The 144179-nt window shown below is 38.3% G+C and overlaps 1 protein-coding gene and 1 pseudogene across 1 annotated transcript; both read right to left on the bottom strand.

Moving 5' to 3' along the window:
• Nucleotides 1–38530: 38530 nt before the first annotated feature.
• On the bottom strand, nt 38531–39795 carry LOC118857576 (annotated as a pseudogene).
• Nucleotides 39796–50977: 11182 nt separating this feature from the next.
• UNC93A (unc-93 homolog A) lies at nt 50978–107192 on the bottom strand. Its single transcript, XM_036765802.1, has 9 exons — nt 107107–107192; nt 97161–97365; nt 84913–85094; nt 84233–84462; nt 74143–74268; nt 72126–72340; nt 55276–55411; nt 53618–53749; nt 50978–51702 (listed from the first exon to the last, which is right to left on the bottom strand). The coding sequence occupies exons 2-9, from the start codon at nt 97245–97247 to the stop codon at nt 51437–51439; spliced, it is 1374 nt and encodes a 457-aa protein (XP_036621697.1). The 5' UTR covers nt 97248–97365; nt 107107–107192; the 3' UTR covers nt 50978–51436.
• Between the last annotated feature and the right edge of the window lie 36987 nt (nt 107193–144179).

Below are 144179 nucleotides of genomic sequence, written 5' to 3'. Positions count from 1 at the left end.
GTCTAGCCCCCCTAATCTTTTCTCAATTCTGGGACTGGCTCAATGTCCAGGATGTATTTACTGATGGTTCAACTCAACGGGTTGTTCTTCAAACTATATATTAAGTTGTGGACAATAGATAATGTTATACATAATTTTAAGTCATAGAATGTCCCAGTGTCCAAAGAATCAAAATTGTTGGTTACTGAAGGGATAACAGAAAGATGTATAGTGGACATATATAGACTGAAACATACATTACCTATGATGAATTGCAAGAGTAAAAATATTATCAAAGAAAATAGAAAAGAAGATTGATTGGCCACATCTTGGGATCAAGATTAACATTCATTTCTATACATAATGGATACCCTCATTAGAAAGAACTAGAAAATGGGAGGGACTATGGTGAGTGGTACTGGTTCTGGAGTCCATTGGCCCAGGTTCAAATCCTGATTTTTGATATTTGCTACCTGCATGCTTTGGACAAGTCACTCAACTTACTTGACCCCTCTGTTCACTCATTTGTAAAATGAGCGGAAGGGATTAGTTGACTTCTGAGTTCCCTCTCAATTCTAAAGCTATGATTCTTGAAGGTCTCTAGAATATCAGATATACTCCCTGTTTAAAATTTGTGGAAGGACAAGAACAAGACTTCCCACTTGGCTGCTCTCCTGGACTCCATATTCTCTGGAAACTCATCATTCTGCAAGATGAAATTAACTCTGAAACTCATACCTCCTCTGCACTTCCTGCCCCTGGGGACCCTCCCTCCCTCTGGTTGGAAAGTGGGGCAGGTGGACATTGGAGAGCTCCTCCCCAGATCCTCTACTATTTAAGGAAGGTGCCCAGGGCATTCACTTCATAATTTTGTGCCCAGCTGCTCTACTGTACTTCACAATCTCCAAAAACTCATCATTCTGAAAGATGAAAACAGCTCTGAAATTCACACCTCCTTAGATCATTTCCCACCCTGGCTGTAGGACTTCATCATGGCTGGGGCTGAGTACTCCTACTTCTTTTCCAGATTTTTTTAAATGTGTTGTCTTCTCCGACTAGATTGTGAAATCCTCATGGGTAGGGATTGTTTTTTGTATCTCTGGCACTTAGCACAATGCAGAGTAGGTGCTTAATGTTCATTGGCTCTGACTGAAAGGATGAGAGATACAGGATGGATTGTGTTCTGCTCAACTGGAAAGAGTACCCCCATGATAAGGTCATAGATTTTATAGTGAAGTATATACACGTGGTATTTCTGTTTGTGACTGGGAGATTATTGTCAAAAGCTTGTCCACAATAAAAGTTTTCTCCTATGCCAACTGGCTCCAAACTGGAATTTACTGGGTAATCCTCATTCTATTAATGTTGCTGACTGGCTGAGTTGTCAGTCGGAATCCCATCTGCCTGAATGTGTTTAATTGTTTGTTACATCCATGTTGACTGCCCTGATGTTGATTAATAACACAGTCAGCCAGTGATAGGAGTCAGTAGGAGATAGAGGACATTGGACACATCCTTTCCTTCCTTCCTGTTAATTCACTACAAGCAGAAAGCCCCAGGCAGCAACGTAAGCTAACCCACTGAGGGTCAGAAAACAGCCAGATATTCAGATATGCTGGAATCAGAGTCATAACTATGAATCCTAGTCATTTTATCAGTCCAGTCCTTGGTTTCTTCACCTGGCAAATGAAAGGTAAGGTCCTTTCCAACTCTTAAAAACAAATAGTTCATATTCCTTATGAATAAGCATGTTTCATTTAGATCACATTCCCCCCCAAATCCCCTAATAAGTTACCAATCAGCTGGTTTCTTCAGTGGTACTACCCTGAAGTCTTATTCAGATTCTAATAACCTTCTAATTCTTCTTGTGCTTGTCTGTTTTATTCTTGTTATATCCAAATTTCTAGTGAGTCATAATTAAAGCAACAAAGACTTTTACCTGGGGTACAAAATAGTTGAGGAGGGGATGAGAAGCAGCAGTAGTAGCACAGAGGGGTCTTCTCTTGGGAGTGAGTAGAAGGTAATTGTGTAAAGAAGAACCCAATTACATGTATATAATACTGATAGAGAAAGCACTTTGTCCCTCAAGAGAATGGAAATTGTAGAATGGTGCTATAGATAGGCGATCCTGGGGGTGGGGCTAGGTGAGGTCACACAGGCTGGTGAACAACTGAAAAGCATGATGCATGTGGGTGGTGGATTCCAGATGACTGTGGGGGAAGAATGTACCCTTAGAGAAGAAACTTGCTCCTATGATGTTGGTGCCTGATTGCCCTGTCCTACTTACATCTCTGGCTAGAATATACAGAATGTTTTAGATGTCTAAGGTGAAGGAAATAGACTGGAGGTTGAGGGAGGGTTAGGTCTAGTCTAACTTAATTCAGAAGGAAATAGTAGAAACCCCTTCTCCCCTCCACTCATAGGAACTTGATTGGTAAGAAGCTGATAAAGAACAGTAAAATTAACTAATATAAATGATAAAATAAAATCTGTTTCCATCTAGCCAATCTATATCATTAATTAATCTACACCAACACTTGCCTTATGGAGTTTATTCATCTTCTCCCCTTCTCCTCACCTCATATCCCTTTGACATAATCCCCCACAAATTCCTCCTTTAAGCCAGTCTCTGATGTAGAAGTCACCCTATTCCTTTTCAAGACCAGCCTCTCTACATGTTTCCTTGATTCCCATCCCCTTCCATCACTACCGTCCCCCTTTCCCCCCTTCCCTCTATTGTCCTTCCTCCATTCCCACCCACTATCCTCCCTCCTTGAATCTTCAACCTCTGCCTATCTACTGGTCCTTCCTTGCTTGTAGGTACAAACATGCCCAATCCTTACCTATCCTTAAAAAGACAATTCTCACAAGACCGTACCATACCTACAAGCTCCTGCCCTCTCCTGGACAGTTCCTCTCTGGGTTTCATGAGACTACTCTACTTTGATGTTCTTCTTACTTCCTGGCCACTCCTCTTTCTCTTTTGCTGGATAATAATTCATGTGCCACTCTCCCTGGGTGTACCTCAGGGTTCTATCTGGGACCCTCTTTTTCTTTTCTCTTCATACCTCTCATTTGATGTCATCAGCTCTCATGGGTTTCATTATGATCTCTCTGACTGATGTTTCATAGAACTATATAATAACCATCCCTAAATTTTCTCCCAGTTCTAATCCCTCATCTAGTGACCAATGTCTACTGGATATTTCAAACTGGGTGTCCCATAGACACATCAAACTCAACATGCCCAAAACAGAGCTCATTATATTCCCCCCCAAAACTTAACCCTTTTCTAAACTTCCTTATTTTTGTTGAGGGTACCATAATCCTTTCAATTACCCAGGTTTGTAAACTGTGTCATCTAATCAGTTTACCCACTTGTCTAATCAGTTACCAAATCTTACCGTTCCTGCCTCCACAACATCTTTATTAGATGCACCTTTCTCTCCACTCAAATAACCACCACCCTAATTTAGGTTCCCATCATCTCTTGACTGGGCTATTGCAATAGTTTCCTAATTGATCTGTCTCAAATCTCTCCCCATTCTGATTTGGCAGCTCTATACAGCTGCCAAAGTGATATTCCTAAAGTGTGGGTCTGCCTATATCACCCTCCTATTTAATTCATACCAGTAGCTCTCTATTAAACCTAGGATCAAATATAAATTCCACTGTCATTTCAGGCCTTTAAAAACTTGCCTCATCCTACTTGTCCAGCCTTATTACATACAACTCCTCCTTCCTCTCTATCTGGACTTCTTGCTGTTCCTTAGCCACAAACTACAAACCACAAAACTCCCCAGTACCAGGAACCAGATTAAGATGTCATTAGGAGATGTTTGACAAAATGAATAAAAATAAACTATACCACAGATAATGTTAATTTGCGGTTTTTAAGATCAAAACAGAAATAAAATATACCATAGATAATGTTAATTTGTAGTTTTCTAAGTCAATAGGTGACTCACAGGGTTCTATTTCTTTTTGAGTTTGTCACCATTGTACTTATGTGACGCTCCATCTCCTGTCTAATGCCCTTTGTATAGGTTGTCTCCCATGCCTAGAATGGACTCTCTTCTTGCATCAGATACTTGCAATCCAGGTCCTACTTTAAGCCTCAGCTAAATTTCCATTTTTTGCATATGACCATTTTTGGTCCTCCTAGCTGCTAATGCCCTCTCCCTAAAAGTTAGCTGGGGTTTGTTCTGCCTGTGTTCCGGATATACTTATATATGAATATGCTGGGTTTCTTTTCTACAATTAGAAATTCAACTTCCTATAGGCCAAGGATAATTCATTTTTGTCTTTGAATCTCCAGTTCCTGATGCATAGTAGGTGCTTAATAAGTGTTTACTGATTAAATTGATTGAAAGAACTGGGAATATGTAGCCCAGAGGAGAGAAGGCTCATAGGGAACCAGTGGTAATCAATTAATTGAAAAGTTACTGCATGAAAGGACAATGAGATTTGTGTTTTCCACAATAGGTATAAATAGCAAAGAAGCAAATTCAGAATTGATGTTGAGAAAAACTTCCTAATAATTAAAGATATCCATAAGGAGTGTGGGCTGCCTTGGGAGGCAGTGGGTTCTAGATGACTGAAAGTCATTAAGTAAAGGCCAAATAAACACTTGTTGAATGTGTTATAATGGGGAGTTTTCCTAGAAAGGCTTTGGTAATATGGTCATAGAGGTCCCTAGGTTTTAATTTTGAAATCCTCTGATTTTATGATGCCAATTAAAAATATTAAGCAAGCCATCAATACATTATTCTGAGAACACAAAAATGTTATCCTCATTGACTAACTCACTTGCCTTAAATTGTTTCTTGGGCAGCTACTACGTGTACATATCTTAATTTATCTAGCAACTGAGAATGAAAGGTTTACGAGATCAATCTAGCTCAGACTAGGGAGAATGCCACAGTTGTTTAGTGATTCCCATCAGATACAATATTTTGGCCTTCATTTAATTGGGAAATTAGCACTGTTTTGATTGCTCATAATTGGCATAGCCATATGTGTCCTCAAGTGCTTTATAATACCTTGTGCTAACTGCTGTTTGTGGGGAGTTGGCTTTTTTGTTTTACAACTTGTACAACTGAGAATTTTGAGGTAGAGACAGACAAAACAATTTGCTCACTGATCTAACAGAAGAACCAAAATTAGAACTTGAAGCTCTGAAATGATTAGCTGACCCACAGGACCCACGCCGCCACTCTGGCTGTACTGAAATGGCCAAGGGTTCTGAGTTATCGCCGTTGAGTGATGGTCTCTACTCTGAAGGATAAGTTTGAGCAATTAACAGAACAAAGACAAAAATCTTTCGGGGGTTTCTCTCTCTAGGACTCTTGACAGAGTACTTCGGTACACTCCATTAAATTCCTCTCATCAGAAAGTTAAAAAGAAAAGGGGAGGAGGGAAGAGAAAGGCACTGATTCTATAGGCACCTTTCCAGAAAGTGCCACAGTGCCTGACAGTTGGCTGGCTTTCTAAGAGAAGGGAAAGCACCATCTCTCAGACACCACAAACACAGCCCAAGCCAACCATTTGCAATCGATGGCTTTGTGCGCTGCATTGGGAATCACTCACAACTCTTCTAACTGTTAGGGTGGCTTGGACTTGTGTCAAAACCAGTCTGGCATGTTTTGCCAAGCAATAGCAGCAGTAAATAGTGAGCCCAGACAGCAGATCAGAATTCTGATGTTCCATTAATATCAAGTTAAATATTTTTAAAGTGGATAATTCTTGGTTTCAGGCATGTTTGTGAAATACAAGATTCAAAGCCACTTCTTTGTTCATATGCAAGGAGTTCATGCTCCCTGGAATGAAAGGAATAATGGTCTTTTTGACTAGATTCCAGGATGGAGGCTATGGACCTTTCTTGCCAACTTAATGGCTACATGGGGGAATTGGTGTGTGTGTGATAGGGTCAGGGTCTTCCTATCTTGCCTAGGTGCCAGACCCTGAGAAGTGTATACATATATGGGTTCTTTCAAGTGTCAGAAAAGGCCTCAGGGAGCTACTGGGCTGCCTCTGCTAGTCTTCACAGATGGAAGCAGGAATGTGCTGGAGCCAGCTCACACCTGCTTGTGAGAGCTGATTGCTAAATTTTCAGTGTGAGTATTTATACCTTAGAAATCATCAAATTACGGTTGGATTTATTGTTTTGCTGATTGTCAAAGCCTACGAAGTAATGGGGAAACTGTTACTAATGCAGATTAAATTTAAATTTATTTTTTAATAATAATTTATATAGAATTTATTTCCATGATATAAAGAGGCGTTTGCCTCACAACAACCCCATAAGATAGGTGATGAAAGTATTATTATCTCTGTTCTATAGAGGAAGAAATTGGGGTTCAGAGTCACACAGCTCAAAAACAGATTCTAACTCTAATCTCTTACTCCTATTTTTTTCCACAAACACAGCATGAAATATATCAATACTCTTGTTCAATGTACCTTAATTGAGATTATTCTTAATAGTACAATCCACTTAGCTAGGAAAATAACTTTTTTGCACACTAGTTTATAATATTCATATTTTGTCAGAAGATGAGCCAGAAAAATACATTTGCATTTATTAAGGAAAATGGACTGGATTTGAAATCAGGAAAGCTTGGTTCTATGTAGTTTAGTGAACATCATGCTGAATTGGAGTAAAACTTCATAATGGGAGTGAGATGCTTTGGACTCGGGGCTTTTTTCTCTCTCCTGGCACAAAGGTGCTATCATCATCATCATCATTATCATCACTTATGACTGAATTTTGAAGGGGATACTGCGGATGATAGGGAGCCAACCATAGAGAAGCAAGGTTCTAATTTCATAAAACAAGAATTCTGATAAATTTAATGACCATCTATGAACCCAAGGGAATCAGTGGAGAATCATATTGACAGAGAAGTGATAGACTCAAGGCACAGAATAAGATGTGGTTGTGGTCATATCAATGTGTGTATTTGTTTTGACTATGCTTTTTTCCACAAGAGGAGATTTTATTTTTTTAAGGAGAGGGAACATTTAGGGGGAGAAGGGAAGGTGATAGTGATGCTAAAAAAAGAAGAAGAAATGGAAAAGAGTCTTTGAAACATTTAAGAATGCACATAGGGAAACAGACAGATGTTCGGAGGAAGATAGAGAAATAGGACAGTTTTGAAATTAACTTATTGAACTGATTATATTTAAAAATTTTTTTCCAGATCCAATTCACTTTCCTTAATTAATGTAGGCAAATTTTGCTTACTCATCTTCTGATCAAATATGAATATAGCAAACAAAATAGTATCTAAAAAAGTTAAATTTGCTAGGTAAGTAGATTTTTTAAAAATAAAAAAGCAAACTGTACAAAGTAGAGATCCATAGTTTTATAGATAATCCTCTTTTGTTCTTTGTTCATAATTATAGATACTTAATGAGTTTGGAATAATGAAAAACAAAAATTATTTTTAAAAATAAAGAGAAACAAGGTTCTTAAAATCCTTCATCTCTCTACTTGAAAACATCCCATAATTGTCCAGGAGGAGTATCTAATTTCTCTTTAATTTTGCATCTGACCCATGAATGTGTAGAAACTAACCTTTCTATCTTCAACATCCTTGCCCCTTTCCTTTCTCTTTTCTTCTTTTCCTTTTCCTTTCCTTCCTCTTCTCTCTCTTCCCCAAACTCAAAGTGATGATGTATCAGGGGAAGAAAGGATGAGGGTCAGGGCTGGGGAAGTGGGACCGGTTAATACTTCCATTTACCTCTTCAAGCCCTGTATCAGATTCTCAGCCTAACCATCAAATCATGTTTCAGTTATTTCATAATAATCCCTTCTATATCTTAAGTAGTAAGAAAGATTAGATCACCATGACTTCATATTTTGCTGTGGAAAAAGGAACCCTAATATGTACCAAAATACGCAAAGTAGCATTTTTATGGTAGCAAATTTTAAAACTTGAAACAACATGCATACTCATCGGGTGAGGAATGGATGGATGTGCTATAGTATACAAAAGTAGTGGAATATTAACATGCTGTAAGAAATAGTGAGGAATTCTGAGGAGTGTGGGAAGAATTGTGGGAATTGAGGCAGTTAAGCCGAGCAAGGAGAACAATAGGCATTACGATGAAAATAATGTAAAGAAAAAACTGAAAGGCAGCTAGACTCTAACCATAATGAGCAATCTTGGCCCTGAGGACGGATTATGAAACATACTTCCCTCCTGGTGAAGAGGTGAGGAACTGCAGGTACAGAACGTCAGTCGGTCTTGCTTAATTAATTTTTAAATATTTCAAGACGAAGAGGGGATTCAAAACCAAGGGGAGAGGGGAGGGTTAGCAGGAAGCAGCTATTACATAAAAATAAAAAGCATTCATTAAACAAAAAAGAGAGCCAGGTACTGTAGAGATTTCATTTCTAGACAAGTGGTTCAATGGATAGAGCACCTGGCCTGGAGTTCAGATGTGGCCTCAGACACTTACTAACTATGTGACCCTAGGCAAGTCATTTACCCTGTGTGCTTCAGTTTCCGGACTGTGTAATGGGGATAATTCTAGTGTCTACCTCCTAGGGCTGATGTGAGGATCAAATGAGGTAAGAATTGTAAAGTTCTTAGCATAGTGTCTGGCACATAATAAGCAACTATGTAAATGTTAGTTGGTATTATTCCCATTACATTTATAATTTTAATAATCCTTAATATATTAAAAATGGAAGAGTTTCAGACTGAAAATGATTTTCATTATCCGGGTAAAATTAGCTAAATCTTATTCTTTTATACATATATGTATATATACATACATACATGCAAATATATATGTGTATGTCTGTGTGATAAACTAGATTTCAAGAGATTTCTTGCTCCGGCATATTGACCTACCCCAACTCTCAATCTCCAATACAAAGAACCTTTGTAAAGATTTCCCTTAGGGATTATATCTCTTCACAGATCCAACATGGCTCTCTCAGCTGTGAGCAATCCAATTTAGCCTAGGACTATAATTCCCAGTTAGTGGAGGAGAAAGGTAGGGTAAGTTTTTAATCTCCTCTTGCTCATGAAGACTAAGCTTTATTTATGTTGTCTTTGTTCTTTTTCTGTGTTTACCAGATGGTTCAGGCCCTGATTTTTTTCTGGCAAGAGAAAATTGGGCTAATATCAAGAGGGAAATGAATACCTCCAATAACTAAAAAGGTCTTTTCCTCCAATAAGCTGAAGGTTAATTCTTAATACCATGTCCAGCTTTGGACAGGATATTTTGCATGTTTCAGGCAGTCTAGGATTGTTAAAAAACCACTTCCTAACAATAATGTTCATCTACAAAGTAAGGGAAAAGATTGTTATTTCCTCGTGGGCAGAGACTGGGTCTTATACTTCTGTTTCCCACGATGCCCATCAAAGTTCTAGGAAGTGTGGCATAGTAGAAAGAATGCTGGATTATAAATCAGGAAACCTGGGTTCTGGTCATAATTCTGTCACTAATTTCGGTGTGGCTTTAAGCATGTCCCTTTACCTCCCTGATGCTCATCTTCTTCATCTGTAAAATTGATGCTTTGGGTTAAGGTCCCTTCTTATCCTAAAATTCTGGACTTCATGAAACATTAGATATTCAATATATGCTTGTTTCTCCATAAGAACACAACTTGATACTACACAAAACAGCTTCTGTCGTGAAGATGAGGTCATAGGATATCATCAAGGTAGAATTAACAGTGAAAATGAATGGGAGGCAGAGAAGCCAAGTTCCTAGAACTCCTTATCTCCCAGCATGAAAATATGCTCTGATTTTCCTGGAAAAAAATTTCTTGGTAGATGACAAATCCAACAATTCACCTACTGTTTGAGTGTCTCAGGAGTATTCAATGGGATCATTACTAGTTGTCAGTAAAAACTAGCAATGCAGCCAAGCGAAAGGATTACATTCAGGAAGGAAAACTCGACCTCCACAGGCTGATAACAAAGGGACTCTATTTCTTAGATGCTTTATGGAAGGTTTGGGAGTTCCCACAGGCTTTGAGAGAGGCCGTCTGAATGCACCTTGGCTGGAGTTCTCTTAATAAACAATATGGAATTATGGACCAGACAGCTATCTCTTGGGAGTGTTTAGGTCTCTAGAGATATATAGTTCAGATATATACATATATACATGCACACATATACATATACACAAGCACATACATATACACACATGTATATATGTCTATGTGTTTACATATGTGTATGTGTATATATATACATACACACACACATACATATTTCAGCTCCATATCTGAAAGATGGAAAGCTTCTCCATCCAACTAAATAAGAGTCAGCTTTTCGTCTTTCTTTGGGTTAAAGGAGGTAAAGAGGAAGAGCAGGTGAACAAATAACCAATAATCTTGTGAAGACATAAAAGCAAAGTAGGGGAAGCATAACAAGGAAAACAATACGACCACAATACTAAGCGAAAGAACAATGACAAAAAATACAATGTGTGTAATTATAATGACCAAGATTGACCCTGAAAAGATGATATGCGAATTCCCTTGCTCCCTTCTTCTCAGAGATCGCAGACTAGGAGTACAGAATGCTACGTTTACTTTCAAACTTGGGTGATGTATTGGTTAGTTTTGCTACACTGCTTTTGTTTGTTTTTCTTTTTTATTCTTTCTTCTAAGGAACGGTTCCCTAGGGAAAGGAGGCTGAGAGGCATATGTTGAGAAATAAAGGCGATATAAAAGCAAAACATCAATACAAATTTTAAATGTGTGAATTGTTACTATATAAATGAGTATAACCCATATGATCTGTTTTTAGTAATGGCTAAGAACTAAAATAAGTGAACTTTGATCTTTCTATTTGCTTACATCTACAATTCTGAAATAGTGGGAATGGGACCTATTTCTAACAACTATCAGATATACCTTAATGAGAAGAAGGTTTATTTTTCCTCAAAGGACAAGAGGCTTTTAGCGTGGGGGCACTTGCCAACACACCTCCTTAGTAGCTGTTAATCTGGCAGCCGTGTAATAAATGCCCAAACTTATTGTGAAGAATGTGAAAATAATCAAATAGGACATAGTTCTAGGATTTGATAAATGCCTGGGAACGTTTTAAAGTATCTTCATTTCTCTCTCTTTAAAATTCAATCCAAGAACAAAAACAAAGAGGGACGGAAATTTTCACTGAAGACCTCTAGTTAATATTTTAGTGGTCCTATTTTCAAGGACTCTTTGCCCTTTGTAGTTTATAGCAACCCAAACCAGATTCAACCTCTACTCAGCTTGGTGCCTATTAACATGCTATGGAAAGTTTCTTTTTCAGTCTTTTTCAATGATTTCAAAATTAAACCAAAATTAAAATTTTGTGAACCAGCCCTTTGCCTAAGACAAAGAAACTCATTTCCCTGATTATCTCCTTAATGATCTGGCCACCAAACCATAGGTGCTGTAATGTCCAGAGGATTGTGAGTCAGGAGACATTGGCTCTAGTTTAGTCTCTGCTATTTATAGCCACTAAAACTGGCTTTATGACCTTGGGTAAGTCACTTAATCTTTGAGAAACACAGTTCCCTTGTCTGGGAAATGAAGGGTCTTTGGCTTGATTTCTAAGATTCCTCACAACTCTAGAACTCTAGGATTCTGTTAGTGACCCAGGAGGGCCTTAGGAAGGAGAGGGAGATCTAGAGTTAATCATCTTGGGCCCCCCCCCAAACTCAAATGAAGACAAATATTCCAGAAAGTGAGAGGAAAAATATGGAAGGTAAGTGAGAGAATGGAAATACTTTCTTGAAACTTGAAGGATGTGGACATTATAGATGCAAGATTTAGGCAAGAGAGAAGAAAGCAGAACTGACCTCCAAAGTAATTAATATGGATGGGAGAATGTGTAACAACTAGCAATGGAGAAAAAAGGCACCCTTTTCTTCCTCATGCAGAGGAAGAAAAATGTTGTCTAGGGCTCTTTCCTCCTCTTGGGCAAGAGGTTCTTCTCTTATAAGAGATGAGGACCTCTAATCCAGTTCCATCGAAAACAGGGAACTACCACTGTGGAAAATGTCTCACGTTGGAACTCAATAATGTTGATAGAATGAACAAGTGCATAGATTATCCTTAGAGTTAATGAATAGGCTAGATCTGGTTCGCTTAGGACATAAACATCCAGTAAACAGCCGATGTATTCTGCTGTTTCCATGGAAATAAAATGCCAATGGGTAATGTTACTGTGGGCAGAGGGGACAGAAATATAGGGAGAAGGAAAGTACTCAAAATAACACTGCTCTCTAGCCTACTTGTCTCTCTCAGTCTCCTGAATGGACAAGGAATTGAAGCGGGAAAGATTTCAGATTCTGCCCTCAGCAAGGGAGATGGACAAAAGTTTTTCAGGGAGGCAAGCTTTGGGTATCTGTCCTAGAGAACATAGGTTAAATATAGTGGACATTTAAGAGAAGCCAGGTTTTTGGAGCTAGTCAATCCTGACAAATCCCTGTTAGCAGCTCATTGGACAAACGAATACTTTTTAGAAGAAGGCATTTTGTATATCACCTTGTGAGAATTGAAATGACAAATTTCATCTATCCTTCATTAACTATTAGAGTGAATAAACACATATAAATTGTTGCAGCTCCAGTGTTCTAAGGGCTAAAGGAATTCTCAATACTATGGGAAATACTAAGTCAACAGGCATTTACTGAGTGCTTACTACATTCCAGGCGCTAACTACTTGCCCTAATGGAGAACACAACATACAAACTACTATATATTTACAAGATATATCAGTGTAAATGAGAGGTAATCTTAGAGGGAAGGCACTAGCAGTAGGGGCAGCAAGAAGGGCCTTTTGCAGAAGGTGAGGCTTAAGATGAGTCACAATAGAAGCCAATGAAGCCAAGTGGTTGAGGCAAAGAGGGAGAGCATTACAAGCATGGGAGAAGCCAATGAAAAAGTGTAGCATTAGGAGATGGAGGGTTAGGTCAGAGAAGAAGAAAGAAAGCAAGAAAATAGTGTTATTGGATTGTAGAATACTGAAGGTGAGTAAAGTGTGATAATATAAAAAAGTAGGAAAGATCCAGGTTGTGAAGGATGTTAAAAGCTAGAGGCTTTTTTTTTTGATACTGAGGGTAATAGGGAGCCACTGGAGTTTATGGTTTAGGGGAAGTGACAGCACTTTTGGAAAATCACTTTGGCAGCTGAGTGGAGGATGGGTTGGAATGAGGAAACACCTGGAAAAGGAGTCCAATCAAAAAGCTTTTGCAACAGTCCAGTCATATGGTGATAAGGACACCATAGCAATAATTACATAAGTGCATATATGAAAGCTATTGTGTAGGTAGAAATGATAAGACTTGGCAACAGATTCAAAACATCAGGGGAGTCCAAGTGAGAAATGGATGATAGCCTCAAGATGGCAAGCTTGAGTGACACAGAAGATGCTGGTGCCCTTTGCAGTAAAAGGGGAGTGGGGCAAAAGGGAGAGCTTGAGGGGAAAGGAAATCACTTTTGTTTTAGTCATGCTAAATCTGAGATGTCTATGGATATATGATTCAACATGTACAATAGGCATTGTATTGGAGATGCAAGACTAGAGTTCAAGAGAGAGAGGCAAGGATTGGATAAATAGATCTAAAATAATTTGCATAGAGATGATAATTGAACCCATGAGACATTGCAGAAGAGAAACTGAGGTTCAAAGTGGTTAAATGACTTACCTGGGGTCAAACAGCTAGTTAGAGAAAGGAAAAGTATCAACACAATAGTCATTGTAATGTGCGTCTAGGATCACTACACATGACATTCTCCTAGTACGTAATTCTGTGATGTCAAGAGTAACCAATGTGGTCTCTACTTCTCCTTGACTAAACTTACATAATGGTTCAGTTTAGCAATATTGTAAAACAAAAAAAAAAAAAACAAAAAAAGTACTGCAAGAAGTTTCTCTCAAATTTTAGTTTTTAAGTTGGGTCTCTTGATCCTGAATTATGGCATTTAGCCAGGTTTGAATTTGACTCACTTTTCTATAAAGAATTTCACCAAAAAGTCCACTAGTTCAGATGATAGTCATAAAAAAGAACAAAATCTTTTGATAAGCGGTTAAACTAAATGTACTAAGAACAGTTGCTGGTCACACTGTGGCATATTCTTAGCATCCTCCTTTCAAAGGAAGTCATCTCACATGACTAAATAAAGTCCAAAAAAGAGATTTCCTTTTGAGCCTCAAAGCTCAGCCAGATGATGGCACAGGCATGGTAGCTGGAGGCTACAGAAGTTTGGAAAAGCTCTGGAAATGTGGAAGGTTATTTTCACCCAGCGATGCCAACCCATCCGATATTTCTTAATTCTTAATTAATATTAATTTTCTTAAGTCACTCTTAACATTGTAGGTTTAACCAGTAATACATTAAGGAGAGCATGTACCTCAATGACATGAGGGAACTTCTATTACTCAAAGACGAAACCTTATCACTTAGAGAGAAATCTCATCTTAGGTAGGACCCAAATAAATGCACTAGGTAGTAAGAACTTCCCTTGGGAGAAGCTCCAAACAACACTCATTTCTTTCTTCTGTTTTATCTGCCTTCACAGGGAGCTCCAATGCACAAAACAGATGAATCAAACCCAGACTGACACATGAACTGAAGTTCCATCTGTCTTCCTCCTTTCTCAACTGTTTTCTCCATTCTAAAAGTCTCTATAAGCTTTGTGGTGTGAGGATACAAATCTATTCATCTACCTTTAAACTTTGCAGTTTTATTTTTTAAATCTCCTATTTATCACTATTCAGCCATCTGCACACCATGCTGCCAATACTCTGGCCAGCATCCTCATCAGTATCAGTCCCACCCCACTGACCTTGGACTCTGCCTTAGAGTCCCATGGCTCTGGTAATTTAGCTCTCATCTTATTTTGCTAGAAACCAGGTTTCTACATTTATTTCCACACCATGGCCTCTCCTGCTTTACTCCCTGCCCCCATTCCATTCCCTCAACCCCTTCTGGCTCCTCTTTGTGTGCCATCTTCCTTTATTAGAATGTGAGCTCCTTGAGGGCATGGACTGTCTTGCTTTCTTGTATTTGTATATTCAGTGCTTGGCATATATTGTACAACCAGCACATAGTAAGCGTTTAATAAATTCCCACTCACTCTATCTATCCATCTGTCCATTCATCTGTGTATCCATCCATCCATCCATCCATCTTATCTATCCATCCATCCATCCAGTTTATCTATCTATCTATCTATTTATCTTCCACTGCAGAGCTATTCTTTCAAAGGATTTTGTTAGTTATACAAACTTGAAAAAGAAAGTGAATTCTGTATTGTAGAAAGGGACTTATTAGTTTACATTTGCCAAATGGTGTCTGTCATATAGCAAAGAGCAAGAAATACGAAGAACACAACTAATTATGCTGAGGTTTCCACAGCAAAAGGACAATTATGCACACATAATGTGTCACTGCACCTATGAGTTTGGAGAGGGAAGAAATGAAAATAAACAACCATTGTAAACCTGAGAAAGAGAACAAGTTAGAATTAATTCTTTGACTTTATTGACTTGTATACCATATCCTTAAAATGGTTTTCATTGTGCAATTTTTCTACCAAAAATATACAGGTTGAGGTATATATGTCACTGTATCTAAATTAGTACTTGTTCTTTTACAAGCCTGCTCTTTGCATTGAAACAGTATAAATGCTGAACTGCCTGACAGTTTCTTTTTTTAAAAGAAAGTTTTATTGATGTGTTTTGTTTTTACATCACAAGTATTTATAGATTACTCCTGCTCTTTGAGAGGTCACTTATAACAAAGTAAAACAGTTAAACAAAACTAATAAAACAGTGACCCAAGGTGTTATGAGGCTCAAATGGTGACCTTAATAAGATTGGGTACCTAATCTAATTTCTTTTTGTAGACACCATGATGTGAATGGCTATAAAAACCTATAACTGTGCACTCTAAGTGACCTCATCTGAAAGTGCACGTAACATTTCATATTTGTAGCTCTCTCCTATCTCTACTTTAAAAAAAATTAACAGAAATATATTTTCTCTCCCTCCTACCTTCCACCCCATTGAAAAATAAAGGAAAGAAAAACATTTCCTGTAACAAATACGCATAGTCAAACAAAACAAATTCCTTCAATTGTTACAGACACACATACACACACAAATGTATACACACACACACATATATATGTGTATATATATACATATACATATATATATACACAGAGTACATAGATATGTGATATCTATGTGTGTGTGTGTGTGTGTGTGTTTCATTCTATACCCTAAATTCATCATGTCTCTGTAATGGATAGCATGTTTCATCATTGATACTCTGAAATTATGAAAGGCCATTGTATTGATCAGGCAAAATTCAAAGTTATTTGTTTTTTCCAGTGTTGTTGTTACTGTAAAAATTGTTCTGGTATCAGTTTATTTAATTATTCATTTTTATAATATTGATATAGTAGCATAAATTGTTCTTCCGGCTCTGCTCACTTGCTTCTACAGCAAACCATATAAGTCTTTCAATGTTTTTTCAAAATCACTGTTTGCAGCTCAATAACAATCCATTTTCTGGATCAGTTTCAGGCTGCCTTGGGTTCCCTGGCTCTTAAAGGACAAAGCTGAAAATATCAACATGGAGATGCCTGGGACTGAGATGGTCAGTAGGTTACTAAGGATCAGACTGAACAAGGGAACTCCCTTGTATAGGCTTCAATTTGAGTACTTAGGGCAGTATTGTAGTGGTAGAGCAGATGAGTGAGAAAGGGCATACTGACAAACAGGGACCCAGAAAGGCTTTCCAAATTGAGTGTGAAAACATGGGGGTGGGGTTGGGGGAGGAGTGCTGAAAGAACATCTAGGCCTCTATAGCTGTCATAATGTAGTGTGATCCATTGCCAGAGTACAAGCTCTGGGTAGTAGTGGAGGTGCCCAAGCTTAGAAGATATTGAGGACATTGTGTGTGGGGTGGAGGTAGGGAGTACATGGAAAAGTTGCATGTGAGAACACAAGCTGGTCCATTCTCCCCTCATTTTAAAAAAAACAAAACTTGTTTCTGGCTTTGACTTTGGGAAGGAATTTTAGCTTACAATACTTCCCATTCTACCTCTGGGAATGCCATTCCAGAATTTTTTCATTCCTTGTGTCTGGGTGCAAAGAAGAGAGCACAGAACAGATGTTGCACCTCATCCCTTTTGTGCTCTCTCTGCAGCCTAAATAAGGTGGAGGAAAAAAATACCTGGGATCATTCTTAAAGAATGATGGTGACAATAGCTATGATCCAGAGGTGGGTACCTAGAAAATCAGCAGGCACTGCAGGACAAGAATAGGCAGGGCAGAGCCATGATTGAACCAGGGAAGACCGATAGACCTGGCCACTGCTATGAAACTGGTCTGCTGTGGTCAGACCATGGGAAGGGCTCCCAGCCTCTGGATTTTATCCAAGTGCTGGCTGACTTGGTAAGTTTTTAACATGCAGTCCCTTATTGTATACTTTCTCCTATGCCATGGGACATGAAGGTGACTCAGAAATGAGACTGTCTTGTTAACAGTTACTTTTTTGTTTTCTCTTTCATGAAATCACATAGTCATTAAAAAGTCAATTGCCTAAGTCTAATGATTGAGTCATTTGGTTGTAGGAGATTTCCCTAAGGCAAAGTAAGGGCTTAGGGTGGAAATGAGACATTTTTCTACTTTGAGAAATTTTTTAAAGCATCTTCCAGGTCACATCTCTGGATCCTTATAAAATCTAGAACTTGTTTTGCCATTCATAAAGAGCCATTGTGAAATCATATGTATATACACTGAATATCATCTGTCATAGGAGGTCCAATGGTTGTACCATCTGGTAGCCAAAATATATGCTATATTCCCTAAATGGTTAATCTATTAAATGATAACCAGGTTCTATATAGGTTGAAGAAAGAAGAGGCATAAGTCAGGTGGAGATGATTATGGAATTTCCAGCCTCACATGTACACCTATCAATATCACTTGTCCAATATAAATTTGGAGTTAGAAGAAACTTCATCAATGATCTAGTTCAACTTTATCATTTATAAATAAAGGAAACTGAGGCCCATAGAGGCAAAATGCTTTTATCTAAGCTCATTCATATGGTAAATGGCAGAGTTAGGATTCAATCCTAAGTATTCTGTTGCAAATCTAGCACTCCTTTCACTATATCCCCCTTCATCTCAATATTTCTGATAGCTGCATTCTTAGCATCATAATTTTAGCATTATAGTATCTGGACTGTAAGATCATCTTTATCAGCTGTGTTCTCCTTCCAAGAAGTCTCTATAAGCTTTATGATCTAAAGGTAAAATCTGCTCATCTAGCTCTAAGCTTTCAAAGTAGATTTTTAGAAATCTCATATTTGTAAATTACCATAGTAATATAGTGTTTGATAAACCCAAAGATCCAAGCTTTGGGGATAAGAACTCACCATTTGATGGAAATTGCTAGAAAAATTGGAAAGCAGTTTGGAAGAAACTAGGTATAAGCCAAAATCTCATACCATATACCAAAATAAGTTCAAAATGGATAAATGATCTAGGCATAAAAGATGGTATCATAAGTAAAATAGGAGAGTATGAAAAAATGTATCTATCAGACCTATGGAAAAGAGAAGAGTTTATGACAAAATATGAGAGAAGAAGGACAACAGAAAGTAAAATAGAGAATTTGGATTACTTGAAATTAAAAGCTTTTGCACAAACAAAAATAATGCAGCAAAAAATAGAAGGAAAATAGGAAACTGGGAAAATATTTTATAGCAAGTCTCTTTGATAAAGAATTTCTTAAATATATAAGGAACTGAATGGAATTTATAAAAATAAAAGCCATTCCCTAGTTGATAAATGGTCAAAAGATATGAACAGGCAGTTTTTATAAGAAGAAATCAAAGTTATCAATAGTCACATAAAAATGCTCTAAATCGCTATTAACTAGAGAAATACAAATTAAAACAATTCTAAGATACCACCTCACATCTATCAGACATGACAGAAAAAGGAAATGACAAATGTTGGAGGGGATGTGGAAAAATTGGTACACTAATTCACTGTTGGTGGAGTTGGGAACTAGTCCAACCATTCTGGAGAACAATTTGGAATTATGCCCAAAAGCTATAAAACCATGCATACCCTTTGACCCAACAATACCGCTACTGGATCTGTATCCTGAAGAGATCAAAGAAAAGGGAAAAGGACCTATTTATACAAAAATATTTATAGTAGCTCTTTCTGTATTGGAAAAGAATAGGAAACCAAGGAGATGCCCACCAATTGAGGAATGACTGAACAAGTGGTGGTATATGATTGTGATGGGATACTATTGTGCTATAAGATACAAACAAGATGATTTCAGAAAAAACCTGTGAAGACTTATATGAACTGATGCAAATTGAAGTGAGCAGAAGCAGGAGAACATTGTATACAGTATCTATAACTTTGCAAGAATTATCAACTGCAAAAGACTTAGCTAATCTGATAAAGACAATAATCCAATACAATTTCAAAGGACCCATGATGAAAAAAGCTATTTACCTCCAGAGAGAGAACTTATGGAGTCTGAATGCAGATTGAAGCATACTTTTAAAACTTATTTTACTTGGGTTTTTTGGTCTGTTTTCTTTTGTAACATGGCTAATATGGAAATATGTTTGCATTACTTCACATGTATAATCAATATCAGCCTGTTTGCCTTCTCAAGGTGGGAGGAGAGGTAGGATGGAGGGAGAGAATTTGGAACTCAGAATTTTAAAAAATGATTAATGAAACAAATAAATATATTTTAAAAAATCATTCACCCCTTACAATATTAATTTAATGGGTTATATTAAGGAAATAAAATCCATGCTGGTGAAAGAAGCTTACACTTTGCAGTTCTCTATAAAATGTAATAATGCCTGCATGTCTTACTTTTGAATTTTCTTCTTTATCTTATCTCTTTCAGACATCAAGGGGATACCTGTTTCCAACCCAAAGTTAAAGTCCTTGATTATCATCATTCATATTAATCTTTATTCTCCTCTCCTCTCTCGATCTCTAAGAGAACACACAATTTATAGGCTAAAATGAAGTCCATGAATTTTAAGCTTTAAATGGTCAATTAAAGAAGCATCTATATAGCATGGCAAGACCTTGCTGAAAATGAAGAAAAGGAGGAGGAAGGAAGTATTTATTAAGAACCTACCATGGGCCAGGAACTTTATTTATTGCTTTAGAAATGTCATCTTCTTTGATCTTCATAATAACCCTGGGAAGAAGGTACTATTATTATCCACATTTTATAGTTAAGGAAACAGATATTAAATGACTTATCCAGGGTTCCATAAATTAGTAAGTGTCTGAGTCTGGATTTGAATTCAAGTCTTCCTGACTTCAGGCCCAGTGCTCTATCTGCTGTGATACCTAGCTGTCTCCAGATAAAGCCAACCAACTGCACATACAGTGAGTAAAATTTAATAATTATTTTAATAGTAACATTGATAAATGAGTCAAGTGGAAAGACATGATGGCTCAGTTCAACACAGATTTAGAATATAAACTTGTTTATAAACTCTTTTAGAGAAAAACAGTGGAAAATTATGAGCACTGTCATCTTTTAAACTAATGAGGAGCAACAGAGGAAAAAAATGGTTTAAAACATGCCATCCACATCTGGATAAAGAGCTAATGGACTCAGAACACAGACTGAAACATTTTATTCTCTTTCTTTTTTCTTCTTTGAGGGGAAGGGGGAATGGCCAATACAGGAATTTGTTTTGTATGACTACACATCATTGTTATGGGTTTGTTTTTCTTACCTTCTTAATGGGTGGGGAAGGAAGAGAATTTAAAACTAAAAATAAATATGAATTAAAGGAAAAGAAAGAATATCAAGAATATCTGGTGGTAGCATGGTCATCCTAAAGATGAAACTTGAAGGATAATAAAGAGATTAAAGTGGGAAATTATTTATAAAGATTTTTATAACAAATATTTTTACCATCAAGGAAAATGGAGCTACTGCACTTAGCTGTTTGAACATCAGACACGGAAGTGCTTTTAGAGGAAGAAATGGCAGTAAAGAAAATAAATACTAGACCAATTATATGCATAAGAGAATCAACACAATTTAGAGGGCGTCGAGGTACTTATTCCCATAGTATATGAAGTGTTCATTCACGACTTTTCCCCTAGTTTTTGTTCTGTGAATATATACATCAGCAGGGAGAGTATATTTTTCTACAGGGATTGTATTAACTGATGATCGATGGGGCCATTTCATTTTCTTTAGGCTTGATCACTGATAGGGCTGATGAAATAAATAATAGAGTCAGGCTTGAATCAACACAATTTTGAGGGCATCGAGGCATTTATTCCCAAGTATATTGAAGTGTTCGTTCATGACTTTCCCCCTAGTTTTCGTTCTGTGAATATATACATCAACAGGGAGAGTCTATTTTTCTACAGGGACTGTATTACCTGATTATTGGTGGGGCCAATTCATTCTCTATAGGTTTGATCACTCATAGGGCTGATGAAATAAATAATAAGAGAGTCAGGGTTGAATCAACGCAATTTTGAAAGCATTGAGGGATTTATTCCCAAGATGTGTGAAGTGCACTTCATATACCAATGAATAAAGCATTCTCTTGTTGGGTCTCATCAATAGGAACCTACTGACTGTCTCAGTCCTGGGTTTCTACTATGTTGACATTTTCAGCTTTGTCCTTTAAGAGCCAGTGAAACCAAGGCTGCCTTGAGCTAAGCTAGAAAGTGTGGTGGGTTATTTTTGCGCTGTAAGAAATGAGGAAAATGATGAATTAGACAAAACACGGAAAGACTTATGTGAACTGATGCAGTGAAGAGAGCAACATTAATGTTACAAGTGTACTTCATATACCTTGATATGAAAGGAAGTCACCAAAGTCATGGAGAAAATCTCAGATCTCATAAATACAGCAAAAGGGAGACTAGAAGAAAATAACTTTTGACCTACTGTCCTATATCTTTCCTCCTCTTTCCTGTTAAACTCCTTGAGAAAGCCTTCTTACATGTTGAATTTCTATTTCTTCCCATTCTCTTATAAACTATTGGTAGTCTGGCTTCTAACTTCATAATTCAACTAAAACATATGAACTCTTATGACAAATTGAGTGTCTTTTTCTAAATCCTCTTCTTTCTTGGCCTCTCTATAAGCATTCAAAACTGTTAATCACCACTCTACCTGGGTTTTCATGGCACTTGTGTCATGTGGTTCTCCTATCTGTCTGTTCTCCTATTTGTTCTTTCTCAGTCTCCTTTGCTGGCTCCTCCACACCACTCCCACTAACCATTGGTGTCCTTTAAGACTTTTGGTCCTTGGCCTTTTTTTGCTCTATACAATATCACTTGGTGATCTCATAAGCTCCCATAGGTTCAATTACCATCTCTAAACAGATGATTCCAAAATCTATATATCTAGCCCTAGTCTGTTTCTTTTTCCCATATTACCAGCTGTCTTTTGAACATCTTAAACTAGATCTTGTAAGCCTCCCAAACTCAACATGTCCAAAACAAAACTCAAGATCTCCTTCCCTCCAAAACTCTCCCTTTTTCCAAACTTCCCTATTTCTATCAAGGATACTACCATCCTCCCAGTCACTCAGATTCCCACACTTATTGTCCTCCTCAACTCTTCACCTGTATTCACCCCATATATCTAATCCATTACTGAATCTTACCATTTCTACTCCTTCATCTCCCATATATTTTCCCCTTTCTCTATTTACACAGTTATCACCTTAGTTCAGGTCCTCATCACCCCATGCCTAGACAATTGCAATAGTCTTCTGATTAGCCTCTCCAGTGCAAGTCTCTCTCTATTCCTCCACTCCTGTCCATCTCCAATCAGCAAAGTGATTTTTTTTTACCATGTTTCCCCCCTGCTCTTCTCAGTAAACTCCAGTGGCTCCCTATTACCTTTAGGGATCAAATGTGAATCCTTCTATTTGGATCTTCACAACCTGGCCCCTCCCTGCCTTTCAGTCTTCTTACACTCTTCCCTTCTCTATCTACTCTATGATTCAGCTGTACTTGCAGTTCCTTACAAATGATGTTCTATCTCCTATCTCTATGCCTTTACACTAATGACCTCTCATGTCTGGAATGCTCACCTTCCTCAGCTCTTCCTTAGTTTTTTCTGGCTTCCTTCAACTCTTAGCTCAAATGCTTTTTTCTTCAGGAGGCTTTTCTCAATGAACAAAGCTGCTAATTTCTTCCCCTCTGAGATTACCTTCCATCTACCCGGCTTAAATCTCGTTTGCACCTGGTTATTTTCATGTTACTTCCCTCATTTGAATATCAGCTCCTTAAGGCAGGGACTGTCGTTGCCTTTCTTTGTATCTCTAACACTTAGTATAACGTCTGACACATGGTAAAAAACTTAATAAATGTTTGTTGGTTGGCTGCCTTACCTGATATGACTACTTTTCCAAAGACAACTCTTCTTCCGACAGATTGTATCCTCAAGACACAGGTGATGTATGTCTAAAGGGAAAAGAGACAAATGGCAAATTTATGTCTGTACTATGATAATCTTCCCTTAAGGACTGAAATCTGAAAAAAAGGCAGTTTGAAGATTTAAAATTTTGATGAGGATGTCTAAATTATGCCAAAGCTCATTCTGCCATTTGATTGCTGGCATGTTAATTTAGCCTGAAATTTTTATTCAGCTTTCAGCTCCCAGAATTCCAGGGACAATGCTAATCTTTGCACATGGAATCTTTTGGACATAAAGGAAAATGTACTGAATTTAGCATTTACTCACTTTCACCTGAATTTTCATTCTGTGAATATATACTCGACAGGGAGGATACATATGTTGTGTATATATGTATGTATTTTTTGCAAGGACTGCATTATATGATGGTTGATGGAGCCAATCATTCTCTATAGGCTTGATTACTGACAGGGCTAATAGAATATAATTACAGAAATGAGGAAATCCCAATAGCAAATGAGAGATGCAAAATTGCTTCTTGGCAGAATAAATTTACAGGATTAGGAAAAACTGTTCTCATGAACTGGTGGTGACTCCATCTCCTTGATGCTCATTTTAACCCCATCTCTCTCCCATATGACATCCTAGCTAAGGGAACAAAATCAAGGGCAGTCTCTGGGTAGTGTATGTGGGGAATCATGGTGGTAACGGCTTAGTGGTAGTCTGATGAGCTGTTGTTAATTTCAAACTTGCATGCCAAGCTGAATAAAAATGAAAATTTTCTTGACCTTGAAAAAAAGGGAATTGAGATAAGCTAAGTGGGACTGGAGGTTATTAGCCATGGGATTTAAAAGAGAACTCTGAGGGGAAAGGATAATTAATTTAGAACCGAAAGAATCCTCAACAGTCATCTACTCCAACCCCCCATATTATGGATGAGGAAATGAAAGCCTAGACAGATTAAATCACTGGTCCAAGAGTAACATCAGCAGCTCTTGAACTCAGGTCCCCTTATGCTAAGTTCTGCACACTTTCCACCTTGCTTCTCCTTATAGAAGTCTCATTAACTACCTTTCTGAGGAATAAATTGGAGTTGGTTTTTCTGAGTTCTTTGTTTTTTTGTATTTTTTTTAGCTAGGGATGAATATTTTTGCTTTTTATAAATTCAGAAATAAGATTCAAGTAAATTGAAGAAATTATGTTGGGAAGATCACATGTTCATGTCTCAAGTGTTCAGGAACAGGTAATGTGGTATATATAGCCAAAGAGAGGGCTGAACTTGAAGTCAACTGTTTTGTGTTCACATCTACCTCAGATACTCATTAGCTCTGTAGATAAGTCACTGCAGCTTTGTAAGAGTCTTAATTTCCTAATGTGTAAAAATGAGTATAGTAATGCCTTTAGTTTCCACTTCATGGGATTGTTATGAGAATTACATGGAATGATGTGTGTAAATCTTAATCAGGATGTCTATTTTTTCAGACTCTCTCCTGAGTGAGTGGGAGATGAAACAGCACTCATGAAAAAAAGAGGAGGATGAATGTAATAGGTCTGATCCCTGTGGGGGTCAGGTATAACTTGAAGCAAACCTGCTTCATTGTCTGCACCTAAACACTGCCCCTTCTTCATCCCCATTCCCATCCCCACCAGCCTTGGGCTCTCTGGTGATGGGAGAAAAGGACAAAGGAGGAGTTCAGGAGGCTAAACTTGGAGTCAGAAGATCTGATTTTAAATATTGTCTCTACTGAAGTTGGACCAGTCTTCAGTAACTTCTCCAAGCCCCACCTTCCCCATCTGTAAAATGAAGGGTTGGACTAGAAGACCTCTGAGGATTCTTCTGGCTGCAGATTTAGGATCCTGTCACCTCAAACACCTTAAGTGTTATTTTACATTTAAAGTTTTCTCTCTTTTCAAATATGGAAAGCATTGTGGTTTTCAAGTGCTCTCCCTTAAAATGAAAAATCCGTAGCAATGTTATGACTTACATTTAAATGAACTCATCAATATTAACTAAAATTACATTCTAATGAGCTAATCAATATTAATATACAAGATAGGAGACAGAATTAGAAGAGAGTTCATTTATGAAAAAGGCAAGAGGAGCCAAACTCCACCACTTTCAGAATATTGTCTTGGGTGCTAGAAGGCATAAAGATTGCCTTGTTCCAAGGCACTGGGAGCTTAGCAGGCTCTTTAAGTAAATTTCAGGCTGAAATTTACTTAAATGACCAGGTATAGATAGGCTTTATGGACCAGTTACTTCATAAAGTGAGAGCTGTCACTCAAGAAGGGAAAATAGGCTGAGCTAAAACTAATGGCAAAACTAATGTGAGTCCACTGCCCTCTTTGCTAAGAGTTTCCATGTTGTTGTTATGACATCTTGTAGCAACATGTTGCTGTTACGTGTAATACTATGCTATGATAATATATAATTAATATAACATGACATGACATGACATGACATAACATATGATACCATATGATGTGATATAATAACGTAGCAGTAAGCCTTCCAACCTAAAACCAAGCTCACACCTATTACATTCTCTATAGAATGTGTATCTTCTGAAATAACTAGCTACTCTGTATCTGCAAATTTGGTGTGTGAAAAATGTTCCAGCTTAGTTTCCTTTGTCTGTATTGACTTCATAGTTACTAGTAAGATTTAGAAAAGGTTGCAAATGAGCAAAAGTCTCATTTTATACTTAAAACCACCCTGGGCCATGTAAATTACCCTCCCACATAAGTGGGAGGTACCAGTTATATATCTGCTATATCTAAACCAAATGGAAATTATAATAGAATATTTTTCTCATAGAATGTGAGTTTCCTGAAAGAAGGAATGATTTCATTTTTTTGGTCTGTAGCATAAGCACCTGACGCATAGTAAGCATATAATAAACACTTCCTGAATGATTGGTAGAACTAGGTTCAAATCCCTACTCGATCACTTATTGCCTGTGTAACCGAAACTCACTGAATTTTTCTCATCCTTAGTTTTTTTCTCTTTAAAATGAGAATTGGGCTATCCACCTATAGATAGAAAACTGATGGACTCAGAGTGTGGATTGAAGCATATTTTTTCTCTTTATTTTTCTTGCTTTTTCCCGTAATGTGGCTAATATGGAAATATGTTTTGCATGACTTCATGTGCATAATGGGTATCATATCTCTTATCTTTTCAATGGATGGGGGGATGGGGTGGAGGGAGAGAGGTTTTATAATTGAAAATAAAAATAAAATTAAAAAAATTAAAATGTGAGAATTGGATTAAATAATCTCTAAAGCCCCTTTCAGTTCTAAATCTATAATCCTGTGAATTATCAGCATAGACATGAGCAAGTATGAAAACAATCATAAAACATACCTGTGTGTTAGAAATCAGGTTGAAACAGGTGACTGCAGCAGGAAAAAATGTGTATAGGGAGAAATTCAGACTCCCATGCCTCAAGCACAGTTATCTTCAAAAAGACTGGCTCCACTTTTAATATAGAAAGAAGTTAAAATTGTTCTGGTGATGTTCTATCGTTTCAAAACATGTAATCCCACAGTCTCTTAAGAATGAAAGTTGCTGGTAGTAAAAGTATTGTCTACTCTTGTTTGTTCATGAACTCACATTATTCTGGGTAGAGAGTGTTGGCCTTTCACATTAGCTGCCTCTCCATCTCTCTCCTTCCACATCCTCCTTCCTCTCCCCCTCCCTCTTCTCCCCTCTTTCTCCTTCTCCCTTTCCCACTCCCTCTCCCTTTTCTTCTCCCTTTCTTCCTCCCTCTCCCTCTCCTTCTTCTCTTGTCTCTCAGTCTCTGTCTCTCTCCACCTGAAGGCTGACAGATGTCCTTGCCTCCTCACTTAAATGCAGCCAAGCAAAAAAGAAAGGACTGCCTCACTTTGCCAGTTTAGTGTCTTTTGAATGTCCATTCAGTTCTGGCTCAGCAGTTAATCAAAAGTCCTTTTCTTTACCATGCGGCAAGTAGATGGGAAACAGTTATAGAATAACTATGCATACTCTGAAATATAGAGCAGGGCCCTCCATCATAGGTCATAATACCCTTGGGGAAGCAACCACACTGATCTCCTTATAAGCAGCAGGTTCTGAAGATGGTCCCATTGGCCAGTTCTCAATCCATTACCATGTTTTATCATTACGTGATGGCCTTTTTTGGGGCGGGGGGGAGCGGGGTGAATACTGAAATAATGATACGGATGTGGGGTTTTTGCTTTCTTATGTTTAGGCTTCTTTTACACAAGGGTACTGGCATAGAGATGCTTATGGTGGCTTTTCAGTAACTAGGTAATGTATAGCTTCCTTGGTCTCTCTTAGACCTATAGAGACACATGTGGCCTTGGACCTGATAGAGTGGCATCCTCATCATCATCGCTAGCATTTATGTAGTGCTTTAGCTTTGCAAAGCTCTTTATAAACATCTTATTTGATCCTCACAAGAACACTGGGTATGAGTGCTATATTATGTATCTATATATATATATGTGAATATATATACATATATGTTATCATCTACATTTTATGATGATATGAGAAAACTGGGGCTGAAAGAAGTTAAGCAATTTGCCCAGAGTCATGTAGCTAGAAAGGATTTGAACTTATGTCTTCCTGACTCGCAGTCCTGTGCTCCATTCATTGTGCCACTGGGGTAGCAATTTAGATTTGAAGATCTTTCCCGGCCATTAATAGGCCATGTGACCTGCTTACATCACAGGAAGCCTAAGTCACATTTGGTGATTGGAGCTTCCTGACAGGAAAAGGAAGTTATGTCACAGGAAATGCAGAGATTGAGAAAGAGAGAGAGAGAGAGAGAGAGAGAGAGAGAGAGAGAGAGAGAGAGAGAGAGTGCAGTTATGGTTGCTAATGGCCACCGTCATGATGGTTAGAACTGAACAGGCTGACTCAGCTGTACTGTGAGTTTGTTTTGGGGAGACCCCAGCGGTGGGTCAGAGAGGCTTTGGGATGGCAAGGCTCCAGGTTGTGATATTATGTATGGAATGTTTTACTGCTCTGATAGATTGGGTAAATGACTTGTGGCATGTGGTTCTCTGGTGTCTGAATCAATGCTTTACTTCTACCTTCTACGTGGAGAGCCTTGTATATTTTGTGATACAGAACCACACGGGCATTTTGACAATTATCATCTATGTTGTTATTACTGCCTTACTGTTACAGCCGCCCAGCTTCCTTAATAGACGTTGCCATTTCTTTTGGATTCCAGGTCTTCCTTCCCCTACATCCACCACTCTCTCCACTGTATCCTGCCCCCTCTACCCCTCGGCTGTCTGATGCTTGAATAAGGGAGTGTTGCCAAGTCTGGGAAGTCATTGGGGGTTTCCTGAAGTGTATGTGTTTTCAAAGTAGGTTGACATTACTTGCCCTAAAAACAAGCCTGACCACCTAGATGCAGCTATCATAATTATTGGTCCTGGCTACATATTTTGTTCCTGGAGTGCTTAATTAGAGCAAATTCAATGCCAAGAAGAAAGGGTTATATAACAGATATCACCTAGAGTGCCATTTACCTACTTTAATCACACATTCATTTGACCCTATTTATCATAAAGGTTTCTAAGACTTTTTTTCAGTTTTTCATAGTACCCTGAAATATGCATAAATTTGCATATGCTTTCATCCCTTTCTTCTTGAAACCATCTTCTGGATTAATTTCTGAGATGCTGCCTTTTCAGAGAGGTTTCCTTGCAGTTTTCCAACATCCTATCATTTTATTTAATTTCTTCCACAAAAGTTTCCCTAAAGTTCTATATGGCACATATAACAGGTTCTCTCTCTCTCTCTCTCTCTCTCTTTCTCTCTCTCTCTCTCCCCCCCCCTTTCCATATATATATATATAGATGTAGCTATAATATATCTACATCTATATATAGATATATACACATATATGTGCATGCATGTCTGCGTGTGTGTGTGTGTGTGTGTGTTCTGTTGACTAATTAAAACTGTAGTCAAGAGTACATTTCCATTGATTAACTGGAATCACCAACAAAAGAAATCAGTAATGACAACTTGCATTTTCAAGACCTCTTAAACTTTGCAAGACATTTCTTCTAACTATGGGATAAAGTGTTTTAATTCCTATTTCACAGAAGAGGAAAGTAAGGCTTAGAAAGTGAAGTGACTTGCCTAGAGCCACTCAGTAAGACTCCAGCACGAGTGCTTCCTGGCTTCAGATCAAGCAGTCTTTTTTCCATCACACCATCCTGCCTTTAGGGACTTTTGCCAGTCTTCATTTATTGCATTAGATATTCTGAGTAGAGCCAGAAAAAGTTTGTTCAGACTTTAAGCCTTGTTTGCATATTCATGAAGATTTTCTAATAGACTCATCCCCTTGTATGCTACTGCTAATGAAAGCCCCACAGCATTTCATTACAAGGGTATTTATTTCCTCCCCCGCAAATCTACAGCAAATTTAAAATAGTCCCTGAGAATGAGATGGTGATTAAAGCTTCTAATCTTTCCTGAGGCTAAACCATCTGGGTCCTTTCTCTCCTTAGGATTTTTGGTTTAGGACTTCACAGCATGAGTTTTCTTCTTGATTAGAGGCATGGGCTTCCTAAATGTGAACTATCCATCCTGGCTCGTAGGAGCCTCCTGTTTACTTCATGTAAACAGCTATGACAAACAACAAAAACACACTGACTGGTGAGACAGCCCAGTGATTCCCTACACTCAATTGGGATTTAGAGCTGGAAAGTACCTTAGAGATCATCTAATTCACTTTCTTCCTTTTACAAATGAGGTAAACAAATGAGGAAGACTAGAGAGGTTGGCGACTCTCCTGACATCTTACAGCTATTAAGTGGCAGATCTAAGATTTCATCCCAGATCTTTTGGCTCCAGATTTATTCCCCAGTGATTTAAAGTCATGTCAGGTAATTAAATTCCACATTCAGCAATTGCCTACTCTGTTAAAATTGCTCTGATAATGTTATGTGGTTGTAAGTTACATCATCCACAGTCTCTGTGGATTAAAATTGCTAGTAATAAAAATATTATTTACTCACATTTTACAGCAAGGTTAAGTGACTTTCTCAGTGTCTATAATTAAGTGACTTGGTACACATTAGCCAGGCAACTAGGTGGTGCAGCAGATAGAGCGCTGGGCCTGTAGTCACAAGGACTCATCTTTCAGAGTTCGAATTTGGCCTCAGATACTTAGTAGCTGTGTGACCCTGGGCAAGTCACTTAACCCTGTTTGCCTCACTTTCTTCATCTGTCAGATGAGCTGGAGAAGGAAATGGCAAACCACTCCAGTATCTTTGCCAAGAAAACCCCCAAATGGGGTCACAGAGAGTCAGATGTGACTGAAAAACAACTGAACCCCGTTGGGTGCTTAGTAATGTTTATTGAACAAATGAATATTGATCAAATGATTTATTATAAACAATATCATTACAACTAATTAAGCTTCCTTTTAACTATTTATTCCATTACTTCAACATTGGAGTAGATAAAAGGCAATTAGCTGTAATAAGTGTAACTCAAGCATTTACTTTTAATTAATTTCATTACATTAAGTATCATAACTTTTCAGGAATATCTCCTAAGTCTCCACCAGAATTCTTTGTTGATGTTAATTATATATGTGCTCTATCGATGAACCACAATTTATTTAATAATTTCCCTGTTATTGTACATTTAGGTTATACCCATTGTGAAAAATGATTTCTAGACCTAAAGTTCCATTCCCCCAGCCTTCTGTTCAAAGTTCTTCAGAAGGTCTTTACCAATGAGATTGCATTGAATCGTCTTATCCTGGTCAAACTCCAGTTGAGGCCTGAATTGATTTAGTCTGCTCAGGTTTGGGTGGAGACATATTCCCAAGACTGGGAATGGTATTTCTTCTGCCCAGTGGTGGGTGATACCAGTCCCTGTCGACCAAGATTAAGTGACCTAAGTCATGTACTCAAAACTTCATTTTAATGTAGCCCACCTCCCAGTATGTCAACTAATCAGAGTTGATTGACACCTCTTGGGAATACCTACTCTTCAAAGGGCATATAACCTGTACCCCTAAATCCCAAATCGAGCCAGTTCTGAACTGTCCCCCTTAGGGGAGCCCAATTTTGGACTGAATTCCCATGGAATGCATATCAAGTCAGCTTGAGAGAGATTGGACTGTGGACACATGCACCCTAATTTTGTTTGTCTCTTTCTTAGAACAGACTCTGTTTCAAATTGGGGTTTGTGGGGGTTCATGGGAGTCATGGGGGTTCACATCATATGCTTGTGATTTTAAATAAAGTTGCTATGACAATCTATGAAAAATGCATCTTCTTTTGTTTTTGACTATGTATTCAGGGTATATACCTAACAATAGACCTGTTGGCTTAAAAAAGGTATGGTTATTACTCTAAGAGTCATATTGCCCTACAAAATGTTCTACAAGTTCTCAGTTTCACCAGCAATTAATGGCTGTACTTCTTTCTCCACCACTCCATAAAGATTGAGCTTTATTGTCTTTCATTCTTTCTATCAGTTTGATGTATTTTAGATAACTCATAGTTCTTTAGATTTTCATTTTTCAAACAATTAATAATGTGTGTTTTATCTTTTGCCATCCTTTGGCAATTAATTTGCTGTTCATCAGGAGTTATCTTTGTATATTTTTAACAGTTTCCTATATATTGTAGATCTCAGGTTTTTATGTTGTATCGACAAATGTATTTTCCTAGTTTGTTTTTATTTTGATTATAATTTTGTTGTGCAGTTGTTTACTTTTAATGTAGTTACACAGATTTCCCTTGTCTGAATTGTCCTTTCTATATGTTATACATAAAAAAGTCATTTCTCTTCTACAATTAAGATAAATTTCCTTTCTTTTTATGGTTCTTTTTAATGAAATATTTTAACATTGAAACTGATCTGCTTTTATCAGTGGAAATGATATTAAGGAAGAAGCATTACCATCTCCTTTGGTGCTGCCCCTTCAGGGAACTATGGGATCTTTCCATCTGTCTCCTCCCAGAAACCTTGCATATGTGTTGTTTCCACCATTAAAATGGGAACTCCTTGAGGCAGGAGCTGTCTTACTTTTCTTTTTGGATGTCCAATGCTTAGCACAGTGTTTTGTACATAGTAAGCACTTAATAAATGCTTTCTTCTACGAGACAGCCAGAATTCAGTGAAGTACATTACGTGAGACATGGGTCTCAATCCATTTCCACCCAAATTGCCAGTATATTTAGTAGGGCATCCTTTCTTCAGTTTTAGTTTTATCTAGCATTAGGATTTTTATACATTTGATTTTATGAATGCATTCTACTGCGTTGTTTCCCTTTCCCTCTCTTATTCCCTCCTCCTCCCCCATATTCTCTCTTTCTTCCTCTCCCACCCTCCCTTTTCCCTCCTCTTCTCCCTTAACCCTCCCTCTCTTTTTCCTTCCCTCTTCCTCCTCCTCTTGCCTTTCCCCTCCTCCTCTTCTTTCTTCTTCTCTCTCTGCTCCACCCCCCACCAGTTACCAGATTGCTTTGATGGTAACTACTTTGTAAGATGTTCCTAGATCTGATAGTATAAAATATACTTCACCAGATCTTTTCTTTTAGCATCACCTTTGGTATTCTTGCCCATTTGTTTTTCCATAAATATCATTATACTTTTATCTAGTATGATAAAGAAACTTCTTGCTACTGCTAGTGTATTAAATATATAAATTAATTTGGAAAGCATTTTAAATTTTATTATATTAATCTGACTCTTATGTAAACTTGAAATGTTATTTCGATTACTTAAATCTATCTTTATTTCAATCATTACTGTTCCATTTTTTCCCTTTTGTAGACCTTGTATATTTTGGAGTAAGTTAATTTCTAGTGTAAGAAGTGAGAGGAGGAGTTTTGTTTCCACAGAACTGAAGGTATACTTCCCCCTCCTCCTCCACCCCAGCTTTAGCAGAAACCAGGCCTCAAGGTCAGTCAGGTGAAGGTCAGAGGCTTGTATGAATGCTTTTTGGGAAGGCAGTCAGGGGAACCAGGTTGAACCAGTTCAAGTTTATCTAGGGTCTGGTCTTGGTCAAGAGTCCAGGCCTACTGATTTGCATAATTTACATATGTTAAGGAGGGAACTTAGGGGAGTAAGGAATGTAGATTAATCCTAAACTCAGACAAGGAAAATCTAATTAACTTCACTTTTGCTTCTGTACCCTTATTATCCTACCTATATAAACTGTATAAGCTAGGAAAAGTATGTAAAAAATAAAGAATGTGAACTAACCATAACTCTAGCAGGAGTGGAAGGAATGGTTGCGCTCCCCTCCCCACCATCCTGCAGCTGTATTGCCTTCCTCTGCCCACTCTGGCCCTGAGTTCTTTGGCAAATCACATGGATCTTCCTAAGGTTAAGGGAAGGAAAGCAATGAGCAGTGGAAGGTCATCTCAGGCTTACTTCTGGACCTTGCCTTGGGGTTTCCTGTGATCCCCACTGTGGTGTTAAGAGGGCTACCACTCTGGATTCCCTTGGGGAACCCTGTGGTCTGCACAGCCTTCTTAAGGGGACATCACTCGGGTCTTCCGGCCCTGTATGGGGAGCCTTGTGATCTTACCGCTGTTCTAAGGGACCATCACTTGGGTCCTCCTTAGGGTCTGACCCTAGGAAGCCCTGTGATCCCCACAGATTAAGGGTGGGGACTACCACTTGGTCTTCCTCTGGGGAGTCCTGTGGTCTGCAAGGCCTTCCTTAGGGGTCATCACATGCCTCTTTCTCAGGGTCCAACCCTAGGAAGTCCTGTGATTTCCCCACAACTGTTCTAAGGGGCCATCACTTGGGTCCTCCTTAGGGTCTGACCCCTAGGAGCCCTGTGATCCCCACAGATTAAGGGGGGGGGCTACCACTTGGCTTTCCCCTGGGAGTCCTGTGGTCTGCACAGCCTTTCTTAGGGATTAGATTATCACAGGGTTCTTCCTCAGGACTTTGGCCCTGCCTAGGAAATCCAGTGATCCCCAAAACCGCATTTCTCACACTAGATATTTTGTGGTTATTAGTATTGGGAATTACATTTCCTTTTCATGATGTTTTTCTAATCTCTGTTGCTAATAAAAGCATACCTATTATTTTGTGGGTTAATCTTTTTTTAAAAGTAGTATTTTTTTGTAATTACATGCAAAAATCTTTTTTAACACTTTTTAAAAAATTTTCGAGTTCCAAATTTTCTTTCTCCCTCCCTCACCTCCCCTCCCCCCCCCCAAGAGAGTAAGCAATTTGATATAGGATATATATATCTGCAATCCTGTAAAACACATTTCCATATTAATTACGTTGTGAAAGAAGAAATAGGTCAAAAGAAAAAAATTATGGGTTAATCTCATATCCTGTGATCTTGCAGAACCCACTGTCTCCATTCATTTTATGATTAAGGTCTTTAAACCACCTATTCCATGTTCTTCTCCTAGATATGTTCCCTGTCCCTTGTCTTGTATAGCATGTGCATTTAAATTAGTTAGCTCCATTCTGGGGGTGTGTGGGTTAATATTAAACAGCTCATTAAGCATGCATATAAGCTTCTGACCTTTTACTTGATCAGAAGCCTGGTTCCAGTAGGTGGCATTGGAGCTGGTTACTTCTGATTTACATTCTGTTACCTTTCCTGAGTGTGTGTAGGTGTCACTCTTGTGAAAATAGAACTCCTTCTGTTTCTCACAATGTAGAGACAGATAGCCTTGGAATCAGGAACATCATGCCTCTGATAGATACTGGACAAGTCATTTAACTGTTCAAGAGTACCCTAGGAAATTCTCTAAAATTGTCAATTGTAGAGATCTGTTAGTGGAAGTTCCTTACGGAGTTCCCTACTCTGATGAAATAACAGTTGCAGTCTTCCCACCCCTCCCCCCAAAAGTTTTATTATGTTAATAGCCTTTCTGATGCTGAACCACTTTCATTGTTATATTGGTTGCCTGAGGGAAGATATGAAGTGAGTCAGGGATATGGATAATTGCATCCAATTATCTGGAGTGAGAAGTTTGTATGAATTATTCATATTAGCCAACAATACAACTCAGGTTTTTATGTATAAGCCAGCCCTCTGTGGTAAACTGGCTTTAGTTTCTAGAAGATAAGAATATTTATATAAATTATATCTTTTTCTTTTTTTATTAAAAATAGTCCTAGTCTTGAAGGAACTTAGAAAGCTTTACATAAAGCTTTCTAAGTTCCTTCAGGTTTAGGACTTTTTTAAAAATGTAATTAGCCACAGGACAGGTAGGTAGTGATTTAATTTTCGTATATTGATATAGGTTCCCTTTGGCCTTACCACGAAGTGTAGCTTCTCAAGCTAAAGATCAAGAAAAAGACAAAGCCAGGTCTGCACTTGGGGAGAAATGAGGAGTGTCAGATTGGTCCCACAGAGCCACGGATCTGGTACCAGACAGAAAAGATGGTGAGCTGGTGCACTGGCCAGAGGCAGGAGGTAGGCTTCAGATTTAAGCATAAATCAGTACTAGAGGATCTGGAGAGTTTTTTTTTTTTCTTGAACTAGGAAGGCTCATTCTTTGGTCTTGGTGCAGGGATTCCACTGATCCTTAAATTGTCTCTTCTTGCTCTATTTTCCATGCCATTTGTTTTTATGAGATGGATGACTTACTTCTTTTTTTCCTGTTTTATTTTTCCTGTAATTCTAGTTGAACTTGTGCTGAAGCCGCTTCTTTGAGACTTTGCTTATAGGAGTTTTGGAGTCAATATCTTCTTCAGGTTTTCTGTCTTAGGTGTCCATTATGCTGGGATTATTATTTTGTTTGTTTGCTCATTCTTCTAACCTTTTTGTAATTTCAGATTTTATGTTACAGTTGGCTATTCACACTTCTGGAGATGTTTGGACTGAGCTTGTGTCCTCTAGGGTCCTGCTACAACTGAGGGCAGCTAAATGGCACAACGGATAAAGTGCCAGGTCTCCCGGAGTCAGGAAGACCTGAGTTCAAATCTGGCCTCAGACACTTACTAGCTGTGTAATCTGGGCAAGTCCTTTCACCCTGTTTGCCTCAGTATCCTCATCTGTAAAATGAGCTGGAGAAGGAAATGGCAAACCACTCTAGTATCTTTACCAAGAAAACCCTAAATAGGGTCATGAAAAGTTGGATATGACTGAACAGCAACATGTCATGAGTACATTTTCCTCTCCAAAGAACTGACTGTTAACCATTTACTAGCATACCTCTACCTTGTACACAACCTTTCTTTATGCTACAATGTTCCATACAGCATCTGCTACCTAGATCCCATTTTCCAGTCCTGGAGTCAGGAGGACCTGAGTTCAAATCTGGCCTCAGACACTTGACACTTACTAGCTGTGTGACCTTTTGCCTTGCCTTCCTCCCTTCAAAAAAAATCTTTCATTTTATTTTTCATTGTAGACCTGGGCTGGAAAAAAACTATTCTCTTCTCTGTTATAATAGCACTAGAATGTCTTCTCAATTCTTGCATTTAAAAAATATCTTTACCATGCCAGATCTTAAACTATATTATAAAGAAGTAATTATCTAAACATTTTAGTACTGACTAAAAAAATGGTGGATCAGGTTAGGTATATAATACATTGTAGTAATAGTATCTAGTGTTTGAAGTAATCTAGTGTTTGATAAATCCAAAGATCCAAGCTTTTGGAACAAAAACTCAATATTTGACAAAAACCGCTGGGAAAACTTGAAAAAAGTATGGCAGAAACTAGGTATAGATCAACATCTCACATCATATACCAAGATAAGGTCAAGATGGGCACATAATTTACACATAAAGTTTGATGATATAAACAAAGTAGGAGAGCATGGAATAGTTTACCTGTCAGATCTAGGGATAAGGAAAAGATTTAGCATTATGGGCTATAAAATGGATCATTTTGATTATATAAAATTTAAAAGGTTTTGCACAAATGAAATGAATTCAACCAAACTTAGGAGGAAAGCTGAAAACTGGGGAAAAAGTTTTTACAGTGTTTCTGGTAAAGGACCCATTTCTCAAATATATAGAGAAATGAGCCAAATTTATAAGAATACAAATCATTCCTTAAGTGATAAATGGCCAAAGGATATGAATAGGCAGTTTTCAGACAAAGAAATCAAAGATTTCTATGGTCATATAAAAATGCTCTAAATCACTATTGAGTAGAGAAAAACAAATTAAAACAACTCTGAGGTACCAACTGACACCTATCAAAAAAAGGAAAGTGATAAATATTGGAGGGGATGTGGGAAAACTGGGACACTAATACACTGTTGGTAGAGTTGTGAACTGATGCAACCATTCTGGAGAGCAATTTGGAACTATGCCCCAAAGGCTATAAAACTGCATACCATTTCGATCCAGCAATACCAGTGCTAGGTCTATATCCCAAAGTCGCTTTTAAAAAAAAGGGAAAAGGACTTACTTGTACAAAAATTTTTATAGCAGCTCTTTTTGTGGTGGCTAAGAATTGGAAATTGAAGGGATGCACATCAACTGGGAAATGGCTAAACAAGTTGTGGTATATGATTTTTTTTCTGAAAATACTAGGTTTTATTCACACCCCAGTGGTGAACAATAACCTTAATAGGATGACTAAGTTTCTTTGTAGATCACTATGTCACATTAAAATACAAAAATCCATAAACAAGCAGACAGTTAACGAACATTAGATGTGGTCTTACTGGAAATTCTTAACCGTATAGTAGTCTCTTCTCAAATCAAATTTCAAAATGCTTTGTCTCCTAGTTAGTACAAGTCACTGCATTTCTCTAACAAAGTAATGAAGGCACAGGTAGTGCAAGCAGACTTGAACCCATTCAACTACTGGGCTGAAAAAATACTTTGGTTGGTTCTTCAGAAGGATTTCTTTTTTCTGAACCAATATTGGTCTCAAATAACAGTTTGAATACTTTTCACAGCTGCAGTCTAATAGCTACATGACAAAAGACTTCACAAGAACCAAACTATGTAGCAATGGACGTGCATTAGGGGATTCACTGCATTCTACATATCCAGCAGAAATTATACTATTAAAATGCTAGGTAGAATGAACCTATAATTTGAACTGGTTCTTAAATGTTCATTTTTTCCTTTATTAACAAAAACTGTTTACTTGATTCTACCAAGAAAATACAAAACATAAGGCTGTAAATAACTACTGGCTGTGTTTAGGCTGGGACAATGCAGCAATCCTCAAGGCCACAGCACATACACAGCACTGCTGCTTGCACTTGGCTGGGTTTGGATCTTTCTTCGGATCATATTCTGGATCATTTTCCTCATCAGCTTCTTCTTCCCCTTCCTCATCATCAGCCTCTTCACCTTCTTCTTCACCATCATCATCATCATCTTCAATAGCTTCTCCTGTGAAGTATAATACTGATCTCAGGACTATACGCTTCATGTAAAAAGTGACCAATCTCGAAGTCTGCTGCAAGGATAGCTTCTGCATCATCATCCAGGTCGCCACTCTCAGGAACTTCAGGAGGAGAAAAGAAATTGAAGAAAGAATCATTGGAAACTGTTTTTGTCACAGTTCGAACGGTCCCACGTTCCTTGTGTTTCTGTTTCTTTTTAATAGTTTTCAAAGTGACATTCTTCCTTTTTTTCCAATCTGCCTGACACCCTGTGCAACTCATAATTTCTTGTCCATCAAAGGAGAAGGGATCAGAATCAACTGGCTCTGACCGCATACAATATGTCTTTGTCAACACCTCATTTGTGAAATATTCGTTGGGTTCAAAGTGAAATTCTAATGTAAAACTCATAGGTTGGCCAGCATCTGAAAACTTCACTTTAATATCTTTCAAGTGCTTCAGAATAGGTTCATCATGTTCCTGAACCATATCGCTGAGCAAGTTAGCATTTTTAAAAACAGCTAAAATTCAGAAATTCTTTTAGGGTCTTCTTTTTCTTCATCTTTTTTGTCCTCTTCAAGCTTAGCCTTCTCTTTCATTTCCTCTGAAATCTCTTCATCATCATCTAGTTTCCATTCACATTCTTCCTCTGTAGGTTCATAAATTGCATTGATGATTTCACTTCTCTTATCAAAAAGCGGGTGGTAAAGAATAGCATACTTTCTTTCAAGAGCATGAACTTCCTCATAGAACTTGTCTTCTATCTGTGCACATTTCACCTGAACGTTATTGATCATTCACACGTCACTTAACTACTTTTGGCAAGCTTTCAATGTAGCCAGTTGATGTTCCCACTAAACCATCCAATCTTTCTTGAAGAGCTGCAAGAATCTGAGGATTTTGCATCATCTGAACAGTCAACTGACGAGCTTTGCTGTTTGCATCTTCACCAGTTTCTTCTTCTTCCACTTCTTCAACATCTTCCATATCTTCTTGGTCAAGTTCAGTTTCTTTGTTGTCAATGTCCACCATGTTGTAAGATCTCTGGATATTTGAGATCCGCGGCTGCGGCAGGGACCAAGTGGCCGGAGCTGTGCAGGCTGTGACTCAGGGTGGTGGCAGCGGCAGAGGCGGCGGGAGGAGTGCGGTATAGGATTTTAATAGAATATTATTGCACTATAAGAAATGACAAGCAAAATTATTTCAGAAAAACCTGGAAAGACACGAATTGAGACAAAGTGAGGTGAGCAGAACCAGAAGAACATTGTACATAATAACAGAGATATTGTGTTATGATCAATTATGGATGACTTAACTATTCTTAGCAATTCAATGATCCCAGGCAATCCCAAAGGACTCAGGATAAAAATTTGCTGTCTGCCTTCAGAGAAAGAACTGATATTGTCTGAATACAGACTGAAGCATACTACTTCTCTTCCTTCCTTTCTTTCTTTTTCTTTTTTTTTCCTTCCTTCCTTCCTTCCCTCCCTCCCTCCTTTCTTTCTTTCTTTCTCTTCCTTCCTTCCTTTTTTATTTCTTTTGTTTCATTTGAGTCTTCTTGCACAAAATGACTGTTATGGAAATATGTTTTACATGACTGTACATGTATAACCTATATCAGCTTGCTTACCATCTCAGGAATGGGGAAGGGGGTGGAGAGAGGGATAGAATTGGGAACTCAAAATTTAAAAACAAAACAAATGCTAAAAATTGTTTTCACACATAATTGGGGAAAAATAAAACATATGTATTTTAAAATTTACATGCCCATTGACCCACTACTAGGTCTCTATCCCAAAGAGATCAAAGAAAAAGGAAAAAGGCCCATATGTACAAAAATATTTATAGCAGTTCTTTTTGTTATGGCAAAGAATTGGAAATTGAAGGGGACGCTCATCAATTGGGGAATGGCTGAACAAGTTGTGGCATATGATTGTGATGGAATACTAATGTGCTGTGGGAAATGATGAGGGGGGTGATTTCAGAAAAAAAAACACAGCAAGACCTATATGAACTGATGCAAAGTGAAGTGATAAGAACAAGATCATTGTGCACAGTAACAGCAATATTGTAATGATTATCGACTATGAAAGACTTGGCTACTCTGATCAATACAGTAATACAAGACAATTTCAAAGGACTCATGGAAAAATGGTATCCACCTCCAGAGAGAGAACTTATGAACTCTGAGTGCAAATTGAAGTATAATTTTCTTACTTTCTTTATTTTTCCTGCTCTTTTTAGAAATATAGCTAATATGAAAATGTTTTGGATAATTTCACATGTATAATTGATGTTTTATCACTTGCCTCCTCAGTGGGCAGGGGGAGAGAGTGGAAAGGAGAGAGAGAATTTGGAACTCAAAATTTAAAAAGAAAAAATGTTAAAAATAAGTAATAAATTTTGAAAAAAAGATTCAGTCTGGTGAGTTTTCTAGATCTGTGTGGAGAAATTTTGAGGTAAAACTCAAATGTACTTTTGCCTACTACTTGCCATCTTGGCTCAACTTCCCCTTCTTGCTAATGCTCTTTCCTTTTATACTATGCTGTCTCCTTGGGATCAAACAATTAATATATTGGTTTAGTACCTACTAGGTGGGAAGCATCTTATTATAGCCCTCCTTTTTTTCACCCTTTCATTGACAGATTCTAACAAAAAGCTGACTACACTCCATTTCCTCTTCTTTTACTTCTCAACTGAAGCTGCCGTCTCCAAAATTATCAAAGATATTGTAATTGATAAATCATATACTGTCATCCTTCTTGAAGTCTTTTTGACATGGCCAACAACTCTCTCCTGGATATTCTGTGATCCCTGGGTTGTCAATGATGTTCCTCAATCTATTTTGCAACCTTGCAGTCTATACTATAGCCCCTAATTCTGTGTGTTCCCCAAATTGCCATGCTGGACTCTATTCTCTTGCAACTCTGTGCTCTCTCACTTGTTGACCTCATCAGCTTCCCATAGGTTTATTAATTATCCTCTCTATGCAGATGCCTTTCTGATCCATATTTCCAGCCCAAGTCTCCCTCCTTAACTCTAGTCCCACATCACCAACTACCCACTGGACATTACAAAGTGAATTTGCCATAGACATCTCAAACTCAACATGGCCAAAACAGAACTTGCTATCTTTTCTTCCAACCCTTACCTCTTTCACTGAAAATCCCCTTTTCTATCAAAGACACTACTCTCCTTCTAGGGGAAAGATGATGAGTTTGGTTTTAGAGTTTGAATTAATGGCATACCATTCAAAGACATTTGGAAATGTGAGACTGCAGCAGGCAAAGAGCTTTGTTATCTTAACTGATATTTGGGCATCAATTGTGGAATGGCTGAACAAGTTGTAGCATATGATTGTAACGGAGTACTAATATGCTGTGGGAAATGATGGGGGGAGGGTGACTTCAAGAAAAAAAAATGACAAGACCTGTATGAATTGATGCAAAGTGAAGTGATAAGAACAAGGTCATTGTGCATAGTAACAGCAATGTTGTAGTGATTATTGACTACAAAAGACTTGGAGTTGGAAGTTATCTACATAAAGAGTGATAATTGAAAACATGAATGACTAAGACCTACAATAGTGAGAGTGTTCCAAAAGTAGGCAAGAGAGGTAAGTTCTGAATCTTCAGGAGTAAAGGAGGAAGAGGAACCAGCAAAATATATAAAGAAAAACAAAGGGAAATTCAATGGCATTGGCCCTAAACAATAAATGGACATTGACTAGGGCTGACCAAAGGATTAAAGATATTTTCAAACTCATGTTATACCTTAATATTTATATAAAGAAGTTTGTAGTATAAAGGTAGAAATATGTACTTTCAAAGAGACCTAAGACTTTCTTAAGCTTTCTTAAATGGCTTTTGGACACACTCTGATTACCTGACTAAAAAAAAATCAAAGCTTTTAATATCAGTGGCTTTTAATAACTTCAAAAGCCTTGCCCCAAATCATACATCAAATGAATGGGGAATCTATATAAATGAAGGAATCTAGGAACTGACTGTGACATTTGGCATTTCAATTGTGTGACTTTTTCTCAAAAGCAGTTAAAGAAATAATTTCCCACCTCATCTGTACAATTGATTCACATAAACTCATGTCAACATAGCACAATGCAAATGATGTAACAATAAAGAAAAGATTCTGTAAAGTGTTCTTCTATATGAAGATTTGAATGGTCATTCCACTGATGCTATGCAGAAGGGTAGGCCCTTGTTTTACATAGAGCACTTCAAATCTGGCCTATAAAGTCATATTAATAGTTCATCATAGTGCAATCAGGAGATCGAGATATATTTGCTAACTCAAATCTGAAAAGGCACTAGAACAGTGAAAATCGTGTCTTGAATTTGAGAGATAAAAACGTAAGAGTAGAATAAAAAGGAAAAGTGTTATCCCATCATGAGAAATCTCTGAAGCTATTTGTACAGCACTGGGGCATAGACTGCCTTGTCAGATCATATTGTTTTGTTGCTATTTAATTGGATTTCTGTTTTTGTGCGTGTCTGTATACTTAATCTCCCCAAATAGATAGTCAGCTCCTTGAAAGCAGGAACCCTATGGTATGGTTCTTTGGGTTTCCTGGAGCTCTTCTCACAACACTTACAAGGTATACAACAAAAAGTCAGATAAATGGGTTTCTTTCATGTAGCTTAGTTCTGAAGTTGTTTCCAATCATCTTGTACTGGTAATGTTACACTTCCATCAAAGATGTAGTGATTAAGAAAGTTCTCCCGAGTTCAATCACATTCACAGGCTATATTTGCCTACGTCATGTTTGCCAGTCCCAACCACCTGCAGCTCCCTACTTCACCCTGAGGAGAAGGAACACATCTGCTAATCCTCATTCATTTATAGAAATAGGTGTTGAAAGGGTGTTGAAAAAACCTGGTAGACAATGGATAGTTCTTTAAGATCAAGAACTGGAAGGGATATTAGAGATCACTTAGTCTAGGGGTTCTTGGCCAGGTGTCCATGAACTTGTTTAAAATATATATAATATAGATTTTGTATAATTATATCATAAATGTTACATTTATATAAATATGTAAAATAATATATTTATAAAATACATAGAAATTATTTTATTTATAATTATTATAAAATATATTTATAGAATAAATATGTGTTTGTATATGTACACACATGTATGTGTGGGACCTGTGGGCAGCCAGCTCACAAGTCTGGGAGCATTGCCAGGTCTGGGGCTGGTGGCTCTGTCTCCTCTGCCTCCTCAGCCTCCAGTGTCACTGTTGCTCAAAGCTATTGAAGTGTTGGGGGCACTGGAGATAGTGGCTTTGGGGACAGCCTGGTTACCCAATCCTACCTTCTAGACAACTCATGCCCTAGAAGCCAGACTCCCCAGCACTGCAGCATCATGCAACTGGGAACCTGGTGTGGAGAGAACCCAGCAGCCCTGTCTGCTCCCTCTTCCCACTTCACATCAATTTTCTCCCCCTCCTCCTTTCCTGGAGGGAGAATCTGAAGCCAAAAAAACCCCAAACAAAACAAAAAACAAAACCCCTAACCCTTTCTATGGTTTTTGCTCTCCTCTCTGCTTCCCCTTCCTGTGTTTTATGTTTTTTTTCTAAAAAAAGTTATTTTCTAAAAAAAAAATTATACACACATGCACACATGCACGCGTGTGCGCGCGCACACACACACACACACACACACACACTGCAATTCAACATGTACTACATACTGCCTTGGCCCTCATTTTCAGGAAGCCAGGTGGGTTACATTTCATCTATCCTCCAATGTTTTCCAGTGCCCTTAACGGGGGTTGGGATATCTGGGCTCCCTGCCATGGACTCAGGACTCATTGGCGATATTCCCATCAGTGTAGGGGAGGCTTTGCACCTCAGTTCCATTTAGCCACTAACAAATTAGCTTTTACAAGGAATTATTTACTCAAAGATATAATCACAAATATACAAACTTACTCCTCCAATACGAGGGAGGCTAATCTCCCCCAATCCCCACCTTGTACCACTTTGGTCTCTGGGGAGGGGGGTGGAATTAGGTTCTTAAGTTGGTTCCTATGGGGCCCAGGCTCAGTTTCAAGTCCATTCCTCTTCCCCTTCAGGCTAGCGTCTCAGGCACCATGGCTTCACATGTATATGTACACACACACATGTGTGGGACCTGTGGGCAGCCAGTCTGGTCGAATGTACCATACTACCTACTGGTTCCAAGATTGTTATGGCTTGAACTTCCAGGTTGCATGGGGATCACCCCTGGCACCTGAAACTGGGGAAAACAAACAAAGCAGAACAGAGATAAACACACCAGCCTGTTTCCTGGAGCTGGGGTAAAAGATTCTTCCTCTCTCAGTAGTTTTATGCCTAACTATAGTTATCTCAGGGCAAAGTCAGCCTGCTGAGTAGCAGAATGAGAAAACCCCTTTAGTGTTTTGGTCCTAAGTCCCTCTTGCAGCAGCTGGCCAACTCTTCTACAGACATGCAGTCAACTCTTCTACCCAATGTCCTGTCCTTTGTTGGAAATGTCTCTTCTTTTTTCTGGGAATGTCTTATACCTGTCCTGTTAGGCCAAATCCCTTTTCTGGCCCATCCCCAGTATCCCCCTACCAGAGATGAGAAACCAATCTTGTGGAAAAGATAAAGGTACGACCTAACCAACAGGATAATTAGATGTATTTGGAACAGGCTAAATGGCCTGACCTAAAGAGTAGCTATTAATGACCCCACGTCAAATTGGATGAATGTCTCCAGTAGAGTGCTCCAGAGATCAATGCTTGATCTCAAATTTGTGAGAGATGCAAAGCTAAAAGGGGTTACTAACACACTGAGGGAGTAAGCCCAAAAAGAATGTGATAGGCAAGAAAATTGGGATGAACTTCATATGATGATCTTTAATAGAAATAAATAAAAAAATCTTCCATTTTCGTTCAAGAAATTTACATCACAACTACAAGATGAGGAAGAGGGACAGGAATGGCTGGTAAGCAGTTCATCATTTTAAAAATATCTGGGAATTTTAGTCAACTAGAAATTCAATATGAGTCAATAATGCGATTTGTTCTTGTTTAGTCATTTCAGTTGTGTCTGACTCTTCACGACCCCATTTGGGAGTTTTCTTGGCAAAGATAATGGAATGGTCTTCCATTTCTTTCTCCTGTTCATTTCACAGATGAATAAACTAAGACAAACAGGGTTAAGTGACTTGCTCAGGGGCACACAACTAGTAAGTGTCTGAGGGCAAATTTAAACTCACAAAGACAAGCCTTCCTGACTCTGGACCCAGTACTCTGTCCCCTGCACCACTTAGTTTCCCTTCAATAATGTGAAAGAGCAGCCAAAATAGCCAGTACAGTTTTGGGTCGCATTGAGAGGCATTGTTTCTAAGAATGAAGAGGTGATGGTCTTGCTCTTCTCTGTCCTAGCCAGACCACCTCTGGAATATTATATTCAATTCTGGTCACTACATTTTAGAAAAGACATTGATAAATAGGAGGATAAGCAGAATGGTGAATGGCCTGGAATCCAACCATATCATAGTCAGTTGGAGAAAGTGAGGGTGTTTACTATGGAGAAAAGTCTTTTGGAAACAGAATAGCTGTCTTCAAATACTTGAAGGGCTATCAGAGGAAACAGAGATTTGATTTGTTCATGTGAGATTCCACCTAATTTTCCAGCCTGTCAAAATCTTTATGCATCATAAGCAGGTTAGTGATCCCTCTTAGCTTTATGTCATCTGCAAATTGGATAAGGATGCCATTTTTTCCTTTTCTCTATATCACAGATAAATGTTTGGTCCCGGAGGATAGAAATAGGATTGAGGAAAGGAGATAGATTTAGGCTTAATGTAAGGGGAAACTTCCTAATGATTAGAGATATCCCAAAGTAAAATGGGCCATCCGTAGAGATAGCAGGTTCTTCCTCTTCAAGCAAAGGCTAGATGACCACTTTTTGGGCGTGTCAGAGTAGTTAATTCTTTTTTCAGGTATGGATCAGATTAGAGGTAGCTTCAGATTCTGAAATTCTGTGATTCTATACATCTGGCTTAAGCAAGAACTTCCTATAAATCCCAATGTTGTAGCAATTATTTTTAGATCCAAAGATTGATCCCTTTCAGTGAATTTAAAATTAAACCCTAATAATAGTGTGGATCAATCATGCAATGAAGACAAGAAAACTTACTTCCCTATCTGATTCATGTTCTATGTACCAAGCCACAGGTACTGTAAAATGAAGAACTGCCAGACAAAGTCAGGTGACCTATGTTCTAGACTAGATCCTGACATATATGCCACTAAAATGAACTACATGAACTTTATTCAACAAACATTTATTAAGTTGCTACTATGTGCCTCTATGTACATAGAAAGACAAAACTATCCCTTGTGTTTAAGAAACTCAAATTCTGTTGGGGGGAAAGTTGGGAAAGACAATGTGAACACATAAGTCAATATAAGATAAATGCAAGTTAACTTACGGGAGATGGGACACTAATAAATAATGGGAATCAAAGTTGGTCTTGTATAGGACTTGGCCCTTGAGTCTTACAGGAAATTGGGAATTCTGGAAGGCAGAGGTGAAAGCAGAATGTGTTACAAACGTGGAGGAGAGACTGGGCAAAGGCACATGGACAAGAAATGGAATGTTGTGAACCAACAAAGAACGGCAAATTGGCCAGTTTGGCTCAAATGTAGAGTGCATGAAGGAGAGTGCTGTGTAATAAAACTGAATATGTTGACTGTGATGTTGTACGGAGTTTTAAATACCAAATAGAGAAGTTTTACGAGATTGAGAAAAAAAGCTAATGTGAATCATCTTGGAACTTATGAACTCAAATTAAGATAAATACCTCTGAGAGGCAGAGGGAAAATTTGGGAAAGGAAGTACAAGAAAGGGACTTTATTGAGACTTAGATGTTACAATAGACCTTATATCTCTGCAAGCATTAGCCAAATGAAAGGGGTGTAGATTTGACTGGAGGGGAAAAAAGTGCAGCTTATGAGACAATGTGTGACAAAAAAAAAAAACAAGAGAGAGAAAGGGGACTTTCTCCTCTCTCTGAAAACTAAATTAAAAATAAGAAAAAAGTGTCATGCCGTGGTTGGTGCCAGAGTGAGAAAAGATTGATTCCCAATCCTATTTCACCTGAGGCTAGGAATAGTCATTGCCTTCTAAAATAAAATGCCAATGCTTTCTAAAATAAAAATCCAGGAGAAAATCCATCAACATGAGTGTGAATGGCTATTTGTAATCCCATTTTCAAAGAGGAGTTTTGGGAGGACAGTTACAAATGAATTAATAATTTCCTGTGGAAGAAAGCTTGTGCATAAGCACTCAATAATGTTTTGGGGATAAATGAGTGAGTAGATTAGCCTCAGATTAATAAATGGGCCATATGCAGTTTTGTTTGGATGTAAAGCATCCAGAAAACAGCCCATGTATACTGTCAGATCACCATGGAAACAAAATGCCAGTAACTGATGTTACTGTGGGCAGAGGAGACAGCCATGTAGAAGGAAAGGGAAAGTAAACCTAAAATAGCCCTGCTCTCAAGCTCACTTGTCTGTCTTATTCTCTTGGATGGATGAGGAACCAAAGTGTGAAAGACTGAATCTTGTCCTGAGGGATGGGGACAGAGGAAAGTTCATCATCGAACTTTGGGTACTTGTCTCAGGGAACACAGGTTAAAGTAGCAGGCATTTAAAAGCAACCCAATTTTTGGAGCCTGTTGATCCTGACAAATCCCCTTTAACAATTTATCAGGCAAAGGGTTATTTTTAGAAGGCAGCATTTTGTATCTTAAATGAAGCCCATCAGCAAGTTAGAGCTGCCAAGACAATTTTGCCTATCTCTCATGAACTGTCAGAGTGAATAAACAAATCAGAGTCGTTTTTCTGGCCCCAGTTCCCCAAGGACTGAAAGAATTCGCAGAGCCCTGTGGGAGATAAACACTTTTGCCATAGGGAGAATCATCTTTCTACTTCTTTATCCTTTTTGCTTATAGATGGAGAAACAAGTCTACCTGCTCATAATTACACACAATGACTAAAAAGGCAAATTCAAAATAACATTGAATCTTGTATCACTTCTTTGGGGACAATATAGGGTACACTTGGCTGTTTTTTTAAAAGCATTCAAGAAGAGAGGAAAAGGTAGGATTGTAAATGAGACCTATTGATCAGAATGAACAAAACATGTGTAAGATGATTTCAGAAATCTGGCATAGCAGCAAAGGCTACCTACAATTTTTGGGTACCCTACTAAGTTATTAATTTTTTGAAATTAAATTCATACTTATAAGTGTACCATGGCAGGTAATGGAAAAAGCAAGTTATTATTATTTATAATAATAGATAGCATTTATATAGTGCTTCAAGCTTTAAAAAATGATCTACAAATTCCAGCTTAGAGCTGTTACTATCTTCATTTTCACAGATGAGGAAGCAGATTGAGAGAGGTTGAGTGACCTATTCAGGGTCATGTAGCTAGTAAGTACACGAGGCAAGATTTGTACTCAAGCCTTCCTAACCCTAATCCAAAACTCTGTCTGCTATACCATCTAACTCCTATGCATTATTGAAATAACACTAAGAGCTAAAAAGAAAACAAGCCAGAATTATTACAGCTATTGCATTTAAACAAGTAATTATTTGCTTTAAAAAAATTTTTTTAGCCTGAGTGCTCCATTATAAAAACAAAGATAGGAAAGACTTATTCAATTCCAATTAACATATTAAAATGTCAATTTATAAAAAACAAACAAACAGAACAACCCCCCCTTAATACTTCCCCTCCTACTTCCCTGTTGGTTAAGATAAATTTTTATACTGAACTGAATTTGCGTGTGTATTCTTCCCTCCTTTAACTAGTTCAGATGAGAATGAAGTTCAAGTGTTGCCTGCTCCCTCCCTGCTACATTTTCCCCTCCATTGTAAAAACTGTTCCTTATACACCTCCTTTATGTGAACTGATTTTTCCCATTCTTCCTCTCCCTTCCCTTTTCTCCCAGTGCATCCCCCTTTCTTCTCACCCTTTCATTTTTCTTTTGAGATCAACCCAACATAATAGCCTCACACCCATGCCCTCAAAGTAGACTCTTTCCAACTGCCCCAATGATAATAAAGTTCTTTAATACTGTATACTGTTTTCCTGTCCTCAGTAGAGAAAAGATGAAGAAGACAAAGAAATTTCTTTTCTGAAGAAGCTGTTTTCACTTTTAATACCAATTTAAGGTATGTTATTTCATTGCATGTTATTTCGCTGGATCCTCACAACAACCTTGTGAGATAGAGGCTATTATTATCCCTGCTTTATAGATGATGAAACTGAGGCAGGAGGTAAGTGACTTGCCAAGGGTGATACAGCTAGGCACTGTCTGATGCCAGTTTTGAACTTGGGTCTTCCTGATGCTAAATACAGAGCTCTTACTCACTGTACCACCTAGCTGCCTGATGAAGGAGATTGAGAGAAACTGAACAATTTTTAGTGGTTAAGAGAAGACAGCTATAGTTACAGCTATAGTTTGAGGTGCCTTGAGGGTGACGTTTCTCACAGTGAAAACTTTGCAAATAATTATTTATGTCTTTATGTTAACATTACTTATATTGTTACTCAACTGTATAGCTAGTACTTCTGATGTTTATTTAAACCTAGGAGATTAGTGGTTTTCATAAATAAGCAATCATTTATGAGAAAAAAGGTTTCTCCGGTTTATTAAATAAATAATATTTAATGAAGGAGAATGCATTTTTACCAATTACTGATCTTCCTGGAGGCTAAGAGGTGACCTAAAAGTGGATGTGGCCAATCCCACCACCCTTAGACTTGATATATTGATGTATATTAAGTCTTCTGCATATTTCTCCTTAAAGATGATATTGGTCTGATTTTTTTAGGCCTGTGGGGGGCGGTGGTGGTATTACAACACTTCCTATGTTAGGCTCAAGATTGTGCAAACAATCGATATAACAACCTATCCAGAAAAAAATTGAAAGAATGAAAATTTTCTATTGTCTAGACTATGACAAGAAATCAGATGGTCATTACATTAAGTTAATACTCTGGTACATATGACAGGAGCTACAGATGATGATTTGGGCCCAGAATTGAGCAGGAGGAAGAGAAAGGGTTCTGTTGGATTTGGAAGAGTGCGTAGTACTTTTGATGATGTACTTTCAAGATCCAATCTTTTATACAAAATTTCTCTCAATAAAGCTGTATAGTTTTGAATCTCTGAACACCACAATCTTCCAAGAATCAAAACTGAAAAGGTGGGTCAAAGTGGGCTGAAGCCTATTTCTGATAATGACTCCCATGTAAGAAACAGAATATGAAATATATGATAAGAAAAGGAAGTGGGCCCCTCAAATAGCAAGAGGAAGGGATAACAGATGGATATCCTTCATATTGCACTACTATGCACCCTCTCCCCAATATAAAAAGATCCAGAGGAATGTTTCCAGAATATTGCACAAATTCCCTGTGGAACATGTATGGGAGAGTATGGACAAGAATTACGCAGGGTAAAAAAGGCCTGGATGGATTGTGATCTGCACCAATGGAAAGAGAGGATACTCACATTCACGAGATCACAGATACATTGAAGTATTGTGACCAATACTGAAATTGTCCTAAGAAAAAATTTATATGGTGCTTCTACAGAAAAAAAAAAACCAGTCTGAGGCCTTCTTATTGTATCTCCTAAGCACCTTGTCATTTTTACATCTTTGTTTGTGTAATGGTTTCTTCTGCTTGACTTTCCTTTGTTTCAGCAACTGTCTCAGGTGGTTTCCCATGTTCCAGGTACTCAACCATCCCATAGGTCACCACTGACAAAATCAGTATCCCAAGTACTATATACAGCTTGATGTTGACACATAAAAATGTGCTGTATCCAAAGGCAATGACAAATCCGAGGGACTCCCAAAGGCGATAATTGGCAAAAGCAGCTTCCTTGTTCTTCACAAATAAAACTCCATAAATGGCTGCAAGGAAAAAAAAGAAAGCAATGATAAATTTGTCCTGAAGCCATGCTTTTTTATTATTATTTTTGAAGCTAGGGACCCATACATCACTGCTCCCCAAATATTCCCAGCAAATTTTTTTAAAGTAAATCTTCCATTTTGGTACTAGAGCTAAAACAAATTACTGCTATAAGTTCAAATTATTTTTTTATGTTTCTCTAGAAGTGAAAAATAATAGCATGCTATTATTAACTCGTTATTATCTGGGTCAAATATAGTATTTCAAAAGCAAGGACAAGCAAAAGAACCAATAATAAAATTTAGCAGTATCCATCCATTCATTCACAGAAGTAAATTCAAAAATTACTTACACGTGTTTCAATTTCATGTTTAAGAACTCTGAATTTCCTTTATCTAATCATAATCTTTATCTTTGCATCTTGCCCTATGCTTTATGACCCAGCATCCTTTGTGCCCAACAACAGTTTTAATTGTTAAGCACGCATTTAATTAAATATGCATATACATATTATATTATGCTACTCTTCAAAAAAGTCATATTCTTAAAATAATGTCTTATTTCCCTTAGAAGATTGTTAGCAGTGCTAATTGCTAATTTAGGATAAAAGAAGTAAGCATATGTTCTTACTTGTAAGAAATCAAGAAGAAAATCTTCTCTGGGATAGTAAGGGGTCCCTATTACAGCTTAGGGATCTTATAGCTTTGTCAAACTGAGTCCTTCTTTTGAAAGCATAAATTAAACCAACATCTAACTCAGAAAGAAACAGGTCTTGATACTACAGATAAGTATCAGTAGAATCGGGAGATCAGTTCCATGAAAAGGGAGGCACCAAGAATATTATTTAGTTTCTTATATGTATTCTGAGACCACCAAAATTGACTGATAAGACCCTTGTAATTCTTTTAAACTTTCCTTTTTGATTTGTTGTGATGATTCCCACCTCATACCCACACCATCATTTATTATAGGAAAAGCCTTAAAACACCTGAAAGAAAATTTTTCTATTATTTTTAAGGGAAAGGACAATGGATAAAAGAAAGAACTGTGTTCCCTCTGCAAGGTTACAGTGGTTTGAGGGGAACCAGGTTTAGAAGGATAATATTGCTCACTAGTCGCCAGAAGAGGACATCAGGTTCTTTTGTGAAAGTCATTTTAAGTTCCAAAATAGATGAAAATGACTAGGAGAGGTAGGTCTTCACCTTTTCAATAATAATTACAGCAATAAACATTAGCTAGCATTTTTAATGCTTTAAATTTGCAAAGTGCCCATTTTATATGATTTCATTTGATCCTCACAATACCCTTTGAAGTAGGTGCTATTATCATCCCCATTCCAATCATGCCCATTATTTTAGCCCCAAATTATCTATCTAGATTCATTGGACATTATTACACACAGATACACACACACACACCCACTCACACACTGTGATTCAAACAAAATGACTTTCACTCTGTTCCTCACACGTGGCATTCCATCTCCCTTCTCACCTGCTCCTTAGAATCACTCTCTTCCTTCTCATCACAGCTTAATCACAACTCTCTACATGAAGCCATTTCTGATCATCCCAGCTGTTAGTGCCTTCCTTGCTTAATTACTTTGTTTTAACTACCTTGTATTTTTTTTAGTATTTAGTGTTTTTCTAGTATTTAGTATTTATTCTCTTTATATATTTTCTGTATGTACTTATACATGTACTTCTTCTTTCCCAGTTATAACCTAAGCTAGGCTAGGGATCATTTCATTCTTTATATTTGCATCCCCAAAGTCTAGCCCAATGCCTGGCATATAGTAGGCATTTAATAAATGGCTTCATCAGAGCCATTGTTGGATTTCTCGGCTGTGCCTTCCCTCTTGGAACCCTCCATAGTCTTTATGATCTGAAGGTGAAGAAGCTAGAGAATGATACTTACCATTGGTTTGTGTCTGCAAAATAGCATCTGCCATGCCCCAGAGGCCAGGAAATATGAAGAGTACAGCCATCTGACTGCGGTGAGGTTTCCACAGCAAAAGGGAGATGATGCAGGAAAGGTGTATCATTGCCGCTGTGAGTTTGAAGAGAGAGGGAAAATATAAAAGGGAAACAAATGATCACTGAAAATCACTTAAAGAACAGGATGTGGAATTTAGGTATGCAGAAGGAACTCATTCCTTGATCTTAAAATGTCCTTCCATGTTTTCTTTGTCTTATTTTCCTCCAATAAATGAGCATGTTAGTGTGCACTCACTTCACTGAGTCTAAACTAGTACTTGGCTTTTTATAAGTTTCCTTTTTGTACTAAGACAAAAAACAGATGCTACTGGGAAGCAGGATTTCTGATCAATACAAAACCTACCATAGAATGCTAGGTCTAACATCCATAGATTTTTTTGTGCCTTTTTTGTACCCCTACCACTTAGAATAGGGCGCAGCACATAGTGATCAATTAGTAAATACTTGTTAATTAACTAGTTAATTTATTGGTTCACTGGCTTTGAAGGCTAAACTGAAATCATCGAAATAGGGGAACCTTGGGCCTGAGACGGCCAATGGGGTTAATAAGGATCAGACCCAATAAGAGAGCTCATCACTGCCAGCAGTCTGCAATTTCAGGACCTAGGACAGGTACCAGTATTAGCAGTAAAGGAGGAAAACAATTCCCTTCCCTTCCCTTCCTTTCCCTTCCCCCTTCCCTACCCTCTTCCCTTCCCCCTTCCCTTCCCCCTTCCGTTCTCTTCTTCCCTTCTCATAGGCTGTTCTCCCAGCCCTTATCCACCATCTGATAAGTGCATTCTATTGATCATAAAGTGGATCAGGTGGAAGAGCATGAGCAGATCTGAGTGCTTCTCTAGGGAATTAATGAGCTAACAATTTATATATCTATATCTATACATATATAAATTACATTGTAAAATTTAAAGTATAACTTCATATAGAATAACAGAATGCAAATTCTGTTGATATAAAAATCATAATATAATAAATAATATATGTAGGTATATATATGTTTATATATGTGTATATAAATATGTATAGATATGTAGATATAGTGCTTTCTAAACAACATTGCTATAAGATAGTCTCCAGGGATTTTAAATTGGATGGGACCTTAGAGGTCAGATAGTTCAGAGGGTCAAACACAGAGCTCATAGGCCATGTGGCCCATAAGGAGGAGGAACCAGATTAAAACGTAATTGAGAAGCATTTAAAATATATGTGTATATATATATATATGTATATATACACATGCATGTGTATATGTGTGTATATATACATATATATGTGTGTACATACACATATATATATACGTACACACATAGATAATATTAATTGTCTATGTGTGATTTCTATATCAACATGCTGCTACTGGGATTCTCATGTACAGTAAGGCCCAGAGAAAAGAGAAGGGAAGTAACTTCTTGCCACTTGCATTAATAGTACAGCATTCAGCAAGAAGCTAAATATAGGACTTCAGACTCCAAGACCAGGGCATTTTCTCCTACCATGCTGCTTAATGGGTTAAAAGAGTCATTTCCAGATATGTTAGCAATCTTTTAGTACTACTTATAAAGAATAAAAATTGTTACCTACCTAGTACAAACAAAGCTATTCTGCCAGTGTACTGGGAGAGTTTTCCGACCAGCAGAGAACAAATGGAATTGGTCGCTGAAAAGCAGATCATTACGTAGCCAACATAGTGTATGCCCAGGACACAGGTGACATATGACTGAAGAGAAAAGAGGCAAATGCTAAAATGATGTTTGCACTCATGATTGTTCTTCCTCATGGATAGGGACTGAACTTGTGATTTCATGACTACAAGAAACTTCCAGATGGAAACTTAACCAATGTAGCTTAACCCTTTCTCCATAATTACAGTCCGAGAGAGCTATCTAGAGTCCTGTTCTTGTTTGTCCTTTGTTTCTGGAGAGGACCATGACATCAGTAAGGTGATGCCATGACTTGCAGATAATTGGATTTAAGTGAGGCAGGGCTGTGCTAAGTCGCCAACCTCACTTTCTCCTCTGAAGCCATCTGGGCCCATTGGCAAGATATAGATCAGGATGACTGGAGATGGTCCACACATAGAGCTCTGAGGGGTTAAGTGATTTACCCAGGGCCACACAGTCACTATGTGTCAGAGGTAGGATTTGAATTACAAGGCCAGCTCTAGCTACTTCGTTGCTTCTTATCTGTCACAGTTTGGGATTTAGGCTTTTTCAGGAGGGATTCTAAATCATGCTCTAATTCACCCTGCCATTTGATGGATGACATGTTAATTTAGCCTGAAACCTTGTTTCATCATTTAGCTCCTTGTATTCCAAGGACAATGCTAAGTTTTGTGCATGAAATTTGGATGCAAAGAAAAAGAACTGAATTTAAGGCTCATTGACAAAATTCAACCCAATCCTCCTTCTATGGATATATCCATATTATTTTCTTCAGGAACTATGTTACAGTATGATTGATGGAGCTGATCATTATTTATGGCTGTGATTTCTGGAGAAGGGAGGGAAGGGAAAAAAGCATTTACTAATGCCTACTAAGTGATAAGCACTTTAGAAATATTATCTCATTTGATCTCTGCAACAACCCTATGAGATAGTTGCTATACTTGTCTCCATTTTAGAGTTAAGGAAACTAAGGCAAGCAGAGGTTAAGTGACTTGCCCAAGGACACATAGCTAAAGAAGTGTCAGGCAAAAATGAAATCAATTTTTCTGTCCTTGCACCCATCACTTTGTCCACTGTACCACCTAGCTGCCTTCCATAGGAACAATGAAGGAAGATGATAAAAATGATAAAAAAAATCTCAATGGGAAATGAGAGGTAGAAAAATATTTTCTGTTTGAATAGATGTAAAAGATTTTGAGAAATATAGTTACCCACATTAATCATCAGCATTTCTATATACTACCAACAAACCCCAGCAGCAAGAGATAGAAAGAGAAATCCTATTTAAAATAACTGCAGACAATATAATGTACTTGGGAGTCTACCTGGCAAGACAAAGCCAGGAACTATATGAACACAATTATAAAACACTTTTCAGAGAAATAAAGTTACATCTGAACAACTGGAGAAATATTAATTGCTCATGGGTAGGTCGAACCAATATAATAAAGAAGAAAATTATTCCACTTAAATTAATTTATGTATTACAACACTATGCCAATCAAAGTACCAAAAATTATTTTATAGAGCTAGAACAGAGGTGGGGAACCTGCAGCCTTGAGGCTACAGGTTCTCCACCCCTGAGCTAGAATGACATAATAACAAAATTCATCTGGAAGAACAAAAGGACAAGAATATCAAGGGCATAGATGAAAAAATGTGAAGGAAGGTGGCCTAGCAGTACCAGATCTCAAACTATATAACAAACCAGTAATCATCAAAACATTCTGGTCCTGACTAAGAAACACCATGGTAGATCAGTGGAATAGTTGAGGTATGCAATGCACAATATTAAACGACTATAGCAGGTTAGTGTTTTACAAACCCAAAGAGCCAAGATTTTGGTGCAAGAAATCATTATTTGACAAAAACTGCTGGGAAAACTGAAAAACAGTTTGGCAGAAACTAGGTATAGAACATCTCACACTGTTTACTGATACAGTCAAATGGGTATATTATTTAGACATAAAGGATGATATCATAAGCAAATTGGGGGAGCATGAAATATTTTGCCTGTCAGATTTATACATAAGGGAAGAATTTGTGACTAAACAAGAAATATAGAGCATTATAGAATGGAAAATGGATAATTTTGACTACATAAAATTAAAACGGTTTTGCACAAAACAAAACCAATGTAGCCAAGATTAGAAGGGAAGCAGGAAACTGGAGAAAAAAAAATTGCGGCAAATCTCTCTGATAAAGGCTTCATTTCTCAAATACATGGAGAACTGAGTCAAATTTATAAGAATACAAGTCATTCCCCAATTGATAAATGGTCAAAGGATATGAAGAAGAGGTTTTCAGATACAGAAATCAAAGCTATCTATATAGACCTATGAAAAATGCTCTAAATCACTGTTGATTAAAAATACAAATTAATACAACTCTGGGGTACCACCTCATACCTCTCAGATTGGCTAATATAACAGGGCAAAACATGACAAATATTGGAGGGGATATAGAAAAATAGGAGCATTGTTGGTGGAGTTGTGAACTGATTCAACCATTCTGGAGAGCAATTTGAAACTATGCCCAAAGGGCTATAAAACTCAGCAATACCACTACTAGTTCCATACTCCAAAGATATCAAAGAAAAAAGGAAAAGGACCTATATGTACAAAAATATTTATAGCAGCTTTTTTTTGTTGTGACAAAGAATTGGAAATTGAGGGGATGTCCATCAATTGGGGAATGGCTGAACAAGTTGTAGTATGTGATTGTGACAAAATATATTGTGTTATAAGAAATGACAAGTAGGATGCTTTCAGAAAAACCTGTGAAAATTTACATGAACTGAAGCAAAGTGAAATGATCAGAACTGGAAGAACATTGCACACAGGAAAAGCAACATTGTATGATGATCACCTGTGACTGACTTAGCTATTCTCAGCAATACTGTGATCCAAGCCAATTCCAAAGGACTTGTGATGAAAAATGCTATCCACCTCCAGAGAACAGACTAATGGAATCTGAATGCAGGTTGAAACATAGTTTTTTTTTCCCTTTTTCTTGATCTGTTTTCTTTTGTGACATGGCTAACGTGGAAATATTTTGCTTGACTGTACATGTATAATCTATATCAAATTGCTTGTATTTTCAAGGAGGGGGAAAGGGAAGGAAAGAATTTGGAACTCAAAATTTTAAAAAACAAATGTTAAAATTTTTTTGTTTATATGTAATTGAGAAAATAAAAATAAATAATGGAAAATAAAATAAAATAACTGGTAGTTGCTCCAATTCCTTGGTATATGTTCTGACCCACCTCATCCTCAGACTCTGAACTACATTTAAGACAAGGGAATAAAGTCAAGGCAGTCTTTGAAGAGTGGATCTGAGGGAATGATAAACAGTGAGGACCTGTTAGGCCATAGCTAAATTCAGGCTTACTTGGTATGCATTACAGTGGTCTAGTGTTCTAGGACTATCCTGACTATGAACAATAACCTAAAATAAGATGAAATTGCTGATCCTTCTAGTTTCTTCAAAACTTCCTTCTAAAGTTTAATTCCAGGGTTGGTGTTTTTTGTTGCTGTTATTTTCAACTAGGCAATGATATTTTATTATTGACTATAACTCCCAAAACCTAACAGGGACCCTAAATGAGGAAAGAAAATTATTTTAATGTGGGCAAGAATTAAAATGAAAGATCCAGATCAAAAATTGGCACACACACACAGAACTTGGTTATCATTGATTTTAGGATTTGGATTTGGAATCAGGAGACACTTGGGTTTATTTCCCATTTCGTATATTTATTTGCTGTCTGGGCAAGTCACTCAACTACTGTCAGACCTGACAAGAGGATGGACGGTAGAGATAGTAATACCAGTAGTGTCTAAACTACACAGTTGAGAAAATGAGGTGGACTCCAAAATCACATAATTTGAGTTGGAAGAGTCCAAGCCTACCCTGAAAAATAATCCAAAGCCTTCAAGCAGGGGACTCCTGAGGCAGTCGTCTCCACTTTGAGATAGTAATGCTCACAGGCTCACATGAAGCATAAACTTACCTCTTTGCAACTTCAATTCACTGATCCTAGTTTAGCCCTTTGAGAGCAAATAGAACAAAATTAATCCTTCTAATAGACAGGCCTTTTGATACTTGAATAAACTGTCTTTCTCCTTTCAGTCTTTTCTAAGCTATCAGTCTTTCCATGATATGAACTTAATGATTCTCATGAGCAATGAACTTAGGCCATAGCCTTCCTCCATCTTAGCGTTCCTCTTCCGAATATTCTCCAACCCATCAATATTCTTCACTAAATTTGTTTACCCAGAACTAACTATAATACTCCAAATGTAGTCCTACCATAAGAACACTCACTGTTTCATGAGGATACCTTTCCTCTTCCTTGATTGACTTTCTACTGTATTCCCCATTGAATCTTTTCCAAATCACTTTTCTCCTCAAGTCACCTGCTCCCTTCTGTCCTTTTTCCATAGGCTTAGCAGAGAATCTTACCTCATGCTTTACTAAGAAAATGGTGGCCTTCCATCACATATTCCATGTTTTCCCTTTGTCCTTCAAATCTCCACATTTTCTCCTAATCTCTTCTTCTTTCCTACAACATCAGTGAAAGAGGTGACCAACCTTACTGAGGCCAATGTCTCCTGCCTATGCCCTTGAATCTTATCCCCTCCTATATCCTCTGTAAATTTTCCCCCTTGTTCATTCTCCCTTTTTCTAATCTGAAGATTTTTATCTTTCCTTTTTATCCTTCCCTAGTGTCAAAAAAATACATGGAGACCTCCCCCATGCTCAAAAACTATTTTCATTTAACTCCTCAAGCTACTGCCCTGTCTCTTTCTCCTTTCTCTACTAAACTCCTAAAAAAGCTATCTACACTCATTTCCTCTACTTCCTTACTTCCTACTCATGTTTATGCCCTTTTAGAGTAATTTTTAAAGGTATTTGGAGGAGTTTGGGGGAGAGCTCAAGCAAGTCCCTTCCTTTACTCCACCATCTTGGCTCCGCCTCTTTTTATGCCCTTTTAACATGAAATCCCACTTTATCGATCAACTGAAATCTCTCTCTAAGGTTATTAATGATTTCCTAATGGCTAAATCTAACAGATTTTCCTCAGTCCTAATTCTTCTCTTCTTTTCTACTTAATAAATGCTAATTGAATTGACCAGGGATGAGTACAGTGAGACTATTGCCTCCCAATTTCTCTCAATGCAGGTCAAGACTTTATTAGCTTCCTTGGCTGACACTTTTGACTTTGTGGAACTTACAGTAACCTAAAACCCTTTTATTTCTTTTAGAGCGACTGCTTTATAACTGTACCTTGCTAATCTTGCACTTGTAAAATTGATTTTAAAAATAGAAATGTAAGAGTTTACATTTACAATTTAATAACAACAATAGCTTATATGTATACATATATTTATTTGTATATGTATATATACATATATGTGTGTGTGTATATATATATATATAGCTCACCATTATGTGCCAGAAGGGAGTTATTTTAGTACTGTGCAAATATTACCTCATGGCATCCTCACAACAATCCTGGGAGGTAGGTGTTGTTATTATCCTCATTTTGCAGACAAAGGAAATAGGCAAACAAGTTAAGTTACTCTCCCAGAGTCACACAGCTAGTAAGGGTTTCAGGTTGGTGAACTTAGGTCTTCCTGACTCTATGCCCATCACTATATCTCCTGTGCCATCTAGCTGCCTAAGTGGATGTTCATATTAAATTTCACCTCATTTGATTCAGTCCATTGTTTTAGTCTGTCAAGATCTTTTTGAATCCTGACTCCATTAGTTATCGAGCATGTCAAGTATTCCTCTCAGCTGTGGGTCATCTGCAATTTTATAAGCATGACCTTTTTCCAAGTCATTGATAAAATGAACAGCTTAAGACATGCACAGCTGAAGCTGACTGGTAATGACTGCCCTTTAAGTAAAGCCATTAAACCAGTTCCAAGATCACTTAATTTTATTCTTTATAATCTGCATCCTCCCATCCTTTGCATAAGAGACAAGAGACTTTGTCAAATGTTTTTCTAAAATCTGATTAAGTTATATCTAAAACCTTTCTCTGGTGTCTCAGTAATGTATATGAAGTACTTTATAAACCTTAGTAAAGCTCTCTAGGAATGTCAGCTATTCTTTGTCAGTCCCTCTCTAGAATGGGCAGGAGGTGGGGCATTGCTCTTTTGTGAATAAGAGGAACATTGGATTGACCTCCATAGAAGGTCAGATAACAACCTCCAGAATCCATGCCTCACTCTTCATTTTTCCAGACCACATCTATCTCATCCCCACCAGCTCAGGATCCCTGATGTTGGTGAGGAGAAAAGTGGAAACCAAACCCATCTTTCATGTAATTTTAGCTTTTTGTAACTTTATTCTTGTGAGAGACATCTTGGTTTTTAAAAGCTCTTAATAAAGATTTAAAAACCCTAAAAATTCTCATCTCTAACTCTTTATGAGTTAATTAACAGGAATGGAACACAAAATAAGTCTAGGGACAGGAGAGAGAAAAGGCTTATTAATTGGAAAGGTGAGAGTGGCCAAATCCCACCTGCTTAGAACCAATCCATAGCTCCACTATGTCCTTTATCTCACATTGCAAATTCTCCATTTATAATAATCCTAATTTTTATCTTTAAGAAGGAGAGAAGGCTATTAGGAACAGATGAATCTAATCTGAAAGGATCTGACTAGCTGTTATCTTCAAGAGAGATGCCCCGAGATCCTAGGTACATACCCATTCCAGGTTGGTTGCCAGACAGCAGATAGCACAGAAAGCACTGCCTATTTAAAGGGCTCTGTGAGGTAAGCTGGCTTTTAGGCTTGACATCTGTGGTGGAAGAACATTTCAGCCTGCACAATAGGTTAGGTATTGGCAGTTTTAGTCCAGCCTTTCCATAAACTGACGTAGCCTTCGAGAAGGGAAACAGGGTTGACCAAATGTATCTGTGAGTCTATGGCTTTCTTTGCTACAAAGTGTGTGTGTGTGTGTGTGCGCGTGCGCGCGTGTGTGCGTGCGTGCGTGCATCTGGTTGCCATGACATCTGGTAACAACCTTCTGCTATAATTGGTTGTAGGATGAAAACCCAAGGATGAACTTCCCATCTAAAATTGTCCTTGTACCCTTGTCACTAGCTGTGTCTAGGATATCTATCTTCTGAAATAAACAGATGCACTATATATGTGGCTTTGAGATATTATATTAAAACTTCATTCCATTTGTATATATTGATTGGTTGAGGCTTTCATGGTTAATGGTGAGATTTGGCAAAGGATACGACAAGATCAGATCCCCTAAATTTTATGCTGCAACTCCAAAACACAAAGTGCCCTTCACATTCCTCCACTTGGTGAAATCTTTCTTCAAGTCCAGATCAACTGTCTCTTCCTTCATGAAGTGCAATCTCAAATCTCCTCAGATGAAAATAACGTCTCCTCTCTGAAATTTTGGCGCAGTACTTTGTCTAGATGGGGGGGGTGAAGATGGGGTAAGATGTGGCAAACTATGGCCTGTTCCTTGTCTTTGTACAGCAGGTAAGTGAAGAATTGTTTTTACATTTTATAAAAAAATTTTATTGTATTTAAAAATTTCACATCCATATGAAAACAAGGAGGAAGGCTGGATGTGGCCCTCTGGCTATAGTTTTCAGAACTCTGGTCTAGATCTCTCTTTTTCATTTAGTGTATGATTTGTATAATAGCTATTTATGTAAAAGGCTAATCAATCCCCCCCTTCCCAGTAGATTGTCAGATTTCATCTTTGTAATCTATGTGACTAACATACAGCAATCACTTCCTAAATGTTTGCTTAATTTCTTTTCTTTTCTTTTTGCAGGGGAAAGACAGGGCAATTGGGATTAAGTGACTTGCCCAAGGTCACACAGCTAGTAAGTGTGTCAAGTGTCTGGGGCCGGATTTGAACTCAGGTCCTCCTGACTCCAGGGCCAGTGTTCTACTCACTGTGCCACCCAGCTGCCGCTGTTTGCTTAATTTCCATTGAATTTCACTCACCTTTCTCTAACTTAGTTGAGTGAGTCACTCTTCTTTGGTGGAAATAGTTATACGGGCTCAGATCTATGGCTGCAGAATCAAAAAAATCCAAGAGGTTTTATCTATGTTGCTGAAGGTGTTAGGAGGCTAATCCAGCCAGTGGAAAGTACAGGAGGCACCCGCCCCCATACTGTATTTATTCAATCCACATTTTAATCAGTCCCAAATGATTGTACCATGCTGATCATCAAATGCAAAAAGGAAATTGAGGGTGCAGAAGCAGTTATAGAAGGGATGGCAATGCCAGAGAGGCATATTAGCATTGTCAAGAGTCAAAGCTCTGAATCTGCAACTAGACTGATTCACACTGATTCGAGGGCTGCGTGTGCAATAACTAGTGCAATGCATAATTTAGAAGAAGGCAAGGGTACTTTATGCTTTTCTTTGCAACCCTAAGGCATTGCACAGTAGCCCATAAGATGCACTTAATAAATGCTTTTTGACTGAGAATCATGAAAAGGTCTTATATTACTTAAATATTAAAATTTCCACCTTATCTAGTATTGGGCAATAGGGGCATGACCATTAATTGAGGACAACCAATACAGAAGTAATCAGAGTATTAAATGAGTCAATAGAGAATGGCCAAATAATAATATTTTTAATGTATCTTAACACCTTTTTTTCCTAAAGACAGGTCATATATAAACTATCCCCTTTCAGTCAAAGAGTAGAAATCCATTCAATGCAACTGAACAATTATAAAGTGTCTACTTGGATCCTAAGGAATCAAAGGTGAAAAATGATATATTCATTATCCTAAAATAGCTCACAATCAATAAAGTCCATGTTTGCTGCAAAGTACTGATTCCTTAGTTGATAAACCTAAGTCTCTTAGAATCATAAACTATATGAGCTAGAAGGGATCTTAGAGGCTTTTTAGTCTAACTTTTATTTCAGAAAGAATTCCTTTTACAGTATTCCTCCAAAAGTAATGATATACACTTGGCTTAAAAACTTCTGGCAAGAGGGAACCTACCACCTGCCAAGTTATCCCATTCTGCTTTTGTATAGCTTTATTCAGAGGCTTTTCCTTACATCTAGCCTAAATCTGTCTCTCCGTAGTTTCTCTCACTAGTCTTCAGTTTGGTCTCTTCACTGAAATAGAACAAGTCTAAAGCTTCTTTCTTCCAAATGATACTTAAACACTTTGATGGATCTGTGATCTTATGACTTTTATACTCCATTTGAATGTGGATTACAAACCATCTACTCCTTATCTTGTTCAACTCTTCTCTACCTCTTCCAATAAATGCACAAAATGGCAGCCAATCAAAATGCCAGGGGAGGGGAGACAGGGAGGTATGCTTTTCTAGACTCTTGATAGTGCATGAATGCCAAAGGACTCTGAGGACCACTCAACCTTAATTTTCTTTTTCTTTTCCTTTTTTTGTAATTAATTAATTACTGTATTGATTTTTACTTTTCACATTCACTTGCATAAGATTTTGAATTTTTAATTTTCTCCCCCACTTTCTCCTCCCCCCTCCCCAAGACAGCAAGCAATCTGATATAGGCTTTACTTACACATTCATATTAAACCTACTTTCACTTTAGTCATGATGTAATGAAGAATTAGAACTAATGGAAGGAGCCATTAAAAAGAAGAAATAAAACAAAACAATGAAAGAAAAGCCAAGAAAATAGTATGCTTCCATCTGCATTCAGACTCCAAAATTCTTTCTCTGGATGTGGATACCACTTTCCATTGTGAGTCTTTTGGAGCTGTCGTAGATCCTTGCAGTGCTGAGAAGAACTAAGTCTATCAAGGTCAGTCATTGCATAATGTGGCCGTTACTGTGTACAGTGTTCCCCTGGTCCTGCTCATTTCATTCAGCATCAGTTCATATAAGGCTTTCCAGGTTTTTCTGAAGTCCTCCTGCTCATCATTTCTTATAGCGCAATAGTATGCCATTACATTCATATATTATAACTTGTTCAGACATTCTCCATTTGATGGACATCCCCTCAATTTCCAATTCTTTGTCACCACAGAAAGAGCTGCTATAAATATTTTTGTAAATATGGGTCCCTTTCCCATTTTCATGATTTCTTTGGGATACAGACCTAGAAATGATATTTCTGGGTCAAAGGGTATGCACAATTTTATAGCCCTTTGGGCATCATTCCAAATTGCTCTCCAGAATGGTTGGATCAGTTCACAACTCCACCAAAAATGCATTAGTGTTCCAAATTTCACACATCTTCTCCAACATTTATCATTTTCCTGTTTTGTCATGTTAGCCAATCTGATAGGTAACTCAGAGTTGTTTTGATTTTCATTTCTTCAATCAGTAGTGATTTAGAGCATTTTTATATGACTATAGAGAGCTTTAATTTCGTCCTCTAAAAACTGCCTGTTCATATCCTTTGACCATTTATCAATTGGAGAATGACTTGTGGTCTTATAAATTCGACTCAGTTCTCTATATATTTTAGAATTGAGGTCTTTATCAGAAACACTGGCAGTAAAAATTGTTTCCCAGATTTCTGCTTCTTTTCTAATCTTGGTTGCATTGGCTTTATTTGTGCAAAAACTTTTGAATTTAATGTAATCAAAATCATTCATTTTGCATTTCATAATGTTCTCTATCTCCTATTTAGTCATAAATTCTTCCTTTCTCCATAGATCTGACAAGTAACCTATTCCTTGCTCTCCTAGTTTGCTTATAGTATCAGCCTTCATATCTAACTCATGTATTCATTTTGACTTGGTATAGTGGATAAGATGTTGGTCTCTGACTAGTTTCTGCTATACTATTGTCCAGTTTTACCAGGAGTTTTTGTTAAATAGTGAGTTCTTATCCCAAAAGCGGCAGTCTTTGGATTTATCAATAGTAGATTACTATAGTCACTGACTGTTGTGTCTTGCATACCTACCCTATTGCACTGATCTACCACTCTATTTCTTAACCAGGACCAAGTAGTTTTGATGATTGCTGCTTTAGATCTGGTATAGCCAGACCACTTTCCCTTGCATTTCTTTTCATCAATTCTTTTTATATTCTGGACCTTTTCTTCTTCCAGATTGGTTATTGTTTTTTCTAGTGCTATAAAATAATTTTTGGTAGTTTTATTGGTATGGCACTGAATAAGCAATTTAATTTAGGTAGAATTCTCACTTTTATTATATTAGCTTAGCCTAGCCATGAACAACTGATATTTTTCCAATTATTTAGATCTGACTTTATTTGTGTGAAAATTGTTTTGTAATTGTGTTCATATAGTTCCTAGGTTTGTTTTGGCAGTTAGACTCCCAAATATTTTGTAATATCTACGCTAACTTTAAATGGAATTTCTCTTTCTATCTCTTGCTGTTGGGCTTTGTTAGTAATATGTAGAAATACTGATGATTTATGTAGGTTTATTCTACATCCTGCAACTTTGCTAAATTTGTTTGTTATTTCAAGTAATGTCTTACTTGATTCTCTAGGATTTTCTAAGTATACCATCATATCATCTGCAAAGAGTGATAGCTTTCTTTCTTCTTTGCCTATTCTAATTCCTTAATTTCTTTTTCTTCTCTTATTGCTAAATCTAACATTTCTAGTACAATTTTGAATATCAGTGGTGATAATGGACATCCTTGTTTCACTCTTGATCTTATTGGAACTGCTTCTACCTCATCCCCATTACATATAATACTTGTTGATGGCTTTAGATAGATGCTACCTATCATTTTAAGGAAGAATCCATTTATTCCTATGCTCTCTAGTGTTTTTAATAGGAATGGGTGTTGTATTTTGTCAAATGCTTTTTCTGTATCTATTGAGACAATCATATGATTTCTGTTAGTTTTTGTTGATATGGTCAAATAGGATAATAGTTTTCCTAATATTGAACCAGCCCTGCATTCCTGGTATAAATCCTACCTGGTCATAGTGTATTACCCTTGAGATAACTTGCTGTAATCTCATTGCTAATGTTTTATTTAAAGTTTTTGCATCTATATTCATTACAGAAATTGGTCTATAATTTTCTCTCTCTGTTTTGGCTCTTCACAGTTTAGGTATCAGCATCATATTTGTATCATAAAAAGAATTTGGTAGGACTCCTTCTTCTCCTATTTCCCCCAATAGTTTATATAGTATTGGAATTAGTTGTCCTTTAAATGCTTGATAGAATTCACTTGTAAATCCATCCAGCCCTGGAGATTTTTTTAGGGAGTTCATTAATGGCTTGTTCAATTTCTTTTTCTGAAATGGGGCTATTTGAGTATTTTACATCCTCTTCCATTAATCTAGGCAATTTATATTTTTGTAAATATTCATCCATTTCACTATGATTATCAAATTTATTGGCATACAGTTGGGTAAAATAGCTCTTTATTATTTTGATTTCCTCTTCATTGGTGGTGAATTCACCATTTTCATTTTTGATGTAGGTAATTTGGTTTTCTTCTTTCTTTTTCTTTTTTTAAAATCAAATTAACCAAAGGTTTATCTATTTTATTGGTTTTGTCATAAAACCAGCCCTTATTTTTATTTATTAGTTCAATAGTTTTCTTAATTTCAATTTTATTAATCTCTCCTTTGGTTTTCAGAAATTTTAATTTGGTATTTAATTGGGGATTTTTAATTTGCTCTTTTTCTAGCTTTTAAAATTGCATGACCAATTCATTGATCCCTTCTTTCTCTATTTATTCATTTAGAGATATAAAACTTCCCCTAAGAACTGCTTTCTCTGCATCCCATAAGTTGTGGTATGTTGTCTCATTGTCATTCTCTTGGATGAAGTTATTGTTTGACCCATTCATTCTTTAGGATTAGATTATTTAGTTTCCAATTAATTTTAGTCTATCTTTCCATGGCCTTTTATTACATGCAATTTTATTGCATCATGATCTGAAAAAGATGCATTTAATATTTCTGCTTTTCTGCATTGGATTGTGAGCTTTTTATCCTCTAATATGTGGTCAATTTTTTTGTGTAGGTGCCTCACTGAGAAAAAGGTATATTCCTTTCTATCTCCATTCAATTTCCTCCTGAGGTCAACCATATCTAACTTTTGTAAATTTTTATTCATCTCCTTAGCTTCTTTCTTGTTTGTTTTGTGGTTAGTTCTAGTTTTGAGAGGGGGGATGTTGAGGTCCCCCACTAGTATAGTTTTAGTTATCTATTTAGTATAGTTTTGTTATCTATTTCTTCCTGTAACTCCCTTAACTTCTTCTCTAAGAATTTGGATGCTATACTAATTGGTGTATATATGTTTAGTAACGATATTACTTCTTGTGTATGATACTTTTTAACAGGAGGTAGTTTCCTTCCTTATCTCTTTTAATTAGATCTATTTTTGCTTTTGCTTTTTCTGAGATCAGGATTGCTATTCCTGCTTTTTTTTTTTTACTTTAGCTGAAGCATAATAGATTCTGCTCCAACCTTTTACTTTTACTCTGTGTGTATCCCTTTGCTTCAAAAGTGTTACTTATAAACAATATATTGTAGGATTATAGTTCTTAATCCACTCTGCTATCCACTTTTGTTTTATGGGAAAGTTCATCCCATTCAAACTCACAGTTATGATTACTATCTGTGTCTTTCTCTCCATCCCATTTTCCCCCATTTATGCTTACTCTCTCCTTTTTCCCTTTCCATCCTCACTAAAGTTTTGCTTTTGACACTGCCTCCCTCAGTCTGCTCTCCCTTCTATCAGCCCCCTCCCTTTTCTTCCCCTTTACACTTACTACTTTTCCCTTCCTTCTATTCATCCCCTCCCTTTTATTTCTCCTTTCTCCTCCTACTTCCTATAAGGTAAGTTAGATTTCTATACCTAATTGATTATATTATTCCTTCTTTGAATCAAATCTGATGAGAGTAAGGTTCAAATAATGCTCATCTCCCTCCCTTCTTTCCCTATACTATAGTAGGTTTTTGTACCTTTTCATGTGATGTAATTTACCCTTGTCTGCCTCCTTTCCTCTTCTTGCAGTAGCAGTACTGTCCCTTTTCACCACTTAATTAGATTTTTTTATCACATGAAAGTCAACTTATACCCATGCCCTCTGTCTATGTATACCGCTTTTAAATGGTGTAATAACAATACATTTCTCAAGAGTTACAAGTGTCATCTTCCCTTGTAGGGATGTAAACAATTTGCCCTTATTAATAATGTGGCTTTTTTTCTTTCCTGTTTACCTTTTTATACCTCTCTTGAGTCTTATATTTGAAGATCAAATTTTCTGCTGAGCTCTGGTCTTTTCATCAGGAAGGTTTGGAAGTCCCCTATTTTGTTGAATGGCCAACTCCTCCCCTGAAAGATTATGCTCAGTTTCACTGGTTAGTTGATCCTTGGTTGTAATCCAAGCTCCTTTGCTTTACAGAATATTGTATTCCACACTCTCTGATCTTTTCATGTAGAAGCTGCAAAGTGCTGTGTAATCCTAGTTGTGGTTCCATGATATTTAAATTGTTTCTTTCTGGCTGCTTACAGTATTCTCTCTTTGGCCTGGTAATTTTGGAGTCTGGCTACAATATTCCTTGGCATGTTCAATTTGGGATCTCTTTCAGGAGGTGATGGGTGGATTCTTTCAATGACTATTTTACCTTCTTGTTCTAGGATCTCAGGGCAGTCTTCTTTGATGATTTCCTGAAAGATGCTGCCAGGCTCTTTTTTTCATCATGGTTTTCAGGTAATCTAATAATTTTAAAATTGTCTCTTCTGGATCTATTTTCCAGGTCAGTTGTTTTACCAATGAGGTATTTTATGTATTCTACTATTTTTTCATTCTTTTGTTTCTGTTTGGCTAATCCTTGATGCCTCACAGAGTCATTAACTTCCACTTGCCCAATTCTAATTTTTAACAAACCATTTTCTTCTATTAGAATTTTGTACCTCCCTTTCCATTTGTCCCATTTTACTTTTTAAAGAATCCTCTTCAGTAAGTTTTTGAGCCTCCTTTTCCATTTGGCCAATTCTACTTTTTAAAGACTCATTTTCTACAGTCAATTTTTTATTCTTCCTTTTCCAATCTGTTGATTCTTTTTCACATACTTCTAATTTCTTTTCCCAATTTTTCTTCTACCTCTCCTATTTAGCTTTTAAAATCCTTCTTGATCTCTGCCAAGAAGGCTTTTTAGGCTTGAGACCAGTTCATATTCCCCATTGGGGTTTCGGATGTGGGTGTATTGACAATGTTGTCCTCTTCTGAATTTGTGCCTTGACTTTCCCTGTCCCTATGATAAGAATATATGTTCATTGTCCATTTCTACTTTTTGCTCATGGAGTTTGCTTAATTCCTGGCTCTTAGAGTTGAGCTGTCATGCTAGAGCACAGGGGGCACTAACCCAAGCTTCTTGTGTCTACTGGTTCCCTTGCCTGTGCTGAGGCACTTGGGGGGTCCTGGTGTTTGGTGCTTGCCTGCTCCATCACCCTGGGGCTCAGGATCTCCCACTGGCTTGGTGAGGTGGGGTTTGCCACCAGCTTGCTGGGAAATCTCCTGCCCTGTATTGCTCCGCCTCTCCCAGAGCAAAAGGGGCCTTTCCCATTAATCTCCCAAGCTTTCTGGGCTACAAGACCGCTGAACCCCATCTTTCTGCTGGCTCGGCTGTTCCAGGGTTTATTCCTGGGGCAATATTTTCTGGGCTTTCAGAAATCAGTTATGGAGCATGAGAGTGACTTACTTCTTACTCCACCATCTTGACTCCTGGAAGTGAAACTCCTCATCCCTCATTTTCAATAAATGACCCATCTCTTTTTATTTTTCTATCATATACATCTGTGTATTCTTGGTTACTAATGTGTTGGAGTGTATTCATTCCCACCTTTCTATTGCCCTTTGGGTGATCCTTGGTCTAATTCCTCAGAGATGGTGGTATTTCGTGACTCACAGTCATATTGAATCAACAGAAGAATATTGGTAGCTAAAGTGGTACAATGGATACAATACTGGCCCTGGAGTCAGGAAGACCTGAGTTCTAATACAGTCTCAGATCCTTACTAGTTCTGGATGCTGGGCCACTAAGTCACTTAAACACTGTCTTCTTCAGTTTCCTCAACTGTAAAATGAGGAATAATAGTAGCACTTACCTCACAGGGTATTATGAAGTTGAAATGAGGTAATATTTGTAAACTGCTTTGCAAACCTTAAGGTAAATGCTAGCTTTTATTCTTGTTGTGGTTGATGAATGGGATGTTACTCAGGGATTAACTCAGCATCACTGAAAACGTTGCTCAATTTTCCCAAAGAAACCCAGGTTTCTCTCTTCCTTCTCTTATTGAATTCTGGGTGAATCTCATTGTTCACGCACAGTGTCTGTCCGAGCTGCATGTATTAATGGATCAAATCTATAGGTCTTCTGTCCAACTGCTTATCATAACTTTTCAACAGGCATTCTTCATCCACTTGTTTTTCTTGTATGGATATTCAGGTCAATATCTTTAGAGTAATTATGCTTCTAATTTAGGAGGTTCTACAATGCTCAAGTGTTGATTTAGTCAGGACAAAGTTGTCCATACACAGAAGCATTTGGAGGACCCAACCATTCATAATAAAACACTCCTCCATTTGGACATTGCATTGAATATTCTTCATGACCATGTCAAATCCTTTGACAAAACTCTGTATCCCTGTTTAATTCATTACCTGATATTAATTATTAGAGGGAAACATGGTAAGGACTCACAGTTGCCCCTGCATCTGCCCTGTCTCTGAGAAGAATCCACTTAAGTCATTGGTAAAAGTAGTACACACACATTATCATTAGTTATACATATGGTTTTCATTTTCTCCCATACCTTTGTATAGTCACCAGAAAGGAATCCTTGCTCAAATCCACTGTACATTGTCAGTGGAATGAGGAGGCATTGCCGTTTATCTTTAAGATGCTGGAAAGTTGCCAGAAAATTAGACCCAAAAGATGCTTTTTTCTTTTCTTCTGCATTTTCCAGTTGATCATTTGGGATCTGCTCAAGAAAGACAGCTACCAGTAACACTGCCAAAACACCACTTCCTACGGAAATAAAAGAAACCTAATATGACAACTGTGATCTAAATGTAGCTTTCTGTTAAATGTTTTGGACATCACAGAACATTGGACCCATGCCTTTTGGAACAATGACTCTTTCTAGAGTCCAACAGGAATCAGAGCAACCTGGAGATATGGAAATTAGCTAATAATGCAAAAAAAATATAATGCATTCTAACCCAAATGGCACTTTGCAAGGGAACTTCCAATAAGTTCTCTAACACCAATGGTCTTTGAGTGAAGGCCTGGATATGAACTCATTGGGGAGATTGTAGAAGCAGTTTATACTTTCTAATCTAAACCAATTTGTGGCCTAGGGTCACCCAATATTTTTTGTTGTCTATAAAGCATGCCAGAAGAGGCTATCAGAGGTGTTAAAATTGACTTGGAGATATGCTCTTCAAGCAAAAGCAAAGTCATAATGATTCATTTATGTACAGAGAAGAAAGGAAAACAATGGGATGGATCTCTGTCAATGATTAGGAAGGTTGAAATGAACTCACTGTAATGGAACAAAGGAGGAAAACATGAAAACACCAAAAACAAGTATGCACGGAAGGTTAGAAGAGACTTTAGAGATCAAAGGATCATAGTCCTAGAAGTAGAAGATACTGTTGAGGTTATCAAATCTCATCTACTCATTTCACAGATGAGGAAACTGAGGTCTAGAGAATTTTGGATTTCCCTAGCTTCCACTAACTAGCTAGGAGAAGAGGGAAGATTGAAATTTAATCCTGCAATGCAGCTCCTCCTGTTTTCACTCTTGTCCCACATTGCCTCTTGGATACTGTGAAGAATCTTTGGCAGAAAACATTGGAGAAATACTGGTATGTAATCTCTTCTTTATATGTCTCTTATCTGGTTGTCAGAACTAGCCTAGAACACAAAGGGATGGTATAAAGGCTGCAGCCTTTAGGCAGAGACATGAGGTAAATATGATCTTAGCTTTTTGTTCACATCATTTGTCCTTGACTCTGTATTTAGAGATTTCAGAACTTACTGGAATTAGAGCTGGATCTTAGGATGAGCGATGAGTTATTGTCTTATTACTCAATATTTGAATTATGCAACCACAGAAATGAAACATGGCTGCTGGTTCCTGATTGTGAGAGTAATTTATCATCTCTTGTTGTACCTTCTAATCTCAGACACAAGCAGGACCTCAGAAATACTATCTCACAAAAGTCTATGTAAGTACTGCCTGCAAGTTGACTCTTATCAGCAATTCCCAACCTTTCATCATTTGAATTGCTTAGAATAATTCTGTGGATCCTGTGAACACCAACTGGCAAGCAGGGATCTACAGAGTAATTCCCTGAAGACACAAAAGATAAAATACCTTTCATGAACAACACCCAAAGATTCAAGTCTGAAAGGAAGGCTACTTCAAAACACAGAAGGGAATAGGCAATAACCACCGAATGCTACAGGGTTGATATTCCATGAAAGATTGGCTTTATACATGAGCTTCTTCTGGGGCTGCAGGGAGTATACCATCAAATATGACAGTTTTGGTTCACTGAACCTTGCATCCCTATTTATCTCACCGATAAATCATTAGGCTTAGCTTTGACAATGGGATAAGAGTAACTCTGATATATCTAACTTCACATGAGGCCAAAGCAAACCAACCCTTCACAGATTTATCAGATATTTTCTAGAAGAGAAATTATTTTATTTTGGGAGGTGGCCTTTTTTTGGTAAACACAAGAAAAAGGAAGAGAACTTCAGTTGCCCATAGTTTCCTTACTATTGATAATTAATTGGTATTTACTCTAGGCACATACCAGTATAGATGCCCAGCAGGGTGTAGATTAACTCATTTGTTGGGTACTGAGTATTGTTTGTAGCTGTGCTGGTTGTAAAACAATCATTTGCTCCACAATGCATCAGTTGATCTTCTGGGATTTCTTCTGTAAAATAAGAATATAAACACACTGGAGTGCGGGGTACTGTCCCACTGGTTGCAAATAATAAATTGGAGCAAATCTCTGGAATCCAGCAATGATAGATTATGACCCTGTGTGGCCCCTTGACACCAAGACTTTGAAAATCTTCTCATATCATTTGTACTTAAAAACCAATTACCAGGTTGTCACTGGAGCTCTGATACCTTATCATGGTTTGGAGATGACTCTGGGTCCCCAAAGATTATGCCAGACAATCGTAAACTCTGGTACTTCCTCCCAAACTGGAAAAGCTTCAAATATGGGACTTGTGATAAACTGTGCATCTATTATCTGAGGACCAATTTAGCTATGTTTGGAGAGCCTCATCACCATAAAAGTCTTGAGAGTTTATCAGCTTCTGTGCTGCGTCAAAACCAAGAAGACAGGACTCCATTGCTGTGACTGAAGAATGGTTGGTAGAGATGAATGTGGACATGGACAGCATGTAAATAAATGGTTTGAAAATGGTACCATATAACGGGACATCTCTGAATAATTGCCAGTATGACTTCTGTTTTCTGCTTCATTTCTCCTGATTTTGGAAGTTTCTTGACATGCTCCTAGTGTGTCTACTGAGTAATCTAGCACTAGAAACAAAACACAGTAAAGAGCACTGGATTTGGAGTCAGAGCATCTGGATTTGAATCCTGGCTATACTATTTCTTACCTTATACCCTCAAGAAATTTGCTTAACCTCTTCAGGGCTCAGTATGCTCATATGTTTTTTAATGGGGTGAGGGAACTTGTAAGGCCCCTTCTGGTTTTAAATCTACAATTACTTTCAAAAAATCTCAGAAATTTATTTTGCTAAGTAATTCAAGCTATAATTTTTCCATATGATTGTAAAAGGCAGAATTTTAAACATATTTTGGGATGTTTTCTGGGGAGGCATGTGTCACAATGGGTAAAGTACTGGATCTGGAGTCAGGAAGAGCTTGGTTCAAATCTGGCCTTAAATACTTAATAGCTATGTGACTGTAGGCAGTTCATTTAACCTCTAATTGCCTTAGTTTCCTCGTCAATAAAAAACAGGGGTAATAATAGCACCTATCTCCCAGGGTTGTTGTAATGCTAAAATGAGATAATATTTGCAAAGAACTTTAGAATCCTTAAAGCTCGCTCTCTCTCTCTCTTCATATATATGCACACACACACGCACATACACACACATATATATACATATATGTGTGTGTATATATATATATACATATATATATACATATATATATATATGTGTATATACATATGTTGGGAAGATTGTATACTGCAGGTACTCAATGGGATTCTCTCTCCTTGGTAAGATTTCCTTTTATCCACTACAGTAAACTCTTACTGCCACTACTTTTTTTTAACTACCCACTTAGTTCTCAACCATTTAGAATCTAGCTTACGATCCCATAGCTCCACCGAAACTACTCTCTCTGAAGTTAACAACAATCCTCTATTAAATATAATTGTCTTTCCCAGTCCTCATCTATCCTCGACTTCTGCAGCTTTGACCAGTTGACCGGCCTTTTCTCCTAGCTTTCTGTCTTAGCTTTCATACTACTGCTCTCTCCTGCTTATCCTTTGACTGTTCTTTCTTAGTCTTCTTTGCTGGTGCATTTTCCACCCCTGAAGCATGTGTGTCCCCTAACCGTCTACTCTAGACCTTCTACTCTTTAAGTAACCTCTTTTGCTGCTCTTCATTCCTACTAGTTCGTTTATCATCTGCATGGAAATAGCTCCCAAATAAATGTATCTGATTTTAATCTCTTTTCTGAATTCAAGTCCCTCATCATTCAATGCAATGGATAGAGTACCAGACCCAAGACTCATCTTCCTGAGTTCAAATCTTACTTGCTAAGCTATGCTTACTAGCTGTGTGACCCTGGGCAAATCACTTAACCCTGTTTGCCTCAGTTTTCTCATCTGAAAATTGAGCTAGAAAAGGAAAAGGCAAACCACTCCTGTATCTTTGCCAAGAACACCCCAAATGGGATTACAAAGAGTTGGACATGACTGAAAAACCACTAACCAACAGAAAATTTAATCTCCCTTTTGAACTTGTGTTCCTCATCATTCGTTGCCTTAATGGACATATTCACCTGAACATGTCCCATCAGCATCTCAAATGCAACAATTTCAAAATTGAAATCATTATCTTTTCCATTAAACCTACCCTCCTTTCAAACTTCCTTATTTTTTTATTAGGGGCGCTATCGTTCTTCTGATGAAGAATGCATCATTACTTTATTTTGAACCATTAGCTTTCCTGAAAGTACTTATATTTATGTTAACATAATTTGCTTAGGCAAGGAGAAATAACATAATAAAAGCATTAAGTAATATATTGGGGAAATGTGAAAGTCCCAAAACAGTGAGAATGCATGCATGATAATTTTTCGGGCTCCTAGAACGTTTTAACTGCTGAGGTCTCTTAACGGGACATTCTTTTTTAGCATACAATGCATCTTAGTCCATCAGCAACCAGGTTTTAATTGTTGCCCCACAGATGCATCCCTGACTTTTGCCTCACCACCCATACCCAAGCCAAATCTACTTTTGCTAAGCTACAGCTATAACATCCCTATGATCTCTCCTCATCCCTCTGTTCTTCTTCTTCTTCTTCATCATCATCACCATCATCATCAATAACCGCAGCTTTAGCTGACAGAGACTGTAAGTGACTTGCAAAAGTTGGACCATTAGGGAGTGTCAGAGATAGAATCTACAGCCAAGTCTTCCTGACCTGAAGTCTACCGCTCTACCATATTGCCATAAGGCCTTACTCACTCCTCCCCTGAAATAATAGCCTAATGGCTTTCTAGTTGGTCTCTCTTTTTAGTTGCTCCTTTCTTCAATTATCTTGACACAGTAGCTAAAATAATTTCCCCAAAGTACAGGTCCGATGATGTCATTTCCTTGCTCAAAAGGAAATACAAACTTCTCATCCTTGAGTGTTTAGTTTTTCCGTAATCTGATTTCCACCTGCCTTGCTATACATCACTCATCTTTATGGGCTCTGTGTACCAACTAGACTAAAAGTGATTCTGCTAACTTCCTCCTCCTGGCTCTCTATCTCTGCGTAACTGCTGTGCAGTTCTTGAATGCTCTCCTTGGCTTCCTCTGCACTTCGTAGAATCCTCTCTTTCCTTCAATATTCAATGTAGGTATGACCTCTTCTGGGAAACCTTCATGGGCTAATACTTACTCCTTCTTTGAAAGTATTTTATACGTACTCAGAAACCTACATGTTATATCTCACCCCAACAGGAGTTAAGCCCCTTGAGCACAGATTATGTTTTATTCTTGTCTTTGTGTTCCAGTGCCTAGCATGGTATCTTACAAATAAAAGACATTTAATAGATGTGTGTTGCAACTAGGTCTGTACCCCAAAAGAGATAAAAAAGAAAAAGGAAAAAGATCTATATGTACAAAAATATTTATAACAGCTCTTTTTTTGGGGCAAAGAATTGGAAATTGAGGGGATGCCCATCAATTGGAGAATGGCTGAAGAAGTTGTGGTAGGTGATTGTAATGGAATACTATTGTGCTATGGGAAAGGATGAATAGGATGATGTCAGAAAAGTCTGGAGAGACTTGCATGAGCTGATGTAAAGTGAAATGTACCGTGTATAAAGTAACAGCAATATTGTAAGATGATCGATCGGCTGTGAATGACTTAGTCATTCTCAGATCCAAGACGACTCTGAAGGACTTATAATGAAAAATGCTATACATCCCCAGAGATAGAACTGGTGGTGTCTGAATGTAGTCTGAAGCATACTTTTTTTTAACTTTATTTCTCTTGATGGTTTTTTTAAAATCTTTTACAACATGTTTTGCATGACTACACATGTATAACCTATATTGAATTGCTTGCCTTCTCAATGAGGGTGGGGAGGGAGGAAGGGACAGAATTTGGAACTGAAAGTTTTAAAAAAATATTAAAAATTATTTTTACATGTAACTGGGAAAAAATAAAACACTAAATAAAAAAATAAATGTGTGTTGAATTGAAGACGAGAAATGGCTTTTTTTTTGCTGGTTCAGTATTTCAGTGTTTTTAAATGGAAAGGAATATAGACAAAAGAAGTATCTTCCCCCAAAATATTCAACGTCAATTGAAAGAGAAGGTTTGGGAGACTGCATGATTTTGTAGAAGGAACCTAGATTGGAGTTCAGGAGATTTGGGTTATATGACTGACTACTAACTAGCTATCTGACTTTAAGCAAGTCATTGTGCCTTTATGTGCTTGTTTCATAGACCCATAGGATTCAGACCTAGAAAGGATTTCTATGATAATCTAATGCAACCCCCTAATTTGACAAATAAGGAAAGTGAGGCCCATACAGTTCAAGTGATTTTTTTCTAAGATCATTTTAGTAGTAAGTATCAGAGCCATGATTTGAACCCACATTTTCTGATTCCAAATCCAGGGCTATTAACAGAGTTACTTGTTATCTAAGACTTGGTTATACGCTAAAATATTGTGGTGACTGGAAACCATTTGGTGTTGGGAAAAAGAGAATAATTCAAAGCAATAAATATTTACAGGGCATCTACTATGTGCAGAGTGCCTTCCTGATGATACAAAGATGAAAAATGACATAATCCCTGCTCTCAGGGACATTATAATCTAACAGTAAAAATACAACAAGTATACAAAAAAGGATGAGACAAGATAAAATGAGATAAAGGCAAAACAATAAGCTAGACTATATGTTCTAGGAAAAATATGTGTATTGTATGATCACGTAAAGCTGAGAAGATTTAATGGAGGAAAGCCCTCATGGCAGTAATAACAGCTGACATTTCTATAGTGCCTCAAGGTTTGCAAAGTGCCTTGAAAGTGTTGTTTTTTTAACCTCACCACCCTAGGAAGATGGTACTATAATTATTCCCCTTTTATAGATGAGAAAACTGAGGCAGATAAAGGTTAAGTGACTTGCCCAGGGTGACACAGCCAGTAAGCATCTAAGACTAAATCCTGAGATTTGTAGAGAAAAGAGGAGGATGGGGCTTTTCAACAGGTGCCACACACATGCATGTACACACACTATACATATACATGCACAGTTTGAGAGGAGGCAAAGGAATCACAAAATCATAGAACTTCAGAGTTGGGAAAGAGTACAATTTCCATCTAATATAACCATAGTAGAAAAACTATTTATAATACAATATACCTGAGAACTGCTCATCCAGCTTTGCTGTAAGACGTCCGATGAAGGTAAACATATTACTTCCCAAGTGCCTCATCAACATTTTGGATACCTCTAATTGTTAAGAAATTTTTCTTTACATTAAGCCTGAATTTGCCTGTGCCAACTTTTGTCCATTCAGCTAATTCTTCCCTCTGTTGACAATTAAAAAAACATCTAATCCCTCCTCTATGTGCCAACCCCTCAAAAACTTGAAGAAGACAGCTATGCTTCTCTTTCCTATGAAGAAACATTCCTAGTTCCTTCACCTTATACTCATATGACTAACTCGAAGTCCTTTTCCATTCTACTTGCTCAATAAATTTATTATCTCCAGATGATAACTATCCTCCCTAAAATATGGTACCTCCAAATAAGTTCAATGCCTCATATGTGGTCTGACCAGAGTAGAAAATGTATCACATCCTTAATCCTGAATACTTGCCTTTCTCAATCAACCAATTAAACCTGTACAATATACCAGTCATTGTGTTGGTAACTAGAGGTACAAATACCTTTGAAATGAATGAAATTATCTCAACTCTCAAGGAACTCACACTCTAAAGAAGGAGACAAGAACATCTGTAAGTATGTACAAAATAAATACAATAAATACAAGTTGGATAAATAGATGACAGTTTGTGAAAGAGGGCCCTAGCAGTTGGGGGCTTAGGAAAGGCTTCATGTTGAAAGTTTTCTTTTAACACATGATTTTATGACACAGAGATGAAGAGGGAAGGAATTCCCAGCATGGGACATGCAGAGCCATGGAGACAGAAGTTGGAGGGTTATATACGAACACAGGAAGAAAGCCAGTTAGGCTGGATTATAGAATGCAGAAGAGGAAAGCAATATATATTAAGGCTGCAAGATTGGGGCTAAGTTTTAAAGGACTTTAAAAGCTAAACAAAAAGTTTATATTTCATCATAGATACATAGGGAGCCAGTGTGGATAATGGACTAGAATCCATCTCCAAGATCATGTGGCTTTCTTGACCACACCACTAATTCATATTAACTATGAAATCCACTAAAATTCACAGATTTTTTCTAACAAAATGCCTGTCCTGTCTTGTACTTGTGAAGTTGATTATTTTTAACCTAAATGTGAGGTTTCACATATATTCTTTACCATATTTCATTTCTTTTTGGCCCAATTTTCTTACAGCCCAGATTTTTCTGAATGCTGACCATTTATCCAGCGCATTTGTTATCCATACAAAATTTGTGCCATCTGCACAAGGACAAAGATACCATTTAACCCTTTTTCCAAGTCAGGGATAAAATGTCAAATGTTACAACACTAAGTTCAGATCTCTGAGGTACCCTCAAGACCTTCCCAATTAATATAGACCCACTAATGACTACTCTCTGGTTCTGGCCATTCAACCATTGACCAGATTCACATATTTGTATTGTCATCTATATAACATCTATTCACTTTCCCCACAAATATCTTATGACAGACTTAGTCAAATTTGGTGCTAAAATCTAAGCCAACATTATCTACAGTGGAGATAATACAGTGGAGATGCACACAGTCAATGGGTTGCAATGCAACACTCCTAAGAGTAGGACAAATTGGATTAAAATGTAATTTGGAAATATTTTTAAAAAATAAATAAAAATACAATGGAACATAGATAATCATTGTTGATGTTTGTACTTCATTCTTAAAGAGGACCAATGACATCAGAAGAGTGATGTCTTGATTTGAGCATGAATTGGATTTAAGTGAGGCAGATATGTAATTTTCTAAGCCAAAATGCTACCTGTAGGAATCCTTATATATAGATTAGTGGCCCTGTTTCTATTTGAGCCACTGATCTATAACATTTCCCTGATCATACACCTTAATAAACATATTGGAAAAGGAGCTAAGCAGAATGTGGCATGATCATGTTCCTTATGAAACCGTTCTGGGTCATTCTACATGTACATTAATCATTCTTTTAATAATATGTCATAGAATTTTGCCAGGAATCAAATTGAAACTCATTAGCCTATTAGTATACATTCTCTTTCTTTTGGTAAAAATGGAGTCAAATTTTGTCCACCAATCGCTTGGCATTTCTCCCATTCTTCATTATCTTTCAAAGATCACCAGCAGTGGGTCACCTGTGATCACTTTTACCAGCACTTTTGGTGCCCTAGGATGGAGTTCAGCTGCTCCAGGTAACTTGAACTCCTCAAAGAAAGCTTACTCTCTTACTCTCACATGCCCAACAAAGTCAACCAAGAAAGATAAATTCAACATCTAGAAGAGAACCAGGAGAGCACAGTATGGAAGAAGTCATGAGAAGAGAGAGGATTAAGAATTAAGAGAAGCCAAATGCTATAGAAAAGTAAAAAAAGGATGAGACTCCTGAAAAAGAAGTAACTGGATTATACAACTTGGAGGTCACGAGAAAGCTTGGAAAGAAGAGTTTTAGTAGAGTGCAGGATCCAGAAGCCAATCTGGAAAGTGTTGAGGGATGAGATCCAGGAGATTTGGATTCACCTCCTACCTATGTCACTTCCTAGTTCGGTGACTCTGAGTAAGTCATTAAACTCTTTGAGATTTAGTCTCCTTATTCATCAATGGGAAAAGTAATAACTGGATAACTTTTCTGGTCTTCTTATATTTTAATCTTGTCTATGCGCTCTGCAATTCAGCTACATTGGTCTACTTGCTCTTCTTCAAATCGGACGCTCCACCTCCCAACTGTACATTTGCACTGGAATCCTGCAGCCTTGCAATGCTCCCCTTCCATACCTTCCTCCTAATTTCCCCGGCTTCCTTCAAACCTCAGCTTAAATCTCATCTTCTACAGGAGGATTTTACCATTCCTCCTTTCTCCCCAATTGTTGTTGTCGTTTGTCCTTCATTCTTGAAGAGGATCAATGACATCAGGAGGGCAATGTCTTGACTTGCAAGTGAATTGTATTTGAGTGAAGCAGAGCTGTGCGAAGTCATCAGCCTCATGCTCTCCTCCAGAGTCATTAGAGTCCAGTGGCAAGACACAGGTCAAGACTACTCGTGAAGGCCTCAGATGCAGTGGGAGACCATGGCCTTTATAAGTTAAAGTCTTTCCCAGGTCCCATTTTGTCTGAGCCAACACCCATTCAATAGGCCAGGTAAAAATTGAAGCAACGCCTTCTCATTGGAGGTTCCTTTACATTTAAATGATCTTTTACATGCATAGTTATTTGTATGTTGTCTCTCGCATTAGATGAGCTTCCTTGAAAGAAGAACCATGTTTTTATTCTTATTGGTATTCACAGTGTCTGGCACGTAGTAAACACTTCTTCATACTTGTTGACTTACTAACTGACAGGATTTTGATATTGGGATGAATGAGAGTGAGGAATCAAGGATGACACTGAGGTTATGAGAATGGTTGAGGGTGTTATTGGCAATCATAGGAAATAGATGTTGGAACTGTTGCATTGAATACTGGTAGACTATGAAAGACATGTTCATTAGATACTTTTTCCATTGGTAAGGGCATGGTGGTGGTGGAAACGGAAAACAGAGCAAGGTGGCCTGCTGCCTCGCTTTGAGGGTTAGTTTTATAAATGGTAAAGCACTATATAAATTTGAGCTATTATTAATGAAAGAATTGTCTTTCATTTGATCTTTGAATTTTCAGCATTTATTCTTTACTAAAGGCAAATGAGTATGAAAACCATCATGCAAAACAGTTTTGTATCTACCTGTGCCCAAAGGCACTTACAAATGGATGGGTGTAGTAAGAGAATACGTGCAAAGAGAAACTTTGATCCTGGATGAGTCAACGTGTTAGTCTCCAAGGCAATTGGCAGTCTCTGGTTCCCAGAACATCTGATAAAATACACAGTTAACTTGAATTATTATGACTATGTGACCTTTAAACCTAGTAGAAAACCAGGGTGATTGACTGAGTTTGTGGTGGGCGGGGGAAGAAAGTCAAGCTAATTTTGTATTATGTAGAAAGTCTGAAAGGGCAAACAATGAGTAAATAATCCTGCAAAGTTGATTACATGTCATATTGTGCTCTCTCAACATAGATTGCAAAAGGAATAAAGAAACATCCTTGGGCTAAATCAGCAGTTCTCCAGTAACTAAATGATCAAAGGATATGAGCAAGCACTTTTCAAAGGAAGAAATCCAAGCTATCAACAACCATATGAATGCTCCGAAATCACTAATAATCAGACAAATGAGAAGTAAAGCACCTTATAGCCCCCAGATTGGCAAAAGCAACACAAATAGAAATGATAAACGTTGGAGGGACTAAAGGAAAACAAACATACTAATCCATGATTGGCAGTGTTGAGAATTGGCCCAGGCATTCTGAAAAGTCATTGGAACCATGCACCCAAAGTCCCTAAACTACAAATATCCTTTGACCCAGCAAGGCCACTATGAAACCTGTATGAAGACTGAAGATGAAGCATGTTACACACCTTCTGACAGAGAGGGAATGGATTCAAAATTGAGATTGAAGCATACATTTTTGGACATGGCCAGTAAGGGAATTTGCTTTGCTTGACAATGAATGAATTTTTATTACAATATTTATGAATTAATATTTATTACAATGGTTTTAATTTTTCTTGTTTTATTAACTAGGAGAAGGAGTGGGAGAGGTAGAGAAAATAAACATTTACTAATTAAAGATAAAATTATTTTTTAAAGACTGAATCAACATATTTTTCTAGCTCATTACCACAGAAATTACACCACTCTTTGAGCAGTATTTCAGCCAGCTTCATTTACCTTTGGTAGACTCTTGCTGAAGCACCAGAGATGAAATCAAATTTCCCCAGACACCAGAGGACTGAAATATGAGAAAAAAGATTCCAAAATACTGGTTGATGACATCTTTCCCAAGTTTTCCCGTCTTCTGTGCATACATATTTCCACTAATTGTAAGGTAAGTGCATTTGGCTGACCACAGTGGGGCTCCTCCTAGACCCAGGATTATGGAGGTGGGGATCAAAGTGTACCTACAAAGACAGAATCTCAGTTGGTCAACATAAAATGGCATGTTCTTTCTTTTCATTGATTTTTGGAGAGAAATGATGGAGAAAGACACACCACTCACCATCACACTTAAAGAAATGAATGGGTGAGCAACATACTTTTTAGCTGAGGTACATGGGTAGAGAAGGCATTAAGTGCCAGGGAATTCTGGTGCTGAAAAGTTCAGTAGATGGTTGCCAGATATTTCAAACAATTTGAAGGTGCTGAAATGGTAAGAAAGCCCGAGCCTCCTCGGCTGGAATGTTGTGTGATGCTGCTATAGTATGAGGAGCAAGGATACTATTGGCCAATTGATCTTTTCTGGAATCTCCCTTTGCTGACTTCTCTCCTTATTTGCCCTATACCTAGTGTGTAACAGGACACAGTCGGCTGAAGGTCGGGGCTTTTACTAGAAGAGAGAAGAGGAGGTATACCAGCTGGCATAGAAGTTTCCCAGAGAGAATGCAACATAGCAGCACATGGAGGCTGTAATGGTCCACTTGCAGCCAAATTTCTTAATAAGCATTGGAGGAAGGAACATGGAAGACAGGATGAGGGATCCATAGACAACACTCAGTGTAGCCACCCCTAGTCCTTCCTGATAATTAAGGCTGCTCTGTGAAAACAAATAAAAAACAAAGTTAGTTACATGAATTCAAGAGAGGTACAAAAGAAAAGATCATTCAGTGGTTCTGGTTTTTTTTTTCGCTGAAAAACTTTGAATATTCAAACAAAAACCATCTCTTTTTTCCTCTTTGTAGAAATAAATTTATTTTTTTATTTTAAATTCACTTGTAATCCATCCTTCCCATGGCATCTACATACATCAGCAGAGAGAAAGAAAGAGAGGAAGGAAGGAAGGAGGGACAGAGGGAGAGAGGGAAGGAGAAAGGAAGGAAGGAAAGAAGGAAGGAAGGAGAGGGAGGGAAGAAGAAAGGAAGGAAGAAACAAAGGAAGGAAGAAAGGAAGGAAGGAAGAAACAAAGGGAAGGAAGGAAGGAAGGAAGGAAGGAAGGAAGAAAGAAAGAAAGGAAGGAAGGAAGGAAGAAAAGAAAAAGAAAACCCTGAGCATATAAATAGTTCAACAAAACAAATTCTCAATTTGGCTATGACCGAAAATAAATATATCTCTCTCTGTATTTCAAAATCATCAGCTCTCTGACAGGAAGTGAGTGGTATGACAAGTGCCATCTCTCAAATTCCATGAGGAGGTATAAAGAAAAAAACATCAAAACTTTATACCATCACTTTTTTGTAGTAGTAACGAATTTGAAACAAAGTAGATGCCCTCCTAAATGACTATCATAATTGTGGTACATGAATGTGTTGGAATATGATTACTCTATAAATAAAATAATGAAAAAGAAGAAAACCATGAGAGGGCATAGAATGTCATGCAAACTAAGTTGAACAGAGCCAAGAAAACAATACGCAAAATGACTACAACAATGTAAATGGAAAGAAAAACAAAAATCAAAGCCAAATGCTGTGAAATGACCACAGCTAAGCTTAGCTTAGACAAAGGTACAAGGATGCACCTCCCTCTCTTCCCTATTGAAGTGGAAGCCTACCTATGATATCAGACTTGGTTGAAAGAAGAGAGACGTCTTTGGAATTTAAAGTGATATGAACTGAACAATAACAATTTTCAAAAAAAAATCTGTACCTTCATACTAAAATAGCTTTAAAATTCTCTGAAGGGGAAAAGAAAAAAGCTCCATTTACAAATTTAGTGAAGGGTAGGGGAAAACCTACAAAAGCTATTGAGGGAAGTAATGAATAACCTTTAATATTAATTAGTAAAATAAGTCCAACATGAACCATTTTTCCTTCATAAAAGGAATGCATGATTATTCTGGTTGCACACCAAAGAAACCATAACCTGATTGTAGGATGTAGTCATAAGGTTATTAGAAAGTTTGTATGGACAAAAAAAATCCAACATGGTTTTTTTTCTCCCTCTTTTTTGACTTAAAACTCAAGAAAAAAGATTGTTTGACAAAATGTTTTGAAAATCCACCCAGAGAACAGATACCCACATAAAAGTTGCCCCCACACAGATTCTAAATAAGAAACTAGACCAGGCAAGAAGCAAATTAACATGTTTCTCTCAAACTTTAAGCAAAGAGAGAAGAGGTTTCATGCCCATGAAGTGAAATATGAATGTCCAGATCCAGGTTTTAATTTCCAAAGCAATATCATCAGTGAGCAGAATTAGGAATAGATTCAGCATGTGGCAAGTAGAGAAAATAGCAAGTAAATCCAAGCTAAGTAACAATGATTAATTGAACATAAAGAAACGGTCACATCGTACTTCTAAATTTTGTTCCTTATAGCATTTCTATATTTATTTCCCTTAGCTTAAAACTCAGGCCTCTTCTCTTGCCTTAACTTCTGCTCCTCTCACTGGCTTCTAAACCTGCTGTATAGCCAGGCTACTAAGCTCATTCCTCAACTGAAACAGCTCTCTTCAAAAATAGAAGTGATCTCTTAATGACCAGATCTACTGGTCTTTTTCTCAATCCTCATCCTTCTTGACTTCTCTGAAGCATTTGAAAATATTGATTTCTTTGTCTTTTTGTATTCTCCCCTCTTGTTGTGAGAATATTCTTTCTTAGTTTCTTTCTCCTGCTCACTGGACTTGTCCTCAGCGTTCTTTGCTAGATCATTCACATTGTACCCATTAACTGTAGGCAAGCCCCAAGGCTCAGTTCTTGCCCCTTTTCTCTTTTCTTTCTCTATTGTCTCATTTAGGTCTTTATGAATTCCCATGGGCTCATTTATTGTCTCTAATTACTCCAATACCTTTGTCTCCCGAGCTCCAGTTATACCTCTTCAACTGCCAATTGGACATATCAAAATGATTGTCCTATAGGACATATCTCAAACATGCCCAAATCAGAAATCATCTTTTCCCATAAATCCATCCTAAATTTCCCTATCTCTGTCAATGACTCTACTCTTCTTCCAGTTATCCAGTATCATGACTTTAGTACCATCTTTGACTCCTCATTTGTGCTCATCTCACATACATATCCAATCAGTTGCCAGATTATCTTGTTTCTAACCCCCACAACATCTCTCACTCACATCTATCCCTTCTCTCTACTCAAACAATAACCACCCTAGTTCAGGTTCTCAACACTGATTGATTAGACCATAGGTTCCCAGTGTGGGTGATGCTACCCCTTGAGGAGCACTGGAACAATTCAGGGGAGCAGTAGTAGCCTTGGGTGCAATTTGGGGGTCATTGAGTAAAAATAAGGGAGCAATGGAAGCATAAGGAAAGGAGAGAAGAAAATTCAGAAAAATTGTTCATACATGTTTCACTTATTGTGTAACAATTAAAGACATGGTGATTACATTATTTTCCAAATAAACATACAAAATGCAAGTTATAACCCATTAGTGGTCAAGTCCATTGACAGGTCTTAACTAGTGAGTGTGGGCAGACCAATGCATTTGTCGCACATTGTTGGGAAGTCCATTATGCATCAGCAGGAATATGTGCATGTAATGACTTGTTTGCAATACTATGTGGTTACATGATGCAATATCGCATCATCAAAATTTCAATGCAGGAAAAAAACCCGCAAATTTACAACAAATTATTAAATTTAAGATGCATATCATTTTACAAAAAATTATATATTTTTGAAATGAAGCAAATTTAAAAAAAAAAGATCATTAAATGGTTAAAGAAAAATTTCCAGGGAGATTCCAGGTAATTTTTTTTTTGAAAAGGGAGTGGTAGGCTAAATAAGTTTGGGAACCTCTGGATTAGTCCATTACAGAAGCCTTGTATTTGGTTTCCTTGTCTCAAGTCTCTCCCTCCTCCAATCTATCCTCCATTCAGATACCAAAGTGATATTCTAACCTTTAGGTCTGACCATCTCTCTCTCTCTCCCTCTCCCTCCCTCTCTCTCTCTCTCTCTCTCTCTCTCTCTCTCTCTCTCTCTCTCTCTCACACACACACACACACACACACACACACACACACACACCCCTAATCATCTCTAGAATAAAGTATGAACTCTTTGTTTTGGCATTTAATGCTCTTCACCATCTGGCCCCATCTGACCACTCTAGTCTTATTACATATTTCTCCCCTTCACGTACTCTATAGACATTTCGGTCATAGTGGCCTTATTACTGTTTCTCACATATGACACCCTATCTCTGTAACCTTTGCAATAACTTTTCTCCATCCCCAGAATGGTCTCCCTCTTCACCTCCATCTCTTGGAATCCCAGTCTTCCTTCAAGACAGATCAACCATCTCTATCTGTATGAGTTGTTTCCCTGTCCACATCCTCCAATTTTTTAGGGCCTCCCCAACTAAGGTTACCAAGGTTACCTTGTGTTTGCTTTCTGTGTGTTCTGTATATACCTACGTGTGTATGTGTGTGTGTGTGTGTGTGTGTGTGTGTGTGTTGTTTTCCCTCTTAGAATGTAAGATCCTTGGAGGCGGGGACTAGTTTACTTCTGTCTTTATATCTCAGGTGCCTAACCCAGTGCCTGACACATAATTGGTACAAAATACCTGTTGACTGATCGATTGATTAAATGAAATGATTAATGATTTCATACTGTTATTTAATAGTGTTATATTTTCTTTTTTTTATAGTGTTATATTTTCATAGAACAAAATCGATATTCACTGATTCACGTACTAAATGCTCTGGTGTGTTAGCTAGCCTTGTTTGAGGAAAAGTTCAACTACCCTGGTTCAGCACCACCATCTCCATCTGACAGCAATTCCCCCAGCTGTTTTTTTAAACCAATCAAAACGTGAGAGCCTTCAATGGAGGACATTGAGGATGCCAAGAGGAGTAACACCTGGCCTCAAACCTTCAAAGCCAACCTAAATGCCTGATATGAAGTAACTCATCCTTGAGTGACGCGAGGAGGAAATTTGTGAAGACAATGGCAGAATTGTTCTACAGCACCTTGCCAGATCTATCCCACTCTTAGTTTGCTCCCAGCCAATACCATTTTGGAGAGCTGAGAAACTGATGTAACATCAGAATTTCAGGACCCATGCAAAAGTAATGTACCAAAGGGCAAAAGAACTCTCCTCTGTGCCCTGACCATCGGCCAAGTTCTAGTGAAGATGCTGAATGCATCCAAATAAAAGGCATTCTTTCTCCCCAATCCTGTTACCAGAATTTATCACTTATTCGACCTATACATTGAAAGGGCTTCCAAGTCCTTTCAAAAATTCACACAAGATGACTACACGTGTATAACCCATATCAAAATGCTTGCTTTCTTGATATGGGGGAGGGGAGGGAGAGAGTTTGGAACTCAAATTGTTTTTACAGTTAATTAGGGAAAAATATATTAAAATTTTTAAAAATTTGAAAATTCACGCAGAGATACCATGATTTGTACCAAATTTGCATAGATACTCTCTTTTTTATCTGCTCCTGGCTTCTTGAAACTCTATTCCAGTTTAGTTTTGGAGATACCACATGCTCTAAGTTTTCCTTGTGCCTTTCCAAAGTTTCCTTTTTTATTTATCCTTCCTTTTATTTGGACTACTTACTTCACCTGCCCCCATCTCTATGATGCTGTCCTTGACCTTCAATTCTTCTCCCTTTGTCCACAATGCTTCTGAGACCTTGAGCACACTCCTGACTTCACTTCTACTCCACAAGGACCCTTCTGTATTTCCTCTTGCTGTATCACTTCAGTTTATGCTCTTTCCTCAAATTAATTGAGTTCAAGACTGATTTCATCACTTTCCCCACCAAAACTGACTGCACTTTTCCATCATTATCCCGATCAGTCATCTGTTTCTCGTTCCTTTTGCTCTCTCTCCGTACTCAGTCACTAAATCCTGTCAATATTTCCTTCATGTTATCTCTAATCTGGGGCAGCTAGATGGGGCAGTGGATAGAGCACCTGGCTTGAAGTCAGGAAGACCTGAGTTCAAATTTGGCCTCAGACACTTACTAGTTGTGTGACTCTGGGTTAGTCACTTTACCCTGTTTGCCCCAGTTTCTTCATCTATAAAATGAACTGGAGAAGGAAATAGCAAATCACTCTAGTATTTCTTTTTTGGAGGGTGAGAGGTGAGACAATTGGGGTTAAGTGACTTGCCCAAGGTCGCATAGTCAGTAAGTGTTAAGTGTCTGAGACCAGATTTGAACTCAGGTCCTTCTGATTCCACGGCTGGTGCTTTGTTCACTGTGCCACCCAGCCACCCCTCATTCTAGTATCTTTGCCAAGAAAACCCTAAATGGGATCATGACGAATCAGTCATGATTGAAACAAATGAACATCATCATCTCTCTCTTCCTTTTCAATACCACCGCCTCCGTCCTGAATTAGCCCTTTATCATCTCAAACTAAAGCTACTATAAAGAATTCTTTTATTCTTGTCATCAGCCTCTCCCCACTCCAATTTGCCTGGCAAAACATTGCCTGATTAATCACTGTAAACACGGAGAAGCAGGTTTTAGTATAGAGGGAATCATATGGGACTTGGAGTCCAAACACTTCAGCTGGAATCTCAGCTCTACTGTTTATTACCTATTATTTATTACCTTTCTAGGTCTTTGTTTTGTCACCTATAAGATGATGGGATTGGACTAAATGATCTACAAGGTCCCTTTCTACTCTAAAACCATGAGTCTCTTTTCTGTCTATTCCCCATTTGATAATCTTAAATGGTTTCCTACTGAGTGGATGATAAAATTCAATCTCCATAAACCGTTGTTTAGCGCCTCTTGAAACCTGGTTCTAACCTATGTTCTGTTATCTTATTAAGCTGTAAAATTTTGCAAATGGAATTTATCTTTTAGGAGAGTGCTGCCCTTGGCTTCCATGTATCTGTGTTTAGAATGAATATCAAATGTCTGCTGGTTAAGACAGGTTCTGGGCTCTTTTAGCCTCTTCCTTATAAGAAAGCTGTTTATGTTGGCTAAACCTACTTTTATAGAAAATGGTCCATTCCAGATTTGGCTCTTACATGTACTATATCTCTTACCATTAAGGATTTTTAATGCATATATATATATTTACATATATATATATATATGTCTTATCTCTCCATCTAGGTTGTAAACTCTTTGAAGGCTCTTATATCTGTATTTTCCACAGTGTCTTATGCATAGTAGGTACTTACTAAACATCTGTTGTTTTATTGATCAATTAAAATCCTGGACAAGAGAGAACGATTTCTCAGAATACCAGGGAGAAAGAGAAAAAGTCAATAATAACTCATGTTGGCACAGCACTTCAAGCCTTCTCAAAGCAATCCAAAAGAAATAAATGGAGGCAAACAAGGCTAGCAATCATGTTTAGACTCTGGGCAGGATATCAGGAACAGAAAAAAGAAATCAATGACAAATCATGTTGACCAGAGTACTTTAAATTTTACTAAGCACTGACTCATAACCCACTGAAGTCCATAACACAAATAAGATTTTACCAATGAGGAAATAAATTAAAGCTCAAAGTGAAGGGATCTGCTCAGGGTCACACCGTCTCACAGCCTTGATTTGAACACAAGCTTTGTTAATTCCATCTCCCAAACTGTTCTCATTCTGCCATACTGCTTTTTTTGGGAGGAAATATGTGAGACTTAATTTATTATAGCAGCTAGGTGGCCGAGGGGTGGATAAGAGTTCCAGGCCTGGTATCAAGAAGACCTGAGTTCAAATCGGAACTCAGACACTTAGTAGCTGTGTGACCTTGGGCAAGTCACTTAACCTTATTTACCTCAGTTTACTCATCTATAAAATGAGCTGGATAAGGAAATGGCAAATCATCCCAGTATCTTTGCCAAGAAAACCCCAAAAGGGGTCACAGTTGGCTGCCATTGAACAACAACAAATTTATTATATGAGTTGGGAGTAGAGCCAGTTGTTCAGACCTGAGACTGTTTTCCTATTCTTGAGGATTAGCTATAGAGCTTATCCTGTTGTACGCTACTGAAAACCCTGCAGTGTTTCATTAAATTGGCATTTCTTCACCACCCACAGCTTTGCTACAAATCAAAAAGGTGTGCCTTGGTCATTTGAATCTTGCTGCAAGTGGGTGAGAAGAGAGATTTAAATCAGTAAAAGCAAAACTTAAAATGCCAACTCTATTTTCTGTGTGAAGGAGCCCACTGACACTGAATCAATATTAATATATTTAAGTGGAACAAGCCCTTTCCCCTCCCCTCTATGCATATATCTAATCTGGTAAGACTTGAAAATACAATTCTAGAAGCTTCTTTCCAAATTGTGTTCTTTAAAGAGGCCTGGGACCCTGTGTACATAGAACTCCATCTCATCTCTTTAAGGATCTTCCTTTAGTCCTTTTTCTTTCCATATTCCCTTGATAATTTCAGTTAGTGTTGTAGGTTGTTCAATCAACAAGTATTTATTGCTTGCAATGTGCCATGTACTGTGTTGAGCCATAGCAAAATAAATAAAGTAAAAAATAGTCCTCACCCTCAATGGGCTGACATTCCAAAGAGAGAGCCAACATGTAAATAAATAAATACGTAGAAGATACATACAAATGATGTATGGTAACCTGACATGGGAAGGCTTTAGCAGCTGTTCATTTAAAATACCCACTATTTAATTAATGGTTCTGGTCATGACAAAAACTCTTTTCTACTTGGGAATTTTTGTTTTGGACATCACACCATTAACTTCTTTTTATTTAGTGGTGTTGGGCTTCCTGAATTGATCTATCCATGCTGATTCATCCAAGCTTCTTGTTCATTGTGTGCAATGCCAAAAAAAAAAGAAGGAAAGAAAGAAAGAGAGAGAGAAGGTGAGAGGGAGAAAGAGAGAAGAAAGGAAAGAAAGAAAGATAGAAAGAAAGAAAGAAAGAAAGAAAGGAAGGAAGGAAGGAAGGAAGGAAGGAAGGAAAGAAGGAAGAAAGGAAGGAAGGGAGGGAGGAAGGAAGGGAGGGAGGAAGGAAGAAAGAAAGAAAGAGAAAGAAAAAGCTGGCCGTGCTGATTAGTTCAGCCTAGTGATTGTCAGTCCTAAATTGGGTCTTAGAGCTGGAAGGGCCCATCGAGATCATCTAGTGAAATCCAGCCCTCTCATGTCACAGATCAGGAAGATGAGTCAGGCAGGGATTCATTTGCAGAGCAAAGATACAAACATGCCTCCCAAATCCTTAGGCTTTACTGGTCTGAAGGTGTTGGTGGTTTCAGCAAATAGTTAATAGCTGCCTAATACATTTAGAGCTTTAAAATGCCTTTGGTTTAACTACATGACTAAGGATTTCTGACTAATTAAAGTCATGGGTTACTCAGAGGGCAACAAATAGAGAGGCACATGGTTGTCAATGGACTCTAGCATCTTCCCAAGGAAGGATTGACTGCACTCCAAAAGCTTCATAAAAGATGTCATCCAAGAGCTGTGAAGCCTGAGAAGCAGTTAGGCTCCTTACATAACAAGAAAAAAGGGGTCAAAGAGGAATAGCTTTCGTGCAGCTGGGTGTCTCATTGGATAGAGTGCTGGGCCCGTGGTCAGGAAGACCTGGGCTCAAATATGATGCTAACTTGCTGCGTGATCTTGGGTAAGTCATTTACCCTCAGTTGGACTCAATGTCCTCAACTGTAAAATGGGAATGATAACGGCACATACCTTATGGTGTTGTCGTGAGGATCACATGAGATGATATTTGTAACGCCCTTAGCACAAAGTCTGGCACACAGCATGTAAATGCTAGCTATTATTATTTTATTATTAGTGCTTTTCTTGACACTTATACAATGTCAAGAGAGCTCAAGGGAGGGCCCCCTTCAAGTGGACCTCCTGTGGAAGATTTAAATTAGGTATGGCTGAGAGCCCCTAGGATGAGTGATGGGCAGTGACGGCTGCGTCAAAGTAAGATATGCTGTAGTTAAGCCAGTCCTCTCCTTTGGAATCTATATCCAAGTCAATTTACAAATCTTCCTCTTGGCATCTCCCAACTCCTGAAGCCTGTTGTCACTGGAAGCTCAAGATTTAGGGGAGCTAAATTTCTGATACCATTGAACTTATGCACAGGCCTGACCTAGGATCACAATTCCAATCATCCCCTGCCTGGGGAAAAGCTTTGTTATTTGAACAGAGAAAAGGGAATCCCAAATCTCCCATACTCCATCAATGCCTCAGCAAACAATGCTTCCTATTGGCACTGGTCCGTGAAACATTAGACAGCATAAAAAAGAATATTAGGCACTTTAGGCATGGTTATTAAAAAGAAATATCAATGCCCAGTTTTATGTTGTTAAGTCTTAAATAGGATAGTAACTTCAAAAACTGAAATAGAAAGGCATTTCAAGGAAATCAGAACATTATTTTTTTTATAACTCAACATTATCTGTAGTTTTAATCTTTAAATTTAAATGAGCCACAGCCCCAGAAGCAAAGTAGAAAATGTGTGATGATGAATTCGAAACTGTATGTGAGCTTTTTGACAAATTGATTTTCTTTGTGTGTGTGTGTGGGGGGGGTGGGGGTGGTAGTGCAGGAGAGCGGGAGTGTGTGGGGGTGGGGGTGGTTTATTTGTTTTGTTTTACATAACAGGAGGGAGTGCAGCCAGTTTTTTGGCTCCCTAGTTCACTGTCACTGAATTTCGGGTTAGGTCCCAGGCAAGGTCGTAGTAAGTAGAGAATGTTCTGCCTCTATGGGATTCCCCATCCCAGGTGACCATGGACAAGTGTTAAGATCATAGCTTTAGAGCTGAAAGGAATCTTACAGACAGGCCATTGAGTCCAGAACTCTCCTTTTACGTATGGAGGAACTGAGGCACCGAAAATTTAAGAGACTTACTCTGGCTCATTCAGCTAGTAAGTATTTGAGGCAGGGTTTGAACTCTGGCCTTCCAAACTCCAAGTCTAGTCTCCTATCCACTACACCAGGGCTGTCCAACCTTAGAGCCTCATTAAAATAAAATAATTATTTGAAGGCCGCACCCAGAATAAAAAATACGGTACACTAATAGAAAGTGGGGGAACGCATGTCATCAATACGGCAAGCGAAGGTGCGCAAAAGCAAACACAAAACAACAAAGCAACAACACAACAGTATAAAGGTAGGTGCATACTGACTAGTCTGCATGGTACAGACAGAACGCATCCCACGAATCGACTGAAAATTCCATGCGATTTGTTCTGTCCGTAATAGTGCTTAAAAACACCAAAGAAAATTAACATCAACAAGATTATTTATTAGTAATGGAATTAAAAAATCTAATATGCATTCCATGCAAATTGTTATTTTATTTTTTTGCTAGTGAAAATTATGTGGGCCGCATAAAATCGCACTGTGGGCCGCATGTGGCCCGCAGGCCCTATTTTGGACAGCCCTGCACTACACCATGTTGCCTCTCAAGGTATGAACTTTAGTCCTCTCACTTGGAAAACGGCAATGATTCTTGTAGTTCCTACTTCAAAGATTTGTGAAACATAAATGAGATGATGTGTCCAATGCTTTAAAGCACCATGCAAATGTTGGTTATTGTACTACCCATTCGTTTACAACGTTAGAAAGCACAAAAACATCACCAGAAATGCCAGTGAATGTTGCACATTACAACACTACCCCTTGAAAAGCACAGATGGTGCCATATTGTCAATGGATGCACCCGGGGTCAGCTAAAATGCTAGCTGGATCACATAGTAGCTAACGAGTTTTGATTTCAGGGAAACCACAAAGAATCGCTGCTCAAAGTAACACCTTTTCCAATCTCTTTTCGTTTTTCTTCTTTTTTTTTCCAATCTCTTTTCTATGGAAGAATTTGAAATGCCTTTAACATTAAAAACATACACATATTTTTATTTAACAGCCTTTTAAATTTTTTTCCAAGAAAGGCAGATCTCTCCTCCCTGCCCATCATAAGTGCTTTTCATTTTACACTAAGATATAAATGACTGATAGATCTTTTTTTCCCAGGAGCTCTTGCTAGGAGAGGACACTGGGGCTGGAAGAAGAGGGAATAATGTGGGAGGAGAGGGGTAAACAAAGGGGCATTGAAAGAGAATTTCATGTACTTGGCAAGCTTGCCCAGGACCTAACCTGAAGGCAGCATACAGGTTTTATGAGATTTTTATGGATTTGTATAATAGAACCTGACCTCAAAGTTAAATGCTTCAAAGCAGAGGATGATTCATAATGATTTGTTCTACCTGTCTTAACTACCCTCAAGAAGAGAGAAAAGCACAATCCAAATAATTAATCCCAGACTTTGGCAAACCCTATCCAAGAGTACAAAATGATTTATTTTATTGGCAAGACCCAGTGAGAATGTAATTGGGAAAAATCGTCATATAAACAAAAAAAAACAACTCATTTTAGAAGAAATTGGAAAAATGAATGTCGATTGCATTAAAATCTATCACATTTCATTCCATTCCTGGAATTCTCCTCTCCTATTGAAATGAGACGAGTCCTAGTCCCATCTAATGCTATCTCTATGACTGTGGGCAAGCCACTTTGTCTGGCTGATTCTCAGTCTACTTATCTGTAAAACAGGAATGCTACTTGGCCTACCTTGGACAGTGGTAGTAAAGAAAGGCTTTCTGAACCTTTTGATGCCATGGAACCCCAGGTTATATTTATTATAATTATATGTCTCATCTTTATGTAACTTTGGGGGCTAAGGGAAGCCAAAAAAAAATAAGGAAAGATACACATTCCCCATAAAAACCTCCAGATTTCCAGGTAAAATGCTCACACGTACCTGTAGATTCTGAAGACCTCCATATGCTGTAAATAGGAGCAGAAATCCAAAGGCAACCACAAGAACATTCTTTAAGTTTCTCTCCATTTTGTTTATTGAAAACCTTAGGTCATCAGCTGAGGGTGTCAATCTGTAGTTCCTTAAGTAACTAGCCAGAACTTCAGGGGGATAAAGGAGTCTGGGCTTTGAAGCCTCCCTTCTTCATCTAAAGAGAAAGAACTCATGTTAGCCATTACAGCTAGTTAATGAACTTTGTTATCACAGACATGTAATACTCCCACAAAGCATTGTTAATTATTCACTTTCTTTAGGACATCAGCAACAATTTTCCCAACAGGACAAAAGATTAGGACTTTTGACATATGGCACGTGTTTTTCTTTTCTTTCCAAGTAGACAGTGCCCCACAATCACATGACGATTCTATGCTATAATTATGGTGGGCTGACACGTATGTAACGCGTGGAATTGGTGTGGTGGTACAAAAAAAATGAAACTATTTTACTCCCAAATAAGAAAGAGTAAATTCTACTTCTTGCTCCTGAGAAAGGCCAGCATGATTATAAGATACTGTCAGTGGTCAGAGACTTCTTTATTATGACACACGAGCTAAAGATTATGTAACATAGCTAACACAAGAACAATTTTTCCCACATAAAAACTTCAAATTTGACCTTAGGAGGTTAATTTTTAAAAGCCTGTGATTTATGCCATTTAAAAACAGGCTTGAATTTGCATGACAATCCTTAGGAGCTGTGGCAAATGTAACCAATGTGTATAGCAATGGAAATCTGTTTAAGATAGTGTAGACTTTATGCCTTTGGGGGGTAACCATCTCCCTGTGTTTCCTCCTCCCTTCACAGCCCCATACCAGGTTACAAGGTGAGAAGGGAATCATCCAGCTTGGGGAAAAAGACTTAAGCACCACTCTTCATTCTAAAGACCCAAGATACTAATCAATAAGTAATTCCTGGGGTAAAACGTTGTAGGTTCCCAAGGGTAATAGATCCAAGAGACATGGCAGACTACAGGATTGTAGCTTTTGGAGCTGGGAAGGACCTCAGAGACCTAACCCACTCCTCTCACTTTATTGATTGGAAACGTGGGGCCCAGCAAGGTGGCATGATTTAACAAGTATCACACAGTTTCTAAATGGCAGTCATGATTTGATCTGAGATCTTTTGACTCAAGATCTAAGCCCTCTTTGTACTGGTTTTATCTGATCTTAGTTTGGTAGCAATAGGTCAAAAGCCAGGGAGATTTTATAAAGAAAAAGGTCAGGAAAACACTAGAGAGAGAAAAGTAAAGCCAAAGTAACAACCTCTTAAATTGGTGAGATGCTAGCTATAAGCTCTTCCCAGTTAGCAGAAGGTAATGAAATTGTGGACTTGACGTTCTTTCTCCTTCCATGAGGTCAATAATTCTTGTTTAATACAAACTTTGCCTCTGCTTTATTATAGGGCAGCTAGTTAGTACAATAGATAGAGCACAGCGCCTGGAGTCAGGAAGATCTGAGTTCAAATCTGGCCTCAGACACTCACTAGTTATGTGACCCTGGGCGAGTCACCTATCCCTTTCTGTCTCAGTTTCTTCATGTGTAAAATGAGCTGGAGAAGGAAATGGCAAAACACTCCAGTATCTCTGCCAAGAAAACCCCAAATGGCGTCACCAAGAGTGGGCTATAACTGAACAACAAATATCTGCTCTGGAAATATTGACATAGTGTTTTGCACACAGTAAATGCTTATTAAATGCTGTTGCTCATAGGATCAATTAGAAAGCATCTATCAACCACTGACTATGTAGTAGGCACTGTGCTAGACACTGGGGATGCAAATATAAAGTCCCCCAAGGAGCTTACATTCTAGGATCATATAATTAGAGCTGGAAGGGACCAGAGCTAGAAGGGACCATGAGGTCATCCTGTCCAACCCTCTCATTTCATAGATGAGGAAAATGAGACCCAGCAAAGTTGAATGATTTGTTCATGTTTGTACCATTTGTAAATGGCAGAGCCAAATGTCGTTAGGTCATCTGATTCCAAATATAACGTGTTTTGTTGTTTTAGAATGCTGCAAGAGACCCATAGTTTGATGGCTTATCATTGGTGAAATGTTTTCATCTATCCTGAGGCATGGACATTATACATGAATTCCTTTTTTTTTATTCTTTGTGTTTTGAGGCAATGAGGTTTAACTGACGTGCCTAGGGTCACCCAGAGTCACACGGCTAGTAAGTGTCTGAGGTCAAATCGGAACTCAGGTCCTCCTGACTCTAAGGCTGGTGTTCTATCTACTGTGCCACCTAGTTGCCCCCCTTCCCCGCCTTTTGTTAATACTGTAAAACATCTCAGTTTATATTTTCATGGAAATCATCAACATCATACCATTTGACTAATATTCACTTATTCATTAATTGCAGAACTCAACGGGAGCAGGAAGTGATCATGTATTTCCTGGAGATCGATTCATTTAAACTATCTTGGGAATACTGCTCATTCTATTGAAGCCAAAAATAAATAAAATAAAAGATCTTCTAACAACAAAAAAAACCTTAACCTTTGTTGAACTGACTACTGAGATAGGATGCAGGCCCTTACTTGTCTTAAACACTGGATACATGGAAGCAAAATTACTCACAGTCATCAAAATAATCCCAATTTGTATGATACTAAAGAGCATAATCACCACACAGATTAAAGGAGAAGCAGTTGGATCTTTGCTTACTGTGGCTCCCAGTCTGCTCCTCTTACTAATCCCTCTCTTGATAAAATAAACAGATGAATCCAAGATTAAAATCATCCTTTGGCAAGCAGCGCCCTATTGGGTACTGTCTTTCCTTGAATGTGCTTAACCATAATTTGATTTCTGGACAATGGACCTAAAGTTCATTGATGCGACTGCTTGTCAGAAAATCACTGCTCAAGTTTCTTAGAGAGCAGAGTCCCAAATTCCTGATGTCACTGCCACATTTTACAACAAAGAGTCGGCAGCATGATTACTTTCACTTGCAGGAGCAGAACAGATGAGACATCTTCTTTTTGTCTTCAGTCACATGATTTGCTAAGCAGCCTTATTACCACTATGTGGAGATAGCTGTTGCTGAAAGAATTGGCATATCCAAATTTCGCCACGCTTTTTATAAACCAAGGGTTCTTAACCTGGCCTACATGAACTTATTTTTTAAATTTATTTTGAGGACTGTGTTTGAAATAGTCTCCTTTATAACCCTAGGAATTTTATTTTGTGCATTTAAAAATATTATTCTGAGAAAGGGTCTATACGCAGGGGTGGGGAACCTGTGGCCTCAAGGCCACATGTGGTCCTCTTGGTCCTTCACAGTGAAGTTTGGATTCAGTCAAAGGGCTGCATAGGCATCACCAGACTGCCAAAAGGGTCCATAGCACCAAAAAGATTAAGGAATCAATATTGAAGACCTCATTCAGACTACTTCCCTCTTTGGAACTGTTATATCTCTCTGTTCATATTAACTTACTTTACCATTTTTTCCAGCTTCTGCTCATCCAGGAGACCCTGATGTTGATAGTTAATATTTATTTGTGATGAGAAAAGTTAAAGACAAAAGAAAATTTGACCTCCAACAATGGTCTGGAGGATTTCTAACAGCAAGATCATCTTCTAGTTTTCCATCAAATGTAACCTCCTTGAAGGCAGGGACTATTTTTTGTTTGTTTGTTTTGTATCTCTAGCACAGTGCTTGGAAATTGGCAGGTGCATAATGAATATTCCTCGGATCAGAGATTTAGAGCTGGAGGTAATCTTAGAAGCCATATTTCCCTTCCGATTCCCTCCTTTTGTAGATGCTAAAGGTCACAGCAGTGGTTAGGCTAGGATTCAAATCAAGGGCTGCTGTTTCTCAGTCCCATGGTCTTTCCACTGCACTAGATTTTTTCCTGTTGAACTGGATACTTAAGGTTTTCCTCTTATTCTAGCCACACTAAAGAAGCAGGCTGGGAGCGACCTAGATACAAGTTTTACCCAGCACTCTATGCCAGTTGGGGTAAGCCACAGCATTGCCCGTTCCCTCCTTCCTGCAGCCATATATAAGAAAGATGAAGCTAATACTCTATATGCCATGGTCTTTGCCCAGCAATAATATCCCTTTGCAACTGTAACATTATAATTTATCTGTACCCCATGGCTAATTAACCTCCCTCTGCCAACTGTTCCTCTCCCTGCATTACTTAAATTTTGGCCATATATGAGCAAACCGTTCCTACCCTCCCCCTCCTCTTCCCTTCCCCACCCATGTTTCACTCCAAACCTGCCCACCCCTTCCACTGTACCATGGAATTGCTCTTCCACATGAACAAAGGTCCCATCCATCTAGACCTCTTTCTTTCACAGTCTGTTAAGCCTCAATGGCTAGCTTCCCCCTGATAACATTTCATCTCTTTTCCATCCTCTCTAGAACTGTATAGAGAAGACTTCATTCTCACTCCTCCCCACCACTCCACACACAAATAAACTATTCTGTTTCTTCTGTTTTTAGGAGGAAGTAAGGATACTCCTGGCTTTCCATTGCCCTTTCAAGATTCATGTTCCTATCCTTACCCAGCAATCTCTCTTCCTTTGAGATTTACTCCAACAACAATTTCCACCTAATTCAGGTCATGGCGGCTTTTTCTTTTTATTTCCACTACTTACCCCACACCTGGCATATACTAAGTACTTAACAAATCCCTGTTGACTGACATGACCAGATTCCAGGTCATTCTCCCTCCTTTCTCAAGTTCAGCAAGTGACTCAAAAGCTCTCTCCTACCCAATCCCTGACTAGGGAGCTCCAACATCTATAGTGATGCTCCTTCAGACTCCCTGGCTTCCTAATTTCTCAGGTTTCTACAAGTCTTGTAACCTATTCCATTATTCCATCTCAGCCGCACAAAAAGAACACAGTGTTTATCATTTCTTTGTGCGGCTGAATGGAATGATGGATTAGATGATAAGATTATAGGAAAGAGTAGATCTCACCATTACCTACACTTCCTTAATTAACATTCCTTGATAAGATCATAAATTGTTATTCCGTCCTGTCTCACCACTCCTAAACCAGTTCTTTGTTCTCCAACCCTTCCACTGTCAGGATTTTCTCAGGCCCTTACTCCTACTCTAACTTCATTTTCCTCCCTTACCAATCTGGATCCTATGGTTAGTCAATTAATTCCATACTGTCCTGTATGCTTCAGTCCCTTAGTTCTTTGTCCTATTACTGCTCATCCCTTGTCAAACCTCAGTACAGAATTACTCCTACCATCTGTCTCTTCCTTTCCTACTCATGTACCACTGAATGGAGCTGGAAGACATGTAACTGTATTGACTGGGAACACTCTAAATTTATTTTATCTCACCTTACCTGGGCCTTCATTTCATAAAGGCTGACTTTTCATGTATCTCTAATTGATTGCCTTTTTCTGCATAGATGCTATTTCCTACTTTCTCTTGTCAAGTCTCCTGTACCCCCCTTTATTTATTCCCTTTCAACTGAGGACATTTCTTATTTTACTAAGAAAATTGAGACCATTTAATAGAAGCTCCCTCTTCTCCTCTTTATTCCATCTCATAAATCCTTAAGCTGCTTTCTTCTCCTTCTCCCTAGTCTTTGACAATGATGTGGTCTTTTTTTTTGGTCAAGGTCAAACCCCTCTACATATCTCATTTCCATTTACTCACATTTTTTTCCTGCAGATTATAACTTCAATAATACCCTGTCTATCTGATCTTCAACCTCTCCTTATCCAGTAGTTCCTTCTCTACTGCCTTCAAATATGCCTCTCTCCCCATCCTTGAAAAACCTTTTATTAGACTGTATTATTCCCTCAAGCTCTCATCCTACATCTCTCTTCTCTTTTTTAGCCAAACTCCTATAAAAAGCTGTCTAAGATTTTTGCCTTTTATGTACTATTTAACCCTTTACAATATAGCTTCCCACAGTATCATTCAACTGAAACTGCTCACTCCAAAGTAATCAACAATTTTTAATGACCAGGTCTGATGGTCTTTCTTCAGTCTTCATCATTCTTAACTTATCTCAGTCAACAGAGATTTATTAAGACATTTATTTATTATATGCCAAAAGTGGACTAAGTGTTGTGGAAGACAATCATAGGGGATATAAAAGCCTAGACTTGGAAACAAAAAGATTGAGCTCATGTCATTCTCCTGGCATATACTGTCTGTATGACTCCAGGTAAGTTATGTAACTTCTCAGTGATCTAAGCAGCTTTCCAAGACTCACTGTTAATCTTTGGTGAAGGAAATGTCCACACCAGAAGTTTCCTAAATTAATGAAATCACATTTCCCAATGCCTCAAAAAGTGCAAAAAAATGGGCAGGAGTGTGGCAATTGGCTGGTAGAGAAAGGAAAGTGATTCAGGTATAATATCTTGTTCTAAAAATCCCAAATACCAACTGGTAAGTAGTCCCCAGACCACAAGTCAGAAATCCTTAACAAAATTAAGATTGAGGAAGCTTGGTAAGAAGGAAATAGACTAGGATATAGACTACTCAAACTAGAAATAACAGATTCAAAGCCAGGGTACTTGGTACAAGGGGTAAGATTTTAAAAAAGCACTATTAAGGGAGAAATTCAGTGGGCCACCTACTGATGAATTACCTCCCACCAAAGAATCATTCTTAGGTAGTATCTTAGGTAATCTCCACTCAGCTGAAATTAGCTGTAGACTCAGACTGAGAGAAATTATATGAGTTATACTCATAAGCAGGTCTTTAACAGACCTTTTTCTATTAAAAAGGGAGGGGGGAGACTTCCACAGAATCATGTAAACATTGATTAAACACTAATCACCTAGGTTTATATGGTAACTATAAGTACAAATACTATTTGGTGCAAGATTTGAATAACTATGATCACAGAATCCTAAACTATAAAAAGATCTTAGAAGTCATATAGTCAAACAACCTACCCTGTTTAGGAATCTTCTCTACCATATCCTTGATAAGTGGTCATCTGGTGGTCAGATTTTCAGTGGTAGAGCCCTTACAAGTCAGGCAATTACATTTGGTGACATCTTTAATTGTTTCAAATGTTTCCTTATATTTCCTTATAATTCAATTTTTTAGTTATTCTTGTTTTAACCCAGAATTAGTCCCTCTTTCCCACCAGTTAAACTCCTTTTGGGCCTTTCCATCATGCCTTCCTTCCTCAAGAAACGTATTGGGAAATCTGATTATTCTACAACTTGTTCAATATGCATATCTCACCAATGCTCCCCTAATTGCTCAATGGCAAAGCCATGAGCTTCCAGGGCCTCTATTTAAGAAAGGGACTTAGCACAGTCTTCTCTCCATTCCCCACCAACAACACTGCTTTTGGACTCCTTTGGTCTTCATCATGTCAATCCACTTCTCAGAATGATGTTTTTAAATGTATAAAGTAAAATATAGAGAGTATCAAAGGGAATCATAGCTATAATTCTTTTTTTAAAAAATTAGGATTCCCAGGTTATAAACCCTGAGGGGCTCATCTCATCCTTTGCTCCAGGAACTTAAATAAAAATTAATTACTGTATATTGAGGGTGTAAGGAGAGGAGGACAGCATATAATTAGGGAGGAAAGGATGGCCTGGTCAGTTTTAAATACCAAGTGGATTTTAGAAGTAGCTTCAGTCTTGCTAAAACAAATATTTGATGGACCCAAGAACCAGAGATAAAATTGAAATGTTTAAGATGTTGACAAATGTACTCTCAAAATATGTCAGTAACATTCTAGTTCCTTAAGATTAGTATCTATACAGTATTATCACCTTGGGCAGAGTAAGGTTTTGGTTACATCTGTTTGAATTCTGATTATCACTTCCAATGGGCTAGTATTATGGTTACATGCCATGATTGGGAAATCCACATTTTGACTAACTAATCATTATTCTAGCCACTAGATGGCACTGTTTTCCTATTCCTCAGTAGCTCCATGTTTGTCACAACCCCCAAAGATTTGACGGATATGAGTTCATTTAATCAGATTTTAAATAATTAAACTTCCTGCTAAGAAATCAGAGATTGTTCTTTATTTTAAGGGAAGTGCAATCAGTGCTTTGGTCTTTTTGAGAAAAAGTGTTTACGTAAGCAGATTAATATCATCATTCTTGACATTTTAAAATGGTATTTCTGCTGTTTAAAAAGCAGCAACAAAGACATAATCCTTCCTGTTAACAAATAATGCAAGTTGTTTGGGTCAACATAGACAATGGGAAAAATTAATTGCTTTCATTAAGAATTCCCAGTGTTGAAATATACAGCATGCAAGGGTGTGTGTGTGTGTGTGTGTGTGTGTGTGTGTGTGTGTGGCTTGAATATAGCTTCCTTGTGTGTGTTTTGCTTAAGGATAGATTTCCTTTGGCTGATTGTTCCAAACCTTCTAGCATTCTGAAAAGAGCATTCAATTCCACCAGGTTTTCAACTGAGGGCTGTTGAACTGGGTGATTTCTCAGGTATCTACCACCCCATACGTTCACATGGACTATTTCTGCCTACCCTGTGGTAGAGCATTCTGAGCTCATATTGGCCTGATCAGCCACAGTCAGACACATTGAATCTTGACTCAAGCACAGTGATGTCATTTTGGTCCTCTTTGAGAACAAAGGACAACCAACCAATGGTCCTTCAAAGGAGATGAGCAGCTTTGGTCTTCCCCTCACAAAATTCTTCAGCCTGGCTCTGGAAGGACCACCTCTAAGAATCAGAGGTAGGTTCAATCAGCATCCCTCATTCTGTCCTTCATTGCTCAGCCAAGAAGAGACTAGGGGCCCAATTAAGAGAAATGGCTTTTGTGATAAGACTCCAGTTTGTTAGATGCTCATCTAAGACTCCTCCAGCTTATTTCCACTATCTCCAGGAGAGCGCATTGACCTTCCCTCCCAGCTGTCTCAGCTAGAAGGGACCATCAAGGAGAATTGGAATATTTTGCAGAGACTCAGCCACCTTTCCCTTTCATCTTAACAGTATATATAGATCCTGTGAGCTCTCCATGTGGTTTCTCTTTGAAAGTGCTTTTGACTGTCCTCCGAGGTGTTTTTTTTTAAATCTCCTTTGCCAAGGTTAGCTTTAATTCATATTCCATATGGGAAATTCGTGCTGCCTGAAAACCTAGAAATAATGCCTAGAAGTCTGTCGTTTCTGAGGAATTTGTGGAATCCTTGCCAATGACCCGCAGTATGATAAAGCTGGGGCATTCCTTATTTTGTACCACAGTGTGGAAGTCTCTGGTAGGTCTGCAGTACATCACATTTGACACTGCTTTCAGTCTTTCTGTCAGCTTAGCTAAGATTAAATGAATCATGAGTTCAGACAGTGTTTCACCAGCTTTTGCATTTGCCCTGGATTTGGGGCACTTCTGGCTTCATCAGGAAAACCATTCCACCTTTTTTTTCTCATCTAAACTTACTTCTGGTCCCTTGGACAATGAATTATATACATAAATATACACAACACACACATCAAACCTATTAAAAACATAGCAGAAGAAGTCACAAAGATTCAATTCTTCAGTTTAAACATGGCCCCCTAGCAACATGGACCTGGAAATACCTGTCTTGCTATTGGTGGGAACCTTCTGAACATACTACACGAAGTGAAAATTATGTTTGGAGCAATATCAAATTCAACCAAATGGGTATAATCATGGCTTTGTTGAGCTATTGAGCTATTAGGAGCCATTATTTGGTCACCGAGAGCCAGGCATATCTCTCTGGAATATTGAGACAAGTGAGGAGCAAACAGCGTTCTTGCTTGAAGTAAACAAATAATGATTTCAATTTGCTACTTCAAGGGTAGAGACACAATCACGGTGACATTAAATTGGGCTGGCAAATACCTTAAAGATAACTCCGTGCTTGTTAGGGCAACATACACATTTGCAAATTTTACACTTAGTCCCCCAGAAAATATAACACCATGTATAAAAATCATACCTGATTTACGTTGCCTTCTTGGGTCCAGGATATGAGGAAGTTTGTTGCTGCTCCAATCGTTTGCAAACTTCGGAAAGAGTTTCCCTGATCTTGTTTTAGTTTAAAAGATAAAGCTGACTTTTGGTCTTTTTGCAAATATGTTGTAAAACTGTTGTGTAATATTTATTTTTACTATAACAAGAAGCAAAAGTCTTTGGAGAATAGTAGGTCACTCATACACAGATTGCCCCCAAACCTATTTACAGTTGCCTGATTCTTTGGGTACTCTCCGCTCAGTAATGGTGATAAGGTGTACCAGGAAAAGCTGTTTGACATAACTTAGTGGCAGGACATCTCAAATTTCAACTGAATATGCATAAAAACTGCAGAATTCTGCGAATTCTAGACATCTGCATCTATGTAGATGTCTGATTCTATTTCTAAAATGTTTATTTAAATCATGGGATCTTAGCATGGGGTCCATGAACTTGGCTTATAAAAAATCATATATTTTAGAGTTCTGTTGGTGGCAGGAGCTACTGGGAAGCAGGAGCAGGGAGGTAACAAAAAAGACAAAGAGAATCAAGTTGATGAGACCCAAGGTCAGCAGCCACCTCAACGTTGGTACCCCCGTAACTTCAATTTCCGATGCAGAGGCCCAAGACAACCCTAAAACACAAGATGGCAAAGAGACAAAGCAGCCAAACCACTAGCTAAGAATACCTAAGCGAGGCGGGGCTGAGTAAATGCTGGCTTACCATCTTTACCATCATCTGGTTTAGTCATCATACAAGAAGAAAGAATATGAAATTCCACACTAATAAGAAATGAATAAAAGATTTGGAACAGAAGACCTAAGTGCTTTCTTTTTGCAGTTGCCCAGATAACTAGAACTCTATTATCTATGCACCATAGAGTTTTTATTATTTTTACCTAAAGAAGTCTCTTTTTGGGAAGGATAAATATTTTTTTTTAAAGCCTGGTTTTTTCAGTAGACCTTTAAAGGTGTTTAAGTTGTTTCATAGCTGGTCAAGTTGAGATTTTTAAAAACCTCATTTTCAATTGGTATAAAAATAAACCAGATTTTTTCAAAAATCCACAAACTGCAAGCACCTGTTAATAAAAGTCTTTAAATTATATATATATATATATATGCATATATATGTATATATACACATGTATGTTTTGATAGTGCATTTCAGTATAATTGGTTTTCTTCATAATCCCATGTGTTTTATTATATGCATTTAAAATATTATTCTGATAAGAGATCCACAGGCTTTACCATACTGCCAGACTGTAGCCCTTAGGACTATATCTGGCACTTGGTAGGCACTTAATACATGTTTGTTGAATGAATGGAAGATTTCTGAAAATAAAATGATTTTATAACAAATTTTGCCAAGCCCCACCCTTCTGGGAAGTGAGTGCTTCACGAGAACCACCCTTCCCTCAACTTCTATTTTCTTCCTTACCTGTGTTCCATGTAGCTTTTTCTAGTGCTCAATTAGTATTTAATCATCAAATACTGCCATATTGTACATCAGCACTATAGTAAATAAGGAAATAAATGAGGAAAAAAACAAGGAATAAAGCATTTCTGTATCACCTGCCACCCTACTCCAACCTATATGCCAGTATATGTTCTCAATGGCCCCACCTCTTCTAGGAAAGTGTGATAGTTAGGTTCATTGTTTCATATGGGGGAAGGGGAGAAATATGTTATTTCCTACAAGTTGAAAAGTGAGCTTTGTTGAACTTATGAAGGATGTTAATACCTGTATAAAAGCAAAATGGTAGCACCCATGACTCTCTAGCTCAGGGGTGGGGAACCTGTAGCCTCGAGGCCACATGTGGTCCTCTAGGTCCTCAAGTGTAGCCCTTTGACTGAATCCTAACTTCACAGAACAAATCCCCTTAATTAAAGGATTTGTTTTGTAAAACTTGGACTCAGCCAAAAGATGGCATATGTGGCCTCAAGGCCACAGGTTCCCCAGCCCTGTTCTAGCTCTTACTTTCTTGGTTCACACAGTCCAGTGTGGAAAATGAGCAAAGGGTGGGGCTGCTGGACTAGAACCAACTGTGGATACATACTAGGCATCCTCCAAGGTAGTAATCTTGATCTGCCAGTTTTCTACGGCATTTTTGTATTGTTGCAGATAAATGTAATCGTTTATTTATTCCTAGATTTGTGCCTGATCTTAGTTCTTGGGAGGAAGGAGGAGAAGAATGGAGGAGACACTATTCCCTCAGCTGAAGAATTCAGCCGAGTATATGTTTTTGAGGGGGAAGCTAGGTGGTACGGTGCAGTCAGGAAGACTTGAGTTCGAAATTGACCTTAGATACTTACTAGCTGTGTCACCCTGGGCAAGTCACTTAATTTTGTTTGCCTCAATTTTTTCATCTGTAAAGTAAGCTGAAGAAGGAAGGGGCAAACCACCCCAGTATCATGAAAAGTCAGACACGAGTAATCGACTAAACAACAACCCACTGTTTTGAGAACTGGATATTCCTGTGATTCACAATGAGTGATTAACAGCTTATGGTCACAGGTCCTAAACATTTAGAGGAATATTTGATTTTATGGGAAAATGGTGCATTTCACTGAAAGTTGCAAATGCAGTGATCACAAGGCTAATATTTTATGTCAGGCCTAAACTAAGCCAGTCTAATGATTCAAATTGGAGGGTTAAAATACAATGACACACTTGTGGAACGTAAAAAAATCCAGTAAAAGCCATTTGACTCATTAGAAAATAAAAGACTGATATTGCTCTCTCTACGTACTACAAAAGAAGACCTGTAGGCAACTGGAGATCAGGAATACCCTTTAAAATAGAGGTTCTTGACTATTTCTGTGTAGCGGATTCTTTTGGCAGCCTGGAACCCTTCTCCAGATGTCTTTAAATGCATAAAGTAAAATACATAAGATTACAAAGGAAATCAATTATATTGAAATATAGTTATCAAAATATTGTTAAAAACAGGTTCACAGACTCCAGATTAAGACCCTCTGTGTTAAAATAAACTCCTTCCAAGCTAAGCCACTTATATTTTATTTACCCAAACAGCAAAATGGCCTTTACCCTCTTGCTTTTCAAAGGACCAGTCCAATCTTTGGAGTACTGAGAGGGAAGGGCCTATCAAAGGAACAGGTGAAAAAAGGTCTAAGAGGTAGGAGAGAGAAAGTAGGAATTTCTGGCCAGTTGCCATAGGCCAATGTATCCATGATCTGCCCTGAACAGCAACAAAGCAGGCACAGCAACCCACTAGCCCTCCTTAGCAACAGCCCCCAACAAAACAAGGATAGTTCCTATCACAGCCAGTCCACATTTCTTTCTACTACTGTTGTGAACTGAGAGACCAATACAGCCATGTCTGCTAAGTGATCCTAAATATCTAGACTTCGGCAATGAGCTGAGATCCCTTGGCCCAGCAGAGTGGTCATCTGGATCCCAGATGCACCGTATTTAGTCCCTGGGTACCAGGCTGACACTCTCCATAGAAAAATACATTCCAGTGTCAACACTGCATGAAGAAACTGTGCTTTTTCTCTGCCAGCTCAAATATTCTCCTTCTCTTTTATCCCACACTAATGATTGAGAATATGGTAGGCAACTAATTGCTTGTTTCCAAAAGCAAATAAAGAAGTTTGCTCTGCTGTGGTTGCAAAATGACATTCATGAAAATCAAGGTCTGGGGTGGTAGGTATGAATTGCCAAGTCCTCCTCACATCCACACCCTCACACATATACCATAATTCTCTTTCTTCTTCTTCTTCTTCTTCTTCTTCTTCTTCTTCTTCTTCTTCTTCTTCTTCTTCTTCTTCTTCTTCTTCTTCTTCTTCTTCTTCTTCTTCTTCTTCCTCTTCTTCTTCTTCTCCTCTTCCTCCTCCTTCTTCTCCTCCTTCTCCTTCTTCTCCTTCTCCTTCTTCTCCTTCTTTTTCTTCTTCTCCTCCTCCTCCTCCTCCTTCTTATTCTCCTCCTCCACCCTCTCCTCCTCTTCCTCCTCCTCCCCCTTCTTCTTTTTCTTTTTCTCCTCCTCCTATTTCTTCTCCTCTTCCTCCTCTTTCTCCTCTTTCTCCTCCTTTTTCTCCTCCTCCTCCTTCTTCTTCTTCTTCTCCTCCTGCTCTTCCTTGTGCTCCTTATCCTCTTTCTCCTCCTTGTTCTACTCCTTCTTCTTCTCTCTCTGTGTCTGTCTCTAGCACAAGTTTTCCTTTCCTATTCCCTTCCTATCCTCAGTTGTTTTCCTCTGCTGTGTTTAAATGTTTTTTCATAGTTTGATGCCTCTAGTGCTTCTGAAAAAGATGCAGTTAATGGAAGGCTAAAAAAATTAGCACAAGGCTTTGGTGCTGGTTGCCATGCATTAGAAGGAAAGCATGCAACTGGCCTCAGTCAGTGAACTTCCAGGGTAACATGATGATGTGATATTTCACAGAGGGCCTACGTTCTTCTTTGCCTGAGGCAGATCTGGAAGACAAATTAAAACTCAAGTAACATCTGCAGAGCCTCATGCTAGGCAATATCAATCATAGCCTACAGCTACCTGAGAAGTGGCTCACTGGTACCTACAACTGGTCATATCACCTTGCAGTTTATGGACTCTGCCTCTTACAGACCCAAAATGTATTTTGGAAAACTTTGCAATTTACTCCCTTTTAGGTCAATTATGATTTTCATTACTACTTTTCTGTTGTTAGCTCTGTTTGTTTTAAAAGTACTCCTCCATCAATTAGTCATGATTTCTATTTCAGAGTTTTAAATGGTTCCCTAGTGGCAAATTTCCTTCTCATCATTACTATTCGAGCTTAACTTTTTAAAAAATGAAAGCTCAGAATTTTTAAACTCTTGAAAATGTGTTTGGCAAAGACTCTACTCACAGGAGGGAAACATTTGCATCTAAGCCCACTACTTTACAGTTTGGGGCGTCATTAATTTAGAGAGCCTTCCTCAGAGTTAGGAAGACCTACCTCTGACATATACTGACTGTTGTCACCTTGGCAAATCACTTAATGTCATGGTCCATTAGGCAATTCTCAAAGACTAAGTTTCAGAAAAACTGTTGTTCAGTGATTTCAGTTGGGTCTGACTCTCTGTGACCCTATTTTGGAGTTTTCTTGGCAAGGATACTGGAGTGGTTTGCCATTTCCTTCTCTAGCTCATTTTACAGATGAGGAACTGAGGCAAACAGGTAAGTGTTATGCTCTAGGGTCACACAGCTAGTATCTGAGGCTAGATTTGAACTCAGCAACATAAGTCTTCCTCATGTCAAGCACAACGCTTTGTCAACTGTGCCAACTAACACCCCCTTTCAGAAAAAGTACCAGCCTGCTTTAGTAGAGAGAATTTCCTCTCCCAGGATATCCCTATGCCAAGAAATCACAGAACCCTATCCCCAAGAGCTGCCTTCATCATTTGATATTTGATATATTTGAATTAGAGTGAGGTCATACACTTTAGGTTAAGAACGTTTGCTCTAAAATAATTTCCTTCCAAGTTAATCCACTTATACTTTATTTACCCAAACAGCAAAATGGCCTTTACTGTCTTCCTTTTCAAAGTGGTCAAAAGTGGTCAAATCCAGTCCAATCTATAGGGTACTGGCAAGGCAAGGACTATAATTGCTCTTATAGGATTGCTGCCTCAATGTAGCATTTTCTGATTTGCCTACTTTCTGTGCTCTGTTTTTAATATACCATTCAACAAAACTCAACATGAATTGTCTACCATGTTTAATGCAAGTCAGCTAGGTGGCGCTGTGGATAAAGAGCCAGGCCAGGGGTCAAGAAGACTCATCTTTCTGAGTTCAAATCTGGCCTCAGAAACTTACCAGCTGTGTGACCCTGAGCAAGTCATTTAACCTTGTTTGCCTCCACTTCCTCATCAGCCAAATGAGCTGGAGAAGGAAATGGCAAACCACTCTAGTATCTTTGTCAAGAAAACCTCACATGGGGTGACAGAGCTGGACACAACTGAAGACGATTTAACAAAATGTTCAATACAGTGAATTTGGTGCTTGAGTTATACTGACAGAACCAAAAGCAGTCCTTGCCTTCAAGAAGCTTGTATTCTACTGGAATGATATTAGCAAATCTATCTTGTGGTCATTCCCACTGTGCTGATATAGGATTCTGGGACCATAATCATTAACTGAATGTGAAAAGAGGATTCTCAGGAGCCACAACTAGTCTTTTTATACCTTATTTCTCAAAAACTTTTGCATGAGCCTTCTAGTCAAAACTATCATAAGGAAAACTTCCATGACAGACACTATATGAGACCAGTGACCCTAGGCGTTGCCCTCACTCCCCTGTTTTTTTTTGCTACTCCTTCCTCCCTATGCTCCTTTCAGGTTTCCAATGTTCTTTTCCTCTCCTTATTAAGCCCTTTCTCTCTCTCTCTGTGTCTCTCTCTCTCTCTGTGTCTCTCTCTCTCTCTGTGTCTCTCTCTCTCTCTTTCTCTCTCTCTCTCTGTCTCTCTCTCTCCCCCCATCTCTGTCTCTCTCTCTCTGTCTCTTTGTCTGTCTCTCTCTGTCTTTCTCTGTCTCTCTCTCTGTCTGTCTCTGTCTCTCTGTCTCTCTGTCTGTCTGTCTCTCTCTGTCCTCTCTCTCTCTCTCTCTCTCTCTCTGTCTCTCCCCCTCCCTCCCTCCCTCTCTTTCCCTCTTCCTCACACACACATAAACACACACAAAAGGAAGAAAGGATATGCTATCAATAATTTTTACTCTGAGGTAAAGTTAAGCTATATCTTACTTCTTTATCCCTGGGCTATTCTCATCTCTATGTATTAAATGGGAGGCTTTTTTTTACCATCTTAGGGATCTTAAGCTGAGGGTATTTAAGGAGTATGTACTTTTTGTGGTGGGAGGGCTTTCCGAAGTCCCTCACAGAATTTTGCTGCATGACCCTGCTTAAAATTGAGAAATTTGTTCAAAATTCTGCATAATTACTCATAAGATTCCAGGCCCTCTTCACAATAAGCAACTACCGGTTCGGCAAAATTCACAAAGGAGTCATTTGCCAATCATGACTCATGCACACAAATGAGGATAAGCATCCTGCCAGTGGCTGCTATCTCAATTAGCTGTTGAGTAGGATGATGGGGTCATAGAGTGTCAGAGCCAGAAGATTAGAGTTCATCCAGCACAGTATACTGAAAAAAGCCTTGTATTGGACCTCAGAGAACCTGAGTTTGAATTCTGACTTTCCTGTTTCCTACCTGTGTGACCTTGGGGTGGGGGGAGATGTCACGCATATATTCTCTCTAAGCCTTTGTTTTCTTATTTGTGAGAGAGATGAACCGAATGATATTTGAAGCCCCTTCTACTCTAAATCTCTGATCCTATATTTTTGTCATTTTGGTCGTTTTTTAGAGGACGAGAACAGGGGCCCACAATGTCAAAGTAGTTCCTGAATGGTATCCTGAGATACTGATGATAAATAACTTAGGAATTCCAAATCCATTGTCATTTGCTATGCTGCCACACTGCCTTCTGAAGTCACATAACCTGGAAACCACTTGTTATTACCAAAAAGAAAGCTGTTCAGATTGTATGTTTTGTGGACATCTTCACAAACTAGACTGATTTTTCTGTTGGGAAACCTTAGGCTTTAGCAATAATCAGGGGATCCCCAGATGGTTTTTCCCCACCTTCCTAACATTGCCTTCTCTGCTTTTGACACTGCTACCACCTTGGTGCAGGCCATCATTACCTGATACCTAGATAGAGCTACAATATTTTTCTCGTTGAGCTCCCTGCCCCAAGTCTTTTCCCCTTTTAATCCATTCTCCATTCAGCTGCCAAGATGATCTTTCTAATAAAAAGGAAAATGAACTGAGGTACAATTTATTAGTTCCTATTTAGCAAATAGATGTAACACTGCTTTATATTTCAACTTACCATTGATTGTCTCACTTCTACCATGACCTCCTGGGCTTATAGTGGGGCTCAAATTGACTGTGAACGTCTGTAAACATGCTGGCATATAGTCCTGATCCTGGTATTGTGAATGGTCAAGCTGATTATCACTATTTCTAGGTTTTATAAATCCCTTCTATTTCCTAGATGTCTCTATGGGTGAAATAATAAACTCGAAAGTTGCTGACCCTGGGGTCAGCTTTGCCCCCGTGTCTGACTTAGGTCAACCTGGAGAAAGCTTACTTGATTTCTCTAACCCCTCTCATCTGAGTCGGTCATCTGAGCTATCACCAGTCTTAAAGAAAGTGGTAAGGGGACACTTCATCTAGTTCTCATGATTGCTATCTTTTATTCCTGTTCACCAAGGAGCCTGACAAGCTTCCCAAGAGTCTGTAGGTTATTTTGATTCATTGTCTTTATGGGTCCTTGGCTATGCTCTGAGGATAATTTTATAGATTGGCAAGTTGCCTAGTCTTTCATCTACTTGATTTGGAATGGTTTTCCTTTGGCCTGCTTTATTGTGTATTCCCTGCTTACCAAGATTTCTGAGCATAACTCTATTACTTTGCCATAAGACTTGACAGTGAACTTGGGTGTCATTCTATCATTTGTTTTTTTTTTCTTTTTTTGAGGAGGGGAAGGCAAGGCAATTAGGGCTAAGTGACTTGCCCGAGGTCACACCATTAGTAAGTGTGTCCAGTGTCTGAGGCCAGATTTGAACTCAGGTCCTCCTGACTGCAGGGATGGTGCTCTACTCACTGCACCACTTAGCTGCCCCTCTATCATTTGTTTCTACCACAAGTTTTCTGGACTTAGGTCACAGCTAGTCAGTATGCCTCTCTGTTAGCCTGATCTCTCAGCCAAGGGATATGCTGGATTTGGAGAATTAAATGTTCTTTTGATGCTTTCTGCCACCACCTGCTTCTAGTTCCTTGGAAGCTTTTCCACGAAAGGTGTGGATGGCCATAGAATTCAGGTATGGAGTACAATTTCACTGCCTGCATTATTCTCCCTCGAATAGGTTGGAGTTGGTTCTAATCAACTCTATCACACCAGAAATTGTTTGCTAGACTGTTTCTTGGCATACCAGAGCAAAGGTGCCAAGCTTATATTAATGTAACCCACATATGGGTAGTACTTTTCACTCACTTCACAGGGTCCTGGCTCTGTGTAGGCTAGAAAAGTGTCTTTTGCAAATGCTTCTTATACAGTAAATAGAATATAATAGTCATGAGATGCACTGTCCAGCTCAGGAAAATAATATATCTTTAATCAACACCATTACTTCTGTATGAGGCATCATGAGTCCACGTTAGATTGCATGCACAATTGGTTGTTGAGGTTTCTTATTGTCTTTATTTTTTATTTTTCATGTTTTATTATTTAATATTTTACTTTCGAACATTGATTTCCATAAGATTTTGAGTTACAAATTTTCTCCCCATTTCTACCCTCCCCCACACTCCAAGATGGCATATATTCTGATTGACCTGTTCCCCAGTCAGCCCTCCCTTCTGTCACCCCACTCCCTCCTTATCCCCTTTCCCCTTACTTTCTTGTAGAGCAAGATGGATTTCTATGCCCCATTCCCTATATATCTTATTTCCCAGTTGCATGCAAAAACAACTGTTTTTGAGCAACTGCTTTTAAAACTTTGAGTTCCAAATTCTCTCTCCTCTTCCCTCCCCACCCACCCACCCTAAGAAGGCAAGAACTTCGACATAGGCCACAAATGTATCATTATGCAAAACACCTCCACAATAATCAGGTTGTGAAAGACTAACTATATTTCCCTCCATCCTATCCTGTACCCCTTTATACAATTTTCTCCCTTAGCCCTGTCCCTTTTCAAAAATGTTTGCTTTTGATTACCTCCTCCCCCTAACTGCCCTCCCTTCTATCATTCCCCCCCTTTTTGTCCACTTCCCCCTACTTTCCTGCGGGGTAAGATACCCAATTGAGTGTGTATGCTATTCCCTCCTCAAGTTGAATCCGATGAGAGCAAGATTCACTCATTCCCCCTCACCTGCCCCCTTTTCCCTTCCAACAGAACTGCTTTTTCTTGCCACTTTTATGTTAGATAATTAACCCCATTCCATCTCTCCCTTTCTCCCTCTCTCAATATATTCCTCTCTCAGCCCTTAAATTTATATTATTTTTTAGATGTCATCCTTTCATATTCAACTCACCTTGTTCCCTCTGTCTATATGTATATATATATATATATACATATATATATATATATATATACCTATATGTGTATATATGTATATATATGTATATTCACTTCAACTACCCTAATACTGAGAAAGGTCTCATGAATTACACACATCATCTTTCCATGTAGAAATGTAAACAAAACAGTTCATCTTTAGTAAGTCCATTATGATTTCTCTTTCCTGTTTACCTTTTCACGCTTCTCTTGATTCTTGTATTTGAAAGTCAAATTTTCTATTCAGCTCTGGTCTTTACATTGAGAAAGCTTGAAAGTCCCCTATTTTATTGAAAATCCATATTTTACCTTACAGCATTATACTCAGTTTTGCTGGGTAGGTGTTTCTTAGTTTCAATGCTAGCTCCTTTGACTGCTGGAATATCATATTCCAAGCCCTTCCCTTAAGGTAGAAGCTGCTAGATCTTGCATTATCCTGATTATGTTTCCACAATAGTCAAATTGTTTCTTTCTGACTGCTTGCAGTATTTTCTCCTTGACCCGGGAACTGTGGAATTTGGCTACAATATTCCTAGGAGTTTTCTTTTGGGGATCTTTTTCAAGAGGCGATTGGTAGATTCTTTCAATTTCTATTTTACCCTCTGGTTCTAGAATATCAGGGTAGTTCTCCTTGATAATTTCTTGAAAGATGATATGTAGGCTCTTCTTTTGATCATGGCTTTCAGGTAGTTCAATAATTTTAAAATTATCTCTCCTGGATCTATTTTCCAGGTCAGTGGTTTTTCCAATGAGATATTTCACATTGTCTTCCATTTTTTCACTCTTTTGGTTCTGTTTTATAATTTTTTGATTTCTCAACAAGTCACTAGTTTCCACTTGCTCCAGTCTAATTTTTAAGGTGGTATTTTCTTCAGTGGTCTTTTGGACCTCCTTTTCCATTTGGGTAATTCTGCCTTTCAAGGCATTCTTCTCCTCATTGGCTTTTTGGAGCTCTTTTGACATTTGGGTTAGTCTATTTTTTAAGGTGTTATTTTCATCAGTATTTTTTGGGTCTCCTTTAGCAAGTCATTGACTTGTTTTTCATGGTTTTCCTGCATCACTCTCATTTCTCTTCCCAGTTTTTCCTCTACTTCTCTTACTTGCTTTTCCAAATCCTTTTTGAGCTCTTCCATGGCCTGAGACCAATTCATATTTTTCTTGGAGGCTTTTGTTGTAGGCTCTTTGACTTTGTTGACTTCTTCTGCTGTATGTTTTGATCTTCTTTGTCACCAAAAAAAAGATTCAATAGTCTGTGTCCTTTTTCTCTCCCTGTTCATGTTTCCAGCCAACTACTTGACCCTTGAGTTTTTTGTCAGGGTATGACTGCTTGTAGAGTAGAGAGTACTTTGTCCCAAGCTTTAGGGGTTGTACTGCTGTTTTCAGAACTACTTCTACTCCATTGTCACGGTAAGCTCTGCCACAGCAGCACTTCTCCTCACCCAAGAACCACCAACCAGGACCACGACCCAGATCCAAGCAGGGCAAAGCAAGAAAACCTGCCTCTGTGCCTGCAAAGCAATTCCTGCACTCCCACTCTGATCTGCAACTTGATTCTTCCCACTGTATGGGCCAAGGACTCTGGAAGCAGCCATAGCTGGAGCTCTGGAAGCAGCTGCAGGAGCTTCTTGCCGCTGCTGCTGCAGAACCACCTCCACCACCACCGGGGCTGGGGCTGGACCACTCACCCCCTGATCTGGCAGTTTTCCCACTAACCCACTCTGTGGTCTTTGGTGTTTGTGGGTTGAGAAGTCTGGTGACTGCCACAGCTCAATGATTCATGGCCTTCAGGCCTACTCTGCCCGACTCCCAGTCTGGTTGGTCCTGGTGCGGCCTATGCTAGGCTGCTCTCTGCTCCCAGAACCATGCGGTAGACCCTTCCCAGTGACCATCCAGGATGTCCTGAGCTGGAGATCTGCTTCCCTCTGCTATTTTGTGGGTCCCCAGCTCTAGAATTTGTTCAGAACCATTTTTACAGGTGTTTGGAGGGATGTGGGGGAGAGTTTAAGGGAGTCCCTGCTTTCCAGTCACCATCTTGGCTATGCCCCCCAGGTTTCTTTTTGTTAATTAAATTTTATTTTATTTTTATTTACAAAGGATGGTACTTCCCACAGACTCCATTTGAAAAGGAGAAAAAAAACCCTTTAATCAAATGTGACTATGTAAAGCAAAACAATTTCCTAGATTGAGTGAATAGATAAAAGATGGGGCCTAGGAGATTCAGGGTCAGGAGTGACTTCTGTCTCTGACCCCACTACCCACAGTTGGGTCACTGGATAGAAGCTTCTGCCAAAGGAAACATGTATGTCCCTCTCACAGACATCCAGCACACAATTGTCAATCTAGGACATGTCTATCACAGAAGATGACTTTGCCTCTTTGGATGTACTCTGATAGTGTTTTAGCATCAGCCTGATAAGTTCCAGAATTCTTTGTCCTTATGAGAGTAGCACTTCTGCCCATTGTTCATCTCATTTTCAGCAGATTTTCCTTGCGTTCCTTGCCCCAACAGCACCCAAGTCTGGACAGCTAGAGGTAGTATTTTGCCTTCTTTTTATAGCCCATAAAAAATAAAGATATTCTGGATTTCATTTTATTGAGCTCTTTCTCTCTGAGAAACTGGCATTTTTGTTCAAATAATCATGAATTCAGCAGGCCATTATCTCTAATCTGCTGTTTCACCAATCCAAATACAACATAGTATCTTCATAATAATGTACAACTGCCTTCTACCTGTCAAATCAGTGCTTACCTGAGGGCAACTCCACATTGTCTTTCTTCTGGCTTCACAGTTCCCTTGGCTGTTAGCTTCCAAAGCTTTCTCAAAGCAATAGATCTTCACCTTGATCCTGACACAGTTGGGGAATTTAGCATAAACTGGCTGCATATTCTCTGTAGTGCTAAGTCACTTCTCTAGCCTTTCAAGAATTCTAATACTATAGCACCGGGGGCCTATTTTTTTTTTTCAGATCACACACCATATCCAAAACTGGTCCTTTGAAACTGTTCAGTGGTCTCCTCTGTTTCTTCACATTAATCACCTGACACTGATGCAATGTCTCTGAGGCATATCCTATTGGGGACTTGAATGGTTCCCACCAGTGAGATGAGGCAAATTTTCCTGAAAAAGATCATAACTTGCTAAAGTGAAGTCTTTCCCCTAGCTTATAGACAGCTAGTCAACTTTCTTTCTTTATTTGGAACTCATGTTAGATGGCATATTGAGTGAATCTTTCCCTTTGCAAGAAGGTCTTGGCTTTTATTTCTATTTTTTCTTCTTCAGTGTGGGATTTAAAAACTTGTTTCTAAGTATTCTTCTCAATTCATATCCCCAGGCATACTAGACCAGAGGTTCCAAAATTCATTTGGCCTACCTCCCTCTTTTAAAAAAAATTATTCAGTGCCCCCCCAGAAATGTACTTTCTTTAATCCTTTAATTTTTTAAAATATTTGTCATTTCAAAAAATATAAAATATTTATTTTTTAAAAATTATGCATCTTAAATTGAATAATTTATTGTAAATTTGTGGGTTTTTTCCTGCATGGGAATTTTGATAATGCAATATTATATCATGTAACCATATAGTGTCATATTGTAAACAAGTCATTATGTGCACATATTCCTGCTGATGCACACTGGACTTCCTGACAATGTATGACATGCTCATCTGCCAACACTTGCTTGTTAAGACCTGTCAGCAGACTTGACCTCTGATCAGTTATAACCTGCATTTTGTGTGATTATTTGGAAAATAATGTAATCACTATGACTTTAACTCATACAACAGATGAAATGTGTATGAACAGTTTTTCAAAATTTTCTTATCTTCTCTTCTTTCCTTATGCTTCCACTGTCCCCTTATTTTTATTCAATGCCCCAACTGCACCCAAGGCTACTACCACAACCTCTTCCTAGGTTGTTCTAGCACCCACCCAGGAGGCAGTATTGCCACTTTGGGAACCTCTGTACTAGACTATGTCACTAATTCAAGGAGCTTAAAGACTATAAAAGTGGAACTCTCTGCCTCTTTGTAATATTTAACAGGTATTTAACATCTCCCCAAATCATTCACTACTGCTTTTAATGTTTCTTTTATTAATTTTTCTCCAGTGTTCACAAGAACCCTTAATATTAAAAGTCACTGTTGGGACTTCAATTTTAAAACTTCACACCAATACTATAAAGTTTTAATATCCATGCTAGTAATTTTTTTAAGATCAAAATGATCAGTAACTTGGATCATATTTGTGTGATTGGTCACCTCTTATCATTATCTTTAGGTATGGGTATTCACTTTTAGAATACTTTACTTTGATATATTTTAAATCAAGCATAGTCAACTCATCTCTAACCATGTTTTCTCCTTGGGAAACAAATGACCTTTGAGGTTGTAGAGGGGAAAGGAGTGTCTCTCTGCCTTATTCATAGATTCTCTGAAGCACGTGTGCAGCCAGCATCATATAAAATGTCATTTAAACACTCTGGACCCTTACTTTCTAAGGAATTGTAACTGTGAAGAGTTGTTGCTCTTTGCATATCTTCAGAGAGTTGGAAAGGCCAAATGTAGGGTACCAACTAAAAAGATATTGAAGATGGAAAAGACTGATACCACTGTAAATGTGCAGTTATTAGCTTTGTGGCCTCTTACGATCATAAGATTTAGAGCTAGAAGGCATCTAAAAGATAATTTAGCCTGACACCTTTATTTTACTGATGAGAGAATAAAACCCAGGGATGTTACACAACTCTCTCAAGACTATTTGGGTGTTGAGGAGCAGAGCCAGGATTGGAAGTAAAGTCCACTGATTTCAAATCCCATGTTCATTCTACTCCTTACAGTCTTCATTTTATTTACCCAAGACTACATTATTTCTCTTCCCCTAATCATGGACTGAGAAAGACTCTCCAAATAACTGTATTGGTTATTAATATCTGTCTGCAGGGGAGATGATGCCTCTTTTGGAAAAGTGTAGAGAATAATGCTAGCATTTTCTTTTTTTTTATTTCTCTCTGTGTGTGTGTGTGTGTGTGTGTGTGTGTGTGTGTGTACTCTGGTAAGTTTTTATACCATGGGGGCTATCTGTGAACACATAAATGAAAATATGGCTTGCAGGGAAGCAAGAATAGATATCTGTAGTGTCACCCTCCTCCATCCTTCTCTAAGAAGACTGATCTCCCTTCTAAAGGGAAGCAGGAGGTTGAGGCCAAAGGTTGAGCACTCTGCTCCACTTAGAGAGAGGGAGCACTGGGCTTGAATTATATTTCTCTTCCCTCCTAAGGATGATTAGTCTAGGAGAAGTAATATTTAGGTTCAAGTTGTTTTTCTTGTTGTTATCCATTAACAACTAAGGACTGCTCCAACTTATTTACCCAACACTAGACTCCATTCCTTCCAGATGTCGCAACAAATATGCAAAATAAATAGCAAATAAATCTACTTGACTAAATCAAAAGCAGAACAAAAATCAGAGAAACCATACATAGGCCATTCTATATCAAGCAATATAGAGAGAATGATCTGTCTCATTGGGAGCAAGATAACTCACCTCAGCCTAGAGAGTGGGGGAAGTCCTAGATCTTTCCAAAAGGGCATAGGGATATGATCAAGGGATCAACTCTTCTATGTGTTGGTTCCCCCCAGTCACTTTCTCCCTTCAAGTGTCTGAAGAGAGTCTGAAACAATATGACTTATCTCCAAGCCAGAAGCCAAACACCACCACAACAACCCCAATAACAGGATCTCTTTTCTTTTTAGGTCCTATCAGCACTTTACTTCACACAGGCAAGGAGCATTGAGGAATCACACTCCACCAACGAAAAAATTCTTATAAAAATGGCCCTTTGAGCCATAGGTAACATTTATGTTAGAAACCTATGTGAAATGTCAGTGTTCTCCTCTCCAAAATGAAACCTATGATTTGTTTTTTTTTTTATTTTTTTATTTTTAATTTTTTAAAATTTATTTAGTTTTCAGCATTGATTTTCACAAGAGTTTGAATTACAAATTTTCTCCCCATTTCTACCCTCCCCCCCACTCCAAGATGGTGTATATTCTGGTTGCCCTGTTCCCCAGTCAGCCCTCCCTTCTGTCACCCCACTCTCCTCCCATCCCCTTTTCCCTTCCTTTCTTGTAGGGCAAGATAAATTTCTATGCCCCATAGCCTGTGTATCTTATTTTCTAGTTGCATGCAAAAACTTTTTTTTTTGTTTTTGAACATCTGTTTTTAAAACTTTGAGTTCCAAATTCTCTCCCCTCTTCCCTTCCCACCCACCCTCCCTATGAAGTCAAGCAATTCAACATAGGCCACATGCATATCATTATGTATAACCCTTCCACAATACTCATGTTGTGAAAGACTAACTATATTTTGCTCCTTCCTTTGCTCCCTTGGCCCTGTCCCCTTTCAAAAGTGTTTGTTTTTGATTACCTCCACCCCCATCTGCCCTCCCTTCTATCATCCCCCCCTTTTTTAAATCTTCTTCCCCCTTTTTTCCTGTGGGGTAAGATACCCAAATGAGTATGCATGGTATTCCCTCCTCAGGTCAAATTTGATGAGAGCAAGATTCACTCATTCCCCCTCACCTGCCTTCTCTTCTCTTCCTACGGAACTGCTTTTTCTTGCCATTTTTATGTGAGATAATTTACCCCATTCTATCTCTCTCTATCTCCCTCTCTCAATATATTCCTCCCTCTTCCCTTAATTTAATTTTATTTCTTTTAGATATCTTCCCTTCATCTTCAACTCACCCTGTGCCCGCTCTCTCTCTCTCTCTCTATATATACACATACATATATACATACATACACACTCACATATACATAAACATATATATATATATACACACACACACACACACACACACACACACACACATATATATATATATATGCATATTCCCTTCAGCTACCCTAATGCTGAGGTCTCATGAATCATACACATCATTTTTTCATGTAGGAATGTAAACAAAACAGTTCAACTTTAGTAAGTCCCTTGCAATTTCTCTTTCTTGTTCTTTTTCTTGATTACCTTTTCATGCTTCTCTTGATTCTTGTGTTTGAAAGTCAAATTTTCTATTCAGCTCTGGTCTTTTCACTGAGAAAGCTTGAAAGTCCTCTATTTTATTAAAAATCCATATTTTGCCTTGGAGCATGATACTCAGTTTTGCTGGGTAGGTGATTCTTGGTTTTAATCCTAGCTCCATTGACCTCCGGAATATTGTATTCCAAGCCTTTCGATCTCTTAATGTAGAAGCTGCTAGATCTTTGGTTATTCTGATTATGTTTCCACAATACTCAAATTGTTTCTTTCTGGCTGCTTGCAGTATTTTCTCCTTGATCTGGGAGCTCTGGAATTTGGCAACAATATTCCTAGGAGATTTCTTTTTGGGATCCATTTGAGGAGGTGATCGGTGGATTCTTTCAATTTCTATTTTGCCCTGTGGCTCTAGAATATCAGGGTAGTTCTCCTTGATAATTTATTGAAAGATGATACGTAGGCTCTTCTTTTGATCATGGCTTTCAGGTAGTCCAATAATTTTTAAATTATCTCTCCTGGATCTATTTTCCAGGTCAGTGGTTTTTCCAAGGAGATATTTCACATTGTCTTCCATTTTTTCATTCCTTTGGTTCTGTTTTATAATATCTTGATTGCTCATAAAGTCACTAGCTTCCACTTGCCCCAGTTTAATTTTTAAGTTAGAATTTTCTTCAGTGATCTTTTGGACCTCCTTTTCCATTTGGGTAATTCTGCCTTTCAAGGCATTCTTCTCCTCATTGTCTTTTTGAAGCTCTTTTGCCATTTCAGTTAGTCTATTTTTTAAGGGGTTGTTTTCTTCAGTATATTTTTCAGTATCTTTTTGGGTCTCCTTTAGCAAGTCATTTTACTTGTTTTTCATGGTTTTCTCGCATCCTTCTGATTTCTCTTCCCAATTTTTCCTCTACTTCTCTAACTTGCTTTTCCAAATCCTTTTTGAGCTCTTCCATGGCCTGAGACCAGTTCATGTTTTTCTTGGAGGCTTTTGTTGTAGGCTCTTTGATTTTGTTGACTTCTTCTGGCTGTATGTTTTGGTCTTCTTTGTCACCAAAGAAAGATTCCAGAGTCTGAGACTAAATCTGGGTGCGTTTTCGCTGCCTGGCCATGTTCCCAGCCAACTAACTTGACCCTTGAGTTTTTCAGCAGGGTATTACTACTCGTAGAGTTAAGAGAACTATGTTCCAAGCCTGGGGGGATGCATCAGCTCTGCCACACCAGCACTCCTCCTTCCCTGAGAACACCCAACCCGGACTAGACTTAGATCTTCAGCAGGCTCTTCACTCCTGCTCTGATCCGCCACTTAATTCCTCCCACCAGGTGGGTCTTGGGCCGGAAGCAACTGCAGCTATAGTTCTGTAGCTGCCCCACCTCCTCTGCCCCTGGGGCGGTGGCCTAACCATGAACTCCTTTTTAAACTCTGTGCCCAGCAGCTTTTCCCACTAACCTTCTCTGTTGTCTTTGGTGTTTGTGGATTGAGAAGTCTGGTAACTGCTGCAGCTCACTGATTTAGGGTGCTAGGACCCGCTCCACCTGGCTCCTGGTCTGGTTGGTCCATGCCGCCCACACTGGGCTCTGCTCCACTCCCAGTTCCCTGTGGGATAGACCTCACCCAGAGACCATCGAGGCTGTCCTGGGCTGAAGCCCTGCTTCCCTCTGCTCTTTTGTGGGTTCTGCAGTTCTAGAATTGGTTCAGAGCCATTTTTATAGGTTTTTGGAGGGGCTCAGCGGGGAGTTCATGCTAGTCCCTGCTTTCCAGCTGCCATCTTGGCTCTGCCCCCAATGCTAGCATTTTCTACTCGAAAGAGTTTCTACATCCTTTATGAGCCCTGATGGTAGCAAGAATTTTGGTTCAATGCTGTCATTGGACAGGTAGCTATCTAAAAATCTCCTCTACAACATACTTTTGCTTGAAGACCTCTAATGATTAGGATTCCCTTACCTCCTAAGGCAGGCTTTTTCTCTTTGGAATAGCTCCAGTCAGTCTCCACAACCTCCTTAGACTGTCTCACTAAACACTATTTCAGGAATGCCCCAATCATCCTTCACTATCTCTTCTCTGGCTACCTCTTCACCAATTGCCTCACTTAATCAAACATACCCTTTCCTCTCCCTTCTCTCTTTACCCTCTCCAGTTCTGGAACCATGAACCACGATCCCATCAACACTGTGTTCTTGGATAAAGTGTGTCATCCACTCCCCTATGGCCACACTCATCATCCCTGTAGCTTCCAGGATCAAGATGCTCTTTCCTGGAAACCACCCATTTATCTGCGTGGTTTTGCCCAATGGAATGCAAGCTCTTTGAGAACACAAACTAAGTTTGCTTTTATATTTGTATTCCATGAACTTAAAATAGTTCTTGGAATATAGTAAGTACTTAATAAATGATTTTTTTGTTATTTATTCATTTGCTCATTAAAGAGTTTTTCTTTACATCAACCCTAAATTTGCCTCTTTGCAACTTCCTACCTTTGCTCCTGGTTCTGGTATCTAAGGTGAAGGAGAACAAGTTGAATTCCTCTTTCATGTGAAAATAGCTCTTTAGTAATGTGTCATTGATGTTCTTTTCTTTTTGTATCACTATTACTACCCTCCATCCCTATTCCCACCCCCTTCTCCCTCTAGTAGGGAAAGCATTTAATTCATCTTAGTTGGGGTGGGAAAGAATTATTTGGAAAAGGGATTGTAATAGTTCTGGCAAAGGAGAAAAATAGTTAACGAAACACATAGCTACAGAAGAAAATGAAGAAAGTTCAGAAACAGACACAGTGAAGTAGGTTGTATTGTAATTCTAACTACATAATTCGTATTTGTGGTTTTTGAAGTCATTCTCTTTTTTTGTTTTTTTGTACATGGAAATGATTATGCTGGTGGCTATACAAGTTCACAGTTTTAAAAAATCGTTTAAACCCCTTCTGTGCAACAAATACGTATAATCAAGCAAAACAGATTCACACATTGGTGTATCTGAAAATGTATGTCTCATTCTGCACCTCAGCTAGGAGCTGGGAAGCATGCTTCCTTATTAGTCTTCTGGAGTCAGGATTGGTCATTACATTGTTAAGAGATCTGGAGTCTTTAAAAGCTTTCTTTCTTTACATTTTTTTAATCATATAAATTGTTGTTTTGTTTGCTACACTTTGCATCAGCATCATTTGGTACAAGTCTTCTCAGGGTTCTCTGAATCTATCCTCTGTCATTTCCTAGAGCACAGTAATATTCCATTACGTTAATATGATATTTGAAAAGGAATTTTCAGTGTCTTTAACAATCTAAATTGGTCCATGAGTTTCTTATGTCTCCATACTGGTATCCTTAGACAACTTCTCCTTTTCTTCTTCATCACAATCATTTGCATAGTTAAAATTTCATTCATGAAAATTTCTCATCCTATTTAGGCAGATTTCCTCTGTAGAATTGTTTGACTCAGGACCTCCCTGTACTTTCTCTGATCTCTTTCCCCAAATCTAAAATAAATATTTTAATGGGAAGAGGGAGGAGGAAGAGGGTATTACAGTCCATGAACTTTTTAAAATGTCTTGATAACTATATTTCAGTATAATTAGTTTCCTTTGTAATCCTATGCATTTAAAGACATTCTGAGAAAGGGTACATACATAGGTTTGAGCAGACTGCCAGAGGGGTCCCTTACCCCAAAAAGGTTAAGACATGCTCTCAGGTGTGTATCAGACTATGTCAGGCTTTCTGTCCTTGATCAGGAGCTATAAGATAAAGAGGTTACTTCCTCCCAAGATTCTTTTCATTTCTAATTCAGTAATCATCTTCTCCTTGTTGGTTAAAATTTGATCTGAAATGGGAATTCCGCCCTACCTTGTGGAGAATAAAATTATTGTCAAATTAAGAATTTTTCAGCTGCCCTGCTGTCAGCACAGAGAAAACTCGAGCAGCTCTTGAGATTGTTGGGAGTTTTCCATCACTGTTAGACCTCTTAGGTCTCAAATGGCTCTTCCATTTGTCTAGAAGGTCTCTAACAAGGCCAAAGCTTTTATCCAGGCGCCTGATTATTCTGTATGGATGACTGATTGACTTTGTTTCTAATGTATCTGCCTTGTTGGTTCTTTTGTAGTTTGTATATGTACAGCATGTAGTACATCTATTGTGGATCCTTTGTTGCCATGCTAAGTTGGTGTCTCCATTTTCATTCAATTTAACAGCTGGCGGAAGGGGAGAAATGAGTGCTTTAAGATGAGATTTATAGGTTTCTGTTATGTGTGCTTTTAACAAGTGTAAGGATCTAAAAACAACTCAAAACACATGCCTTATCAATGGTAGGTAACAGGTTTAACCTTCATAAACAAAGGAGGGCACAATATTTTTATAATACCATCTTATCAGGAATACAAACAATCAGATGGATCCATACATTGCTTTTTGAAACTGCTTTAAGTTCCACGAGGCCCTTCTCTAAAATTTTAGATTGTTTTGGAAGGACTATTCTTTTTAAGGTATTGCTTTCTATAAGTATTGCACTTTTGGGATTGCATCTCTACCGTTACCCTGATTCCTTTTCCTTTCCTATGACCTAATTATTGTGTGATTAACCAAGTAGAAAAAGGCTAAAGCTGCTCCTTGCACTCAGAGCTCTCTTCCCATGTATTTCTCAATTCTGACTAGGGGCCTCCTTCCTCATCCTCTTGTTACCCCCGAGATCTTGTTGTGAAGGAGCACTTGATTGGCTCTCACTTTGATAGATACAAAAGTCTAATGTGTACAAACAAGAGACCTACAGAAACAAAACTAAGATACCATTTCTCTTTAGAAAGGAGTGGGGAGGTGTTCTTGAAGGAGTTGGCAGTGTAATATAGTGCAAAGAGTATCATATTACATGTCAAAGTGACTCAAATTATGGTCAGCACTCTGCCACCAACTAGCAGGGTGACCTTAGGCAATTAATACACATACCCTCATTGGGCCTCAGTTTTCTTGTCTGTAAAATAAAGGAGCAAGATTGAATGGTACTCAAGATCCCTTCAAGCTTTAAAATTCTTTTACTTCCTCTGGTCTCATCGCCCCTGCTCAGCCTTACCTAGGTCTTTTGAGATGCTGAGAGTCTAGATGCCAGCAGATGGAAAGATACACGTTTATTATAGCAACATTCCTCTTTTCCCTATACTCCTTTGGATTTTGAAACACTGGTTTTTGCATGATTAGAGATATGCTCAGCAACTCTGACTCTTCCTTCCCTACAAAAGCCTGACTGGTTGCCTGCTGAGAAACTTTGTGTGAGTGGCAGAACTCGAGTTGCTGTGTAAGTACAAAGCAGAGTTGAATTTTATGCTCATCTTCCCCAGTAGTGGAAGCTTCAAGAAAAGAGAACATAGTTTACAAGTCCCTAATCCATGTTCCTTGTCATTTTCCTTTGTCATACCCAGGTTTTCCCAAATGGACTGATTTTTCCCTTTTTATCTTCAGCTTGGCATTAGACTGTCATCGGAACTTACTATTTTATGTTTACTTTTTATATGTGTAAAGCTTGGTAATAGCTCTCAATATGTAATTTATTGTTTTTTAAATCTCAAGTGCACCCTTCACTTTGTATTACCACAATTAGAATTTTTCTTGACCTGTATTAGAGACACTGAGGTGTATTTGTACACTGGAATAAGAACTATAATTTGTGACTGCACTCAATAAATCTTTTATGAAATGTTTAAAAAAAAAAGAAAATAGCTCTTTAGGTACTTGAAGCCAGCTACCATAGTTCCCCCTATGTCCTCTCTTCTCCAGGCTAATTGTACCCACTTCGTTCGCCTTATTCTTGTATATCTTTATATATGTCTACAGGGGAGATGATGCCTCTTTTGGAAAGGTGTAGAGAATAATGCCAGTTTTTTCCAACTCAAAAGGATTTCCACATCCTCTATGAACCCTCATGGTAGCAAGAATTTGGTGTCTTTGGACAGGGAGCTATCCATGGTAGCTAAGAATTTGTACAGAATTGTCCAACTCTTTGACATGGACTCAAGACCCCTCACCATCTTGATTGTTCCCCTCTAGACGCTCTCTAGATGTCAGTGTCCATCAAAGACTATCACACCCCTAGAGCTAGACACAGTGCTGCTCTTGTTTCAGCCCAAGCTGACAGTTTTTTAAAAATTTGCTATATCACTTTTGAGTCATATTTGAACTTGTAATCCTTAAATTTACAAACTCCCTTATGATCCCCTACATTTACAAGCTAGAATGGACCTTAGAGATGACTAAGTCCAGTTCTCTCAGTTTATACATAAGGAAACTGACAGGTCAATTCACTTGCCTGAAGCTACTCTGATAGTCATGGGCAGAGCTATGATTTTAACACAAGTACCTTAATTCTATATCCAAAGCCCTATCCATTGTTGCAAGCTTTATAACCCACAAATCTTACCCAGATGAATTGATGTCCAGCCACACCACCCCCATTTTGAACTTGAGAAGTTAGAGTGGAGTTTGAGTCCAAGTATATGAGTTTATCTTTATACCTACTAAATTTCATCTTATTTAATCCAGTCCAATGTTCTAGCCTGTCAGCCTCTTTCTTAGTTCTGACTCTATCATCCAAGGTGTTAGCTCTCCCTTTTAGCTTTGAGTCTTCTGAAAATTTCATAAGGTTGTCATCTTTGCAATTATCCAAGTCATTTACAAAAATGTCGAACTGGACAGGATAAAGCAGAAATCCCTGGGGCAGCCCATCAAAGACCTTACAAATTGACATCCAGCCATTAATAGCTGCTATTTGGCTCTGGCCATTTAACCAGTTCTTAATTATACTATATCATCTAGCCTTCCTTTCTACATCTAAACCATAGTAATTTGTCATATGCTTTGCTGACTTTTTAGTAAATTATATATACTACATTCCCCTGATAAATTAGTCCAATAATCTTATCTGAAAAGGAAATATGGTTAGTCTCACATGATCAATTCTTGATGAAGCCATGCTTACTCTTTCTCATCTCTACTTCATTTTCTGGATGTTCACTAACAATTTCTTTAAAGATTTTTTCTAGAATTTTACCAGGAATCAAAGTGAAGTTCACTGGACTATAGTATTCAGATTTATTCTCTTCCTTAAAAAAATCAGGATACTTTTGCCTTTCTCTAACTTTATGGAATCTTTCTTGTCCCAAGTCTTTTAAAGATCGCTGAGTATGGCTCAGTATTCACAAATTCCTGTTCCATCAGTACTCTAAGGAGGAGTTCATCTGTCCCTATTGACAAAAATTCACCAAGAGCAGCTAGATTCTCTCATTCTCTTTCTACTTACCTTCCTTATTTTGAAAACTGATATGTAATAAAGGCTATTTCACTTTCTCCTTTCTGCTACTTACTTCTATCTCACCTCCCTTACATGAAATTCTAGGTCCTTCATCCTAAACCGTCAAAAGTGGCTTCTCTGAGGCTATACGTGGCAGAGGGCTCACATGTGAATAATTAGATGTTTTATACGCTATTCCCTTCCCTATAAGCTAATGTCCAGGTAAATTCACCCTTTCTCCATTTCTCACCCATGTTATTGCCAATCCCTGTGCATCTATGCTGGCTTTTCACCTCTATCTCTTAGAATCCCTCACTTCCTATAAGAGTGAGCTTAAGCCCTTCTACAAAAAGCCTTTCCTGATCTAACTACTAGTGCCCTTTCTCTCTATCTTACTTCTCTTTCCTTACCTTGGAAATGTATATTATATTGTATGCAGTGGATAGAGCGCTGGACCTGGAGTCAAGAAAACCTGAATTGAAATCCAGCCTCAAACACTTATGAGTTGTGTGACCTTGGGCAAGTCACTTCATTTGCCTGCCTCATTTTTCTTACCTATAAAATGGGACTTATAATAGCACTTGCCTCTAAGGGTCACTGTGAGGATCAAATGAAATATCTGTAAAGTATTTTATGAACATCTAAGTGTATTATTGTTGTTGCTGTTAACACACACGTCTTCTACTTCAGTTGAATGTATACTCCTCAAAAGCAAGAAGTGTTTTGTTTTATGTCTTTATATCTCTAGCAATGAGTAGAGTTTTGCATGTTGTTGGTGCTTAATTAATGTTTTTTGATGAGTTGACTGATCAGTCCACAGTATAAGATGGACAGGGAAATGCTATCCTAGAAAGTATGTTTAGGAAATAACTTCAATTTTTCCCTTAAGGTTTCTCTGATATTGACTCTATGTAGGTCCTATAGAACATGCAATCTGAAAGATATATTTGATTCAATCTCTTTTGTCATTATGGATGCTGGTACATGCTGCATTTTAATATGTTCTTTATATAATGCTGAAGAAGATGCAAAATGTTAGAAATTGGTAAAAAAAAAAAGCCACTGGATCATTAAAGCTACTGTAGCCCTATTCTTTGGACTTCAGCCACAGATGCTTGGCCATTGAGTAGGGAGGATCCAGGGAGTTTCTTGTTGGTACAGAGCTTTTTGTAGGCATTCCTCAGATTTACATGAACTTGAACTTGACCTGGGATCAGAGTACTCACAATGTCACTGACTCTTATCTAGAAGGGATGAGAAGGAAGACATTGAAATTATGTAGAGCACGGGAAACAAGAAATCACTATCCCATGCAAATGGCATATATGTAGTCATTCCTCTTAAAGTCTAGAAAGTGGGTCTCTCACCCTGGTTCAAGAGGCAATCTTCTTAGTCATAGCCCCAATCACAGAAGCATATGGGAATAAATCAGAAGCCTCTGATAGCAAATGTCCTTTAGCAAAAGGGCCTAGGCCCGGTTCATCCCCCATGCATGTTCTATGGGATTATCCAAGTTCAGTAGATTGGTGGCTAGATGGACCTACATATTATCAGAGGCTCCTGATCAGTTCCCATGTATCCTAGGGTCTAAAGACTTCACGAAAAAGAGAATTGACAGGGGGGGAGGCCAAGTTAGAGAGGTGAGGCAGAATGACAAACTTACTACCACAAAATTCTTCTAAACAGATCTAGATAATGCACCTTTTCTACCTTTGACCTATCTATAGTAACAACATGTATTTCAGGAATAGGTTGGTGATGTGTATAAACGACAGATAACATTGTCCTTCCTACACTTGTAAATAATCATGGTGTATTTATAAGAGGGGTTCTTAACCTGAAGTGTGTGAATTTTTATTTTTTTAAAAAAATCTTTGGACAACTATATTTCAATATAATTGGTTTCCTTGGAAATCCTATATATGTTACTTTATGCATCTAAAACAATGATTCTGACTGCCAAGGGGGTCCATGACACAAAAAAGGATAAAGAATACCAGATCCAAAAGAACAATTATCCAATTATTCCCTCCTTCCAATGAGCTTCCATTCCATCCAGGAAAATTTAAACTTCCTTAGGCCCAGGATTGTTCTATTTTTGTTACGGCTTACAGTGTTTTGAGAAGCAGCATAGTGTAGCGGGCTGGTCTCAGAGCCGGAGCCAGAAGGACTTAATTCAAATCCTTCTTCTGACAAAGACTGACTGTATGGCTCTAGGCAAATCACAGCTTCTTAGTGCTTTGGACTACTCACTAAGATAGGTGCAGAGAAATTGCTGGTCTGCCTTGTTAGAGGGAGAGTCCTCATCTGGAAGTTTCCTATTTCAATAAAATCACACGTATAGTTCTGATCCCTATCCCTATGTCTCTCCCACCCCCACCCCACCCCACTGCCCAATTAGACTGTGAGCTCCTTGAACCTAGAAACCGTTTGGGTTTTTGTGGGGAGAGTGGAGAAGGAGTGGGGTTGTATCCCTAGCACTTACTACAGTGCTTGGCACATAGTGGGTGCTTAGTAACTGCTAGTTGGCTGACTGTTACTGTGGAATTAATTATAATTAATGTAATTATGTATATGTAATTATACATATACATATGCAATATACATATACATTATATATACATATGTAATAGACATATACATAATATAATTATGTATAATTAATGTAATTGATTATAATTAATATCTAATGTAATTAATAGTAACAATGTAACTAACATTTATATAGTACCTACCATTTGCCAAGAACTGTGTTAAGTGTTTTATAATGATTATCTTATTTGATCCTCACAACCCTGGAAGGTAGGTAATACTATTATTTTATAGATTTATCATTTTATAGATGAGAAAACTGAGGGAAACAGAGAATAAGTTACTTGCCCAAGGTTACACAGAGGACTGATTTGAACTCAGGGCTTCCTGATTCCAGGGCTGGCACTTTATCTACACTCTGCACCACTTAACTGCCCATGTGGAAACAGCACTAGATTTAGAGTCACAAGACATGATTTGATGGCTCAGTGGATAGAGCTCTGGACCTTGAGTCAGGAAGGTCTGAGTCCAAATGTGGCCTCAGACACTTACTAGCTATGTGACCTTGGGCGAGTCACTTAACCTCTGTTTGCTTTAATAAACTGGAGAGGGAAATGGCAAACCACTCCTATGGGGAGTGTGGTCCATAGGGTCATGAAGAGTTGGACATGACTGAACAGCAACAATCTGCTACTTTTCAAAGATGACAGGAGTTGCCAGAGCCATTGCAATGTGGGGAAAGCCATTCGTTGTTTTTCAGTGCCTTCTACCCTAGAGTCTGCTAAGAGCAGATTTCTCTGGTGAGATCTGAGATCATTCTCTTCTTGTTTGAGCTGAGATTTTATCTTGTCCCTAGAAGCCCTTTGATGCTTGATATTCTTTTGTGTACCCTAATCAGCATTGCTTCTCCAATGTTTTGCAGCTTGCTTGCTATCTCTTTTGTATAATAAACCTAGCACATATTAGGCTCTTAATGCTTGTTGCCTCGACAAACATTTGGTGGGAGGGAGAGAAGCTGGCCAAGAATAAGCTGCTACCCTCCTCATTTGGGGGGAGGGCTATATCATCATCATCATTATGTAATAATTATATATAATACCACATAACATATAATTATATACAAATAGTTAATATTAATATGGCTAGCATGTATACAGTCCTTTGAAGTTTGTAAAACATTTTATACCAATTCCTGCTCCTTGATACTTTCTTTTCCGTTAGCCCCTAGAATGATGATCAAGATCTCTTGATTTTCTTCCTGCTTCAATCCTTGATCTTTCTTAATCTACTTTGCCAGCTCACCTTCTTCCTCCTCCCTCACCTAAGTGTTGGCATCTCCCAATGCTGTCTCCAACCTTTTTCCCTTCTAGATATTCTCTTGGTAATGTCATCCACTCCCATGATTTCAATGATTGTCTATATTTAGATGGGCCTCAAATCCGTATCTCTAGAATTGACTTTTCTCTTGAGCACCAGACTTAAATTTCTAGTTGCCTGATTGATATCATCTGGATGCTTCACTGACAATTCAATGTGGTTGAAACAGAACTCATTTTTCTTTCTCTAACATTTTCCCATCTTTGTTGCCATTTGAATTGTCTTAGTTAGATTCTGATGATCACCTGGCAAGATAAGGTACTGGACACTGAGGTCCTTTTCTCCAGCTAAAGTACCAAGCATTCAAACTCTACTTCAGAGAATGCAACTCTGGTGTTCAAATGCCAAATGTATGTTTACCTAAATGACCATTTTTATGTAGCACTCACAGAGTGGTCAGAAGAAGTGGCACAAGGACACTTTCAAGGTCTCTCTGAAGAACTTGGGAATTGATTGTGAGACATAGGAGACACTAACACAGGACTGCCCAGCATGGTGTGCCTGCATCAAAGAAGGTGTTGTGCTCTAGGAGTGAAGCAGCATTGCAGTAGCTCAAGAGAAACATGAGATGTGCAAATTTAGAGACATCTTCACTCCAAATATTCATATGGACAATCTGTGCCCAACTTATGGTAGTGCTTTCTGAGCTTGTATTGGTCTGATCAGTCACAGTCAGACATGTTGTACTTTGACTCCAACATAGTGATGTCATTTTTGTCTTCTTCAAGAATGAAGGGAAACAACCAACATTCCACAACCAATCGATTTCCAAAGCCTATCAAATTTATCTATAAAATGTCATTCAAATCTATGCCTGCCTTTCCACTTTTACTGTTACCATTTTTACTTTAGCTAAGGCCCTTATGATGCCTCCCCTGAATGCTTCCTAATGCTTCCCAATCAGTCAGTCTGCCTGATTGCAATTTCTTCCCTCTACAATTAACTCACTGCAAAAATATTTTTTCTGATGCACAAATGATCCCATCATCCCCCCTACTCAAAAATCATTAGACAGTGTTTATTACTTAACATATAAAACTTCTGACTTGAGTTGCTGCAAGCTGACTCTAGTCTAGCCTCCCTGCCCTTCCCCGCCAGCTAATTTGATGCCTCAGTTAAAGTAGGCTACTAGTTGTTCCCTGAGTTGGACCCTCTTTTGGAGTCATGATTTCTAAAAGTACTCACTGTCGTTTCACTGATTTCTCATTTACGTATTTTACTAAGTCAGGAAAAAGAGGATTTTTTCTACCGTGATTATGTTGCCCCACATTGTTTGCATTATACATATAAAGAATCAAAACAAGAAAAGCAGGGAGAGATATGAGATGATAATGGTGGATCAAGTGAAGGTTTTAGGTGGAGCGGAGAGATAGGAAAGACATGGGTAAGTTTGTAGGTAGTGGGGAAGCAGCCAAATAGACAAGGAGGGGTTGAAGATAAGTGAGAGTGTGAGGGTGGTAGAAGAGGCATTCTGCTGGAGAAGAGGGAAGGTCTTGGTATCACTTGTGCATATAGAGACATTTGATTTGGCAAAGAAAAGAACCACCTCATCATGTGAGATAAAGGTAAAAGAGGAGATAATGGTAGAAGGCATCTGGAAGAAATTAGGTAAAGTGGATTAGGGAGAAAGAGGAGCAAGCATAGTATGGAATATTGCTCAAAATTTTGTAAACCTGAAATCTGTGACTCTTGAATCCCCATCCCACATGTGGAAACTTCTCTATTCTTAACCTTCCACATTCATAGGACACAGGTACTCAACATATTCGGGCCACAGAGCTTATTGAACAATACAATAATGAAAGGAAAATGGTTGAGTGTCTCTATGTGGAGTAGTCCACCTCCAATCATCTCCCCAGTATGGCCCCACTTTCCCTCCTACTTCCTTGTAGGGAGAATATTCAGAACCATTGTATACATGTGGATGATAAAAATAAGGACTAATAGAATGGGAGGAGATGAGTCCAGGACCCCAGTACTATACTCAGGGCAAGCCCAGGGAGAGAAGCAGTCTTCTGTCTTCAACTCACCAGCTTTGCAGAAGTCATAACGGTGGTCAGACTGGCTCATTCTAGTTTCATCTCTGCTATGGGATCTGACTGACCTCCACAGTGCCATTCTAGGGTGTCTCAATCCCTGGCCTTGAAAGTCTGATCTGATCCCACAGCAGTTTGTAGCCACCACAGCTCACAGTCCAGTTCCAAGGGAGTTCCACCACCTTAGGTCAAGCGCAATAGCAGCGGCTTGCTCCCCATGCCCATATGGCAACCAAGATGTTTACATCTTAAAAACAACAAAAGAGGGACAGAAGCAACCAGTTCTGGATGCCAGCTTCCTGATCCTTCTCCATTGGTCCTTTTGCAAGCATTATTTCCCAGAGAGGTAAGTTGTATCAAATCTCCAAGCTCTCTTTCTCCTCAATCATGATAACCATGTGCCCAGAGGTACATAATAATTCTAAGGAGATAAGAGAACATGGTATGGACAGTGGCAAAATATTGGTAAAGATAGAGAGCCAGATAAATCCCCATTGTTAATTCTCCAGAAATAACTTCATAGCCACAATTATAAGCTGAATCAGCAAGTAGACTTCCCAGCCATGATTAGTCCTCTGGGACAGAGCTGATGTCACAATGATAAGGCCAGGGTGGTAGTAATATCTTTGCCTTGACCTTTGTGAGTACATCTCTCAATTCCTGGTATTGAGAAAGGAGTTCCCCTAAGGATCTGGCAGTGGGCCTTGGTTGGGAACAGAATAGGTCTGCTCCTAGTAACATTTCTGGCCTTACAGGAATCTGAACAGGACTCCACCCTCAGTCCCTCAGTCTCATTTGACAACCAGAATTTGTGAAACCACTTTTTTCCTCCTTTGTTCTTGTAGGATTTTGTTTTTCCTATTCCTTTTTCTTCTAAGATAGAGTAACATATTCTATTTTAGAATGAAATATTCTCTTTCAGAATAACATATTCTGTTTTAGAGTTTCCTCAAGTATTTCTGGGGAAAGATGCAATGACTACAAAGTTAAAAGAATATTCATAAAACTTCCATCATGGCTGTGAGGAACCAAAAGGAAAGCATCTAGGTAATCTCTGAATTAAGAAAGCTCCCCAGGAACCTATTGCAGAAAGACCACATTTTGCAAAAAATATTGCAGATTAATTCAAATTTGGCAAACATTTATTGAGTACCTAATATGTGCAGAACATATATCATGAATCTGCAGTGCCCATCTGGGAGGTTACCTCCCCATCCCCATGACTGGTCCTAGAGCATATGTAGCAACAATATGGCTAGAAGCTACTGTGGCTGTGTAGGACCAACAACCAGCACACAGAAGGGCTGCTAACACAGGTTCTTTGATTTGCTTTTCTAAGGAAAGCAACTTTAAGGGGTTAACAATCTCAGTTTAATTAAAGACACATATATCATTCACTTAGTTCAGGGGAAAAGATCTGCCCTTTGAACTTCAAGGCAAATACAAACAGAAATTACAAACATCAACAGATAGACCTTGTCTGATTCAAATCACAATTCATAGTTACCAGAGAAGCTCCAATCATCTGTCTGGGTTATCAAAGCCAGGGGGAAGGGGGTATTTCAACAGCTTGCCCAGAGTCTCATCACCCATATCCTTTCAATGAGTGTACCCCCAAAAGTCAAACACCGGCCTTGGATCTTATCTACTTGTCTCAGGGTCCTGGAGCACTTGATAACCTCAGTGCTGAGAAGCACTCAAAGAAAGAACAGTGAAAAGTCCCATTTAGGGTGTGGGAATGTTAGTTAATCCCTAGTACCACCACATACATGGTTTCCAATCAGTGGCTCCCAATTGTCTTAGTGCTGATAAACATGCCAACACACAAAAAAAATCCCATTTTACCTGTGCCGTTCAAACAAAGAACAGAATCACTAAAGGCACTTAAGAGAAGAACAGCAGAAAACCCTGCCCTCATTAACATTACAGCATGCTTCAGTTTATGAATTCTCCGCCTAATGAAGAGTTTATACAGCTAGGTCTCAGTTAGTACAAATAATGAATCCGCTGTAGTGGTTGCATGCATTCATATTCATACTATTTGAAGTTATAATTATGTAAACTATGGTAATCTGTCTCAGCCCAATGGAAACATGTGATGCAAATTTGAAGAATGTGACCACTTCAGGAAATTCATTTATTTGCACTAATTGAGACTGAGCTGTACTTACACACCTATAGTCAAATATTAAAAAATCAAACTCTGTGTGTAAAAGGAATTTGAACTTTAAACTGTATCAGATAAAATAAGTTATTTGGTGGCTCCTAGAGTCCTTAAAGAGTTCATTTGAAAAGTTTGCAATTTACTCACTTTTAGATCGTGTGTGATTTCTGTTATTACTCTTGTATTAAATTTCTTTGATTTAGAAGTACTCTTCTATCAATTAATCATGATTTCTATTTCAGTTTTAAATGGTTCCCATGTAGCCAATTTCTTTATCATCATCGATGTTTGGATTTAACTTTTTAAAAGATGGAAGCTCAGAATTTTAAAACACTTAAAGATGAATTTTACTAAGACTTTGTTTGCATGAGAGAATACTCATCTAAGTGTATTGCTTCACAGTGTGGGCCTATAACCATTTTTTTTTTGTTCCGTATTACATAATGTGCTTTGGAACTGGAATAAGAGAGTGAACAGAGGATTTGCATGACTGTGCTTGTAATTCTGGGCTGTTTTCATTTTGGCCTGGTCCTTTTAATTTTATTGGTGTAGAGAATTCTTGTGAGGAAACACCCTTTTCAATTTATAGTCTTAGAGTTTCCTAGGACACTAAGAGGTTAAGTGACTTACCCAAGGTCAATCAATCATCATGTGTCTGAACTTGAATTGAACAGAGGTCTTCCTGATTCTCTTGTCTACTTTCTATATACCATGCCATATGACCCCTCTTAAGATAATAGTCTTGGGCAGCTAGGTGGCACAGTGGATAGTGGGTTGGGCCTGGAGTCAGGAAGACTCATCTTTGTGAGTTCAAATCTTGCCTAAGATACTTTACTAGCTGTGTGACCTTGAGCAAGTCATTTAACCCTGTTTTTTCAGTTTCCTCATCTGTAAAATGAGCTGGAGAAGGAAATGGCAAACAGCTCCAGTATCTTTGCCAAGAAAACCCCAAATGGGGTCATTGGACACAACTGAAAAATGGTTGAACAACAAGATAATAGTATTGCTGCCCAAATGTAGCATTTCCTAATGTGCTCACCTTTGTTGTTTCTGTAGTACTCAATTAAATAAATTTACTAAGTTTTAACTATGTGTGATGCAGTACACTAGGGGCTGGGGTTAAAAAGACAAGGGAAAAAAACCCTTGTCCTTTAGAAGTCTACATTCTGCTGGAAGGTAGCATTTACAGTATTAGTAAGTCTACTTGGCCAATAAGATCTTGGAGTCATTGTCATTGTACTGATTATAGGACCTGGAAAACTGTATTACAATTTAAGTATGAATTGAGAATTCTTAACAGTCATAGCCAGCACTCCTTTGATGCCATGGTTCTCAAAAAAAAATGATTTATGAAGTTTTTAGCCAAGACTAACCTAAAGGAAATTTTGAAGCAGACATTATTTGCCTCAGTGCTCCTTGTCATCCCTCTCCTCCCTCCTCTCCCCTCCTTTAAAAAAAATAAAAACTCACTATACTTTCCTTCTTTCTTTCAAGTGCCTAACATTCATATTCTTTTGCCTTTCCCATCAAAATCACAAAAAGGTGACAATTATTTTTACTTCAGGGTGATTTCAGGTCAGATCTTACCCTAAAGTATTTATATTTATAATAAGAGCCTAATCAATGGAAGCCACTTGCTCAGAGCTTGTGCAGGTATGATTTCTGATGATTTCCAGTCTCCTTACTCCATGGTTAAGAGGGACCTTTTTAACTTGGCTGCTCAAACAGGACTGAGAGGCAGACAAAAGATTCCCACAAGAGTAACTTGACCTCTTTCCACCCTGCCTGTGATTGAGGGAAGTCTTTAAGTGGAAAAACACACCTAGGGCCTTAATGTCCTCACCCAGGTCCACACATGACTACGAATATGGGTTTCTGTTCTTTCCTTCTTTGCATATATTCTTTCCGGATCTTAGGTGAAGGAGCATTGACTAAGCTGCGATTTTTGTGAGCTTTGAAAGGTCAAGACAGAGAGCTGCCCAGAGGTCAAGGAGTTGGAGTCCATGACAGATGTCCAAGTCTTGTGAAGAATGAAATCCTAAGCAACCTGCTTGTCTTAGTATAGGAATGGATTGAAGATAGCCAAAACTATGTCACATTTAGAAAAGAACTCCAAAATTGATGTTAATTGCTTAATTATATTGAGGATGCTCATCAATGATATTGATCACATAAGGAATGATACTAAATGTAACTGGCAATTGACATTGGGGAAAAACACACTGAAATAAGGATGCAAGTCATTAGCATTAAATAATAGCCCTATAACTCCTCATGGGTAACCTTAGATCTCTGAGGAGATGTAATCTTGTTCTGGGAACTCAACTTAATAGTCAAGTAGAAATTGGGATAAGGATCCTCAGAGCTTCCATGAGATAAATTTTAAAGTCTTATTAGTATCGTGCTATGGAACATTTTGTCACTTTTTCATGAATTTTAAGCACAACATACCTTTGGGGTAAATACTTTTTAATAGGACTTCCCAAAGCCCAGGGTATGAAAGCAGTCTATTGACCGACTCTGCTTCTAGCTGAAGAAAATGGTCAGGCTTCTAAGAATTTCCCCTACTGTCTATAAATTCATAATACTCAAGGACCCAGTCTCCTTTGGCAGCTAATTGTGAGGCAAGATTCACAGAGGAGTCATTTGCCAGTTATGAATCATATACAAAAATGGGGAAAAGCAGCCTGTGTATGACTGCTATCTCAACCACTGAATAGTATCACAGAATCATAGAATGTCAGAGGTGGACTATTAAAGATCATCTAACATAGTGTGGTGGGAAGAACAATGGATTTGACATCAGATGACCTCAGTTCCATTTCTGAGTTGAGTGATGATAGCTGGAGTGGAGACAGCATGATGTGGAAATTGCCCAGAATCATTCTGATTACCCCCTCTGGGTGCTCTGAAATTTATCAATTTCCTTCCTAAAATGTGTTGCCCAGAATGGAACACATTAAATCCAGGTGTGCTCTGACCAGGACAGAGTATATTGAGGACTATCACATCCCGAATCCTCCATACTGTGCTTCTCTTAATGAAACCTAAGAGGGTCTTAGTTCTTTTGACTCCCAGATTACGTTATTAACCTGTATTGACCTTTCAAACTGCTAAAACAATCTTAGAAAACTAAATCCCAGAGCCAAATCCTGCACGATGATTGTTTTTGTATGGCCTACAAACTAAGAATGATTTTCACATTTTTAAATAAAGTTGTATTATATTTAAAAATGTAAAAACCATTCTTAGCTGAAAGGTATTAAAGAACAGGGCTGGATTTGGCTCTAAGGTCATAGTGTACTAACCCTTATTCTAAAAGCAGAAGTTTTTCAAATAAACTGTTGTTTCGCCATACTTCCCCCCAACTACATTTGTAAAGTTGATTCTCTTGAGCTCATGAAAGATTTTATATTCATCTGTCGAAATCCATATTGTTTGATATTCTTTCCCTCTTTTCGCCATTTATAACTATGATAAACATGCCATCATCTAAGTCATTGATAAAAATACCAGCTTTCTGCTCTTTCTCCAAAGGTCCTAGTAGTACAAGCCTATGTTTCCCAGAGAGGGATGTAATATTAAATCTCCAGGCTCTCATTCTCCCCAAATGATAAGCCCATGCCCAGAGATAAATAATAATTCTAAAAAGATAAGAGGGCATGTATGGTGAGGACGCACTAGGGAAATATCAGGAAGCTGGCATCCAGAACTGGCTGCTTCAGTCTCCCTTCCATTGCCTCTAAGATATAAACATTCTAGTTATCACACTGTCAAAATAGTGGTAAAGGTAGAGAGCCAGATAAATCTCTCTTGACAATTGTCCCCAGCCCCAAGTACAGATTCTTGGGCATTCCATCAAAGACATCTTTTTACATTGATATTGACCCATCGATGACTATTAATGACTACTAGTCTGGTTATCTAACTAGTTCCCAAGTCCCCTTGACTATTGTCTTATAGTCTGTATCTCTCCATCTTGTATACAAATATAGTATGAGAGACTGTCAAATGTGGTGTAAAATCTATATAAACTATATTTACACCATTTGCCTGAGCAACCAGTACAATAACCCTGTGCAAAAGAGGGAGATGGGGTTAGTAGGGTATAATCTATTCCTGATAAAACCGTACTGGCTCTTTGTCATTCTTCCTTTCCTGAATCATTTATTCAAAAGCATTTATGAAGCATATCCTCTGTGCCAGGCACTGAGCTAAGTTTAGGGAATACAAATACAAAGAATTAAACCTGGAAGGAGCTTGTGTTCTATTAATATCTCTTTTAAAATATTGTTTCAAAGGACTCATAATGGAAAGAGACATCTACATCCTGAGAAAGAATTTTACAGAGTCTGAATGCAGACTGAGGCAAACTATTTGCTCTCTTTCTTTTTGGTTTTGTTTCTTCTTTCTCATGATTCATTTTATTGGTTATAATTCTACTTTACAACTTGACTATTGTGTAAATAAGTTTAATGTGAAAGTGTATGTAGGACATATGTTGGATTGCATGCTGTCTTGGGGGAGGGGGGAGGGAAGGGAAGGGGAGAAAATTTGGAACTCAAA

The sequence above is a fragment of the Trichosurus vulpecula genome, chromosome 7 (assembly GCF_011100635.1).
Source record: "Trichosurus vulpecula isolate mTriVul1 chromosome 7, mTriVul1.pri, whole genome shotgun sequence".
Classification (NCBI taxonomy): Eukaryota; Metazoa; Chordata; class Mammalia; order Diprotodontia; family Phalangeridae; genus Trichosurus; species Trichosurus vulpecula.
Note: the sequence above shows the minus strand (reverse complement) of the source record. Positions and strands in the feature narration are given on the sequence as shown.

What these genes read in the sequence shown, in the direction of transcription:
- UNC93A (XM_036765802.1), bottom strand. Translation starts at nt 97,247, where the DNA reads ATGGAGAGAAACTTAAAGAATGTTCTTGTGGTTGCCTTTGGATTTCTG. An exon ending in GGAAACTTCTATGCCAGCTG is followed by an intron (nt 84,463 to 84,912) that starts GTATACCTCCTC and finishes CTGTCTTTGTAG; the next exon opens with GTACACTTTGATCCCCACCT. An exon ending in TTTGCAGACACAAACCAATG is followed by an intron (nt 51,703 to 53,617) that starts GTAAGTATCATT and finishes TTTTCCTTGCAG; the next exon opens with CCATTTATGGAGTTTTATTT.